Source organism: Anastrepha ludens, chromosome 5, assembly GCF_028408465.1.
Source record: "Anastrepha ludens isolate Willacy chromosome 5, idAnaLude1.1, whole genome shotgun sequence".
NCBI classification, from domain to species: domain Eukaryota; kingdom Metazoa; phylum Arthropoda; class Insecta; order Diptera; family Tephritidae; genus Anastrepha; species Anastrepha ludens.
In genome coordinates, this window is record NC_071501.1 from 66,065,951 (window position 1) to 66,210,129 (window position 144,179).

The 144,179-nt window shown below is 35.5% G+C and overlaps 3 protein-coding genes across 7 annotated transcripts; 2 read left to right on the forward strand and 1 right to left on the reverse strand.

The window, feature by feature from the left end:
- Nucleotides 1–3,883: 3,883 nt before the first annotated feature.
- LOC128865189 (polypeptide N-acetylgalactosaminyltransferase 5) lies at nucleotides 3,884–117,409 on the forward strand. Of its 5 annotated transcripts, none has more exons than XM_054105284.1 (11): nucleotides 3,884–4,738; nucleotides 82,004–83,687; nucleotides 92,376–92,722; nucleotides 92,887–93,053; nucleotides 93,209–93,330; nucleotides 93,413–93,609; nucleotides 95,829–96,006; nucleotides 96,253–96,433; nucleotides 110,873–111,012; nucleotides 111,089–111,322; nucleotides 116,517–117,409. In XM_054105284.1, exons 2-11 carry the CDS (start codon nucleotides 83,508–83,510, stop codon nucleotides 116,661–116,663), a joined length of 1,893 nt encoding a protein of 630 aa, XP_053961259.1. In that variant the 5' UTR covers nucleotides 3,884–4,738; nucleotides 82,004–83,507; the 3' UTR covers nucleotides 116,664–117,409. The 5 variants fall into 5 exon arrangements, with proteins under 5 accessions (XP_053961259.1, XP_053961257.1, XP_053961261.1 ...); XM_054105282.1 differs by lacking the exon at nucleotides 96,253–96,433 and adding an exon at nucleotides 105,333–105,513; XM_054105286.1 differs by lacking the exon at nucleotides 96,253–96,433 and adding an exon at nucleotides 105,333–105,513 and having other exon boundaries at nucleotides 3,884–4,105; nucleotides 83,318–83,687.
- An 11,032-nt stretch (nucleotides 117,410–128,441) lies between these two features.
- On the reverse strand, nucleotides 128,442–129,350 carry LOC128864294 (60S ribosomal protein L37a). Its single transcript, XM_054103890.1, has 3 exons — nucleotides 129,253–129,350; nucleotides 128,909–129,037; nucleotides 128,442–128,836 (listed from the first exon to the last, which is right to left on the reverse strand). Exons 1-3 carry the CDS (start codon nucleotides 129,253–129,255, stop codon nucleotides 128,690–128,692), a joined length of 279 nt encoding a protein of 92 aa, XP_053959865.1. The 5' UTR covers nucleotides 129,256–129,350; the 3' UTR covers nucleotides 128,442–128,689.
- A 3,720-nt stretch (nucleotides 129,351–133,070) lies between these two features.
- On the forward strand, nucleotides 133,071–134,587 carry LOC128862725 (4'-phosphopantetheine phosphatase). Its single transcript, XM_054101412.1, has 2 exons — nucleotides 133,071–133,318; nucleotides 133,388–134,587. Exon 2 carries the CDS (start codon nucleotides 133,401–133,403, stop codon nucleotides 134,490–134,492), a length of 1,092 nt encoding a protein of 363 aa, XP_053957387.1. The 5' UTR covers nucleotides 133,071–133,318; nucleotides 133,388–133,400; the 3' UTR covers nucleotides 134,493–134,587.
- The last annotated feature ends 9,592 nt before the right edge of the window (nucleotides 134,588–144,179 follow it).

A 144,179-nucleotide genomic window follows, 5' to 3' on the forward strand; every position in this document is an offset into this window, starting at 1 on the left:
TTTCATCGCCAATGACGATGCGATGCAGAAAACTTTTTCTTTTATGCCGCTCAAGAAGGATCTCACACGTCACTAAATGTCTCTCCATATCCCTCTCCTTCAATTGATGTGGACTGCATGCCACTGCTTTCTGGACCATTCCCATCGTGTGCAAACGTTTACCGACGGTTGATCTGTCAACATCCAACTCTTCAGAGATATCATCAAGAGTTCGACATGCGCCTTCAACCAATAATTGTTGTAGTTGAGTATCGATCTTTGCGATCTTTATCACTCACGTCGAAATAGCCACTTTGGAAGCGTCGAAACCAGACGTCAGATAAAAAGGGATATTTACGTTTCAAACGAATGTCAACTACTACGATCGAGACCTCAAATATACACCTTCAAGTCACTATTATATTACTAGAGTGAACACAGAAATAGTATCAGCAGCGATACCTCCTTTACGAGGGCGGAAACTAATTCCCATAGCCAATAAGAAGTATGAGTTTAGAGCACATGGCCGGCACTTTCTGGAAATAGCAAAACCTTACAACTTCGTAAAATGATACTTTATTTATGTTTTTTATTTTATATCTTTTTAGCAAGAAGCCTTTTGCCGAACATTTCTGAATGAAGCTGAATTTGCAAGAAAATAGTTTCAAACTGCACGGAGTCGTGTTAACTACAAACTAAGGCAAATACAATTAAAAATTAAGTAATAATAACATAATACAATATTTAGGATACAAGTTTATATCGTTTTTATATTTTCTTTAATCTTCCAACGATTTGTTTGATGTTTGGCAAAGGGTAAGTAGAACTCTTTCTGCTCTACAAAACTATGTTAAATGTAAATAATTTTGAATTATCTAATTTTTTATTAGTTTTGAGGCTTAGAAATGGACTCCTGCTCTTCTTTTCTTTTCAACGAGGTCAAAAGGTTGCCGAAGCTGCTCGGAACATTTGCGACTTGTATGGAGAAGGTTTCATAGGCAAGTCTACAGCACGGATATGGTTTGCAATGACACGTCCCGCAGCGGAAGGCCTTCTGAATTCGAGGAAGAACGTTTCAAATAACTTTTGAATGAGAACCGTTGCCAAACCAGTTGTGAATTGGCGGCAATGAATGCGTAATGAACTGCGATCATAAAACGATTCTCAATTACCTTCATTCAATCGGATTTACCGAAAAATTGGGAGGCTGGATGCCTCATGAGCTCGAAAATTTAGGGTATTTTCAGGATTTTGTTTTTACAATAAGAAAATGAAAAACGATATTTAAAGTTTTTAGGTTTTTTATTTAAATTCTTTTACATACAAAAAAAAAAGAAATTTTTAACTTCAATAATTTTAAAAATCGTGCTGAAGTTGACCCTCCCGAATAATTGAACCCAGACGGTGTGGTCCATTTTAGCTCTTCTATTATTAAAAAAAATTTCACGAAAATGGCGTGGTTTTGAATTTGACACTCTAAAAATCGGATTTTTTCAGTTTTTAATAAAAAAAAACGAAATAATTGAAATAATAATATGATTCTAATACGAGCGATTGTGAACAACATAATATATTAAAATTTCAGACGATTCGGTTGAATAGTTATTATTTTTTTGACAACACTAGGCGGAAAAAAGTCGTTTCAAGATAAATGAGTTTAAAATTTGAGGTACAGGAACGCGCGGACCGCTCTCTACCTAGTTAATAGACTGTAGAAGTTATATATTGGTAATTTGCGCATGAAAATTTCACCGTATATGTTTAAGATACTATACTTTCGAAATATCGATAAAAATCAAAAAACCGATTTTTTGAAATTTCTAGACCATTTATTTGAGTGTTAAGGTGTCGAAATATGCTCTCTAATAACTCTTTTATGATTTCAAATGCTTGCTGGGCGTGTAAAATTGTTTTTGTACGTGGATACTTCATTATCTTTAAAAGTTTCAGAAGTTAATTTATTTACTAGAACTTAAGTGCATCCCTCGACTGCTGAATTCAAACAATGGCTGCTGTTAACAACTTCTGGACATTATTCTAGCTCGGCACAATCACACTAGAGTAATAGAAATTTACTAGTGAAAATGTTAACATCAATTCGCTCAAAAACGGTTCCCGTTTCCTTATGCTTTGTTTTAATAAAGAGTGTGCGGAAATGTGGATTGCGGCAGCTAACACTGCGCGTGTATGATGTTACAAGAAGGAAGTTTTTTTCCAAGAAACCGTATTTATTTATTTTTATTTGACAATAAATCTTTTTAATTGTCTTCACAGTTGAATGTGTCATCTATCAAGATGAAGAGATCTTACGGCGAATTCAAAAAACCGTACACCTTTTATTGGTTAAATGACCACATAGAAGTAGTTTTATGGAGATTGGACATTTTTTCCCCTTACTAAAATTGTTTACGCTGAGAAGTAAATTTTTTAATAATTTACAATATAATAAAAACATAAAAAAATGTTTAGAGGGTGTTCGCTTCGTTTAGAGTTTACAAGAATAAAAGTTAATTATCAAGAAATAATTTCATTGCTTCACCCTGTTGCAATAACGTTAAGCACAGGGGTCCGAACAGTGTAATAAATTGTTGGACGAAATTGCATCAGATACAGATGCATACAAGTACAACGTAAAATATGAAGAATAAGTGGTATAATACCGCTAATTTGAAAAAAAAAAAAATCCAATATAAAGATACTTTGTGCAGAGACTAAAGGTGGTGCCTTCAGAAAATCGCTACTTTATTTTTCGCGATTTTGACAGCCGGTTGACGTCATCTCATTAAATAACCAAAACAAACAAAAGGAAGAGACATTACTTGTCTGTAAGTATTAAGTGAATGGCTTGGCAATGTTTTGATTTTAAGATTTGTGATTTTTGAATTAATCAAACTAGTTCAAATTAAGTGCCGTGTGTTAAATTGTGGAAGCGTGAGGTATAAAAATACTTCCAATGCATTTTTTACATTTTTTTGCCTTTCTCTTCCTCTTTCTCTTTCTCTTCCTCTTCAAAAACAAATAATTTCATTTTCTTTTGTTAGTATATTCTCGGGGCATGGCGGCACAGTGAATTCGGATGGCACAATCTTGTATACTGTCATTCTTGATGTAAAGGCTAGTCGACGGGTAGCCCCATCCTAAAACTGAAAATATCCCCTATCGATTTTTAAGTAATTTGTTATTAAAGTTGTGTAACTTAGTGAAAAGTAAATACTGTCAGACTCTTGAAAATAACGAAGTTCGCACGCAGGTTCCTTTGAATTTTTCAGAGGCATTAACTATAAGGAAAAGGGTGTTTGTAAATCCGCATTATTTTTGCGTATAAATAGTTTGCGCGCCAATCAGCATTCGGGCACTGTTAAAAACGTTATAAACCTCATAAAATTTGTGTAGTATTAATGCACGTAACGCGCATCCGCATTATTAGCACTGAACTGAAACACTTAATTTATGTTCGTATTTTAAGGAATGTTATTTTCGTTTACAATTTGTAATTAATGTTCATTGAAATATTTTTGTACAAATATAAACACGTGCGTGACTATATATTTCATGAATTGAATTAAGGTGCCAAATCATAGAGAAGGTATTTTAGAAGCAAATAATTGCAAAGCTATTATTTTCAGAATGTTGGCAATTATAAATGTTTGTCAGGAATTTCTCCCCAACATCTCCACTAAATATAAATCAAATTACTCTTACGACATTATACTGAAGTCAAGACTAAACATTTATTTTTTAATACAATTTTTATTTGTAATTGTTTAATTTTGCATTACGTTAAATTTAATTTTTCTCTACATCACCCTGTGCTACTTACCAAATCGAAAAAATTGCAACTTGGTTGCATCTTTTCCCTTCAATTAGATCGACGGGCAGTTGGCAACACTGTACTTTGCCAGTGACAATTGACATTGTCAAACATCAGTCACTGGATGAAAATGAAAAGTAATCGGTGTATAAATTCGGACGAGTAGAACGGGCCATATTAATTTCCAATTGTTGCAGAAAATATAATAAATTTTTATCACTAAGTGTTTACTACAATATACGCAGTGTATGTATTCATCAAAGGAGATAGAAAAGTGAACAATTATCTGTTTGCGTAGTCTAAAGTGTTGAAGTGGTAAGAAGCAGTGCAAGTTGATGGTGTATGTGGGACGGTTTTAGCAGATTGTGTGTGCTTTACAAGAAAGTACGAAAGTATGCAAAAAGCCTGGTGACCAGCCAGGTAATAAACACAGGTGGACTGTTCATTTAGTAGTGCGACGCTTACTAATTGACTACTAGCTAATTAGAAACTACATTTCATACCAATTGGTATTTGTCTTGCTGGCCATGTAAATAAATGCACTTATATTAAAGTATAAGTAAACAGGTATTTTGCAGCTTTTGCTTAAGTAAAGAATTCCTTCAACTTCCGGCGCGGAATCAGTAACATACAACAATTTAAGAATCGGCGAACAAATGGAAAAATTCATTGAAATTTGTGGCTTGCTCTTTTTATTATTGTGATTGTGTTTGCGTGTTCTTTTAAACTGCTGGTCGCGGTGGTGAAATATTTAGCGCAACGGCAGTAATTTCCTTTTGATGTTGGTTGAGAGAAAACAAATTTCACGCTGCTGCAGTTCATTCAAGCGCTTTTATTTGCCTTGGCATTTATATTGGATACCAAAAAACTTGAATTTAAAACAATAATAGATGATCAGATGTTTGAACTCATTTACTAATTGGGAAATTTTAACGGTTTTTACTAGAGGTGAGTGATAAGATTGTCATTAATAACATTTACGTATATTCGTTTATTATTGTTTTATTAACTCAATATTTTTCCGAGTCAAAGCTGCTTTTTAAACTTTTTTGCACATAGTCGAACTCTGAAGGATCTCGTTATGAGAAAAAGCTAAAAAAAAATAAATAAATAGTAAATTTGTTAAATTTTAATTCACACCGCTGGGCGCAATTGTACTGGACTTGCAGGGTCAAGTCCATGTTCGTCAGTTTTCGCTGTATTTATTACGAAATTATAATATACATATCAATCTATAGAAAAACTCATAGCTACATTTTAAATTTTAATACAGCCGATATTGACTGAGTGGCTCTAATACTTTGTTTTAGAGTATTTCTAATTCTAAGCAATATAATCTTTGTATCGTGTTCTTTGTGTGCAAACTGTAAAGTTCAACAAATTTAATGTAGGTATGTACATAGGTATACTTATGTATGTTCTACGTTGCACGGTCAAATAGGTACTTCGATACGATTATTTTTTCGTTTAAGAAAATGGGTGTCTATGTGCATGAAGTGGGGGGAATGCGGTACGGGAGCATGCGCTATCGTGTGCGCCACAAAAGCCTCACAAAAACCGGTTGAGCCGCATTTGCCCATAAATAATAAAACGACTTGATCGTGTAATGGCCTTTTGTACTTTTGTTGTTGTCGTCGTGTGCTGTTGATTTTGTTGAAGCTTCCTTTTTGTGAAAATATGCACAATTGTAATTGTAATGGTTTACAAGTATGAGGAGCTTTGATTCTGCGTGATATCTTGGTTACTTCATGCTGGATATTTAAGTAATATTGTTTTGGTTGTTTTCGCTTTAAATTGATATAATATTAAGAATTACCAGTCTCCATATGAAGTTTGGCTAAGCCTTCCGTGCTCAATAGTTGACCATTGTTGTTGTGTGTTGGTATCGACATTCTATCAAAAGTCGAACCACTCAAATGAGAAAAGATTAGGGGAAAATAACGCATGCTTATGAGATAAATATACTTGTGAATTATATAATTATGTACATACATATGTATTGTACATGCATATAGTTATATACATTTGTTGGCGGTATACGAGTATCTACGTATATAAAATATTTGTAAGAAATATGAGCTTATTTTAACTTAGAATTTCGTAACCTGACTTATGTTCAATAAAAACGCTGCTAAACATATTATAAATATTTGAAAATAGCAAAAGAGGAAATATATATTTAGCAGATTATATATATTGTACATTGTTTAGGCTTACCTACAACATCCATTCGACCTTCCATACATTTCCTTACCTTGAAATTCGCAACGAAACTAGTAAGTTTATACAATTCCAAACAACCAGTTCGCCAAAAGTCGCCAAGGGTGAATTCTTGTCTTAAATGCCTCTTCTCCAACTATGTATATATCTAGTAAATATTTGTAAGTGAAGTCGACAACGACAGTGGTTCTATTACTGTTAACAAACAAACAAACAACCGACAGTGGTTCGAGACTCTGCATCGTCCTTACCTTTGTAGGTAGGCGTATGTATGTGTGCATTTTTAGTAACCAGCAACATGTTGCTGCTGTCGTTGCCACATTTGGTAGCAAATACGAAAAAGGCGATCGCCTCATATTAACAATGCAATGCCACGCAACTAGAATGCTGTCGAACTGGCTCTTTGCAAGGTTAGCATCAGCTCTTCATGTTGATGGCCCCGGCGTGGTTGCCGATATATACCTATGAGAAATGAGAATCAACATTTAGCCATTCATATATACATATGTATGGTATATATATAATATATATATAAATATTTGCAACTGCATACAAGTAGTGTGGCGTATTCACCAAGCGTGGAATTAAAGTGCGCTTATAACATCTTAAATAAAGCGCCTTTAATATACATCAAGTATACTTAATAAATGCCTCCTTACTTGCGCATGCGTACGGAATTCAGCATGATATAATTATGTACATATGTGCAGATGTTCAAGGTTTTGTATTGTTAATAAAAGCCTAAACATGCAACACTACAATTACTGCACTTCATTTAGGGCTACAATTACTTCTGACTAATAATAGTTCTTGTTGTAGTAGCAGTTGGTTTCTTGAACTTTTCCATCCGGCAATTCAAGAAAGAGCTTAGCAAATATTGTATTTGACTGAAACCGCGCTTTATTCCGAAAAACTTGAGTCAGTCCAAAGTTGCTCCTCACTTTTCCACAGCTTTTTTTACTTATTTATATATCTCATGCGCCTGCGAATATTCGATATTGGTCTCCGGTGATGACGGTCCCAATATGCTTCAAAAGTTTCCTCTCGGATATTTCTCACTTTTTCACTGCAACAGCCCCAAACACTTCACTATTAAATCTATGGCGATATTTTTCATAGATGAGATAGTTCAAAGTTGAGCGTAACACCATTGTGACTTTAAGCAATCTTGAGTTACTGAGGAGAGCTTTCGGTAGTTCGCACTTAATGCCATCACGAACAAAATGCAGAATCGCAACAAAGTCCTCAAATCGCTAACTTGTAGCACACATATCTTAAGTTCATTAGACGTCCTGTTTTAAACTTCGTTGTGATCATTTGGTTAGAAGTTCGCATGTAATGAAGTTATATATCTGCCAGAGCCTCGCAGTCAGAAAGTGGGCGGTGTGCTAAATGAACCGCAATAAAAGACAGACCGTTTTTGATGGAGGCACATACATACATATTTTCGCAGCAGCAGAGGTTGTTTCTTGTAGTTATTAATAATTATGGTGAATGCTATTTAATGTCTGTCTATAAAATGGTTGGCCCAGTAGGTATGGCTCGCCTGGAAAGGGGCTTAGTCTGAAGCGAGTGTATGCAGGTGTAGTTCCCGGGGTATCAACCCAATAGAAATTACTTACTATGCATCTTACCATGCCCCTAAATTGTTAGAAGGCCGTTGTTGTTATATCAGTATTCTTATCTCTGTCAGTGTTATGCAGATCTTATTCCTGTCAGTGTTATGGCAAACTTGCTGTTTCGACAGGTTGGGTCCAAAGGGAAAGAGGTGTTAGATAGGTGGGGCATGTGAAAATGTGTTAAGTGTCGTGCGGAGTGCATTCACATGCTGGACATATGTTTAGTATATCGAGGTCAAATCTGGATAACTAGGAGTTTAACCTGCTACAGTATCCAGAACGTAATTGTGCCAAGGTAGCTGGCGGTCTCTTCGTCTGCTATGGGTGGGCTCTGATTACGGCATTCGGGGGTCGGGAGCTTAAGTGTCTCCCGATGAATGTCGTTTATAGTCTGTCTGGCTCAGTAATTGGCGATCTGTTTTGTCCTGGATCTCGTCGGCGTTAAAAGGTCGTTGCTCTAGCTGCTTAAGGGCCGTACTACTACTTGAGAAACAACATATAACAAGTTGGTTTTATTATTTAAGTTCTCAACTTTTTTTGCTTTATTTCGACGACGAGGATCCATCATCGTCCATCAACATTTTAGACGATTGGCCTACCAGAACGGAATCATTGGAACCACCGCTATGCTCTTACATTCGATATTGTATTTGGTCCATAAGCAGTACCAACTGTTTTGGGTGATTGCTCCGATTTTTCACCTTGGACATAGTGGCTCTGAATAACATTGAAGTAGTGGTATAGAAGAATGATTTTACACTTAGAACCCTGTATCACGCTACAGACTTCAACAAAACAAAACTAAAAGCCTAATACCACCTTTAAACAGCGTGATAATATCGTAATAAAAGGGTCGCTATTGACATCTTACGGATGACATTCAAAACTTTTTGTTTCATAAATCAATAAATTACCTCAGGCAGAAAGCCCCATCTTTATCCAATAGGATACATAAGTTAATTTTATTCGGTATAAATTAGTTATTCTTATAAATATTCAAACATTTTTCTACTGCACTAGAAGAGAAAGCCAGATTGTTATCGAATTTTATGTAAAAGCAAAAGGAATGTGCCAACCATTTATTCTTCACATCTATATATGTATATTTGTATGTATATATAATATTTATATATACATATTCATTTTCACTGTTTTGCTATGGATTTTCTAATCTTTTTTTCACCGCAAAACGGCACTTACAAAGTTTAAATATATGATATTTCAAATCATCTCGCCTTTTCACGCCAATTCTACTTGACACTTTTCCGGCTTTCCACACAGCTACACGCTCGTTCGTCGCACCGCACACAAAGCGTTGTGGCGGATTTCAAGCATGAAATATGTTGATGGCTCTCGAATGATGCTGTCTGACACATGCTCACCAACCAAATGACCAAACAATCAACCAACCGGCCAGTCAACCAAGTAATCGACTAACTAATGGAGTTGTTTTTATGGAGGGTCTCACTTTAACAAATCTTGCATTTTACGCCGGCTTTTCTAGCTCATAGATTTTTAGGTTTTTATATTCTTTTTGGTTTTTTTAAGAGTACTTATCATTCGAGTATACATTTTCAGATTTTACAATCCATTTTAATGTTGTCATCATCATTTCTGCAGCCCCGGAAATGCTTCTCATATTCTCTTATTTTTTATCCATAGTCTTTGCTGCCAAAACTTTGGATTTGTGGCAGGGAAGACAAGTCTTATACATTGTCATTGTGGACAAACTGTCGAGTACAAGCTGTCACAATGAATAGAACATGGGTACCACACTGTCTGTCTAATAATTCATAGCGTTGGTTGAGCTGGTTGAGTTTAAGCCTGCAAACTTTCCGCTGTACTTGAGTAGTCATCGAAGTTGAGTAGAAACGAGCAGCAGCATTTTTTAATTATTATATATTTTCTTTGATTTTCTACTTTCTTGGACAGTCGACAATCGTCAGTCACTGGTTGGTCACATTGTTGTGGCTTCCGCCCACTCTCTCTTTTCCGCATTTTTGTTGCGTAGTATATTAGTAACCGCTACTTGATTTTGAATTGTTAAATTTTTTTGTTTGGCGTTCAAGTAGACACCTTTTTGCTTTAGTTTTTTCATAACTTTTTCCTTTCAATTCCACTTCCACTTATTACGTTTTTTTGTTCTACGTAGCACATTTATTTTGGTACCATATTTTGTTTTGTTACTGCTATAATTTTTTTTTCTTCAATTTTTCCATTGTTGCCGCAACGGTCCAACTCTGTTCTTTTATCAATGGTTTTACTGTTGTTTAGTTTCCTTCTAAATAATTGGGGCACTAGTATTTTTATGTCAAACAACAAACTGTCCTCGACCATGACGTACTACATCCTCGTAATGCATATTCAACATGTACATATATATTTTATCTGACTCGGCTTTTTCAATTTAATAAAATCAAAGTGATACTAGGCCGATTGTGCGAGGTCTTGCTGCATGCCATAAGAACAATCTAGGCTGGTAAATAGGTGCGACTAAGATATGGATACGCCCATATGGTAAGCCGTTATTCTGAGGAGAATTCATCGAAAAAAGGTGTCTAATTCTTGATACAAGCTCTAATTAAGCTCTGCTTAAGCAGAAAATTTCAAGCTAGTAAATGATTGTTGGACGAGTTGACTAAAGGAAACTTAACCACTAAACATCTGGGACCAAAGCTAGTCTACGTTTATGAGGATAATAAAATACTGAGTGCTTTAAGGGAGTTGAGGTAAATCGGTTGAGTGGGATGATAACTGGCCATGAAAAATGTGCTACATATGCGCTGAAAAACGTAGCAAAAAAAAATTTGGTCGGCCGCACGTCTTTAACGACGGAAAGCTCGATTAATACCTTATACATTTTTGTTGGTAATGAAAACTCGCATCAAAAGAAGCTTGTGAAACTGAGCTGGTCAAGTCGTTAAGCAACGGAGGCGCGGATTTCTTCAATTGCGAAATTATGAAATTGCTTTTAAAATGTACAATAATTACCGAACAAAACGGCGCATATTTAATCTAAATCGAGTAGTCTGAACTACGTTAATTTCATTGTCGAAATAAAGAAAACAAATTTTCAAACTGTTTTGCTTTACCGATTGGGTGTGCAGGTTACATTTCCCTGACCTCTGAGTTGGTCTCAAAGATCTCATCCCCGACAATCGGCATCTCCCTGACTGTTGTTAAAGGGGAATTGCACACCTTATTTCCCAGGAAAGCGCAGTTCTGGCTGGCTGTAGATATCTGCTAGTTGGGGGTTTAATAATGGTATAAAAACGGCGCTTAAGTGCTACTTGGGGAGTGCCAGAGTGATACTTCAACCATTTTACCTACCTACGAGGAGGGTTCAATTAGTACACGGGCTAGAAATGAAGACACTACTTTTTCAAAATATATTTTTTTTATTTTTCCACAGTTTAGAAATATACAACACTCCCAACACTCCGGTCATTTTTTTAACCCTTTCAAAAAATAGGAGTTGTCGAATTCTCCAAAATACGCCGTTGTCTCGGCGATGACTTCCTCGTTTGAACTAAATTTTTTTCCCGGATCCATTTCTTTATATTAGGGAATAAGAAAAACTCGCTGGGAGCCAGATCGGGCGAATTCGGGTGGTGGTCATAACGCAATTCATTACCGGCCGATAGGACTGTCTTCGCCTTCTTTGGAACAGATTCACCAGGAGAAATCCATTGTTTGATTAGTTGCTCATGTGTAATGATAAATCCAGGTTTCATCAACATTGACAACTCTACGCAAAAATTCCTGCGGATCTCGCTTAAATTGCTCTAAACACTGCTTGACATTTTTGCATCGTCAACTTATCATGTAAAAAATTAATTGCCGTTCCGCTCGATACACGTATGACCTCTGTTACCTACCGCACTTTCGTTTGTGGCTCAGCTAGAATCATGTCTTGGACTTTTAGAATGATTTCCTTGGTAACCACGTCTGCCGGAGGTCCTGGTCGCTTCTCATAAAGAACGGATGTTCGCCCACGAATAAATTCGTTGAACCAATATCTAACTGTGGTCATAGTTGGCGAGGCGTTCCCATAGACAGCATCTAACTTTGCCTTTATCTCATCGCATTTTTTCCATTTAAAAACAACAAGCGAATTACCGAACAATACTGCTCTTTTTCCATCGTAGCGAAAAGCACGAAACACGTCTTACTCGAATAGCTGTCAAATCCAAACGAACCTAGCAATCAGTCTAAAGTTTATTTTGCCGTCATTTGATAGATGGCAGCACACGATGCTAACACCAACTTCCCTAAGGAACGCCCTCTATTATCAAACACAGTGATTGAGTAGCACACGAAAAAATGGTTAGCAACGCAGTGCACAATAACTCAACCCTTTTTTTGTGTTTTATTGTCATATTAAATAAAGCATATTATCAAAAATTCTACTTGTGTCGTTTGCAAATCTATGCGATCTACAACTGGAAACCATTTCCATCAGAATGATAAAAATAAAAATGGTTCTAAGGATGCTCAACATTTTTTAACGATCTCGACATTGCTATCAATCAAAGGGTAAATGAAGTCGTCTAAGGGAATCCACCTACTTCCTAGGGCAATTCACAACAGATGGGGTTCTATAACCAGTATTAAGTAGGAAAAATCGCACTGAAACTTTAAATCTGACGCAATGTAAAAACCGATAGAATCGCCTATTTTTTTTTAAAAAGTCAAATTCTGCAATGCTGCGAACTTAAAACTGATAAACAATTATTGAATGCAATTTAAAAAATTCGATACTCGATCTTCTTTGTTAGGAAATTATGAATGGGAAGCATCAAAAGTTGTGGTTATAAAATATAAAACATCATTTCATTATTTCTTCGTATTTGATGATGTATGCCTTGTAGGCATTTCTTCACATCTCAAAGTAATAATTTAAACATGACTAGTTTTTCAAACATATCCCACACAATGAGCATTAAATTGAATATTTAGAATTGAATAATGAATTGTGGATTATTAGGGGATACTAAATTTTTGCATATGTGTTTATATATTATATATGTAAGTATATGGAGTATAGACGATTGCTCTTTGTATTTAACGTAGATATGATTGCAATCACTGAATTTTCACATCGCCTTCGAGATAACCTTTTTCTGTTGAAAAACATTTTATACATAAATGCAATTACTTCATCACCTACATTATATACACAGTGTCTCAAACAAACGAATACAGACAGTACTATAAGTAAATACGTTTATATTTAGAAGGATTACAGATCAAAATGACAAATTAAAATCTCTTGGCTAAATCAGCACAAATGCTCTAAATGATGCCTATTTTGAATCAAACTTTGCTGATAAGGTGAAGCAATGGAATCGCAAACGTGGCGCATTATTTCATAAGAAATTTCATTGCACTCTCTATCAATTTCCGCCCTCAATTGATCTTAACTTGCTCGTTTTGTGAGATAACTCTTATTTTTGATGAGCCCCCACAAACGCGAAGAGTAAAGGCAGTCTATGGCTCTTCTTCGACCAATATATCGTTCGGCAGTTTTTCATTGAGATAAACTCTCACGTCACAGTAATAGTGAGGAAGTGCTCTATTTTGCTCCATGCTTCATCCTCAGACTGACATTTTTCTGTAGCAAACTCAAGTAAACCATAGAAGTCAGCATGACCGCCTTTTCACCGTAGTCTGGGTCTTTCTTCACTTCGTACCCTTGTCTTCTTAGTCTCTAGTAGCCTCTTCTGTACTATATCCGTTTCCATGCATGTCACGTGTCCTGCCCAACTACTCCTCTGAGACCTAAAAAATTGCACTACACCCTCCTCCCGCATTGTTTCTCATTCTTCACTCGTCATTTTGCTTTATAAGCCCATGTATAAGCCCATTTTAGTAGCTTTCCACTGTTTCTAGACATCTTGAGCACTCGTGTCTCTTTCAATCTTATCTCTGACGCGAGTAATGGTGAATCTCACTGAAACTCCCTTCCTTACCGTCTTTACACTTCCACCATGTTCTCTTACTTATGGTTGCATGGTCGAATAGAAGCGTGACCACCATAACTTGGAAACTTCTTGACTAATGCTTGGCTTATATTATTTATCATACGCAATATATTCAGTCAAATGTATAGTCACCACCAGTAGCAATAATGGCTTCACATCTTCGAGTCATATTTTGTGTTGATTTCTGCGCAAGTTGTGGAGGTAATCGGCTCCAAATCACCGAATTGGCCTTGACAACTGTTCGATCGTCCATATTTGTTTTCCTTTAAGTTTTTGCTTAACCATTGCCCAAACATTTTCAATAGAGTTGGCATCAGGCGAATGTGTAGCCCATTTTGCTGTTTCGAGTCTACACACCTTCCGCTTCGATGTTTGCGATCGTTGACTTCTTGAAAAATCCAAGGTTGGCTAGCTTTTCCAAACGTCTTCTGAAGCTGGCGGTAATAATGGTTTTTGGTAAATGTAGTCACCAAGACTGTATTCAAATTGGCGGTAGACACAAATAAATGGCCAAATCCTTTTTCGAAAAGCAGCCCCAGACAAGAATCTTAACTGGACGCAATAATTCGTTGAAGTTGTTGATTATCAGCATTACACCAGGACCGCCGTAAAGAAAGGTTCATCCGAGATTATTAAAAAAATAAATAAATAAATAATTGGCGCGTACACTTCTGTTAGGTGTTTGGCCGAGCTCCTCCTCCTATTTGTGGCGTGCGTCTTGATATTGTTCCACAAATGGAGGGACCTACAGTTTCAAGCCGACTCCGAACGGCAGATATTTTTATGAGGAGCTTTTTATGGCAGAAATACACTCGGAGGTTTGCCATTGCCTGCCGAGGGGCGACCGCTATTAGAAAAATGTTTTTATTAATTTTGCTTTCACCGAGATTCGAACCAACGACCTCTCTGTGAATTCCGAATGGTAATCACGCACCAACCCATTCGGCTACGACGGCCGCCGAGATTATTACGTTTGCTCAATTCCGTTCTGAATTTGTCTTAGCCCATGCAAGTCTTGTTTGAATGTGTGATAATGAGAGCAACGGTTCTTTTAATGTGCTCCAGAATTTGAGGTCTTTTGTGCGTAAACGTCCTCGAGTCATGCTTTTGGATACATTAACACTACTTTTCCATAAAACTGCTTCAGTTTCACGCAACGATCTGTTCGATTTTGTCACAAACAAATCAATAATTTTCTGATCTTGCTTTGGAGAGGTGTTTTTGTTAGACCTTGTCTGAAGAAGTTGTCAACGTTTTTAAGTTCGGTGTACCGTTGCACTCATTTACGAGTATTTATGAACACCGTTGACTTCTTCAAATATTTTCTGCCGATGCGCGTAACATTTTTGGGACTGCATTGGGGCATAGGAATATTGCTTCACTGATTGTTTTTCATACGCGGAAATCATTTTGTAAAAATAGCGTACGCTTTTTACATTTCTTACAAAACTGACAAATGCACAAGGCGTATTGCGAAAAGAATACTCCTATTTAGCAGCATTCAATTTTTTTTATAACGGAACTCTAAGTTCGAAGTTTGCCGGTCACGCTTCCATTTGACAGACTGTACAGCTACAGTTGCAGTTCGGATCACTAATTATACACTATTAAGATTTGCTTCTTTCTTCTCTTTTAGGAATGAGGTTTAATTATTAGTTGAGTTCTGCTCTCACTCAAAAGAATTAAATATGTATTCACACGTCAACGTATTCCGGGCAACAATGAAAAAAGTGCTTAAATTAACATTTCTTAACACACATACATACATAGTTGCAATGGGTTCAACCATGCAGTTCAGATGCAATTATTCGGCATAAATAGTTTAATAGTTTATATAGAAATGTGTAAAGTTATATTTGGCGTTAATTGTATTTCAACAGATCTGGACAAAAGATGCTTTACTCATCTGTAACATACAATTACTTAATTAAACTATTTTATAATATATGGTATGTATGTATGTAGTTGTAGTAACTAAATGATTTACATAAGTGACTGTATTTACCCGAATTTGCATTCATTTATGATTGAGAATTATTCTGCTTTTCTTCATAGCAACGCATCACAAATATCTGTAGTGAAAGTTTCCAATCCTTTTGAAGAAAGGGCTTTTATATTTATCATCAAACAATCCTATTGTTGAAATGAATTGTGGTTGAGTTAAACTTCCATTGATTTCCAAACATTTCACAGCTCTGACACATTCGTGATTGTAAACAAAAGAGTATAAACAAAAATTATAACTAGCAAATTTGTCACAATTTCACGTTCAAGGCCAAAGTGGTGACCTTTCGAAATTGTTCATGCTGTTTAATATTAACACGTTTTTTGACCTGTAAACAATGCTTTTTGGCTGTAAGCAATGAAACATACATACGTATGTATGTGCGTATATTTTCAGCGAAAGCACTGATGCTCAGCTTATCCACAAACTCTATTGTTTTCTTCAGGCCAATATTTGCTGAGATAAACTGAAAGTCAACGCTGCAATCGGCCTCCAAGCAAAGTTTTTGTCAGCCGGCTGCTGACAGTCATATTTTCGTCTTGCTGTCCATACACAGGTAGAAATACCTGCACATATTCTTCTAATTTTATACTTATAATTCATAAGTCAATAATGAAATAACTGACCTATGTATTTTGACTTCTACTTTTAACGCTCATTAATTGCAAAAAAGGCGATTAAGTTGTAGTTTGGATAGTTGTAGTTAAGGGTATTCAAACATTATTGGATACTTTTATGATGGTTACACTCATAACTCATAATTTATGGTTTTTTATCAAACTTATGTATTGAAAATTTTATTACAACGTCGTTATAGTAGGTACGTAAAATCAAATGAATTTAAACACACTTTTTTAAAAGATACCCCTAGCTGCCATTTGTACAGAGTGTTAAAAAATAATGTAAAATAATTGTGGAGCTAACAGTATGGACCGAAAGAGACACAACTTCTTAATAAAGATGGGCCCGTAAATTAACGGTTTTAGAGACATGGAAAGTTATAATTTGTTTTAGTTGTCTGATGCTTTGTAAAACTATTTGTGCTGAATTCGAACAAAATTATCCATTATCAACTTTGCAACGAACTGTCGAGCGTAATATGGCTCTTTACGAGTATTCTAACGCAGTATTAACCAGCAAGCATTCCATGTATGCTATTGCGCTAATGGGATTGCACCGAAGCACTGCGTTGTATGCCCAAGCGTATTTCAATCGCCAGGCTTCTTCACATCTTATGTTTGGAAGAATTCACCGGTTCATTGAGCAAGCAGTGCTATTTATCCGTATAAACAGTGCTAACAAATTGAAGTCCTAATGTGGTTTTAGAAAGTGTTCGAATTTCCTTCGGACAAAGATGTCGTACTTGCTTGGAAATGGAAAGACAGCACTTTGAATATTTTATGCTTTGTTGGTGGACTCATGTGTATAAAGGCCTGTTTGCTTTTTTTTTGGTACATTGTGGTAGTTTCCATTGCTTTCGCTTACTTTTCTTCTTCTTTTGGTCTGTTTATTCGAAACACTGACGTCACGGCGAATTAAAAAGGCGCAATCTTGAATTCTAGCATTCTTATACTAGACCATATAACCCTTTAAATGCACAAGCTTTCGACTTCTATGACAACTTAACTCAAAATGGAAGCGCTTTTTGTGGCATTATTGTTATGCAAATAATTTTTCTCTTAAACGTATGACATGTCTGCAACAAATGTTGTACACTTATTGTGCTACTAATTGTTGGAAATTGTAAGATAGAATAGTTATCTGGCTGACCAATTGAATAACTTTGATTTAATATCTGAGTGAATAGAATGTGAGTGCCACAGAAAACGAATGGCTGACGTTTCATTAGGTTAGGTTAGGTTTGGCAGCCGCATCGCACATACAGACAAGGATGCCACTTAGCGCACGAAATGGGTCCGTTGTGAGCCGCGGGGGCTAGGCTACATTTCCCTTTCCATATTAAACTATCCTGAGCTTTTGACAAGGCGTAAAAGGTTGTTGATACCTAAAGTGTATAGATTATCTATATTCGTTAAGAAGTGGGATTTTAAAAATCGGTTCCTGCTTCTGGCTAGAGCTGGGCATGTGCAAAAAAGGTGTTGAATCGTTTCCAACTCCTCCTCATTTCTGCAGCTAGGACAGAAATCATGCGTCTACACGCCTAATCTCTTGGCATGATTTCCTATGTGACAATGTCCCGTGAGGGCCCCTACTAAGCTCCTGATTTGAAGTCTATTCAGTTTTATAATACTCTTGAACAGACGTAAGTTTAGCCTTGGCCATGTTTGCCTAGCAATTTCACAGGTGTTAACGCTAATCAATCTTTGATTTGCAGAACTGGTTAGTGCATCCTTAATGAGAAGCTTACAAGTTGCGAGAGGTATCTCCATAAAATTACTTATGTCTGACATACAGGTACCTTCTCTTGCAAGTTGGTCTGCCCTACAGTTCCCTGATATATCTCTGTGGCCTGGAACCCAGCATAAGATTATACGATATTGCTTGCTCTCATTTAGAGATTGGCGACAACGTAAGACACTCCTTGATGTTGTTCTGAATGCATCCAGGGCTCGTAGACCAGCTTGGCTGTCTGATAGAATGCAGATATCCGTTGATGATATTCTGTTTATCTTTAACCATTTTAAGGCTTCATGAATAGCGTTTATTTCCGCTTGAAAAACACTACAGTGATCCGGTAGTTTAAAGGATTCACTATTAAAAAGCTCTTCACAAAATAATGCAAAATAACCACAAGAGCTTCCCCCTTGAGCATAATTGGACTTAGCTGAGGGATTCTGTGTTTCCTAGAGAACAATATGAGTAGTGTTTTGTCTGGGTTGATTCCTAGACCACACTTTTCTGCCCACCTAAAAAGTATCTCTAGAGCATTTTGTGTTATGGAACTGCGTTCCATAAAAACGGTGAGAGGACTCCACCTTGCGGTATACTTCTCCTTAACAATCTCCTGAGCACCGATTCTCCTAATTTCGCTTCACTGATTCTGCTTTTTAGCATTTTGCCAATGAAGCCTACCCAGCCCGGTTCTATCCCAAGATCAGTGAGTGCTGCAGTAATTGCCCCCCTCCGACATTTTTAAAGGCCTCTTCAATATCAAGGAAAGCGGCTAAAGTAAATTCCTGTTTGTGCAGTGAACTCTCTGCCGTGTAAATAAGGTTATGTAAAGCTGTCTTTACCGATTTCCCTTTCGTGTAGGCATGTTCTCACGTAGAGATAAGATTCCTATCTATAGCTAGGCTTAAGTGAAATTCTATATTATCAACCTCTCCAAAGTTTTCAATAGAAAAGAAGAAAGAGATATCGATCATTTTTTTTTTGAATGGGTATGTGAGTTTCTAACAGCTTTTGGAATGAAAACAATTTTGACTTGTCTCCACTTGAGGTATATGTCCGTAAAGAAAGCAACCTTTGAAGATTGCTAGTAGCCAGTGTGCTAAATACCCGGCGGCCTTTTGCAGTTCCACCGGGTAAATACTATCTGGACCCGGTGGTTTAAAAGGTTTGAAACTTTCAATCGCCCATAAGAGCCGATCCTCAGATATAGCGTCTATTCTGACTTCACGACAGTGTACTGCATCTTCCATGTCATGCCCAGTAATGTCTGAGCAGCCTGGAAAATAAGTGTCGAGTAAAAGTTCTAAAGACTCTTTACAGGTTGTTGTAGAAGTAACATCACTTTTCCGTAGCAGGCCCCAATTTTGAGGGCTTCCCGCTAAAATCTTACGAAGCCTGGAAGTCTCAGTTGCCCCCTCAACCTCTTCACAAAAGGATTTCCAAGATTACCTTTGGGCATTTCTATTTTCCTTCTCGTAATTCTCAGAGCATCTTTATAGCCTTTCCAATCTTCTGCGAGACGTGTTTTCCTTGCCTCATTAAAACCGCTTCTGCTTCTTTTTTGAAGCTTGCTTAGTTCTCTGCGAGGACAGGAGATTATGGGATGATGGGGGTTTAGGATTAACAGGAGATCTTCGTCGGTACGGTGATCTTCATATGGTGATTGGATGGCCACCAATTTTACCGTAAAGCGGATGGATGGCTAGCCAATCCTCATATGGAGTTTCCCTCTTAGTTCGTGTTGGGTTTGGTCCCCATGATATGCGGGTCAAAACACCACTTGAACCTCATCCCCGCGGCAAGGAGACCAACATGATGAGGGACGTTTCATTAAATTGTCATTAATTTTCAAATACGGCATGATTTCATATGCAGACATATGATAAGTGCTGGGTGATAATGAATTACTAATTGCTGTATTAATATATTTTGATATGCATAAAGCGGGTTTATTTTATAAGGGATGAAGCAAAAAGTTTAAAACGTTTTTTCACTTTATTTCGGTCACCCTAGCAGATTCATTTGTGTATGACTGCCATTCGATAGGGCCCATGTATGAAACCCACAGTGGGCATGAAATACCAAAATGACGGAAAAGATTTTTTGTAATAGCAGTCGCCCCTCGGTAGGAAATTACAAATTTCTGAGATCATTTCTACCTAGAAAAAGGTCATCATAAAAAACCATCTGCCGTTCGGAGATGGCAATAAAACTGTAGAAATATTTTTTTTCTCCTTCACTGCTACTTGCTTTTATCTTTGGTTTCAACTGGCCACACTTATTACACCAATCACTTATGGGTGCATGAAAAGACTGAATTTTTAATTGAATATGTTTTTGAATATATAATAACACTATAAATAGTATATTTTCTTAAAACTTATTCAAATCCGGGCACATATATTCTGTCAAAAAATTACGGGGAATTGTTCCATTAAACGCAAACTAATTGTTTAACTATCAAAATTTATTTTGTCGACTTCAAATTTGGGCGTTTCCTACGCACATTCTCTCTCAAACGTCGCATAAACTCCAAATAATATTCTTTATTTACCGTAGAACCATTTGGAACAAATTCAGAGTGCACAACACCATGATAATCAAAGAAAACGAGTAGGATGACTTTCACTTTTAATTGACTTTGACGTGGGTTTTTGGGTTTCCACTGATGTGGATAGCGCCATTCAAGCGCCAGGTTGACTGGTTTGCATGCCAAACTCATATACCCACGTCTCATCACCTGTTATGATGCGCTGGGTTCGAATTAACTTGCTCAAGTATGTCTTCAGCCACCTTCTTCCGATGAATTTTTTGAAAGAAATTCAAATCTCTTGAAACGAGTCGAGCAGCCACGCGTCTCATGCCCAATTGATGACGTAAAATGTTGCGAATTGATTCGTGAGGTAACGAGCTACCTCCCTTAAACTTAAATAAGGGTTTTCCAGCACCATTTCCTTGACTTTGTCGACGTTTTATCCGTTGAAGACGTTGATGGGCGACCAGAACGGCGCAAATCTTCCACGACTTCTCGGCCCTCTGCAAAAGCCTTATACCACTCTTAGACCCGTGTTTTTGATAAAGCACACTGGCTATAGGCTTTCTGCAACATTTTCAACGATTCCAAAATTTAAGACAATTTCTTTGTTCGAATTTTTATCCATAGTGAAAATCGCAGCTGTGCTGATATAATTAAATGCCACAAAAAGAAGCTACTTGACAGATCACGCTCAAACTCTGCGACACTATAGAGGACAATTGTACCAACATGCAAAGTTTACGTGCAAATCATATACGAGAAAATGTGTGTGTAAAAATTCATAAAAGCCATCGAAAAATATCTATATACATATGTATACATGTATGTATGTATTTAACTTATCCAATAATCTTTTTATGCTTTGTTCACGACATGTTCTATGAAAACTTTATCCAAAACGAAAGCATTTTTTATGACAATTTTGTGCCCATTTTCCATTAGTTATGCAAATATTATTTTCTCGTAATATTATTTTCTCGTGCTAGTAATTGTTGGAAGCTCCAAGTTTTGATTAAATAAATGTCTGAATAGTATGGAAATGGACTGATGGAATAGAATGATCGGATAATCCAAATTTCGTCAAATATTCAACTTTCCAGCCTCGTATAATTTCAGAGTGCCTAGGAATAAGCAATTTGTTTACTTTAACAATGTTACTTTGCAAAATCAGAATTCTATAGCAATAAATTGTGTAACGCAAAAAGAAATTAGATACGAGGACAGGTGGATAATTCCGAAGCAAATAATATATAACAGATAAATCTTATTTTTCTCCCAAACTGTTGTCTGTTGCGTCAGCTGCCCGAGTTTGAGCCTTTTACTTTTGTTGTAATCGTATTATATAAAGAAAATAAACATAAAAGAAATATTTCATTTGCAGCCCTTACCTGATGCACATGCATACGTTTCTTAGCTCAGGCAATTCGTAAATACCTCGCCAGAAAAATTGTTCGTCTGTATACACCAACGTATTTTTTTCGACGTGTTGCCCTGCTAGTACGTGCTCCATCAATGAAAATATATTATGTTGTAATCAGCTGGAGCGGCCATATCTTTGGCACAAGTTGGTCGAAGTGATGGTGCCTGCTTTGATATTCCGGAAGTTTTTGGAGTAAAACATATTTAAGAGCGAATGAGTTTTGTCGGTGATGTGATTTTAAAACTTGTATCATACCGAGTACAAACAAGGAATTTGATAAACTGGCGCACTAAAAACACTGTCACTGTCTAATATGCACGAGGCAGCGCATTACAGGTTGGGTGTAGGGGAGCGTCACTAAAATGACCGTATCTCATTCAAGTCTCCATTATTTGTTTCTTTTTTTTTAATTCAAAGGTGAAATTTTAAGGAGTAATAATAAAAATAAATAAAAATAAAAAGCGCTGTTTTGACATGGCGTAGCTTTAACAAATTTTCAAAGAGTCTCATATACATATATCAGCTATTATTTTCCAAAGTTAAAAAAATCAGAATACTACTGGCATTTTTCTTACTTTACGATGGAGGCTTATCCGTAACTGTCTGTGCCAGAAGCAAGAGAAACAGGTTTAAACCACGTACATTGAGAAAGCCATATGGACGGGTACTGTAAATCATATTCGACTTAAAATTAAGGAAAAAGCGTTGTTGTGAGAAGCTTTTAATATTCTGAACTGAATCTTGTTAGCAGAAGCTCAAATCATAAAAATACGACTTTCGTGCGGTTCGAATATTCATACATTTTTACCAGGATCATCTGTTTGTGAATTGGAGTTTGAGAGGCATACACTTTCTGATTTCCTGAACTATCGTTGGCCAATCGAGCCAGTAGCAGGAATTACGTAAGGCTGCATATTATCGCCACTGTTATTTTTAATGGTTGGCCTACCTATAAATGTGGATAAATAAAACTAAATCAATGCAAATCAACACCTCGCAGACAAACAATTTTACAGTATACGGTAAACAAATCGAAGTCACATGGCGGAAAGATGACTGATATAAGTGCAAGAATTAAAAAGGACAAAGTGACAACTGACAAAACCCACAAAAGTAAAGGTTTTTAATTCGAATATAAAATCAGTTCTCTATGGTTGTGAAACTTGGCTTGTATCTGCATCTACCACACGAAGCTTACAAAAACCCATTACTATTAAAATACGGGAACGTAAATGGAGATGGATTTGATACACCATCTGCAAACCTGCTAACAAAATAAGCAGAACTGCGTTAGACTGGAACATTTAAGGATATCAATCAGAGAACGTCCTAAAGGTCCATGGCGACGTAGCTTTTTTTACGAGTTTTTATGAGTCGATGAAAACCTAACGTGGTCCTAGGTCAAGGCAAAAGTGATTAAACAACAACATTGGCAATATTTTGTTTCGGCACTATGCGCCTATAATCGGCGCAACAGCAACAAATAATAATAATGGCTGGCTGTGACAAAATGGTTGTGTTCGCGTACATCTTGTAAAGGCTTTTTCAATAAGAGCGGGTAGATGTTGAAATGGAATAAAATGGCGTTTGCTGTGTGGCACGTAGCGCCGTCCTGCTGTAACCACATGTCGTCTAGGTCCATATGGTTCAATATGGGCCATAAGAAATTGGAAGGGCCACCACGTCTACCGAAAAATGGGCGCAATGCGCGCAACGTTTGCGTTAATGAACACTCATTTTGATAATAAAGTTTTATCATTTGAACGTGCTGTTCAATCGTGTAATTTGCCATGATGATTTGGCATAAGCAACTGAATAATAAACAAAAGATTTGACAGATGTCACCAAAACGAAATAGCTGCCACAGGGCGCCAAAATCGACCCGCGCCAATTGAAAAACAGAACGATTATTTTCATAAAAAATTTGCACGATTTGCAATAGTTGCTCAAGTGTGTAGCGTTCCATGATGAAATGTATACTAATGAAGTTTACAAATGACAAGCGAAAAATAAAAAATATTGCGTCGTTCGCCCTCCCTATCGGAAAAAAGTTGAAGCGCACCTATTAAAAAACCCTATATTTCAGTGTCTACACGTCGCCGTCATCGACACGCAAGGTTTTGGTATGTTTACGGAAAAAAAATTGGCATTGCAAAGAAGTTTGTGCGGTTGATGATCCATCGTCTATAATACTGCAAATTTGTTTTTACCTATTAGTGTTTCAAGTACTTTGATGCTTGAACCTAGTTTTGAATGACGAAAGTCTTTATTTTTACTTTTAGGCACTCCATTGCTTGTCTGTTAAGTGTCAAATATGGTTGACGTGCGACGCCATTTGCAAAACTAATAAATCTTCCGATCGGGTAATTAATTGTGTGCCGTTTGGTACTTAACATTACTTAGCTTTAGAAAACGTAAGTAGAGCCAATAGTCCTCTTGTCTTCCACATACAATCCATCTTCTGGACAACGTTGATGCCAGTGATTGCTTTACATTTAAAAAGGTTTTTTAAGGTTCTTAGAGTAATGCACAGCTAATTGCTGAACAATAACTTTCTACCGCCATTGCTAAAGAGAACATTTTCGTTTTAATTGATTCAGCATTTCCGAACACAAACTCAACTAAAATTATGTAGAAAGCATTCAGTTGGTAAGTTCTACAGAAATCCACTATATTTCCGTCCATTTTGTTGTACCACTCTGCAGCTAAAAATAGCTTATAAAGCCAAATTCAATTTATGACCAACGCTGCTGTGGGAATAATTAAATTGTATGTAAAAAATTTAACCAGTTAGCTGAGAGAGCAAAACAATGTTCAACTAGAATGCGAGCCTGTTGCCCATTTCCGACATTTAGTAAAGTAACGAATTTTCGCATACATATCTGCACTTGTATTTAACAGCTTATACATGTACATACGTGTGTAAAAGCAATATGTAGATGTTATCGATAACATGTGCCAAACAAAATTTGCCGGCACAGATAAGTTTGTAATAGTTGGTAGTGTCAGCAACAATTCTCTAATTATTTTAAGTGAACGAGAAGGGGTGGAATGGTGGCGGAAGTGACTGGTTGATATGTGTGCATGTTGCTTGCATTTAGGGTGTTTGAAAGGTATTCGGCCTTATTATAGGTCCCTTGACAACAATTATTTAGAAGACGACCTTTTATTTAGTATCACCAAAGATGATATTTCACTGTTTGTTGGCGGTAGAAAATATTGAGTATTTATTTCGCATATGTATGTTCATATCATTATGTGTTTAGATGTATATAAACACACATGCATTTTGCAATTGGCTGCCGTTAGTGGCCTTAACCAACTGCAACACGCTTTATCAATGGCAATTTATTCCAGTGTACGCGCCGTGCATATGTGTTTACTTGTAGGTGTGTCTGTATGTACATACATAAATATGTGCCTGTAGTTGCATGGCTCTTTGAACACGCAAACGACGATAGCTGTTCACACATTGGCCTTAATTGTTGGTGCAAATCTGTGGAAATATAGCAACTATGTTTACGCTAAGCTCTACTACCAAATTCAGTTTCCATGAATGCACAGAATTATGCAAAGGTAGCATACAGTTGTGAACGTGTTTATAAGTATATACATATGTATGCATATATGTATGGATGGATATATTTATAAATACATATATTTGCTTAGCTCAGCTTCTCCAGTTTGCGGTGTAGTGGAGCCTCGGAACAGTAGAACGTTTTTTATGTGAAGATTTTTCGTTTCCTATTTATGGCCTATTTAACGTCGAACCACACAACTCTGCTGTACTCATTTTTACCAATATCTTAACTCGCTTTCCTGTTCTCTATACTTTCCTTTAAATATTTTTAAACAAATTTATTTGTATGACAAAAAGAATCTATGGTGATTAACCTAAGCGAAGGAAATTCTCAGCAGCGCTATTTTTCGATAAATAAGCGCAATAATAGCAAATGAAAATTCATTCGATCATTCCTATAGTGGGCTTCGAACCCGTACAACCCGAATGGAAGTCACGCACAAATAACTCGGCTATGGTGGCATTTGAGTAGTGAAAACATAGTAAACACACGTCTGCGTGTGTGTGTATGTACCTTTACAAACAAACATCTTTGCTGTAAGTGCGAAACAACTGTCAGTAGCTTGCTACCATCTGCTCTGCATCTAAATTTCTACACAAGTCCTCTGCTGACTGACTTACGCCGTCCAAACGATCTGCGAAAAGGCTTTTACGAAAGGGGAACTGAAAAGAGTGTGAAATTTATGCATAACCATACATTCATGTGTTGTAGATTCTCTTTGTAGTGTAAATTTTTTGCGTGCCGTTATGGAACAATCCAAAAACTCAATAAAACTACACTTAATACTCCTACCTCCCATATCCCACTTCTCACACCTCAGCTGAGATGCTTTGAATTGTGTAAGCGCTCGTTGGAACAACAAACACTACGTAAATATGTACACTCCTATGGGGCTTGCAGTTTTTTTATCCACAATGCAGCAGCCACTGTGCGCAACATCCCTGAAGCTCTCTGTCACAGCCTGGTAGTGTGTTGGTCTCGCGAGAGTAAAAAAATAGAACAGGCATTTTTTTCTACTTGTTCTAATTTTCCCTTTTTTGTGTTTCCTTACATTCAACTTTAATGCTGTTTGCTCGTCTTTTCTGGCAGGGGAATACTCCATTTGCTTTATAAGCATTGGATAAAGTGAAAAGGATACATCTTCCTTTTTGTATTGCTTTGTATTTTGATAGCTATTTCATTGTTTCTAAGTTGATAAAATGTGATAAGATCAAGCGCATAAATTCAATTGAGAATGTATGAAAGGAAGTTGTAGTGCGAAAATATATTTCGGAAATAATTTCTTATCACTTCAATTCATCGTACTAATTTTTTTGAATAACGGCTGATATTTGGGTACGTTATACATATATAATTGGCGCGTACACCCTTTTTGGGTGTTTGGCCAAGCTCCTCCTCCTATTTGTAGTTGATGTTGATGTTGTTCCACAAATGGAGAGACCTACAATTTCAAGCCGACTCCGAACGGCAGATATTTTTATGAAGAGCTTTTTCATGGCAGAAATACACTCGGAGGTTTGTCATTGCCTGCCGAGGAGCGACCGCTATTAGAAAAATGTTTTTTTTTTATTAATTATGCTTTCACCGAGATTCGAACCTACGTTCTCTCTGTGAATTCCGAATGGTAGTCACGCATCAACCCATTCGGCTACGGCGGCGTACCCATTTGGGTACGTTACATAAATTTATTACTAAGTTATTTCTCTGTCATAAAGTACGTCATCTATTTTTGTTAGTTTCAGTTGAAAACCTCCGTTGCTATCGTTTCTTTATTAACAATTTTATTGTTGTTTCTTATTTAACAATTTTATTGTTGTTTAAGCTCTTAAAAAATTAAAAAAAAAATTTGTTAGCTTTCTTCAGCTGCGACGAACTACTTTCTTAAACTTTGATCATTTCCAATTCAGAAGTATATATTAGCTCCGAATCTCCATCGAAAGCTGTTAATATTATATTCATTTTTTAATAAATGTATTTTGTTTTAGTTTGTTGTTGTTTTTATTTAACATTTGTAGAATTGTTTTTATGCCTGCCTTTGGCTTCAACTATCACAAGTTGTACGGAACTATGATCTGCCAATTCGTTCGCAATTTGATGCGCCTAGTTTTCAGGTGCATCCAAATTCATCTGTTAGGGATTTTTAAGACGCTATTAGATCCCATACAAAGAATTACATTGGATTTTAGTTCTAACAATTAAATGTATGCCCGGGATGGACCAAACAAGGCCTACCAGTGTTGCTGTTGGTGGTTTTGCGACTGTAGTGCTTGCACACTTTCAATTTATATGAGTGCATCTTAAGATGTATTTTCAAAATTCACCGCAATGTTGTTCTGGAAATGCCTTAGCTTCCACTTGTCTTCAAAACAATAATTTCATTTAGCACCCCTTCCAAGACCATCGGTCTCTGGACCCCGCCCGTTCTTCAAAACGGCGGAGCAAACTCCTAATCATGAAGAATGAGAGAACTGAACTTGAATCAAAATATTGGAGATGATTTCGACTGCTTAATAACAATCAACAAAAAAACAAAAAACAGATTAAACAAACCAACGCAAGACTGAGCTGAGTGTTGTCGAGGCCCTATGCTCCCGAGAGGAGTGAACAAGGAAAAAGAAATAACTATCAAGAGGGGCAAGAAAATAAGCGTGGTTGTGTACTGTATGTCTTCATTATAAATTTCATGAATTTATAGAACAAAATAAAAAAGTTATTCGTATTTAACATTGGTTGGTCTTGTTTGGCCCACCCTTTATATGTGTATGTTTGCATTTGTTGTTTGCTCTTATTTACCTTGCGTACTTATGTAACTATGTAAATCACAAAGTTCTCAAACCTGTTGGCACATTTCAATATTTGAAAAATATTTATGTTCTATAAACGCAAAGTATAAGTTCTATACAAAGTAGTTAGTATAAAAAATATATGTAAATATACGTAAATTACTTAATTATAGACGCATTAGGGTGGGGTAATTTGTATGAAATGATTTTTCTCGAAACAGTTCCTAGCAGATTCGTATTCTAAAAATTCTGATAAAAAAGATCCCATTAGAGCACAGCTCTAAAGTCAATTTCGAGCCCCCCAAATTTCTTTTAAAATCGTCGCCGTCTTTGATTAATTCGAAAATTGAGTGGGAGTTATGGCAATGAAGAAAGAAATGAGAAAAATATACCTCCTGTTTATAACAAAACGGATATATGTATAACAAAAATAATTGAAAGTACATTGTTAATTTGTAAAAGAAAAACATTTTGAAAATAAATTGTTGAAGTATTGTAAAATTTAACTGTTTTCGGTATATACTGCCACTTTTCCTATTACAATATTAAAAAAATGTATGTAACTTGCTTTGTAGTGCCATTAAAGAGTTCTTTAAATAAAAATATCTATCAATCTATCTAAATGCTCGTATATCTATCAATAATAATAGATATCTATCAACAGTAAATCCTAAAAATCCCCAAGGTCAAGTACAGTCTGTGTCAGAAAAGAGGAACCGCGATTATTCATGTGTTGCAGTATAAAAGATATATATTTAAAACTTTTTTTACATGAAAGTATATACAAACTACGAGTCGCAATTACTCAATAAGCCGTGTAGTCTACATCGTTGTCGAGTTCTTCATCCTTTGAATTAGCTTTTCTGCGTAGCTCGTCGACAAATAGGACTAGATTTTGCGAACTTGACGCACGAGTTGCTTTAAGTCATGGACTAACCTTCCGGCAAGATGCGTTTTCATAGTTCATAGTTCACATTTTCAATGGGGTTAACGTCTGGGGACTGGGAAGGCCAGTCCAATACTGTGACGCCATTTTCCTGTTTTGTTGTTTCTCAATGGGTTTTTCTGAGAGCAGTGGTTTTGATGATGTGGGACGGTAGGATATGTTCGCCTCCTTCGGTCGTCGTTCGATGGTGTTTATACTCACATGTATTCCCTTTTTAGCAAGAACTGATTGTGCTTAGTGTAGTCACAAAGAAAGGTTCTGCTTAAAAAGTTGGACGATCACTTTATCCTGCTTTTTTGTCGCCACTCGCCTCAAGCCGCGCTCGGAAAAGTCATCAACAGTTTTGTACACCTTATACCGCTGATTCCACATCACAACAAACTGTGATAATTTCGGCCCTTTCGAATGCATGCATAAAAATACCGCCTCAAAACGCTTCGCGTACTTCTCACTCATTTTTGTTTGGTTGCGTTTACGAGAAATTTTCGAACGACACTAACCTGAGTTAGCACTGGCGTCGTAGCCTTGAGTGGGACTATTATGCAGCAAAAAGCAGAACGAAATATATCTTGAAGTTACTAGAAAAACCCGGTTATTTTCTTCTGACACAGACTGTATGTATAAAAACAATACTAATCTTTATATTAACTTTATTGGACTTTTTTTCTTAAAATTGTATGCAGAATTGGCTCACCCTAATCCATATATGTATGTATTTTTATACAATTATGTACATGTCATAGATTTCTATTAACGTAAGTATTGAACAAAGCCAAACATACCTACTTTGTTATTTGAATTTTTTCATACAGGAATTTTCTTATTTTATTCAATTGTGTAGCTATTGCCACAAAACAGCTTTTGTTCCGGAAAAACAACAGTTTTTAGGAAATTAATTTTCTTAAAAGCACCTGTATACATACATACATCTATAATTCTGTTCCTAAAGCCTTTTAATGGCAGTTGATCATAAACGTCATTACATACACACTAGTTAGCATTTCTGTAAGAGACAGTTGCACGTACATATTTTAGGTTAAGGTTAATGGGATGCATAACACAAGCGCACATTTTGTTGTCCTTGTTTTAACACACTTTTATTAGCTTGGGTTGTATGTATGTATGTAACGGAATCTTTGAGCTTAATTTTCACTGGCTTCTAAAAATCGGATCGACTTGGAATTTTGCACACCTATCAAGGACCGATGACAATGCAATAATTTGATAAAAGTTTTCCATTATCCTTAGTAGGATTGCCAGGATTAATATTTTCTTTTTTTACCTGTGGGCAAAAAGTAAGGTGAATTTGGTTGTAAAATGAAAAAAAGAGGTTGTCTGTAAAGTCGGTTTACTGACTATAGTTTAACGTGACAACGTCATAAGAAAATGTTGATGGAATGGTTGCAATTTTCAAAACAAAATTTTAATTTTATTTGTTTGATAGATATTTTGTAGGATATAGAGGAGGAGGTAAATGGAATTGCAATGGAATTGGTCAAGTTACATTTGCTCAAACGTGAAAAATGACGAAACATTTATCAAATTCATAAAAGATATCTTCAATTTCGATTGTGCATCAGACGTTAATAAGTCAACTCTAATTTGAATTACTCTATTTGTGTCTTAATTTTTGTTATAATTCTGTTCTGAGGTAGTTGACTATGACTGATCGTTCGATTTGCTATTACTTCATTATGGGTCTCTTTGTCATTAAAATTTATTTTCTACTTTTTAGTTCGATTAGCAACAAAAGCGTGTTTTTTAGTTTTTTAAACTATTTTTTATTAATGCCTACTGTCACTATGTATGGAAGCTTGGTATAGTCAAAATGAATGCATGCAATATTTATATGGATTTTTTTTTTTTAATTTTTTTCAAGTACGTTTAACCCATAGCTGCTCAATGTCTTTGACAACGCCTAGTGAAATTTTCCAAGGAATCTTTTTATAGGACATATTAACCCTATAATACTCAGTTCAAGAGGGCTTTTCAACAATTAAAAAAAAATGGGTTTAATAGTCACATAACGGTGGGATTCAACGAGTTAAAATGTTTTACAAAAAAATGTATCATTGTATTTTGCTAAAAGCCTTCTAAGACTAAATTTAGGAAAAATCAATATTTCTACTGGATTTACCATATTATTTAATATGGAATTTGATCAATATTCCGAAACTTTAATACACTGTAGAAAAAAATTGTGACCCGGTAGGCCAAAACCCATTTGGGGTTTTACTATTCTAAATGAGTACTTTCATTTGCAATTGGTTTGGTTTGGGCTCGACCCGATGACCTGAAAATTGTCGCACTGTGTTATGCAAACAAACAAGAAAGCAAAAAATTTTGTTTCATGTCCCTAAAATGGCTTCAAGTCCGGAACTACAGGTTTAAAGACACTTTCACAACATGCCGTGTAAACTCTGAAAATTTTTATAGACACAGGCACAGACACACACAACCATTTCAAGCTCCTCAATTGTCTTAACTCAGAGCGCTTTGCTAATGAAAAACACTTGTTCACACTTTATGAAAATACTTTGGATTTTATTTGGTTGCTTTATGATTAGGGCATGAAAATCCATGCAAATTCAAGTTTTCTTTAGATTTACGAGAAACAAAATAGATAAAACTCACATTCACATAGGAATCATAAAGTTGTCTTTAAAATAGCATTCAAATGGTTAATAATTATATGTCATAAATGCATATTTTTTCATAGTTTTTTTTTAATTGTTTGTTTTTTTTTTTTGTAATTGTAAGTGCATATGTATTTTACACCTCTACGGAATTTTTCGTAAAAATAAATATACGCATATAAATGTATGTATGCATATGTCCAAGGTGGCAGAACATTAATCATCAATTTTGTTTTTTAATAAGTTTTTTACTGAATAAAATACAGAAAAATTATTTTGAGTGATGGAAATCTTTATTTCGACCTTTAAGCGCTCCATTGCTTGTCCGTTCGTATAAGTACTGCAGCTGTCTCCTTCATAAGCGTCATTAATGCTTGACGTACGACGCCATTTCCAAAAATTATGAATTTTCCGATAGGGGATTAATTTTGAGCCACTTTGTATTTTGTCCTATTTGTAATTTTCCGGGAATTGTAAATTTGCTACCGCAACCAGTTTATATGAATTCATATTGGTAACATTTATCGGTTTTTATAAAAAGTATTGGTTTTTCATATTTTAAATGTAATCGAAATATTGAATTGAATATTCTCCAAACGGGCTGACTACTTTTAAGTTTGTTCCAATCACTTATGTGGATGGAGAACTTTAGTTTTCTATGTCCTAGATACTTAAGGATAATTTAAACAATCGAAAGAAATTTAAAGAAAGGAATGAGAATGGAAAAGTGGCACTCAAGTCGAAAATGAGTTATAATCAATAAAAAAGCTTTACTTGTTAGGTATTTGGTTTGATTACACTGTGTGACAAAAAAAAAAAATTAAATATACTTTTATGGAGACCTAGCACAACTTGTGGCTATGGAAAAACTAAACAAAATGGTATAGGAGAAATTTCCAATACACCCCCAAAATCTCATTTTATGGCCATAAAACCGTTTTTCGCCAATTTCCATCCGATTTCGAATTTGTTTTTTTAGTTCGAAAGAACAAAAACAAGCCTTTTTGACAGTGTGCTGACAATTTTTCTGAAATGACAACTGACGAGACTGTAGACGGAAATATTTGGAATTTTTTTATTTTTTCTCTATTTTTTCAACTTTGACATAATTTTTACGATATTATCCGATATTGAGGACTTTTTTAGTACACTACTGTTATATTAAATTTAATTTTGCGCCGAATGAGCTATATTTGACTGTAATTGAATTAAAATTAATAGAGTTGTGTCAGTTTTAAGATTTTTTTTTTTGTTTTTTACTAATTTAACTTACGCTAAATGGGAATAAGGACGTGTTTTGATGCGTTATTATAGAAACGTAATATTTATTGGAGTATATATGTACTGTACTGCATACAACAGAACTGGTTAAAACTTACGAAAATATCTGACATATTATCACACATTTTTTTTTTCAATAGAAATATGAAAAAACTCCCAAATGTACCAAAGTTCACACTGTACATTGATTAACAAAAGAAGATGGTGCAATGAAACCACCTGCAGAATCGCCCGATAATTGTGGCCGACTCTCAATGTTAAAAATCTCTGCTAAGCCAAAATAAGTTTAGTCTTACCACTCTGATTTCTGTTATAACGAGGCATTGCCTAATAGGCAGACACGCCTACAGTTGTCTAAATGAGGAAGAGACGATCTCGCATCTCCTGTGGCATTGCCCTACTCTATCCATACGTAGATTTACCAATTTAGGTAGAAAATTATTTTGATGAATTTTCTAATTTCCAATCTCAGTACTATGAAAATCAGTGATATTCTAAAAATTTTAAAAGTACACACTGGTTTTAGGAGAGATAAGGACAAGTTCCCTACACGACATTACAATGAGCTATGATCTGGAATGTATCCCATAGTGGATAACCACTTCAACCTAACCTAATCTAACCCTCCTTCTTATGAAATTTTAGATATGGCGCACTGGTCGTGAATATGTCAAATTTGAAATTGTCATTACTGGTAATGTGTCCCATTTTTGTTGTTCACATCTACTTGAAGCATTCATATTGGTCAAAAACAGCTACATACCCTGATTTGACACCTAACGATTTCTTCTTATCCCCGCAGATCAGAAACTAAAAGCGATTTCACCACGCTGAATGGGTGGTTAATACGTTGAAATCGCATGTTTTACAGCTACCTCAACTGGAGTGGAAAAATTACCATGGAAATGGTTCAAACTCACGCAAAAGTGTGTCGCTCTTCAGGGGTAATATTTGGGAAACAATAAAGCAATTTTACTTTATAAATATTTATTTTTACTTGTCTATTACACGCATCCCCTGTAAAGTAAATCTGCAAACTTCCTAACATAAGAAAAATTATAAGATTTGTTGGTGAGGCTTCCACACGCTACATATTTCTTTTAAACAATCAAATGTATGTAAATAAGTATATACTTACATATTCGGGTTGATTTTTTCCTTACGTGGCAAGCGCATATATTTGCAAAATAACCGTACCAATATGATGCGCATAATCAGAGCTTATTACTTGCTTGAGCTGAACCAATGAGCTGTAAGCAGAACAGAAGAGTCATTGCCATCGTTGGAGTCATTGTCAACAGCAAATCTTCGTATATCATAAATGACCACAAAACGTACGTCAACGGTTATAAACATGTAAATATACAATTATGTGAAATTATCTACATACAAATATACATAGAAGGAAGACAAATTTTATGTTTACATTTAGATTAGGGCTGGTCGGAAGATAAAGCTCATGTATAAGTCAATCTAGCAAAATATATGTATATATTAAAAATAAATACATATATACATACATACATACATATATCAAATCAAATATGTATTTTACACTTACAAAGTTCCCATAAAAATTTGGTCTGCGCTCTAATTTTTGAAAAAATTGGCATAATTAAGGAGTGCTTTCAAGAAACAGAGCAACTTGGTAGAAAGCTCAAGAAGGCAAAAGAAATCCTTTTTCGTCAAATAACTAAAAATAACTGAAACAATTTTTTTCGAATTTAAAAGTGAATTTAAATTTGTATGTATTTAGATTTCCAGTGGTAATCAATTGAATAAATTTCAAGTGAACTTTTCTAATTGGTAATATTCACAACGTTAATGTCTTGAAAAGAAAAATTGTGGATCACAAGGTTTAGTCATCCGAAGCAAAATTGTGAAAGAGACTGCGTGTGCCAGGCGGCGGAAAAAGTTTTTTCTAATAGCAGTCGCCCCTTGGCAGGCAATGACAAACCTTCGAGTGTATTTCTGCCATGAAAAGGCTCCTCATAAAAAACCATTTGCCGTTCGGAGTTGCCTTAAAACTGTAGGTCGCTCCATTTGTGGAAGCGGATAAAATGCAGTCGAGCTACGAATTTTTAAGTGTCGGAAAACAAAAAAAATCGGTTTTTTAACGATAAATTAAAATTTGAGGGTGTTAAAAATTTTTTGAACACGGTTCCGCGTCGTTCTCGGCTAGATCTACCGTGCTCATCATGTCACTTCAAAAGTTCTGATTCACTGTAGCACCGTGTTATTCAAACAAAATTTGAGATACTTTAATGAAAGTTAGTATGACGTAAGAGGTCATTTGAAATGGTCGAAGCTATTAACTGATAATGCCCACCCTCTTGAAATCGGCGATTTCCCAAATGGCCAAAACACTGATGTTCCTATAATTAATGAAGGAAACGAGCTAAAATTTAGTATGTAATGGTATCAAAGAAATACTCTAAAATTCTGGAAAATTAATGATGCACTACCTCTTTTCAAGTAAATTACTCTCTATTTGAAGTTAAGAAAGCGAGCCGGGTATATAAAATTTGATTTTTCCTGAACCTTACCTTTTCTTAATACTTATCAGTCGTTATTTCGAAGCCCAAACATCTACTCAGTTTAGCTCTCTACTGTAAACTCACATATCTTTGCATCACAGCACCACTGCCGGACATTCATCAAAAGCAATTGTGCAATGAAACTCACTCTTCCTGCACAGAGTTCAAACAAAACAAACCGATTAGTGGAAAATAAGAAGAAAAAACTATATTTTTAATGCCATTAAGAATAAGGAATGACAGCAACGGGTATACAATGACTACACGAAATCCGTAGTTGTAATAAAAACCACAACAACAAAGATTACAAACAATAGTAAAGTCGATTTATTTGTTGTTGTTTTTATATATGTTCGCAAGCAAAAAAATATAATAATGCATAAAAGGAAAGAAAAATCCATAACAAAATAAATGAATGATAAGCCGAGGAAGCGCCAAAGCATAAACGCACAGATACAAAAGAAATATGTAAATAATTTAATAGTATGCGTTGGCGAGTTTTTGGCTGGGACCACAAAGCTGTGGAGAAATTAGCAAAAAGAAGGGAATGGAGGTGTGAAGCGAAGTAACTGTAAGTAGGACTCATACAATGGGAAAAGTCAAACCTCAAAATGCCCCATCAATGTAAATGCTGTTCACACTCACATACAAGTGCTTCCTCGTTGTCGTATCTTCTCTTTGCTTTTTTTGTGCAGTTGTACATGAAATGTTGCTGCATGTACATCGAAGACACAGATGCTGCGAATAACCACGACGTAGATGTTGTGATGATATGCTAGGGAAGAAGATTACGTTGTGGTTGCCATTGTGAAATCAAATATTCCACGGACGCTGAATACAGTGGTTTTGATTGTGGCATGAAAAACTAAAATTGGCCATTTTAATATCTGATGATTAATTTGTGTTCTTTTAGTTGATTTTCTAAAAACCTATTCGTTTTGGGCGGTGCTATTCGTTTTGGGCGGTGCTTTAAAATGTACGCCGGTATTTACTTTTTTTCTCGCTAGAACTTACGTCGTCTTCCATGGACTAACACAGTTTGATTTCTATTCTACTGTTCATATGTATGCTTGTATGCTATTCAAAAACTCATAAAGCACCAATAAGTTTGTTATGTATATCTAAAACTATCGACAGAGCTGTACATAAGATGTTAACTTACAGACCTACACATTTGGTATAGTGGAAAGCACGGACTAAAATTTCAGTCACAAAGCTTGCATTAATTTGTCTAAAACCATCACAGGAATCCCACGCAGCTCACTAACGTTTACTTTTGGTAGAAGCCACAGCTCATTAGTCCCAGAACTTTGCTGTAGTTAAGCTCGTCTATATCAATCACACCTCGACAATGTTGGGCACGACTGATCCTCCGGTTGATTAATCAGACATATACTCATTAGTGTGCATTCCCCAACTTAAGTGTTAGAGATATAATGCCTTTAGTGGGAATTTTTTCCAGAGCTTGGTGCTATTATCTACCCTGATTCACGCATCAGTAAGATCGATCGGTTTCTCACTCTGAAATCGAGAATCGCACTCATACCATATAATCAATCTTTAGCCACAAATTATTTAGGTTCATAGAAGCGATGCTCTCTTTCATACCTATACTAGTTTTATGTTAAGGTGGTACGTTAGATTACGAGTTTCCTAGATGATCACATAAAACTACGAAAAATGAGTACTATATAATAGGTGGTTTGGTGCCGTGTAGTGGCATTCTGCTAAGCCCTATCGCTGTAGCTCTGTACTCCTTAACGAAACATTAAATATCTAAAGAACTAGTAAAGTGAAATTTTAAGGAATTTCATCGTGGTAAAAGTAAAAATAGAATTTTCTTATTTTAATGAAAACTTCGTTTTGTTTTTAATAAAGTAGTTAAAAAAACCCCTATATTCACTATAATATACTAAAATTTTATTGCTAGAAATTAAATTTTATTTTAAAATTTAAAATTTTTTTGTTAATTTTACCATATTACAGCAAATTCTTAAAACCCCATGCAGATCGTGATATTTTTGAGGTACCATGACCGATAAATACAGATAATTATTTTTATGTATACTTTGCAGGCAGAAAATACCGCTGTATCTCTTGATATGTATATTTTCATGCTATGAATGCTGTCGAAGCGAAATAATTGCATGCGACTTACAATTAACTTTTCTTCGGGTAACATTTGCTCGAAAAAATGTGTCATGGCAGATTTGTGGTCGTGTAGTCGTATGGCTTTTTGTGTGACTATTCGGTAGCGCTGAGTTCGAAACACGCAGAAAAGGCTTTTTCTAATATCGGTCGCCCCTCAGCAGACAATGGCAAAACTCCGACTATATTTCGCAAGACATCTTCCTATTCTCTAACGAAGACCAAAAGATAAAAATAAAAATTCAATTTCCCAATAAATAAAATATCATGTTTTTGTCGTATTACTACTCCCCGATGTATAAACCTAAATTGATTTGTTGCGACATTTTGTTAGCCTCGCACACAATATCTGTGTGTGGAAGTAGAAGTGCTTCGTAAGTAATTCGTTTTCATCATTGATCATCTCGTCGTCCTCCAAATATAGTCGGTATTCTGTCTGAGTGGACAGATTCATTAAATGTAGATGTGAACGTAGCCGATTATAATCCGTGAGTTAATCTATGGGAAACCTTAAGTTGGTCTTACCCGACCGGGTTAAGTCCAAGTAGCGTTGCTTGTCTAAATCAGCTGACTGCACCCGTACTTACACTGCTCTAAAAAAAAAATATTTAAATCCTTTGACTACCGACAAATAAATTTTCATGCATTTCCGATATTTTAACACACTGCTCAATAAAAAAGTAATAGATAACAAGATGAAGCTGTGCAGCATATGTAACGGCACTAGCAGCACTCCTCTCTAATGTTAAAAGTTCAACACCGTGTAAAAGTTATTTCAAATGCGGAATTCCAAAAAGGAGAAGTTTACCCACAGAGGTGCCATCCGCCGCTAAGCCGGTTTTTCTTCTCTTTTCGGCAAATAAAATTAATGAAGCGCTAACTTCGCAGTAAAATAATATGCACTCAACATTAAAAGTCAAAGTTGAGACACGACAAAAGCAAGAACAAGAAGAAGAGTACGATTGCGAAGCAGGAATGAAATTGAAACCAAAAAATGCCAACATTAACATTTCACCATTTAAATTGGCATACTTGGGAAACTTTTTGTAAGCGTTTCCAAGTAAGCGGAAAATTTAAAAATAATCATTCATAAAAAGTTTAAAAAATGGTACAAGTGCTGAGTTGACTTTTAAAAGTGATTACTTACACGAACGTGCATACACATAAATACATGTACAGGATTTTTCAACAAGAAGTTTGTTTTTCCATGGGAAGAAAAGCATGACAGTTTGGACATTTCAAAAATTGGATTAAAATAATAAAAATCTACTACGTAAAAGTTACATTTCGTAAAATTCGTTCTGGGAATTTTTTCGAAAACTCCGAAATGCGGTTACGGTCAATGGATTACGCTATTAAGCTATGTTAATAACTGCATTTTGGTTTATCATATCATATCATATGGATATTACTGATATATGTATGGTTTCATCAGCCCGGTGCTACATGCCACACAGCCACCAAAACAATGAATTTGTTATTTCACGTAATTCAGCAGTTAATTGGCCGCCCGATGATGTGACTTAATATCTATGTATTATTTTCTGTAGTGCTATGTTAAAAATAAAAGCTATATGGAGTGCAGCCTTAAAACTCAAAAATCATCACGCGATTAATGAAATATTCGCCATTTTGACAAAAAGTGATTCAAAATTTGGATGGAAGAATCGACATTTGTAACCATTCATTTATAATTGCCAAACCTTACACTTTCTAATACAATAGAAAATTTTAATAATTTTCATCAAAATTCTTTGTTTTAGTTTGTTTTGAAAGACAAAGTTTTTGTTGAAACACCCTATATATTGGGAGCGAGCTAAAATGCACCGCCTGATATCTTATGAATCAGAGGTGCTGTGCTGAGGGGCAGCAAACGGAAGCTGGGCAGCCGGTATTACTCCAAATATTGTTTGTTTTATTGTTTTATTATTAATTTATTTAATTTCTTCAAGTCATATTTTATTGGTTTTTTTTTTATTTGATTTGTTTTCAAAGCAAAGATGCCTCTCAACGCACAGAGCCGGTTAGCATCGGTCATTCAACTGCACTGGATTGACGTGACTACCCGCAAACTGGACTTGTGCATCTAACGGTGTACGTATTTCAGATTTGGATGAGCAAATACTCGTAGTACATTTGTATTAGTGTCAATGCTTCGTCAAAAGCTGCCAACAAGCAAACATACAAAACGTGATGCGACGGCGAGTCAGACAGTCTGTTGGTTGGCTACCTTCATCAGTCGCTCGTGTCACAGTCGTGTGATCGCTTAGTCAGCCTGCCGTGGTCTCTACAAGTTTATCATTGGACTTTTGCTGCCAACCAGGCAGAGCCAGTCACACTTCAAACAAATTCCAACGTGCATGAGTAGCTAGTTCGTTGTTGGTAGTATGTATAGTAGTGTATGTATATACATAGACGGTATTCTATGTATGTGAGAAATGTCAACCCCGTTACTGACTATTCTAATTAAAATTTCAAGTGCGCTGCATAATTGGCCACTTTTTTGTTTTCATTACTACTATTACCGTTTCTGTCATTTGCTGACCACCTTAATATCTGTTCCCATTTCAATTCGTACAAGTACTGACAAGTAAATTTGTGTGCAAGTGAAAATAAGCGATTTTATTGAATTTTTTCAGTAGCTGTATTGCTCACGCATAGCTCCAAACTTTTTAAATTGAATCTATTTACAACAATTAAATTTATTTTCTAAGCATTAAAATTCAAAACAAGTATTTACACTTATTTGCTTCCTCTATGTCACATTGTCAAATCGTATATTCTTACTTTTATACTTTATATTATTATTATTCTGAATATGAGCAACAAATTTCATACAAATACAACTTTGAGTTTGAATGTTGTTTGCCGTCCTGAATATCCGATGAATGTCCACCATGCGGCAAAATAAAATGAATGCAAAAAAATCAAGGTAAGAGGTAGGTGCGAGTACCTATAAATGAGAGTTCTTCCACTACTACCGGTTTATTTGGGTGATTGTGCACACGTGCCTACAGCAAGCAAATGCCTTCGACTTCTTTTAAATAGATGTAGGTATAATTGTTTTCTAGCCGGCAATTATGGCATCCTACAACTTACATATGTATTAACATCAACATCCTGCAGGAAAACCTATTACAGTAGAAACTAGTTTCTTCTTGCGCGTAATGAAAACCGGTTTCCAGGTTGTCGCAAGTACTGAGGTTTTTTCCATACAAATTAAAATAATTTTTTTACCGATAGCATCTGCAGTGTCATATCATCTTTTAAGCAAGCATTGTTTTGCTATGCTCAATCCAGGCATATATTGAATGCTGATATTGCCTCTTCCCATGTAATTTTGTTCGTATTTAGCATCACGTCGTTAGTTCCTTCACCGACTTTTTCGTTGTCTTAATTACAGTACTCTTGATTTAAAGCTCTCGGTTCCGAATGATGTTCAAAAATTCATTACTCGATTTCAGATTGGGAGACTTACTCGAATGATTCTAATACTTCCCGAGCCAAAGTTGCAATGAATTGAATATTGGATGCGTCATCAGCTATCTGTAATCGTAGCTCCGAAAGAGAAAGGATCACAATCCCTCTTAGACGTTTTTCAAACAGTTTTTGAAATGATGACTGAATTGAAGTTGCAGTAAGAGCATCCCATGCATTAGCTAAAAAGCATATTTAATTTTTCAGGTCATTATTTCGCATTGACTCATCGATAGTTATGCTCCGGACCTGAGGTTACTTTTGACCGCATACGATTTTTAAGCTCAAGAGTGTTATCGGGTAAGAGCTGCCAAAATAAGACAGAGAGAGAGCAAAAATTTTAGGAAAAAAAAATATTTGGTAATGTCATTTATAAAAGGCTGGCACCAAAAGTAACTGTTGTCTCATTTCAGTTAGGTAGGTTGCTAGCTGCCTGTCCTAGCTTGGTGATAGGATTTCTACCTGCACCTCCAAGCAAGTGTGTGCTTGTTTTGGTCCGCGGGCGGTATTTTATTTCCCACCTACCCCGTATTTCTACAGCACATTCCCCGATCCGTCACCTGCCAGGGTGCATTTACGATAGTCCTTAAGATTTTTAATTGAAGTTATTTGAATTATTTTTATATTTGATTTGCATGCTGTCCCCCATAGTTCTATGTCGTATCTTCAGATGGGTATTTTCATGGTCTTATATATTAGTAGTTTGTTGTTCTATACTGACAGTGTTAAGTCCTTGTTGAGTAGTCAGTTTTGCATCAATGATCATGCCCAGGTATTTAGCTTTTGTTTTTTAAGTGATGGCTATGTTATTAATTGTTATCGTACGATGGTCATGTTTGCGGTTGATATACCTATATTACTTGGACCGTTTTGTCTGTGTTTACTTGGATTCCCCATTTTGCAAACCAACATTGTGTCAATTAGATTTTGTAGCGTCAATGAAGCGCCATTTATCATGCTGTCGTCATCTGGATAGGGAATGTCACATGTGTAAATTACATATATACAACAATGGTCCCAGTATGCTGCCTTGTGGTATTCCGGCATCCATTTTTAATACCACCAAGCATTCGTCCTGATGTTTAACATAGAAGTACCGGTCGCTTGGGTAACTTCGCAGTAATAGATAGTAGTCAAGTGGGAATATTTGTTTTAACTTACATATATAGTAGTTCTGGGTGCCATACGCTGTCAAAAGCCTCTGCTACGTCGAGATGAGTTGCGGCGCAGTAGTTTTTCTTGTCAATTTCATTTATGATTTGGTAGCTACTCAGTACACTTACATACAGAATCCAAACTGGTTGGAGGGAATTATGTTCTTCGCTTGTATGATGGGGTCAAGACGATAATGGATCAAGTTTTCAAATAGTTTTGAGAGAATTGGTAAGACGCTTCTAGGTCTATATGATGATGGCTTACTGGCGTCTTTATTTGGTTTCGGCAATGCTATTATTTCTGAAACTTTCCATGGAAGGGGGAAATATTTTAGTCTAATAGATGAGTTAAAGATGTTTCTTAAGTATATTATCCCATCGTCATGTAGTTTTTTTAATATAAGGTTATAATTTTGATTGTCCTTTTGATTTGTGAATGTCTTTTTGAAGTGTATTTGATATTTTATATTAGTATTTAGGGAGGCAAATCTTGACTGATCGTCAATAACTACCACTCCTATGGAACATATAATTTTTGCAACGCCATTTTCATAAGATTTATCATCGAACAAAAAACGTTTGAAGTTGCTAAAAAAATCCCTCTTCCTCATCTATACAGCTTCTGCGTTTACACGCCCATCCTCTAGGTGTGCTGCCTATTAGGCAGTGCTCCGTTATGACGGAAATCAGCGGACTAAGGTTATGCTTTCTTTGGGTTGAGAGTCGGCTCCGATTGTACGGCGATTCTGCAAGTGGTTTCATTAGGCCATCTTTCGTTCGTTGCTCTTACAATTTCCTCAAAAATAAGTATATTACAAGTCTGTAAGGTCATGCCTATGTCATTGTCAGAGTACTTATAAGTCAATTTGGTGCCGAGTCTCGCTAGTTCATCGGCATTGCCTGTGTAATAGAGAAAACGTACTAAAATTTTATTCCTCACAAATCATGCGTGGCTACATAAATTACATACTTTACTTATGTATATGCCGTGTTTGCAGATTCGTACGCAATTGCGGAAATAACAACAGTTTTGTGCTAAAAACTCTTTTCTCAAGCTAATTTTTTTCTCTCCTAATGTCACATTTATTTTGCTCTGCGCCATGGATGTAAAGCTTTCGTGTTTTTTTCTCAAAGTGTTGCACGTTGACAAGGCAAATGTGTGACACTTTTTGCCTTCCACAAAAAGTGAGAGTGAGCATTGACAATGGGGTTTTCGTTTATCTGTGCACACAAATATTTGGTTAAAAACTTTAATTGTTCCAAAAAACCAAAGCAAATCGTTCTATTTTATTATATTCAATCTATGTATGCACTCGACATATTTCAATTGTTTAACAATAACAATGCAGTTTATACAATACTATACAAGAAAATCATACAAATCCATGATTCAAGCTTTGTATAAAAAGGAAAAATCTCAACAGATTTTCATCTAAATTTTAAACATTTTTTAATAATTTTCAGAAAAATTCTGGTTTTATAGAATTTGAATTTTAGTATAACAAAGTACACGTTTCAAGTGGCTCAAAAGTCGCGTTAATTTTTGACAATTTTATTTTCGAACATTTCTTACACTCTAAGTTTTTCCTACAGTGTATCATACTTATGAGCGCACTCATATTCGTAAAGCGCCACAGCAACAAGTAGAGGGCCATTGCCTGCTTAAGCCTTTTGTGCTATTGGTTCTTTGTGTTCGAGGCGCGCGGTTGACATACATACACTTACATACAGCTCAAATTGTGTTTTACTCTCGCATGTATATTTATAAATGTGTGATATATGATGGTAAATTAATAGCACATATGTACATATGTATTTACATAGTGTGTCAAGTGAAAGTGTCAAAATATTTTGTAGACTCTAGTTTTTTCACCTTTCTTTAGCCAAACCGGATATTTACTCAATTAACAAAATGCTTATTCCTAAACTTAATTAGAAAAATTTAATGAGTATTTTTAAATATCATATAAAAATTAATTATTAAATAAAATATTAAATTTATTTTTTCACCTCAACGATTTTATCTGACTAAGAATGCGTGTTGGTCGTTCTTTCTATCGTGCAATCTGCCAACGCGGAATAGGTACGCAGAAAAACTCCGTAAACCAACTAAAAAGTATGCTAATCGCTCGACAGGTAATAAACGATATTCATTGAGGGTCAATTAAGAGTTTCATAAAACTTTGAGTGGCGTAATCGAGTCCACCCAAAACGCATCGCATGAAAAGAACTAGGTCAAAAATATGAAAACTTAATTTGACCACCAAAAAAAAATGTTCACCTCAATAGGGCGAATCCTTTGTGGACTTTGATATACTCATTTGATGTCAGTGTTCTGCAAACACCACAAATGCTGTCGTTTCATTTAGTCAGTTGGAATCAATTTTTTAAACTCCTGACTAATTCGCTATCATTCTTCATAAATTCCAATTGATTTTCATTACTGGTTAAGTGGAAAACTCGCACTTCGTCTTGAAAATTCTAAGTTGGTACGAGTATATGAATTTTTAAAGGCGAATTACTCTACAGAAACGGCCATTTTCGTGAATCTATTAACAGTTTGTATTTTCATTTGTTAATAATTTACCAACCATCACTAGAATGTTAAAGATTATTGATTCAGCAGGATTAGTCTGTTTGGATGATGGAACAGTTAGTTTGTTAATTGAAATAATATTTCTTCTTGGCTGAATAATGTCTTGCTATTTAAAAGTTAATATTTTATAGTTCATTGTCATTTGTTTCTACCTTCAGTTTTAAGAGTAAATAATCATAAACACATTTCACCTGTGTATACAAAAAGAAATAGAAACAGCAAACAAATGCTTAAGTCCAAAGCGGCATTTGAGCTAGCACTACTGTTATTATTTAGCAAAATACTTTAGCAAATACCTTCGCTTTATTTTATAAACTTCATGTTTTGTCGGAAAGAACCTTGTGCCTGTCGCAGGTCTCCATCCTATAATGTCACTATGGCTTAACATTTTTTCAACCGCCTAAAATACTCCTTGTCATCCACATCGAATTCACCACTTTTGTAGTTTGAAACCATTTGCTACGGATTATTTTTACGCCAGAAACCTCAACATAAAAAAATATGAAAGAAGGGAAAACTCTGTAGAAACAAAAAGTATATACATAATTTGCGATAATACTTTTTGTGGCCAATATATTCACCTGATTCTTGGATGCACAATTTTTCATACTTCTCTCAGTTATCAAACGAGTTATTTATGACCATACCAAGCATGCCGCTTTTAATGAGAGTCATAGCGAAAGGAGTGGCTTCAATCGATTCATGACGCTTGCGTTTCATTGTTAAATATAGTTTCGGAAGAAGCTAAAGAAGGTAAAGAAAAATAATTTTTGACAAAACAAAATTTCTTCACATTTTTTAACAAAAACTAAATATAATTTTTTTTCCAAAAAAAATGTTTTTTAATGTATATTTTATCCTAAAAAATTAAAAAAAAAAAAATTATACTGTGAAAAAAACCGAAGATAATTAACTTTCCAAAATTTTCAACATTGAATAAATATCAAAGTTATTAAATTTTCTTCGTAATTTTTTCTTGCGACTCGATGCTACAAATAAACCAATTTTTAATTGAATTGATGATAATGTCGAAAATACTTGGCTCACTTGACATGGAATCGCCCATAACCTCTACTAACAAAACCAAAGCACAACCTTTTGAAAGCGTACAAATCCATCTAAATTCTACCCTGTTATGACCAGGAACCATACGAGCATTGCCTATACATTCGTATTGCTTTCGTGCCAGTTTAAAAATTAAACAGTGTATGTGTAATTCAAATTACTTATTTCATAAAATCATGATTTATTCGTACATTCCAAAGAAAGACAAACACTACACAACTTCGAAAGCTATAACAGATAACTCGTTCCATATTCGTCGGACAATTGAATTATTCGCATGAAACAATTACGATTATACGAGTATGTAAGTGCATGTAGACGTTCACCTCTACATATACATACATACCTTCATACATATGTACATACATACATGCATATGAATGTATGAAAAGTACTCTCCACATAAACTTGACCAACATAATAATGAAAACGAAAAGGCCTTCACGCTGTGCAAAACTCGAACAAACAACAAAATAAAATTAAAACAAAATCTGCGCAGTAGAGAGAAAACCAGAATTGCGTGCAAAAAATAATAAAAATAAATATGTATCAAACTTACTTGAGCGCAACAAAAAAATTAACACTTTTCATGAAAATATAATTGGGTGGTCAGAATTACACATATGTACATATTCCAACAGGTTAAACCTATCCAGAATTGAGCCAGATATACTCCATGTAGATCACTAATCAGTTCTTCACACGCTTCCTCAAACCCACCCACCTATCGCCCGTAGCACTTTGGCCCAACACCAACTAAAGAAATAGGCTCTTGGGACTGCTGTTAGATAAAAAAGACAACAACAACAAGGTAGAGCATTTTTGTTAGTTCTGCGAATAGCCAGTAGTCGCTTGGAGCCAAATCTGGAAAATACGGTTGATGTTGGAGCAATTCGATTGTTTTGATTGACTTGTGACACGGGGCGTTGTTTTGTGATACAAACACGGTATCCACTTTGAACAGTTTTTCTCATAGTAAAATGCTCATGCAATATAAATTCATCTTTTGATATCTTTACGATGTCAGCTAACTCACGCAACTTCTTTTTTTTATAATTCAAAACGATTTTGTGGATTTTTTTAAGTTTTCTGCTGTTACCGCCTCATTTGGACGTCTACTGCGTTATGTATCATCGATGTCTCAATGACCACATTTGAAGTCAGCAAACCATCGTTTTATTGTTGTTTCTGATGGAGCGGAGCCAATGCGTCGGTTGAACGGTATTTTTCCCCATCAAGAAGCAGTGTAAAATTAAAACACAAAATTCTTTTTAATCAATTTTTTTGAAAATAGCAAAAGTAGCGTCACTCGTAGCACAACAGCTCACGAACTAATGAATGGAATATCATGACATTTAAATAGCTCGGTTCTTAAGGTTAGTACTAACTGAAAAAGACGTGTTTGCAATAAAACTACTGTCATCCATGTATGTGTTAAGCCCGGGACTTTTCAGCCCATGTGTTATGTACATGTATTTAATATACCTATAACATTTGCAATTCGCAATGTTATTTTTATGTTCGTGAATACCATTAATAATCCAAAAACAAAAAGCGCTTAGCAAGCCACTTTTAGTTTGTGCCGGTGCCTTCGTAATCTCTTTGATGGTGGGGACATCATAAGTGGGCACATGTTATTAAATGCGGGGATATATACGTTAAATTAAATTATGTTTTTTGCACTTAAATTCGCATTTTCGGTTTCCCTTGCGAGCCATTAGTGTCAGACATTCTTCAACGCTCTTAATTATCATTAAAACCCTAACTCACCACTCAATCTCGCAAGCATTCGTAATACTATAAATGGCATTTTTCTCAAGCCCAGTGCATTGACCTGCTTTTGCTGCTGATTTGCAGAACTACTGACATGAAGCCAATTCCAATTCGTGATAACCAGCTTCGCTTCAATTGCAGTTGTTTAATTATTTGGTTTGTGTGAATTGTGATTGCGATTCTATCAAGTCAGCACTTGAAACAAAATTAAAAAAAAAAAGTTATATAAATAATCTGCATAATAAGTAATTTCCATGCAAAACATACATCGACACCCATATTCAAAGTCACTTAAAATCGTATTAAACTCCTCTTACTTCTCTTGGGGGAGCATTCTACAAGTGAATTATCTTTTGTATCGGCCACATCCTTTTTCGTATTGTATCGGTGATAAATGACGCTGCTTACATATCTTATGGCATCTTATTGCTTTTTAAGTCATTTATATTGACATATTTTGGTTCTTTTCTTTTGCTTTTACTTCACTTTTGCAATTTCATCGCAAACATGCATTGTTGTTTATTTTTATTTTCCTCTTCTTCCCTATTTTACTTAGTATCCGTGTACAAAGCGAGACATTTTCATTTTAATTTTATTGTTTTTCTTGTGTTTCGTTTTGTTTTACTTTGTGTGTTTTGCCTTTTTTTCAGTTCATATTCTGACATTTTTCGCATCCATTTCACTGCAATAAATCACTTTAAAAAATTTGTCCTGACAAAAAATACTCAATTTCAAATATGCACTCGTACAAACAAACATACAAAGATGGAATTGCTTTGGCACTTGAACGCACACTTCCACACCCCACTCACACCTAGTTCACGGCTAGTGCTTTTCTGCGTGATTAAATTTTCAATTGTTGACAGGAGAGCAAGTTTTGTTCTTCCACAATTTATATCTTCCATTACTTAAAAAAAAAGTCATAGATTAAATATCCGTTAATTTTTGTTAACTTAATTTATTCTAGTTATAATCAGTCTTATCCCTAAGTAGACAACTTACGAATACAACCCTCTGTTACCCATACGACTACGAAAAATGTGCTATCCTAAATCCATGTGAACTTGAAAAGGTGCTGTCAAACTATGAAATTTCTACCCCAGCTGACACAAATATATATTAGCAAAAAAATTTAGCTTAAAAAAAATTATATTTTTTTGCAATTATTTCCCCTATGTTAATATACAAAAACACTTGAATTTTTATTAAGGGGGAAGTCTACTGTGACAAGGGAAAAAACAGGCTTATTTTCCGGATTTTATTTCTAACAAAATATTGCTCGTACATAAAATCTATTTAAACTCTTATCTTTATTATATATTTAAGTTTTTGAAAAAAAAATTTTAAGTCAAAATATTCAAAATGGCCGCTGTGGCACTTCTGCAAGCGCAGGTCCGCTTTTCTTAGGTGTCTAAACGGTGTACATGAAATCTTACGTTTCGGTGATCTAAAACAAAAAAACAAAATATTGTTATCATATACATAGTATTGACTCTCGTCTGACGTAGGATTATGTCGATAAAAAATTTTGGCGTTGAAAAAAAAATTCTTGAAATTTTTTTCTTTTTTTTTGCCTAAAATTGATGTTACTATTGTTTATAACAATTTAACAAATCACGATATCAAAAAAATCCTATGTCAGACGAGAGACACTATTACAGAGAATATATAATTAAATTTTTAAGCTGATTCATTTATCAGAACTCGAGTATCGTGTACACCGTATACAAAAACTTAGTTTCGAGAAAAATGCGTTTAAAGTTTCAGTATAGCAGGTACGCGCTTTGGAGCGCTTCGGGAAAAGGTCGAAATTTCAACGAAGAAAAATTTAGCCAGCTGTAACACATATTGTACCTTATTTAAGAGGGTTCAAAGTATTTTTTAAGCTAATAAAAAAAATTCGATTTTTTGAAAAATTCACAGTAGACTTCCCCCTTAAACTTTGTTTCGACCTTTCTGTGTGTTTTTATCGATGCACATTAACAGATAATAAATATCCATCGTAGTACGCTGTTGTAGGTTTTACGAAAAAAGTATCACTGAGTTTGAAAGGATACGCCGTAAATCCGAAAAATCGAATCGTGGTAATATCACTGATTTTACGAGTATTCGTTGCTATGCTATTTCGTATATTTGTCAAAAAATTTATTTATTATCGGATAAAAGTTTCAAAATAAAATTCAGAAGAAATAACCATTTTTATTTTAACAATTTATAAAAATACGATACATTAGTTAATAAAATAGAAATGTTACAATAGTATGACATTTAATACAAATGTCTTTTTTAAGAAATTTGCTTGTGATAGCAAACAATCTTAGCACAAAGCCGGTTTATGAATCTCATTCATTGACGGCGACCTCTCCACACTTGAGCCACCCTCTTGTAGCACTTCAAGAATATGTATAAATGCTGATTTGTTTAATCGATGGTTTTCATAAAGCTTTAGTTTAAGGACTGTAAAATTATACATATGTATGTATTCGGCCGCCGCAGCCGAATGGGTTGGTGCGTGACTACCATTCGGAATTGAGAGAGAACGTAGGATTGAATCTCAGTGAATAACCTAAATGAAGAAAAACTTATTTCCCCGAGTGCATTTCTGCAATGAAAAAGCTCCTCACAAAAACCATTTGCCGTTCGGAGTTGGCTTGAAACTGTAGGTGCCTCTATTTGTGGAACAACAGCAAGACGCACGCCACAAATAGGAAGAGGAGCTCGGCCAAACACCCAAAAGGGGTAAGCGCCAGTTATATTTATATATATACATTACCGTTGCACTTATTTATTTATAAGCGTCTTCGACTTCCTCAAATATTTTAAATATTTTGCTGCAGGTGCTCGCATGCATTCCTGCATTTTTGGACCTTTAGGGTGTGCACATGGGAACACTGCTTCAAATCATACGCTTCATGTGCTTCATTTCATACGCGGAACTAATTTTATAAAAACAAGGTATGCTTTCTAAAGTTTTCACAAAACTAACAAATTGCACAATGCGTATTGCGAAAAGGATACGTCTACTTTGCATTTTTTTATAACGGAACTCTAAGTTTGAATATTGACGGCCACGCTTCCGTTAGACAGACTGTACATGTACAGGGTGAACGATATGAAGTGTTACCTATTCAAAACACCATAACTTTTTTGTGTGAAATTAGTTTTTATTGATTTCAAGGTCAAAATTGTTCAAAAATGATTACAATTTTAACATACATTCACTTTAGCTCGATATGAGCACCTTTTTCCTTGACTATAGCCTTCAAACGGTCAAAAAATGAGTTGCATGCTGCACGAATGTGATCTTGAGATATTTTGGCACATTCTCGTATAATCGCTTTTTGCAGCGCATCCATACTGGCACTTTTTTTTAGTCCTCACCTTGCTCTCCAAAGTGGACCAGATGGAATAGCCATCGGATTTGAGTCTGGCGAATTCGAAAGCCATTGTGTGGACGAAATGAAGTATGGAACACGATTTTTTAACTATTCTTGGTTCACACGAGCTTTATGAGGCGGTGCCGAGTCCTGTTGGAACGCACATGGTCTACGACCAAAATATTTGCGTGTCCATGGCTCTAAGCAGCTTCTAAAACATTTTCCGGATAATAAATCGCATTCATTTTGACACCAGGCTCGATAAAAACGATTGGAGAGCGTCCATCAGCGGTCACTGCGGCCCAAACCATTACTTGCGATGGGAAATTGCTTCGAATGGCATACGTTGGCTCAAATTCTCGTATGAGCGTACGGTCAAGTAAACATGATCGTTTTGAGTGTTTATGAACTGCTCAATTCGGATTTTTTTTTCATCAGAAAACCCAATGTTAGGAAATTCGCCACGTTCGTGCAAGCGCAACAACTCCTTTGCTCTTTCGCACCGAACTTTTTTTTTGCTGGGGTGAAAGATCGTGTGCTTTTTGGAACTTGTAAGCCTTGACCTTCAGCTCATTTTTCAATATGCGTCGAATGCTGTCTTGCGATATTTTTAGTTCTTTGGCCATTTTTCTTCCACTTCGACTTGGATTTCGTTTAAGTCGAGCCTTCACTTTCCGAACTATTTCAATTACTTTGAGGGGACTGAGCTCACGAACAATGGCTGGTTGTGACTTTCCAGCCAAATATAACGCAATCACACTATTATGTTTGAATTCTATCACAGAACAAAAAGATTCAACAAAACTGAGACGCAAATGCTTTTGATGGCTTATAAACAATATTTTGAACTGTTATTAGAGCAATTTTGACGTTGACGTCATGAGCTGTTTTACAGATACAAGCAATGTGAAGTTGGGAACACTTCATATCGTTCACCCTGTATTGAGGTATACTCGCTCCATACTCGAGTCACATTAACTTGCGCATGTTCAATAAATAATAAATGCATTTTCAACGAAATTCGTGTACCTTTAATTAGTAGGCAGTATCTGCTATCTGGAGTTAAGCAGGAAATAGATACGAGTAGGAATAAAGAAGTTATAAGCAAACTAATAATCTTCTATATTAATGTTATAATATTGTGGGACAACATTTTAGTTCGGGCATGCCGAAAAGGATTTGCTTTTAATAGAAATGCCCTGTAAGGGGACAAGCCCCGAAAATATCAAAGTGATCAAAGTTTCCACTTTTTTGCACTTTTTTATGGTAAAACGGCATAGAAAATTGTGTGCCTGTGCATTCAGCAGTCCTATGGAAAGAAATGGAGAAACGGGGGGATGGGTATTTGTCTTTTTTGCGGGAAATAGAAAAAATCCTCATAACAGAAAGATATGACGGGTTAAAACTCAAAACAAAAATATTTTTCATAAAATCACTACATACAAATAAAGCTCTTAATACACCAAAGTTCAGAATTCAACTTAAACTCCAAAAATAAGGCAAAACGGAAATGCGAGAAAGGGTTAATTATGTAGGTGTTTATCGGAAAAATTGCTTTAGTATTATAAAATTTCAATATACATATGTATAGTAAGTATGTTACCGCTGCATATTTATTGTGTACAATATTATAGCATTGAATCCTGTCTTATTTTTGATAATTAATTTTGCTCCAGTATTCTTAAGCTGGAGGTAGAAGTATTTTTTTATGTCACCCAAAAGTTTTCAATTTACATTAACATTTGTTGGCTACGTGACTAACTCTATATCACTCATGCAATGACCTTCTAAAAAATTCTGACTTTTCTTGCTGAGGTGTCATTTGCCTGCTGCAGCACCCAAACCAAAGGAGTTTCTCATTTACATATGCGAGCATTATTTTCTCAAGTCGATATGTCAACATAAATACGTTGGTCCACCACAACCGCTATAGTTCAACTCCTAAAGACTACCTAATAGTAATGGCAATATCCATTTCAAAACTTCCCGCTTTCTTGTTCATGTATTATATATATATATAATTGGCACGTACACCCTTTTTGGGTGTTTGGCCGAGCTCCTCCTCCTATTTGTGGTGTGCGTCTTGGTGTTATTCCACAAATGGAGGGACCTACAGTTTCAACCGACTCCGAACGGCAGATATTTTTATGAGGAGCTTTTTCATGGCAGAAATACACTCGGAGGTTTGCCATTGACTGCCGAGGGGCGACCGCTATTAGAAAAATGTTTTTCTTAATTTTGGAGTTTCACCGAGATTCGAACCAACGTTCTCTCTGTGAATTCCGAATGGTAGTCGCGCACCAACCCATTCCGCTACGGCGGTCGCTTGTTCATATATTACGAAACATAAAACATTTGTAAACTATAGTCAAGTAATTGGTGTGGTGCAACTTTTTCCCCGAGCACTGTTTGTGCTTATAAAAGTTACACCGCCTTCATAGCCTGGCTTCTTGACATAAATAAACGCTTTCAATGAACTATTTTTCTTTATAATTGCAAATTATTTGTGTTCATATACATAAATGCTAAAATTGAGTATTAATAAGTAATGAAATAATAATACCATATTACACAATGGCTATTAATTGAGCCAATATTTAATATTTCCCATCTTCGATATTCACTTATTTATGATTTACTAATACGAAATATTATCTAATTTCATACTATGTATATTGATTCATTGATACGAGTACTAGATTACTAATACACATACAAATATATTCCAATTATTTACAAATTTATTAATTAAGTCGCACATTTTAAGTAGTTTTTGCGGCTCTATCTGTATTTTTGCAAAATATTTCAAATTTATGTGGTGTTTATTTATGGTGTTGTTAAAAGTTACGGTATATAAAAGCATATATGTAAGAACTAACTGCTGCACAATATATTTTATTTGAATTTAAATGAACCATTTTAATTTGTTTACCCTGAAATTCATATTAATCGAAAAAGGCTGATAGAAATCATAAAAAGTAATTATGATAGTAATATTGAACTAACAGTCGAACAAATGTTAATTAACATTAAAGGCATTAGAATCAATTTCATTTTCGATGGCTCCAAAAATATGATGGTATAGGAAGGACATAACTATTTAACACTAGATTTACCAGACCTGTCAAAATGACTGGTCTGCAATTTAAATTCAACATGTAACATTTTCTTTCCATGATGATATCATGACTATGCAAAGAATCAGTTTTATGAACTTTATATTATTTTATATATATTCGTAAGAAATAATTTTTTTTGCTAGTGACACTTATACCAGTCAGTGATGGTAAATGGTTTTTTGAAAAATCCCTACACAGCCCAAAAAAATTCCCTACTTTTTCCTACGCTTACAACAAATTTTCCCTACGAAATTCCCTACAGTTTTTTCTCCTGTGTTTACACTGTAATGAGGCAATTGCAACGTCAAAATTGAATTGTTTGCTTAAGATTTTTTAAAAATTCCGTATAGAGCTTCTGCAGTGCAATCAGTTCTTATTGGAATTAGATCCAGCAGCTTAACCACAAGCCGCTCGCTTTCCTCGTCGAAAAATCTCACCATAAGACACATATGCTTATTGAGTCCGATGTCTCTCATCGATCATTATGGAAAATTTGTTTACTTTTAATTCTTTTAACTAAATTGTCTTTTTCCTCTTTTGCCAATTCATTTTTTATTATGCTGGTGCACTTCTTTCTTCCGAGCTCAGAGTTTTTTATTATTTCAGAATCGGGCACGAATGGTCCACCACTTGCGGCGCAACATTATGCTCAGCGAAGAACATGCTAAGTCTTATTTCGAAATTTCTGGAACCATTTGGTTTACTCGCTTTATTTTAGATGTATTTTTAATTGCCTTCATATTTTTTGGTGCATTTTTGTTTCGGCGTGCTTCGGTAAATCAGACTTGCCACAGCTCAAAACTTTGTTGCACGCAGTGCATTTGCATTCGAATGGATCGTTAGCCACAGCTTCAAACTAGCCACTAAAATTTCGTCGTCAAGCCACTTGTTATTGAACTTTTGTTTCCGATACTTGCATTGTTTTTCCTGGTGTTCCTCCGAAGAGTCAGTGGACTGCATTTTAAATATAAAAAAAGCTAAAACTAAAATAATTGCAAACTTACTTCAAAAGTGAAAAGCACCAGAAAATGTGGGACAACTAACAATTTTCGCGCAAAGAAAAAATCGTGCTAGCGTTAACGAAGAAAAAAACAGGCAATGTTGCCGTATCAACGCTTTTAAAAGTATGCTGCCATAAGAAAAAGAAGTCTGGCATGAAATCATACCGCAGATTTTTATTTTAAATGCACTTTTTTAATTTTACCCCGCTATTTTAAATTTTTTTTTGTCCTTCTTGAAAATTCCCTACATTTACAGAATTTAAAAAAATGTGTCCTTCTTTTCCTCACACCCACATTTTTCGACAAAAATCCCTACATTTACCATCACTGATACCAGTACCAGCCAAAATGACTAGTGCGAGTTTCTATGTGATGAAAGTGCATTAGGGCAACTCAAAAAGTGATGGTACTGCAACATTTTTTCGGGACAAAATATGATATATGAATGCGGAGAAACCATGATTCTGATGCAGGGCGTGTGACGGCTCTTTACTTCAACCTATTTTTTATAGTTATCACCAGCTCTGAAAATGGCAAATTAATGAAACGAATGAAATCTTCTGCGTATTTGGAAAATCGAATTTGCATACATATGGAATGTATTATTGTTATTCCCACGCCTCTCCCTTAATAGAAGAATTATCATTTTTTCACGATCATACTCTTATAACACTGTGGAACAAATTCAGGTTAGCACAAATTAGGTCCATTCTGAGAGTGGCGGGTGAAAATAGAGGCGAAATTAGAAGACCCGTATCGCGCCGTTTTTTTATGTTAGTTCGAATTTTTTTTTAATCGGCCTTCGAAGTTCGAAATCGGAGCCGATTTTCGGTATATTGTTTCATAAGTACCACAAAAATTTTCGAAATCAATTTTTTCAAAAATTATAATTGTTGCACAGGTCTCTAGCAATAATTTGGCTTTTACAGATTGAAAAAATATCAATTAGTCGACGAGTTGTAGCCAAAAAACCATATAAACAATTTTGCTCCGATTTCGAACTTCGAAAGCCGATTAAAAAAAATTCGAACTAACATAAAAAAACGGCGCGATACGGGTGTTCTAATTTCGCCTCTATTTTCACCCGCCACTCTCAGAATGGACCTAATTTTTGCTAACCTGAATTTGTTCCACAGTGTAATTTTAGTAATAATCACCACTTTAGTAGGTTATCTAATATTTATACTATTTTTTAATTCATATACAAATCGAAATCTACTACATGGACAAGTTATTGAAGTAATTTGAACAATTCTCCCACGCCTAGAGCCCCGTAGAGCTCCTGCTCCAATTTACGTCGCCTACAAACGGCAAATGGCACTACCGAATGATAGACATGTGCCATCCCAATCGGCTACGGCGGCCGAGAAATTTTACAATGCATACGGCGAGAACAAATTTGCAGGAAAAAGTTCCGTTATATTTGCTTTTGTTCGTATGCGCTGTCCACTCATAAATTATACTCAGTTTCGTGGGAAATTTCGCTTGTTAACAATGTAGTGGTAAGGAAAATCGCATTGCAGTGATTGCATTATGAAAGTGTGGCCAAAGTGCAAGTGAGATTTACGAAGTGCTGAAAAACCTTAATATTTACAAAATGTTTGTTTACTGCATGATCAATATTTTTCCCGAACGTCTGAATTGGCTGACAGAAAAAGAAGTGGTCGTCCTCGCGTGGTTCGAACCAGTGCAGCCATAAAATCCGTTCGAGTAAGAATTCGCAGAAATCCGCTTAGAAAGCAGAAAAGCATGTCCAGGGAAATGAGTGCTGGTCGATACAATCATACCATCTTTTGACAACGCGCTTGAAGAAAATTAGACTCGACAGATGCATTATTTGCACAGATGAGAAAGTGAAAATTTTTTGAAGAAGTTTTTAATAAGCAAAACGACAAAATCTATGCTAAAACTTCTAAAGACGCAAAAATGTTGGGTCCCGGGGTCCTAACCGGGCATTGTCTGATTGGTAGACATGCCAGTAGACTAGGAGCACCTTATAACGACTATTGCAGAAGCTGTAACGACATTCAAGAAGAAGAGACCATAGAACACATTCTATGCGGATGCATGGCTCTGGATAGAAGAAGGTTCAACATTGTAGGAAAAAGTTCCCTGAATAATTTGGCAGAAGTAGCCAATATAAAAATAACATGTCTTGTTAGATTTATTAAAGCCACAGGTTGGTTCAATGAGGACAATAAGATTGAGGAGAGGGGACAGCCCTGGTGGTATCACAATAGGCCTACAGCAGGCCTAGGTGTGTCAACCGACAACCACTATACCTACCTACTTATCTGGCATAACATTAATAAGGTCATTCATTCTTTTTCTAAGCGAATGAAGTGTCTTATTTATTTATCTCAGTAAATTTTTTATGTTTTACCAAAACTACCCATTCCCCTTCGTCTACTAGCGTCTCCTTACATAGTGCTTCCAGTTTTTGAAAACTATTTTTTCTCATTTAGTTATTTTATTTACTGAATATAAACCAAATCAAATAGTAAATAATTTGTTTCTAAATAATTCGAGCCCTGCGCCACCCAGTGAAAAAAATACATTAACAGCTTTCCCTTATATATTTTTGGAACAAAAACAATGGCATTTATTTCTGGAAAGAAATGATGCGAAAATGTTTTCCATATATACCAGGTGGCGTAAAATTAATAATCGAATTTTGTTTTTGAATAACTTTTTTATTAAATAAAAAAATATTTTGAGTAATGAATATCTTTACTTTTCACTCCGCCCGAGCACTTCAACAACAGACGAAAAGATTTATGAAGTGAAGAAAATGGTATTGGCCAATCCTCGAATGAATGTTAGAAAAGTTGCTGAGGACCTAGACATATCGATTGGCTATTTGATTTTTTTTTTCAATGATTTAGGCATGAGACGGGTCGCCGCAAAACTCGTACAAAAACTGCTCAATTTCGACCAAAAGCAGCATCGCATGCACATTGCTAATGAGATGTTGGACTCTGTCCGCGGCGACCCAAATTTGCTCCAGAGGGTCATAACTGGTGACGAATTGTGGGTTTATGGTTCTGACGTGGAAACCAAAGCTCAATCATCTCAATAGAAGCCGCCGCACAAACCAACACCGGAAAAAGCGCGCCAAGTTCCGTCGAATGTAAAAATTTTGCTTACCGTTTTCTTCGATTGCAAGGACGTTGTGCATCATGAGTTCTTGCCACAGGGTCAATAACGAATATTACTTGTAAGTTATGCGCAATTCGCGCTAAGCAATCCGGCAAAAACGCACGGATTTGTGGAAGAACAAAAATTGACTCTTGCATCACGATAACGCCCCTGCTCACACCTCGTTGCTTGTGAGGGACTTTTTGGGGAAAACAACATACTAATGATGCCACAGCCACCGTATTCCCCAGATATGGCCCCCTGTGACTTTTTCTTGTTCCAGAAACTAAAGAGGCCCATTAAAGGACGGCGCTACGCTACGATTGACGAGATGAAGACGACATCGAAGGAGGAGCTGAACAAGATAAAAAAAATGATTTTTTGAAGTGCTTCGAAGATTGGAAAATACGTTGGCACAACTACATAATATCTCATGGGGATTACTTTGAAAGGGACAAAATAGATATTAATGAATAAATAAATAATTTTTGAAAAAACACAAAATTCGCGATTCTTTTTGAACACACCTCGTATATACCTATGTATTATGTGGAACAGACATTCTCCGATTTCCTGACGCCAAAATACAAATGAGGGCACAAGCAATATGAAATCACTTAGAGTCGCATCGTTCCTTGTGTGAAAGTGTGGGGCAAAACAAAGAAATAAAAAAGTAGAGAAACACTCACAAATGAAAACTAGCAAATTGTCATCAAATCGAAAATGTTTTAGTGCCGGCCATTCAGGTTGCCGGTCATACATACATAGATATATAAATACATTCATGAAATGTAAATACATAAATGTGTATGCCAGCATGCGTACACTGCGAAGAAACAAACACAAATTGCCGGCATGTATACGAAAATAATCAAAAAGAAAATTTACTCAATTTAGCAGTCAATTTGAAGCGCAATCAAAGCGTTATTTAATTTGTAGCGCAACGCGGATAAAACGCCTGTGCTCGTAAATACTTACATGTGTAGTATATACATATTATATTTATGTACATAGTTGAATATATAGTATGTATGTATATGCGCGTATATAATTGAAATACTGCCATCAGCATAGAAACGAGAGTGTAAAATCTAATTAATTTTAAATTAGTGACAGATTTTGTTAGTTTTTTCTTGCGATTGCCTTTGCTTTTTGTTTTTGCTATTATCGTTTAAGTGACTTTAGCGAAAACACTTGTTATGAAGTAAATTAATGATTGACTGACTGGCTGTGACAGAAAGTCAATTTGAAATCTCACAAATTAACACCAACTGCGTTAAAATGTCGCGTGCTGTATGGAATGGTTGGTTGTGCATGCATACATACATACATATTATACATACTTGAGCGATACTCAATGCATCGTTGCAATTTAATGCGTTACTTAAGCCCACTCTGAATACATGGCGCTAACAGTGCCTTGCCATTCAATTCTTATCGGTCGCTAAATGCCAACACATAAGCTGGTGATAATGTTTTTTTTTTTTTTTTTTTTTTTTTTTTTTTTTTTTCAAATAATTACAAGAACTTGGATCGAGGTAGCCCGACCGAGAAAAATGTAAATAAAACGCCTACTTTTGCTGCTAGTGCTTTTGATCTTCTTTGCTAAGAGATCGAACGCTCTCGTAGTGCTATTGCCGATCAAGTTCAAGCGCTTCTTTATACATATATGAGGTATACGAGTATGTTCCGCATTGAAACTCAATAAGCTTCTGCGCCACTTCTTAATAGAGAACAGTCTATTGTCATACTATCGATATGTGTGTAATATCGATTATAAATTTATGGGAATTAGAATTTTCAATAAAAAGTGCCTGCAACTTACTGGATAGATTACACAAATAACGATAAGTAAATATTGGATTTCAATGAGAGTTTTTCATTGTCTTAGAATTAAATTGTATTAAATGCAGTTGCCCGAAGTTATAGCTGTAAATTAAAACATTTTTTCAATTAAAACCAAGTTTTAAGTTAGCAGCAAGTTTTATATTTTAGGTAATAATAGATATCTAAAATCAGCTTTTGACTAAAATTTTATTGAGCGCAGTAATCCAAATGAAATGAAAATAATAATCAAGCATAATTAGAGTGGAGTAGCGAAAGGTAAGTCCTTGCAATAAAATTACAAAATCTTACAATAAGTTTTAATTACAAAACATATGTTTTTACTGCTTTTAAAGACACGTACTTTTAGAGATAAATTAAAGTTTTAGCCAACTATAAAATAATTGAAACGGTTTTTATTTAAATACGTTGTGGTTGACACGCTTTAAATGCGTTGGTTGGATTTGCTAGCCATAACTGGGGATGTATTTGTATAGTTTCAATATCTTATACACCACGGGAAGAATACTACTGTTTTCCAAATGGAAAGTTTCTGAAAGTAGTAGAATCGGTAATTGAGAGGAGATGGAATAAAATAGAGATTGGAATCTTTGGTGAAAGTCCGGTGGCCCTGGTGAACGCAAAGCAAACCTCAAAAATTATTCAAGAATGTAAGAAGAAGCTTAAGGGGTTATACACAGTTATGACTTTCAAAAAAATCTATTTTTTTTTATTGCATGTTTGTAATGCACATATATTCAAAAGTATACGCATGAAATTTGAAGTAGATCTAAGCAATACTTTCGGAGTTATACCTAAATATGTAGAGATGCCTCGGCACGTTTTAAGGTAGGTATTGAAACTTTAAACGTGTTTTTTTTCAAAACGGCATTTTTCAAGTCGGTGTACACGATATCTCGAAAACGGCTTGTTTGATCGGTCAACCGTTTTAACTCAATCTTTAAAGATACATTTTCTAGTAATTAATCGTTCCTTTTGTAAATCTGATACTTATTTTCCATTTTATAATCAATTTACGCCCAAATTTTAACGTAAAAATCGAAATCATTTCTTTTAAAAGCTGCCATTTTGTGAAAATTCACTATTTTGATTAGCCGAACGATTAATTACTAGATAATCTAATATATTAACAAAATTTGTTTGGTTTTTTGATTTCAGATAATCCAATCCTGAGTTTCGATGTACACCGTAAATCGTCTTTTTTTAAAGGAGGTTCCAGAAATCGCCTGCAGCGCGCTCTATAATCAACATTTTCATAAATAAAAAATTTTGTTACGTTCTTGAAGGATGCTTTTATAACCGCCAAAAATTTTCAAATTAAAATATTCTGAAGTTTCTTCAGGATAAATCCTTGACAACCCGTCTTTTATTTGCTTCATAACTGCGTATAACCCCTTAATTCTGTTGCAAGACGGAATGAACTTTTACTGAAATGGGTTCCAGGACACAGTGGTATTCAAGGAAATGAAATGACCAATAAATTGGCCAACTGCGGATCAGTTGTTTCTCCACAGGGACCAGAGCCAATAATCGGAATCAGTTCTACAGGAATTATGAATTGAATCAGCGATTATGTATGCAATTTATAAAGAACTATGGTCCAGTCTAGAACGCTGCCTAACTGCAAAGTGTTTTGTGACAAGCCCAAACAGAAAACTGTAGAACTTTCTTCTAAAACTTGAAAGAAAAGACGGTCGGTAATATTACAGGACAAAACCTATAGGGTTAGCATTGGAATCATCGAATACCCAATTTGGCTGTCTTGGTAGAGGAGGCGATAGCACTGAACATTTTCACTGTGAGTGTCCTGCCTTTACTAGAGCAAGGCTACGAATTTTGGGTTGCGATGTCATGAGAATGAATAAAATTCGTTCTCTCAAACTGGAGGATATTTTTATTCCGGGAGCCAGGGGTCATTTTGACCTCATAATTTCATGCCGACTGATTTTAATACTGAAGGCAGACGCCATCCAATGGATGACGAAACCAACCGTCACCTGGTCAAGTAGTGGTGGGTACGTGCGTGGGATGCTGCGAAACGTGTCGAAAAATTTTTTTTAGCTTTCATGAATAACGAAAGTGAACGTCAGCTGGCGCACCCGCGGTGGGTGTGATTGTAGGAGGGTACGAAACGTGTCGAAAAAAAATTTCTACCGACTCATTTAATACCGGCTGAATTTTTTTTGTGTATTTTTGACATTTAGTAGAATAAAAAAAATAGTCGTCTGTGCCGTAGAGGAGGGAAAATACGTCAGCTGAACAGGTGAACTTTTAAAAAAATTTTAAAAGTAAACTACTTTATGCCGATTGAATTTTTTTTACATAATTTTGGACACCTATGAAAATATAATAATGATTGTGAGTGATGAAGGATGAGCGGTGAGAAGACCGTCGGCCGAAGCAAGAATGTATCATTGCGTTCAGCTGACGTATTTTCCCCACTCTACCGCGTATCTGACTATTGTTTTTTTCTCTACTAAATGTCAACAATACATGAAAAAAATTTCAGCCGGTATAAAATGAGTCGGTAGAAATTTTTTTTCGACACGTTTCGTACCCTCCTACAATCACACCCACCGCGGGTGCGCCAGCTGACGTTCACTTTCGTTATTCATGAAAGCTAAATCACAAGTATAGTCAAGAATTTAACGGCATAAAAACGCAGTACAAAATCGACCCCTGGCTCCCGGACTAGATTTGCCAAAGAATCTGGAAAATTCTCACAGGACTAGTTATCTCTGTCTCTATCTCTATGCTATCCTATCTCTTTCTCTCTGTTACTTCTCCCCTTTCCTCCTTTCCTCCTTGACTATCTACCCTTTTACTTTCCAGAGCTTTGAATAGAATGGGCTTTTTTAGCTTGAGTGTTTTAGGAGTTACTCTTGGTAATTCTTGACTCCCCCTTTTCAAATTTAAATTTTATACAGAGAATAACTTTCTATACAATGACTATCTCGTTGTGGCTACGACGGGTGTAAGCGAATTTTTTCGATTGAGGCTTACGTAGGGGATCCACTTTTCATTACCGATATTAAAACAAAGTTTTCGTATCTGGCTTCCTGAAAATTTTGAATGACAGTACTTCATGGCTTACAATTTTTACAACCTCCAAACGCTTTCACACCATATTTAAGACACAATACTAATAGTGTAGCGCACGCATCTTTGAAAAGTTTACTCCGATTTTCTTCTATAATTTGTAATTCATGTCTCAATACACTGCTTTGTCACTGATCGTTTTTCAAATAAAGTATCTCATCTGTGCATTCTAAAAGTTGAGCGCAGAGTTGAGAGTAAAATAACGGATTTTAAAGCGACGAATCAAAAAATGTCTAAGAAACGCGCTTGATCATATGGATTTTAGTTGCGTCAGTAAAGTTGCAGTAAAACAGAGTACCGATAGCGCGATATAAAATCAGTATATCAAAACTATTGCTCATGAATCGAGCTAGAGAATGGACTAGTGCGTACGTAAGTACGAAGGATGTCATTTTTTTCCATTTTTGCTATCCCGAGATTTTCGGGACCTCGTTATTGCAATCCCGACAAATCGGGACTAATCGTGGGATTCAGATATTCATTATTTTGCAATAATTTAACTAAAAAATCTTGTGTCAATATTGTCTGCAGAAACTTGGTACCATCTAGCAAAAAATTAAAAACTTTAAAAAAAGTGGAAATTATTTCATTAGTAAGAAAAAAAGCCAGTAGTTAAATGTATATACACTTGAAAGCACTTAGCGTGCACGTATCTAATGAAGTTACTTTAAGCGCATGTGTTGAACGCAAAAAAACTGAAAAAGTAAAGAAATCAGCATATTTTGCGGTTGAAAGAATTTGCAGAAATCAGTGTAGTTTGCTATAAAAAGAGATAAAGGCAATTAATCCCGGGATTCCGGTATTTACATACCACGTGAGTGCTGCTATCGATCCATCACTACTCGTGTCATATGTAATATACTTTCTCGCATAGATGTATATTACGCTTTCAATCGTCTACACACATACGTAGATATGTCATACATATGCGCGAATGTATGTAGCCATTTTCTTCAGTCATTCAAGTCGAGCCCGATGTCTGCCCCATGGTGTGAGAATCATGTCATTTTAATTTAGACACAATAGCGAGATCGCTTTAATCATTTAACTGCATACGTAGAAAGCAATATTTCTTCATTTTGAAAATGCGGAGAAATAATGTAATTGAATTTTGCCATTATCTATTACATTCACTCGATTTTCTCTTATTATTTGACATAAATCATTTTGTATTGTTTTGTACTTTCGGTGGCGGAACTAAAGTGCTTATCGATCAAACAATTCAACTAATTGCTACTGAACGTGCTTGCGTATATGTGCGTAGCTCTACTTTCGTTTTCTTTTATTCAATTTATCGGAAATGATTAATATTAAAATATAGCAGTTGTCCTTCATTCTAGTTGCTCTTACTACAATGCATGACTTAACACGCCGCCATTTTTATTGTTAAGAGTAGTAAATAAACAATAGTCTGTAGGTTTTGAGAAGTCAAAAGCAGGTTTTAACGATTTTCGGTCTTTCTCAATGCCCGGTTAATACATATGGGCATTTCTCCAATGTCGAATGCGACATTCGTACGCATTCAAAGTGAAAAAAAAAAACATATACCAAAACATTATTTTATTTTGACAAAAGGCGAAAGCTATAGCACTTGATTAACACTATGATTGGTGCTAAGGTTGATTTTGGGAAATTGTTCGTTTTCAAGATAATTACAAAAAACCAAGCCATTCGCATGCGACAAAAACAGAAGTCGCTTTCAAGGCAAAAAAATCAAACACTTTTTTCAGCGAAACCTGAAGAAATATATTAATGCGACTAATTTTTAAATGTTATGCATTGATGTATCTTAATAATGCTTTTTATTTTATTCAAAAATATTAAGTAGTTTATTTTTTATTTAATTTTAATCACTGTCGCACGCGACATGTCGCATGTCCGCATTCTTTCCTTGTTTCTTAATTTATAGTTTTGTAATTTTGTTTCATCATCCTTTAACCCTGGAAGTTCTCATCCGAGGCTTTGTATTGTATATGCCTATGGCGCAGAAGCTTGGACGATGACAACATCCGATGAAGCGACGCCTGGAGTGTTCGAGGGAAAGATTCGGCGTAAGATTGTTGGACCTTTGCGCGTTGGCAACGGCGAATATCGCAGACGATGGAACGATGAGCTGTATGAGCTTTACGACGACATAGACATAGCGCAGCGAATAAAGATCCAACGGCTTCGTTGGCTGGGTCATGTCGTCCGAATGGATACAAACGCTCCGGCTTTGAAAGTATTCGATGCGGTACCAGCTGGTGGTAGCAGAGGAAGAGGAAGGCCTCCTCTGCTTTGGAAAGATCAGGTGGAGAAGGACTTGGGTTCACTTGGTGTGTCCAACTGGCGCCGGTTAGCACGAGAAAGAAACGACTGGCGCGCTTTGTTAAACTCGGCCAAAATCGCGTAAGCGGTTATAGCGCCAATTAAGAAGAAGAAGATCCTTTAACCTTTCTCTCCACCGTTTACAGTTCGCCTTATTTTCTCGCCGCCGTTTTTACTCATCTATATTACATCAAAAATTTTATATTTTGTATTTACATATACTATATTAATAAAGATATTTTCGAACGAAAATTTATTTTGAATCAGTACATTTTACACTTACGATGTCGCACGCTACAAGCTTTAAATAAGTAAGAGCAAAGCGCTGATTATTTTCCAGCAAAGTTTTGGGTATTTAATTAGCAATAAAAATATCTATTTGCTACTAATATTTGATGCAAATTGTACAAATACCTTCGACTCACTGATAACAAATGTTCTTTTTCAATGTCGCACGCGACATCGAGTTATACGGTAAATCAAAGAAAAAATTTACTGTAATTGGCAATCGCGACGTTCCTTTTACATTTTTCTTACATTCTTTACATATAAACCGAGATTTAAAAACGCAAATGTCACGGCATAATATGTCTCATCAAGATCCTTAATCCAAACAAAACATGCAACAGGAATGTTTAAAACGGAACTTTTGCACTGGTTCGACTTTGCATTCGAATATTTCAAAATGTGGTATGTACAAATGTAAAATTTGTTTACATTAGTTACATTTGATAGATTCCCTATAGAAATATGTTAAAACAACATAATTTTATAGACTTTTTTGGTTTCGGTTGACATTTCTGTGGAAATGCCCATATTGTCTTTAACAGGCGGTAACTTAACCGAACGGCTACCGATTTTCTAGAGTGCCGTCGAAATAAAATCTTTAGAAAGTCTTGCGATGACATTGAACATTTTATCTATAGTTGCCAACTTGCTGCTTTCAGGACTTGATTTAGTATTTTTGAAAATTAAATAAATGATTTAGGGCCTCTGATCTAAGCTCAAATGCAGAAATTGAGCTCTACTTTAGCGCAATGAATTATTTTAAAAGCAAATTCATAACCATTTGGTCCCTCTTTCAGTAAATGCTTTGCCTCACATAAAAAATAGATAAACGAGAAAATTGTTGAGAAATCAAATAAGCTGATCTACTGTTACAACCTGTTCAATGTGCCTGGAATATACATACCAGATGATGTTAATTGTCACATGGATTGTAAACGCGTTTATAAAAACACCAATTTGAAGTAAATTTTATTTTCACAAATTGAAAATGATGAGGAAATATACCTCGAAATTATTTTCGTGATATGCTAGGTTGTTCAATAAGTATTGTGGTTCAATAAGAAAAACACAATTTTATGGTTCATTATCAGTATAGCCTCCCTGAACATCAATGCACTTGTTCCAACGAGATTCCAATTTATTAATTCCATTCCTGAAGTGAGAATCTGGAAAAGCTGCAAAATACGCTGCCACAGCAAATGAAAAACATGCGTGGAAACAGTTGAAAATCGCTAGGGGTCAAATCTGGTGAATACGGTAGATGCTCCAACAATTCGAACTTTAATTCATGGATTTTAGACATTGTCAAAATGTTTTTGTGACACGGTGCATTGTCGTGATGAAAAATACATTTTTTCTTTTACAAACTGAGTCTTCACGAGTTTTTTCCTTCTGCTGGTCTAAAAGGTTACAATAATATTAATAATTTATTCCTTTACTAATTTGCAAGTTATCCACAAACAAAATTCTTCTCGCATCCTCAAAAAACTGATGCTAACACTTTCTTGGCCGATTTCTGGACACGAACTCGTTTCGGAGCCGGATAACCAGATTCACACCACTTTTTAGCCTTTGGTTTTAATTAAGGATCTTGGTGATAAACCCAAGTCTTATCTATAGTTACGGATCGACGCACAAAATCCAATTTATCTTTTCGAAAACGCTCTAAATATTTCTGAGAAAGTCGTATTCGAATATATTTTGGGTTCCATGCGGCAACAAGGTAATGATCCGAGTCGATGTGGGATCCTCGGATCGTACGTGCATCTAATACACTAGAAGCGTGCCTTCCATCTATCACAACATGACCGATCTGGTTTCGTGTTTTTCGATCAGGAGACAGCCAGGTGGCTTGGTGAATATTCTTATGCTGGAATCTGGTGCTGCAGACTACCATGTTTCGGGTCCCGGTGAAGTCTATCAGCCTCTGCCCGTTACCGGATGTTTCGTTGTGCAGGCTGAATTTTCCGACTGTGGGACCAAAACTTCCCTCCTTGCCAACCCTGGCGTTGAAGTCTCCAAGCACGATTTTTATGTCGGGGGCAGCGCTCATAGAAACGTTCCAAGCACTCATAGAAAGAATCTTTGGTCGCATCGTCCTTCTCTTCCAAATTAGCTATATGTTAAAAAAACGGGCTTTGATGCGGATTATTGCGACACGCTCGTCCACCGGAGTGAACGACAGTACTTGGCGACGAAGTCTCTCTCCCACATTAAAAAAAAAAAAAACTCTTTATAAATTTTCAAAACGAAAGTGCAAAATTTAATTTTTTTTGTAGCATCAACTGTCAGTTTTTTTTATTTTATTTTTGCTTGGCAGCTACCGCCAGTTCATCTTCTGGTAAATTTTATTAGAAGTTAGCTGACAGATATTCGCTAGCCAAGCTTTGAGGAAACACTAGTGATTATGTTGAAGACCATTTCAGACATTAATTCTAGAGTAAACCTAGAGTTCGTCGACCCGAATACTACTGCTAACGTGAAACTAGCGCTCGTAAAATGTGATTAGTACTCTAGGGTTAAAAACGGCCCTAAAAATGTGTTTTCAAATAAGCGCAATTTTAACTCTGCTATAGTCAACATGAAACAGGAGTTACTCGTATCACTAAAAATGAGTTGAACGTGTCTTTTTACAAGCAGGTTTTAAATTACTTTTTTGTTATCACCAGACGTGCTAGGAACAAGTTGATAAAATGTGAACACGTTTCACAAAAATGTAAAATTTGCGGTATATTTCTTAGAGCTTATTTCAGCATATTTTACAACAATTACATATTTCAGCGTACTTTGCAATAATTGAACATTTCGTTGAGTTTAGAACTAATTATAAAAAATTCTGTCATTATACCAATATGGTAAAATATTATACCAATATTGAAAATGAAATCAATGTCAGCGTATATGTATACATATGTATGTATTCAAAAGTTATTCTGCCCCAGAAACGGAATATATGTAAGTTTCGACCGCCAGAATTTTTTTTTTAAATCAACACGATTTTTGAGCCACTTCAAATTTGTACTTAAATATACCAAAATATTATACCCTGCACATTTTTTTTTATTAAAAAGTTTGAAATGTTGATAAACAATTTTTTTTAATATGCAAAAAGTTTGAAAGTTAGTTTTATATGGTTTTTGTAGAAGAATGGATTATGCCTTATGTTGTATGCGCTAGGGCCGTTCACTGGGAAAAGGGACATCAACTTTAAATGTTCTGTCCTAAATTAATAAACTCTTCAACTCTCCCCAATGCGAATTATCGTGGCATCAACCTTGAAAAATTGCCCACTTGTCCACTTTCTGGACATTCACTACAGTTGTTAAACCTATAGTCACTTACGCTTCCATAGCATGGTAGCCTAAATTTAAGCAACGTAAAGCGGCAAATGATCTCAACAAATTGTACCGCCTCATCATTTAAAGATCTTAGAAGACTTCCGACATACTCCTATTCCTTATAGGGTGGATACGTAATCTCCCAAACTCACTCTCTTCAGGAACTTCCAAGTTCTTATTAATAAATATACCACCTGGAAAAGAATTATATCACCTTCAAACTCGTATAATAGATATAGTACACTGATGGATCGAAATTAGAAGATGGTAGAATAGGGGCGGGAATCAGTGGGCATAAATTTAAAAAATCGATCCCAATAAGTCTCTACCCAACAATATTCAGGCAGAAATACATGCCATTGAGATATGTTGAGGGGATGTCTCCGCAGAAAAATTAGAGGAACAAACATTTACATACTTTCAGATAGGCAGGAGGCTTTGAAAGCCCTTCTATCAACTATAATCACCTCAAAAATGGTATATGACTGCCTGAACCTTCTCAACATGTTAGCGAACTTCAGCACATTATTATTAGGTTGGGTTCCTGGACAGGATGGAAAGGAGGACAATAAACCCCAAAATATGCTAAAATTTAAAAAAAAAACCTTAAAATATAGGGTACCTCAGAAGGGTTTGCGCAAGAGATCTCTTTTGATTGCAGTGCGCAGTAGCCTAATAATAATAAAAATAATAATAATGATCATGAATGTTTTCGCATGCAAGTGTTTTTGAATAACTTAGGTCAGCGTTTCCCAATTGGTCGAAAAAATTTGTATGGTTCACACCCGTATCCCCTTTTCAAGTCAAATTCGGACGATAATATCGAATATGTAGGTCGCTTAAGTATACCAGAAGGTGAAACTATAAGTCGACATTACCAACTTCACTTGCTAAACTTCGTAAAAGAATAAGAAGAATATCCACAATTTCTTAAGGTGAGATCTGCATTAAAAGGGATAATGTTGAGTTCGTTGAACTCGTGAATTAAAGAAGCTGTTCCGAACAATGGTAAGATTCGCATGGAAAGTTTTAGATTTATTATAGGGCTGTATATTAAATGTGGTAATAAATAAATATGTATGGAATCCTAAAAAAATATTTTACAGCATGAGTTCCGTTATTTAATACTTGGCTACACCTCGTATATCCTTTCATTAAGTATAATACAAATCATCAAGGGAGAGTAACCACCAACAAAGTTGTCCTCATTTGACCTTATCTTCCATTTAACAAAAAAAGTTTGTTTGCCAATACAGTTTCGATTTACCTAGTAAAAGAATGAAAAGCAAATAAAGTTCAATACTGAGTCAGAAAACCTATACATTTTACTTACATTGCATTTTAATAGTTGAAAGCAATACACATCCGGGATAGCAAAGGAAATGTAAATTTCTTTCAAATTATTAATGAAACAATTTATTCACACATTAATACATGTTGAACACCTCGTAGCCCCCAGACTCGTACTGTCAGTGTTGAAATTATACACCCATTTTGAAACAATGGATGTAATCAATCAAAATGCTGTCAATTCGACCGCACTCGATGGAGCTGAGGTATTGTAATGGCTCCTTTATTACGCGTAACAAATGAATGTTTCAAACTACCGCATTTCAACCACAAACTCTTGTAAAAAAGTGAAACATATTTATTTTTCATAATTTAATGAATTAAAAAAAATAACAATAATTATTCTTCAAAGTCAGTTGCACATTACTATTGTCCATCAACTTTAGAGGCAGTTAATAAAAGCAAAACCGAATGCAGTTCAACTTTTGCACCCAGCACGTATTGGTATACTCGTACTACTAAATAAAATAAAATTACTCTCTTTTTTAAGAGAGAGACTTTGACAAAAATCACGTTTTAGGTTACATGAGTAGGTCTAATATTATTCGCTTATATTAGATATCAACACTTTAAAAGAGGCTTGGGTTTATTATCATGAAATAATTACATATTTTTTACCAAATTGTACCGAAAAGTTAATAAATAATAATAATAATAAATAAATAAAATATTAATAATAAATAAATAAAAGTTAAAAAAAAGGCATTTTTGACGTTTTTACTAAATTATCAAAGTTTATTAACTTTTTTCTGGAACAAAAAATTGAAAGACAATTTTGTCACCTATATTTTAAGCCTAAGCTTGTGTGAATGGACGAAAAATTGTAGAAGTTATGACCCATAAAGTCAACACGTGTGATTTTGCAGCTTTTGACTTGGCTATGCTTGAGGTCAAAAATACGCTTTTACTCTCAAACTTCTTCTTTTATGTTGCACGGAATCTTCACAAGTTGCATCCAGCAGTAGTCGCTCATCATTCCTTGATCCCAAAAGCCCTCATAACGCTTTCCAATCGTAGCAATATCTTGATGAAATCGCTCGCCTTGTTCATCACTTTCAGCCCCCAAATTCGGAGGAAATAAATCCAAATGACTGTGAGCACTTGTTAACAAAAACAAAGTTAATTGTAAATTTTCCAATCAATTTATATGATAAATATATGTATTTTGGAGTACGTTTTACAATACTAACCAATAGTTTTAAAGTATTTCATCATTGTATGAATCAATTGACGGTCGTTGTTGCTCCTGTTGTTTCGCAAGAATCGATGAACAACTTTTTGGAAAGCTTTCCAAGCTTTAGCATCGGAACTGTCAAGGCATTGTTGAAATTCTGTGCCCGTAAACAATTTCTTTATCTGTGGACCGACGAATATACCCGCTTTGATTTTTTCTGTTAATAATCTTGGGAACTTGGTTTTCAAGTATTTAAGGGCTGTGATTTCCGGTTTTTTTGCCAAAGCTTTCACAAAATTCTTCATTAGCCCTCTGTCGTCGTGCACAAATTTATACTTGCAGAAATATGGCGCCACCGAAAAATATACACAGACGTACATTGGTCATACCTAGCTCTTATTGTACAATGGGCAAATAAGCCTATTCTGCGACACATATATATATATATTAGGCCGGGTCGATTTGTGGGGAGGCAAAAAAATCGCCCATTGCTCTGTGAAAATCATATTCTAGGGATCAAAATAAGAAACTTTGTCGAAGGAACCATACCTCTAAAACGAATTCTGATGTCCCCCAATTTGGGTCGAACTTTTTGGTTTCTTTTCTCATGTAAGGGCCAAAAATGGTGATATTTTGAAATGATTGTATGAGGAACCCCCCAGGGGAGTTCCAGGGGGTGTGCCACTGGCATGGGTGGATCGGCCGTCCAAAGTTAGTGGGGCGGTCATACATTTGGACTCGATTGGAGCTCTCTATATGGGTCAAAGTGGGATTTTTCGTTCGACCCAAATTGGGGAACATCAGAATTTGTTTTAGAGATATGGTTCCTTCGGCAAAGTTTCTTATTTTGATCCCTAGAATACGATTTTCACAGAGCAATGAGCGATTTTTAAATCGACCCGCCCTAGTACATACATACATATAAGACAAAGAAAGGGTTTTCATTAAAAAATTTTCAAGAGTTAAAAAACAAAATTTGTTATACAGGATATTCAAATTGATTTTAAAAAAGTTGGAAATTTTAGCGTGGCGAGTTTTTCTTTAATTTCAATATCTTGAAGATGTATTTGATGGGAGAAAGAGAACCACGCTCCGCACTTGAAGTTGCATTTTTTTTCGAGGAAATCTGTCATCAAAGCTTTTTTGTTTGATCGCCACGTAACGGATAAATTGTTCAAATTTATGTTGCGAAGTGTCCAAGGTCTTGCAGATTTTCCAATAAAAAAAGGCGTTCTCTTTCTTCAGCCATATTGCCGCAGTGTAAAACCATGAGCCTATCCTTAGCCATTTTTCCACCAGTGCATTTTTCACCTTTTAATGCTAATGTTTTATCGGGTAATGCATCATCTGCATTATAAATTTTTCGCAAATCATATCCTTCAATCAAATATCGTACCTTTTCGGTTAAACGTTTAACATCATCTTGATGGTCGATGCACTAAAATCGTAATTGGGTCTCATTGAAATTTCTTCATCTTTGCTCCTTATAAAGGTGCCTAACAAAGGAATGCCTTTATTTCGTGCCTTCACAAACCATTCGTAGCACAATTGATCAATATTAAGACCTCAGCAGACTCATTAAAAACAAGTTCTTTGTATTTAGGGGATTCTCCTCTATACATATAGTATGCACAGGTTATGGGGAATTAAAATGCCCTTTGGGTGGTAAAAAAGTCTCCGCATCCTGTTATGAGAGGGTTGTCCGCTCAAGAGGGAAACATTTTCAAAATCCCTTAAGAATTTTTTAGTACTGAAAAAACCGTCCGTTATGACAGGTGTCCGTTTAAGAGAGGTGTCCGTTAGGAGCTACTTTTGGACAAACATCTATTGATTTACTCTTTACCTTGACTATGAAATGCCTCTATGTATTGTATGTATGCAAATAGTGTTTCCAATTTTTTTCAAAATTTCTCGGCTGGTATTTCCATTTGTAATTTTTAATTCTTTTGATATTCAGCCGTTCAACATGAAATAAGGCCTTCTAAGAATAAGCTGTTTACAAGACAGAATTTCATTTTTATTGTATTATTTGCACTTAAGGTTATACATACATATGTATGTATGTATAGACATGCAAATATGAAAAGTTTGTTTTAATTTCGGTATTCAAGTTTATGCGCAAATTTGGGTGTTGATGGCAAATAGATCTATGTATGTTGATGCCTTTTATTTTTATATTTTTTTATATATGCATAACTGTTTTTTGTTGGCGCAAGTTTTTAATAAAAAATAAATAAAGAAAAGTCCGACATTCTCACGTGATCAAATAAAACCGCATTTAAATTCGTAAAGTGAAAATTAAATCGTTACTAATATTTTTAGCCACAAAACAAAAACTTTTTTATATTTTTTCTAGCTGAATGAACTGGTTTCCCAGCAATAGTATGTATATCACTCAACTGCAAAGATTTTATAGCGAAATTTCGTATAAAAAAATTGGTATTTCGTAATAAAAAATTTGCAAAATATTTGCTGTCATGGACTTCATTTTTGCAGTAAAAAATATAAATAGCAACAAAATCAAAGCTGTGCGAATTGTATGTGAGTTTGGTGGAATCAACTCGCATTTCACCGATTTCAACAGTTAGTCGAATCTGAATTTGTTGGCAGCTGCTAGCGGCCGGCCGCTGACTGCTGACTGTTTATTGCCGCCGGAGTTGCCAAGCAACAACTGCTAAACAAAAATCGGCAATAAATTGGGAGTGTATAAAACAAAAGCACACGCGTATCCATTCAATTGCACTGGAAATTGAGTTGATCTGAATCCATTTGCCTTGAGTTATGTATGTAGTATAGTTGTGGGAGTTACGAGTTTTGCGAAAACCAAGAATTAAACGAAAATCATGCGAATGATTGCTTATGGCTTTAGATTTGTGTGTATAAAATACTTTTATAGCTCGTATTTGTTTTAAACAGAAATCACTCACGATCCGTAATATAAAATATTATGTATTACTAGTATGTAAAAGTATGTATGTATATGCAGTATGTGCATGCACACACACACATAAATATATCCTGTGTTGCAAAAATGTTTCTGAAAAAAGTTTCCCAATAAAATATTGAATTTCTGTTGGTAAATTAGTAAATGATTGGCGTTCTTTGCTTTGTTGTGGCTTCTGTGTTATCGATAATTATTATTACGAATGTAAGGTGAAACGTTAAAGTAAAAACTAAAAACAATGGGTGCCGGCGAAGAAAAGAGGTATTACACATAATTTTTTTTTTAGTTTTTATTAATTATGCATTCATATTACAGAAAAAAGCGTGTCTACATAGACGCTTTGGCTTTTTATTGCTTCATTCATTTATTATTGAAGTCATTTGCGTTGATTTTATTTATTTATTTACTATCTAAGAATATACGTAACGCATAAGGTAAAAAAACTTTAAAGTAAATAGAGCGATTCCACAGCACGTGATCCAGTGGACATTGCCGTCGAAAATTTTCATTTTCACAATTGTAGGGTTCGAGGAATTATAATACGAAGTAAACTGAAAAGAAATTAGTAACAGGTAAAAAATACCTTGCATCTAATATATTTCTAATGTACATACGTAGCGATGCGCCAGTCAATTTGCAAACGGACGTAATACAGGCATACGGGTACGTATGCTATCGCTTCGATGAAGCATTATTTTACACAGATTTTTCAATTGTTCACTGTACGTATTTGAATATAACTCAAAAAGTTATGGGAATCCCGCTATAAAACTTTCAGGAACTACTATTTAATTAGCTATGAATGAAAAAATAAGCAAAAAATCTGAGGCGGTGTGTTTGAAAAATTACAAACAAAAAACCAAAATTCATAACAAAAAAATTAAATTTTGTCCAAAAAAAAAAATGGTTTTAATAAGTCTATTTCATCCTAAAAATTAAACAAAAAAATTTAAAATTGTTAAAAAAAACCGAATATACGAGTATTTCGCTTTAAGAAACTCTATACTAAATTTTCCAACATTCAATAAATCTGAAAATTATAAATTTTTTTCAAAATATTCTTTTTATACTCAGGCCGACACATGAACCATTTTCAAAAAAAGTGGGGCCCATATCCAAAATACTAGGATCACTTGACATGGAATCGTTCAATAGTTATGCAATTGAAAAAAAAGAAACACTTGGGTTGCATTGAATATTACATTGTGCCAAAGTCATTGAGGTTTTTAGGCGAAAAAATATCAACCACAAGTACATACGCAGAATTTCCGGGATTACAAGTGATCACCATATAAGAGGAAATATTTTTTGAATTTCTAAGCTAATATTCATAATTTTCATTCCCACAAACGTTTTTTGAGGCAGGCCATAACACAATTGTTAAAAAAAAACTGTTAAGCAACATTATCGCAACATTAATGAGGTGTGCTTCCTTAAATGAAAAATTAAGTATACCTATAGTGTATCCCAAAAATAGCATAAATTATTCACTTAATAGGTAGGTAGGTTGGGTGGTTGTCGTAAAGACACACTTAGACCTTTCGCAGGTCCATTGTGATACCACTGGAGCTTATCCTTACCCTACGTGTTCCTTTTCAAACCATCCGGTAACTTTAATAAACGAGCAGAGCTTCGTTAGTTTTAGATGGGCTATATCTGCTACATCGGTTAAAAATGCTGTATCAAGAGTGCGCAGGCTTCTCATACCTAAGCTTTCACACTCACATAAAATGTGTGACGGTTTCCTCTTCTTCTGTATTAAGACAGCTTCTACAGAAATCGAAGTACGGGAGTTCTAACCTTCTAGTGCGGCTGCCTATTAAACAATGACTAGTTAATACCCCTATCATTTTTCTTATAGCTTATCTGTTAAATCTTAACAAGATTTTCGATCGACCGCTGTTCCAGTTCGGCCATGTCTGTCTGCTTAGTTCTCATGTTGTGAGGTTTTGCCAGCCTGTATTTACCTTTTTGATGGTTTCCCTGTCTATAAGTAAATTACAAGTGGCTATAGGCATGGGTATCAGCGCCTTATCCGGTTGGAGATCGAGCGTTGTACCGGTTCGGGCAAGTTCATCCGCCTTGCAGTTTCCTGCTATATTCCTGTGGCCTGGCACCCAGATAAGGTGCACTTTGTAGCACTTAGATACGTCATTTAGAAGTTTAAAACATTCTAAAACTGTTTTTGACGAGTGTATTTTAGATTCAAAGGCTTTTATTGCCGTTTGACTGTCCGAGTATATGGAAGACTCCATTTGTGGATAATACTCTCGTTTTTAAGTAAGTCCCTCTTTTATGGCAGTGCCTGAGATACACTCCAATGATCAGGTAGGCGAAATGATTGGCCTATTCTGAGTTTATCGGAGTAAACCGCTCCACCTACTTTGTTGTCTAGTTTTGAGCCATCTGTGTAGATGTTTATATCATTTTTCTCAACAAAGCCCGTTATCCCATTCCTCTTTGGAAGGAAATACTATGACGAAGGATTTATTTAAGTTGATATCCTTGGTCTTACAGAAATCCATTGTGCCAGAAATGCAGGGGAATTTTTCTAAAATTAAAGAGTGTCCTCTTTGGTTCGTTCTGAGTAGGCCGATTTCTCTTAGTCTGAGAGCTGCTTTAGCTAAAGCAGCTCTTTGCTTACCGAATTGCTCTAGTGGTAAAAGGTTAAGCATAATATTTAGTGCCTCTGTGGGTGTAGTCCTAAGGGCCCCGTACATGTACCATGGTTCTTTTAATATATTCTTTAATATATAACTTATCTAAAGCCGGCCACCATACTAGTATGCCGGATGTTAGGATTGGTCTGACAATTGCTGTGTAAAGCCAATATACGATAGATGGGGAAAGACCCCAACTTAGTCCTATCATCTGTTTACAAGAGTAGAGTGCTATTGTCACTCTTTTTACTCTATCTTCGACATTTGCCTTCCAACTTAGTTTTCTGTTTAGTATTAGACCTAAGTAGCGGGCCTCATCACTGAATGACAGTGCCGTTCCACCTAGAGTCGGGGGAGTTATATTTGGAATTTTATGTTTCCTGGTAAATAGAATGAGTTCAGTTTTATTGGGGTTGACGCTTAGCCCATTTGCTTTTGACCAGTTTCCAACCATGTTTAGTAAATCTTCCATGACTTCTCTAAGTGTAGTGGGAAATTTCCCTCTTACTACCATTGCAACATCATCCGCATATGCTACGACGTGTTGTCCTCTCTCCTCTAGGCTCTTTAGCAAGAAGTTTAATGTCAGCACCCATAGGAGAGAGGACAGCACACCGCCTTGAGGTGTTCCTCTGCTAACTTTTTTTTTCAGGTCCCTAGGGTTGCGATCCCAAATCTGCTCAAGAGTATGTTTTTGATGAACTCAACGAGAGCGCCAGAGATCCCGAAATCCGTCAGTGCCTTTATTATGGTATCCGGTAGGATGTTGTTCAACATATCAACGAAGGCTACCAGTGTGAATTCTTTATTATAAATTGACTTCTCGATTTCTGTAACAAGTGAGTTAAGTGCTGTTTCAGTAGATTTCCCTTTACAGTACGCATGTTATGAGATACTAAGCTTATTAGGGCTGATGTTAGCCTTAATATGCTCTTCTATTATTATTTCTAATGTTTTTAGCAAAAAAGAGGATAGGCTAATTGGCCTAGAATCCTTGGGTGTTGGGCGGGGAATAATCCATCTGAACCCGGTGATTTAAATGGTTTAAAGGTGTTCACTGCCCAGGTTATCCTGGTTTCAGTGATTATATCTTCAATGTCAGAATTAGGTCTTTCTGTACTATTGTTGATTAATACGTTAGAAGATTCGTTGCTGGGAAAGTGTGTGTCCACTAGCAACTTCAGAGTTTCGTCACTCGAGATAGTCCAACTCTTATCCGGTGGTTGGAGGTATCCGGAGGAATAATGTTTTTGTGAAAGGATTTTACGCAGTCTAGAAGCTTCTGTTAGATCGACTTATTAAGCCGATGGATGGTGTTTTTTTTAGGCTCGGTGCAACCGTTGCTCGTATTGTGAAACTGATTGTTCCTGTCGGTCTGTTAGTAGGAGGACCGATCGCCTTTTTTGTTTGTTTTTGTATTAGAACTTTGCCTTTGGGTCCCATGAGTGTCGGAGAAAGGATGTCCGCCCATGCATAGCTCCCAACTACACGGGTAAGGCTAGTTATTACGGAGGGCGCCAGTTATCCGTAAGCTCCGTTCGAGACTTGGTTATTTATTAGAAGGGCCCCAAGCCTGGCAGATTCTCGGTACGGGTCTCATCACACCTTAATCCAGCCCTTCACCCCCGACCACATTAAAAGTACTTTGAGTAGTGCTGTACTATTGAGGAGTATCGACCCCTAAGCATAGTACCCTTAACTTAGCTAAGTACCTCCTGAAAATAGGAAAACTGTGGTACTTATTACCAGCCGGCACCCTCGGGGAGGGTTCAGTGGAGGATTTTCGCCAGCCCATTCACCTAATAACTCCACACAAAAAAAAGTTGCTCCAGCATTACAGCAAAGTGAGCCAGTTGTTTCATAGTAACATTATAATATGTTCCCGCCATATTACATACTTCTCATTTTCTCTCTCATTCATTCAACAAAAAATCCTTTAGTTAATATGCATTTAATTAATTCCAAAATCGCTTTGGCAAAAAATTAAAATTTTTCTCTCACAAACGGCAAAAAATTCCACACAATTTGTTGATAAAGCCGGTTCTAAAACCTTTACTTGTTGGCAACATTTCGTTTATTTTATTTACGCTAACAACAAAAACACCTGCCAACACAAAAAACCCAAAATAAATTGCAAAAGTCAGCAGCCGCTACGGTAGGAGCAAAGCAATTTCCATTGGATGATTAACTGTTGCCAATGGCATTTGTACATACATATGGATGTGTAGAGGAGAGAAGCGAATTTCAGTGTTATGCTCACAAAAGTCCAAGCTATTTATACACATATATCATACACAAACATGCTGTAATACGTACTAATACATGCACATATACTACTCGTATCATTGCATATGCGCACATTGCGAATAAATGCCATTTAACGGTATTTATTCGCCATGAAAGTTAATTTATTTACAAGTTGCAACAACAAGCATAACATTACTGAACACTTGAACCGCAAGAGCATGCAAGAGTGTCAGAGAAAAGAAAACAACAATCGCAAACAAGCACAAATATTAACCATTTAATCCATGGCAAAGACAAATAGATAAATAGTTAAGTATATTTATATGTATGTGTGCCTGTGCATGCTTATGGATTGCATATATGACACTGCAAACCCGTTCTTTGTGAGTCAAAACCAGTCAACAGATATCAGAAATTCCACAGAGGTGAGATGGCATCACTCTGCTGTTGCGATGTACTTCTTTGAACTCCACGGACTTATGACAGAATGATAAAAATAATTATAGAAGCGCTATTTCAATATTCATAGTTAATCACATAGGATATATAAAAATTAAAATTAAAAAAAAAAACTTGAGAGTTGCGAGCCCATCGATTTTGCTTTCAGTGCAAAATGGGGAAATTGAGACCAGAAAACTCTTTTAATTGGAAAACCCACACGTGATTAAAACGAAGCCAATGCACACATGGAAGGTGACAGTTTTATTCGAATTTTGAGGTGGAGGCATCACTGAACACTGCATTTCGGTTATGTATCCATACCACCTTTTTGTGAGCTGAAATTGTCTATTTGGATTTAAAAATTTTTAGTTTTAATAAGCCACACTTCTCATCAAACACTCGATTTTTTAAGCAGTATGCCTAGGAGCTATCGTTAGAGCCTTTTAGACTTTCTCCTGGGTTATCATTAAATATCGTTAAACTTGAACAGGAACACGTAGAGTAAGGATAAGCTCCAGTGGTATTACAATGGACCTGCGAAAGGTCTAAGTGTGTCTTTATGACAACCACCCCACCTACCTACCTACCTATCGTTAAACATCAGCGGTTAACCCTTGTGTTGCCACCCAAAAAAAATCTACATACTCTGCCACCCGGGTATCCCGACGACAATTTTTTTGGTATAAGTCCTCTATATACCGAAGTATGTAGTTGTATACATTCCAGAAATATTTATTTTTTTATGTTGTAAGAACATATTTCTAACTGAATACATCAATAATATTATATACAGCAACTTTCGTACACCTATATCAGGTATAAAACGCAGGCAGCTGCGCCCTAAATTTCTCGTTTTTGTGAAGGCCAGGTGGATTGAACTTGAAAGGTAAGTGAACACCTAGTGGTTAAATCAGCATGTTGCAGTCTTCGTTGAACTGCACAGTTTTTTCCCATGCACTTCCATTGTGTTAGTTTTCCATGAGTTAGTCTTTGACGCGTCTTGGTCGTCGGACCGTACTTGATCAAAAATGATGCCGGTAGTACTTTCCTCACGAACGATGAACGCAATCGTAATATGATAACAAACTTTTTAAGGCCTGAGTAAGATGGCATGGACTTGTAGAATATGTGGTTTCAACTGAACGGTGATACTTGCCTCACAATGCATAAAAGGATGGCACTATTGCGAATAAAGTTCAAGACGCATTATCTCACGAAATATCGAAGTAAACTGGTCGTCAAGATCTTGCGATTGAACTTTTTTCTGGGGCTACGTGAAAAGTATAACCTATGGCAATAAACCTATTCTTATTATTATTAAAAATTATTTCGACAAATTTATTTATGTTTTACGTCTGAACGAAAATCTGTATCCTTATTGTTTCACCCTATACTCATAGATCGATCTATTATCTGTTTGGTGAACCTCTCTTTATAACGAATATTTCTCTCGTTCCGAAGCGCTTCATTATAAAGAAGTTTGACTGTATTTCGACCTCCTTAACTCACAATGAAAATTATTATTTAATCAGCTTTCAATTTCATTGACAAGTGCATAAATAAACAAAGACAACAAGATTAAACACTGTCGCAATTACCGTTATTTCATGAAGGCCGCCATAATGGTAATACCATTTCCGTTACTATTTTTTTACCTTTATGTATATTTGCACTACCCACATACTATGTACATATGTATATTATATGCAAGCATGCATGAAAAAACAACATTGACACTCAATAATCATTACGCTTTTTTCTTCTTTTTCCAGTTGATCAACGTATGGTTTTCAAGGCCTTCCAACGTTGCCAGCCGATCTACACTAAACCAATTCCGCTTCCCCCATACCGATTGAAAAGATATTGGTCATTTGCATTTGAACATTTCATAGCGTCAGTACAACGGTTTCACGCTTGATCGGTTGAAAGAAAAACAGCAAAAGAGGAATAAAGTGTGCTGCAAAAATTGAAGCTTATGGAAAGAAGCAGTAGAACTGCGAGCGTAATTAAGCCAGCGAATACATAAATTAAAATAAAGCATAAATAAAACGTTCGACCATGATTATTGCCTATTGACCGAAAGACCTACTGATGAGATCTACTGATCACCAAAACAAAGCACAGCTGATCGGCAAAGTAGTGGTTACCAGAGTAACCGCATTCTACTCTGCGGCAGGCATGACTCATTCGCTGATCAGATGAAGTGCAGATAACTACGAATGTGTAAATGATGGAAAAAATTGAAGAGCAGAAAAGCTAAAAAAATAATAAATAAAAGAAAAAATAAAGTAATAAATGAAATCAATGAATGCATTAATATGCAAATTAACTAAACCACAACACCAACTATAAAATCTTAACATTTTTGTTAAAACGTTAAACAATGTCTAAGTAAAAACCCATACAAAACAAATAAACAGAAATATTCACGTCAACGACCACCGTTCACCAATTGTTTCACCACACTGTGAGCGCCAACAAACTTCCACGCGAACGACAAAAGCAAAAGCAACCAAAATCACACAGCAAACGCAAAAGTAATAAATTTTCATTCGTAGCAACGTGTTCATCACTAATAAAAAAAGTCAAATAAAATCACTTTCAAAGTTCAAACGTCTCGTTAGCTCCGTTACAAATTACGACTCACAGTGTTACTATGAGCGCGTAAAATATTCAAAACCAAAAAAAGAAAATAGATAAATTAAATATCCGAAAATAATAATTACTTTAGCAACACCACCACGTTTTCATATATACCCACTTATCACGAAGCGGAAGAATTTCGACATATCTATAGCGGACTGATAGTAAATATCAGCAACCTTGCGCTTCTACATATTTAGCAAATTAAGTGTATCACAGTCGACAATCGCTCGCTCATCAAGCGGTCACATACACATCAACACGCCACCGCAAAGCATGTTACAACTGCCAACGCAATTCAGATACACTTTTACCTTTTCATCGGCAAGTTGAATGCCAACGCGTGACGTTAATAAAAATATACAAAAATTTGTTGATAGTATATTTGCTTTAATTTTTGCTAAATTAATTGTGTACACGATTTTTTCTCCATACCTTTTTAGCTTTACATATGGTGCTTTTAAAGTTTAATTAATTTTCTAAAACGTTCTTTCAAAAACTTCGTTGTAAAGTCTAAATGCAATTCAAAGGAAAATAGCAATACAGTAATTTACAGTACACACTTGCCACACATACAATACCACATCACACCACACCATACGACGTACACAATCATACTATATTTCCTGCAATATGTCCGCAATGAATTTCACGCGTAAACTGCGCGGTCGCATGCGTTCCAATACCTGCCGCATTGTGTTGCTTACCTCACTGGTGTGGGTGATTGTGGATTTTGTACTGATCGCGCACTATTCGGATTGCATTGGGCGCGATGGTTGGCGGTGTAAGCGGCCGGGGGAATACGATGTGGAGGTGAGTTAAAAATGTTATTCCATATACGATTTTCTATTAAATTTTAGTGTATACGTTCCAGCAATCCATTTAGGCATAAATTGGTAGTTCAGGTTAGGTTAGGTTAAGGTGACTGTCATAAAAGAAAACAATTATGCTGCAACACACCCTGTAAAAGGTTGCATTTTTGCTATGAGAACACTAACCCACTTGTAGTGGAACTTTTAAATAATCTAGGCCGTAAATTTCACTAACTGCCCAATTTAGAGATCCATTTTATGTGTAAGCTGAAATTTTTGCACAAAATTATTTTTAGAAACAGCAAATACTTCAACAAAGGTAATAGAAATCAGCGTTTTTGCCGAGGACAAGGTGTGCATCAGCTGTTTTGTTTTTACATACAAATAAACAACAAAATGTTATTACAACTTGAAAAAATGGAAAATATCGAGCACATATAAGTGAGTCAGCTGCTTCTTAAATGAAGGCTCCGAAAAGTCGTTTTTACATAGCTGTGCTTCAGAGCATTTTATGCATTTTAAGATAACATTTTTGGTTCTAATTATAGTAAATACATAAAGTGATCTATAGTGCAAACGTGAAAAGTGAACGATTCCATTTGTGAGAATAAGAATCATTACGCTCAAATATGAAAAAAGTATCACCGCTTTAATTCTTATCAGTTGTTGTGGTTATTCCTTATAAATGTTTGCGGAATGCTACTCGAGTGGCAGTTCTTGACCGGATATAAATCCGGGTCATTCCAGTAACGAAACGGCTATAATCAAAACAAGCTTATGTCAGGGGGCTACTTTTTAGATAGTTTGAGAGTCTGTCCACCACTTTCGATCTATCAGTTAACACCGACACAACTGCAATATGGATATTATAACAAGTTACCTTCCTACTGCCGAAAACTAGTAGTGTGTTTCAAGCAGAGGTCTTTCCGATCCTACAGATATGCAAAATGCTTAGACATAAATATCTTTTGCGATAGTCAAGCAGCAATCTAGGCCCTGTCGTCACCATGTTGCAGCTCTCTTCTGGCCAACTTCTGTAAGGAGAAGATTAAACGTCTCGAATGTGCAGGAAACATTTCTCTTATCTGGGTTCCAGGACATAGAACATAGAAACATAGAAGCAAATGAAATTGCGTTAAAGGCAATGCCAGGAAAGGGTCGACAGAACCGTTTCCAGTTGTCCCCATCTCAGGCATCCGTGCCCCCTAACTGTTGTTAAAGGGAAACTGCACAATTTCTTTTTTAAAAAAGTGTGAGATAAATGGAGTTCGTGAGCTATCTCAAAAACACTTTGAGCTCAGTACGACAGAAGCAGGACTTTTAAAATGCTGGGGATCCCACACCACTCAATTTTCAAACTGGTTACCGCTCACTGGGTAATCGGAACTCATGCGGAGAAGCTTGGACTTTCGTACATTGCAGATGCTGGGGTATCCGGCTGGAAAAGATAAGAGTACAGATTGCCAGCTTTTGTTTGATCCTGTACATGAGGTTGGCATGAATACTCTAGGCTTTTGAGTAGCTTCATCCAAGTATAGATTCCACAATTACTTTCTATCAAGGATTACTCTCTGATATTTTAAACTTTGCTTGACTTTTAATTCCATTGCATTCTCCTTTCCTCCAAGAGAGAGCACTCATTAGTTTTTATTAGTTATTAAGCAAAAAAATCAGGTTGTTCCACAATGCCAACAAATCTAACTACAATGAAACTATATTACTTTAGTTTTAATTAAATGGCATAACATTTTATTTAGCAATCTAAAAATGCCCATTCCTTGCAAAATATGTCCATACCTGGAAAAATTTTCGCAAAAAAATACTTTAGTTACTAAAGGGTGTTTTTTTTAGAGGTTAGGTTTTCAAGATGAAATAAAACGTATATAATTTAATGTTATGGCCAAGAATTTAGCTTTATTATAAAGATAAGGGTTTGCCATTATGTTTTAAAAATGATTTCGGGCAAGTGGCCGCCGCGACTGGCTCGAATAAATTCCAGCCGAGAGGCCCAATTTTCGACCACTTTTTGCAGCAATTGGGGCCGTATGTCAGCAATAACGCGCCGAATATTCTCTTCCAAGACGTCAATCGTCTCGGGCTTATCTGCGTAGACAAGCGACTTCACATAGCCCCACAAGAAATAGTCCAGCGGTGTTATATCGCACGATCTTGGAGGCCACGCCACAGGTCCACGGCGCGAGATAATGCGCTCACCAAAAGTTTCCTTCAATAAATCGATTGTTGCGTTGGCTGTATGGCATGTAGCGCCGTCTTGTTGGAACCAAAGGTCGTCCACATCAACATCGTCCTATTCAGGCACGAAAAAGTCATTAATCATGGCTCTATAGCGCTCTCCATTGACTGTAACATTATGGCCGGCTTCATTTTTAAAGAAATATGGACCAATGATTCCCTCTGCCCATAGAGCACACCAAACAGTGACTTTTGAGGATGTAACGGCGTCTCAGCAATGGCTTGTGGATTATGTTCACTCCAAATGCGACAATTTTGCTTATTGACATACCCATTCAACCAAAAGTGAGCTTCATCGCTGAACAAAATTTTCTTGTGAAAATCGGGATCGGTGGCCATCTCGTTTTGGGCCCATTCACCGAACGTGCGACGCGCTTGATGCTCGTTCGGCTTCAATTCTTGCACGAGTTGGATTTTGTAAGCCCGCAAACCAAGATCCTTCCGCAAAATCTTCCATAAAGGGGATGGGCACATCTCCAATTGCTGCGCGCGATGGCGGATGGACTCATTCGGGTCTTCTTCGATACTCTGCTCCACAGCAGCAATAGCGTCTTCGGTGCGCACTGTACGACGTCTCTGAGGATGCGTATTATCCACTAGAGCAAACGTGGTGCGAAACCGATCCATGGTTAATCGAATTAGTGACTCTGATGGACGATTATGTCGACTGAATATTGGACGCAGCGCGCGATGCATCGCGCGAACCGAACCATTATTTTCGTAATAAATTTGCACGATTTGCAAACGTTGTTCAGGTGTAAGTCTATTTATTATGAAATGGCAAACCAAAGTGAGCATAAATCAAGTGACAGCTGTCAAAAAGACTATCTACGAAAAAAGTAGTGCCAACTTGAAAACCTAACCTCTAAAAACAACACCCTTTATATAGGTATGTAATAAGGTCATACTTCTGCAAAGAAGTATGATACATAGGTACGTTAGGGCGGGTCATTTCGTTCTTAAAAAATATTACCGACTTTGTTTCGGCAACTGCAGTATTCTACTAGAGTTTTAACATTACTCCAACTGTGCTCACGTGCCAGGTGAGGTATGTGGCCTACCTTTCTCCGATTTTTCCAATATATATATAGATGGTAATATAGATCACGAAATGGCAGCTCATTAAAATGTAGAAGACACAGCGCGACCATTTAGAGCTATGATTCACTGGTATTTTTTGTTCAAAATTACCAGTAGAATACTTTAGTCGCCGAAACAAAGTATAAAAAAAAGTTGACCCGCCCTAGTGCATGTACATATGGTACCTAGTAATATTCGCACTTGGATATATACTTAATGTAATAATATAGAAGGTGTATTCCAAAGTAAACTGGCTTCTTAGGAACAATTTTTCGTTTGGTTATCAATTAAATGATTCGGAATGCTCAATTCAGAAAGCTTCTGACAGAAAGTTCTGTCATTCTATTCATTCATATCACGTCTTCTGGAGGAATAGATGCGGTGATATTACAACTTATTGTGGTGGCTATATCTCTGTGTTACCAAATTTATGACTAAAAATCACTTTTAATTGCCATCCACAGAGTATTTGCCTTTTTTCTGCTCAGAGAAGCATATATGAGCGATTCAAAAAATCTTACGATTGGAAATGTTTCTAGGTCGTTCAATAAGTTTTACGGTTCGATAAGAAAAACACAATTATATGGTTTGAAATATACTTTATTATTCAGTATAGCCTCCCTGAACATCAATACACTTGTTCCAACGAGAATTCCATTTATGAATTCCATCCCTGAAGTGAGAATCTGGAAGGGCTGCAAAATACACTTCCACAACTATTATGCCCTCAACATTTGATGAAAAACGCTTTCCACGCATGAATGTTTTTAGGTCTGGAAATAGGATTTTAGCCATTGTAAAATGCCCTTGTGACACGGTATGTATTTTTCCTACGTCAGTTATCTGCTTGCGGGTTGCTTAAATGCAATTTTTTTAGCAAATGCTGGTGGATAGTGTGTTCGTAATAGTTTCGTAAACAACTCGTTGTTTGGTGTATTCTTCAGTTGTAAAAAGAGTATACAGAAATTTTTTGTATAGAGTCGTTGAAGAAGTTAACGATAAGTTACGAGGACTCCACAATGTGGAGTGGGACAGGTGGCTTAAAGCAGGCCGTAATGTGGTTGATAATATGGCTTGTTCTAGCGGTCCATCCACCTCTGTGACTGACCATCTGTAGCTAAGTTCGTCGTGTGAGCATAGCAGTCGATATAGTAGGTGCCTCGCCCGGATAGTAGCAGTGCTGAGCGTATTACTGTTTCTAAATAAATGTTGAATATGAAATCACAACAAACCAACAATCATCGAAATGGAGCCTTTCAGACAAGAGTTGCAGTTATAAACGATTAAATGTCAAGAATTCCTAGTATTTTTAATATTGTCGTGAAGTTTTCTGAAAATGGGTTTATTTGCAGGCTTGAGTTTAATGAGAAGCAAACCTAAAAAAATTATAATTTTGTGACTTATTCAATCTTAAACATTTTGGTATAGAGTTTTTTAGTCTCCAATTAAAAAAATATTATAAATATGTTAAATGTAACCGCAGTTATTTCACATTCCGCCATAGCCAAATGTGTTCTGTGCTTGATTATCATTCGGTAGGGCCCATGTTCAAAATCCACTGAAACACCAAAATGGCGGGAAACGTTTTTTGCAACAGTGGTCGCCACTTGGCAGACAATGACAAACCTCTGAGTGTATTTCTGCTATGGAAAACCTTCTCATACAAAAACCGTTCATTTATGGAACAATAAAGACGGGCATCACAAATTGGAGGAGAGGCTTGGTCAAACACCCAACAAAGGACGTACCCCCCCGCCCAAACCGATGCGCTAACGCTTTAGACTCGTATATAATACTTTTGTTGTTGTGCTAACGAGGCACTGGCTCTGGGGTATAACATTTTAATTAACACGTCGTAGCGGACTTTGTTGTTGTTTATACAGTCTGTCCTTTTACTTGCGGCCAGTTGGCGTCTCTTACTATTATTATTGTTTTTGCCGCAATATGCATACATAAGTATGTGTATTTGTGTGTTTGTCTACTGCATGCAGCCAACCAACCGGCAGTGCAATTAATTATGCAATAAATCTTGCCTTTAATCAAAATTACAGTGTTGAACTTGGTTGTAGCACAAACAGGCAGACACAACACAACGCAACGTAACGCATCGTTCGCCGTCACCTTCATACATTTAGCAATAGCATCAACAGCATGAAATATGTGTGAAACCCGCAAATTTTGCCGACTCGGTGTTGTCTTGCTTACTGGAATTGCAGTCTCTATACTATTGGTGGTGTTTCCCATTCATCAGCCCGAACGGCCACTTTGCGCCTCTCAGTCTGCCAACAATTATTTCAAAATTTGTTAGTATGTAGTTTATGTGCGAATGGCGATCACTGTTTAGCTTGTTGCTTTCGTCGTTGGCGCGAGCACTAACATCGGCACCGGCACCGGCATCGACAAAGCTTCCATTGTAAGCGGCTATGACCGATAACCGTAGACCGGCTACCAACTATGAACGACCGTTCGCTCAACAAATGTATGCATTTACTCATACGTGTTCTTGCACACATACATAATGGTGTGCTGATATATGAAAATAGACATACACAGAATATTGTAGTGTGCACATTAAAGAAACGTCATTTGTTGCATGACACATGCCGCACGTCATGGCTTCGGGCTCTAAGCGCACAGTAGTTAATTGCATTTTAAGTTTTAATAAATATTATTATAATAAATTTTGAATGCGTAGCCGATTGGTTTGGTGTGTGACTACCATGCGGAAGTGCCCAAATTCGAATCTACGTGCATGAAACACCAATCGATAGAATTTTTTTTCTAATATAATAGCGGTCACCTTTTGGCAAACAAGGGCAAAACTCCGAGAATATTTCGACCATGAAAAAGCTCCTCATAAAAAATCATTTGCCATCCGGAGACGGCATACAACTGTAGGTTCCTCCCTTTGCGAAAATTATCAAGACGCATTCTTTAAACTGAAGGAGGAACGTTTTCCGAAGCATCTGAAGTGAGAGAAAAAATTCGCAGAAATCCCCTTAGAAAGCAAAAAATATTTTCCAGGAAAATGAATGTATCGATCAGATTCATGTCAAAACTAATTGTAGATGATCTCCACATAAAAGCCTTCCGTCGGTCATCTTTTGGCAACGCGCTTGAAGAAAATTAGACTCGACAGATGTAAGCAGCTTCTTCGGTAGCACGCGGTCAACGGCCATGAAATTATTATTTTCACATATGAAAAAACGGTTACTGTTGAAGAAGTTTTTAATAAGAAAAACGATAAAATCTATGCTATAACTTCTAAACACGCATAGTCACCATCCAGGCTCCGTAATGGTTTGGTGGGGAGGGTATTTTAAAGGCATTACATCTCTTAATTTTTGCGAAAAAGGGGTTAAGACCTTGGCAAAAGTGTGCCAGGGGGATATCTTTGAAGGCGTTGCGAAGCAGTCGAGCAGTAGTACTCTCTTCATTTTTCTTTGGATCTTCCAGCAAGATTCCGAAGATTAGCCGTCTCGAAGTCCAGAAACTCTTCCCGCATTTGGGTGTTAAACCGCAATCACCATGATGCTCCCCGATAGCCTCACGGATTAACATTATTTAACGAGTATATTACACATTTTTGGGCGCTCCTCTGGTGTGGCTCATTTATTTTGATTTAAAAATTTATGGTAATATAAATTATAGGCTTAACGGTTCACTAAATTTCGAAGGACACAGGGTCTGGGGGGAAGTGATTCGCTCAATTATTGTGTACCAATTATTTAAAAAATCTGATTCCGCTTTTAATGTTGACTTTTTATAATGCCCTGCAACATCAAGAGGGCGATACCGCATATAATCTCATTGTTATTAATCAGATAGTATTTATTCATTCCTGAGTGCGGCCTTAGATTCGGGTGGTTTTGTAAAAATTGATTAGCTTATACATAAATTCGTTTGCTCTACTTTAACAGCTTATCATCTAAGTATTGTTCAATAAAAAACTTACACTTATTTATAAAACTCCTTGGTACGATTTGTTGCAGACCAGGCTTTGCAGAAAATTTAAACGGATCTCTATTTCCTTTAATTGGTGTGTACCCAGATCTTCCATCTTACTATCATTATTGTATTCAAAGTGAGTTATACTGGAATCCGTTGAAATTTCAGGATCGCTCTCTTCATCAGTAATATATTACAATATATTAATAACAAATTTTTCATATATTTATTTATTTTTTGTTTTATTCCTGTATGGTCTCAAATTATTCTAAACATCTTGAAATTTAAGAATATGTTTCATTTTTCGCAACAATTACAATTTGAATACCCAATGGAAACTACGTTTTAGTCATGACAAGTAGATATACTCGTTGTTAACTGGTTAACAACAGCAAAGCGCTTTTTGAAGTATCGAAAGAAACCTGTTCTGTAATGTTTTTGAAGCTTTGAATAAACGTTTGCAGTCCCTTATTGATCTCGGCCAATGATTTCTTAGACGTTTATTGACCCAATTAAAAAGAATTTCGCCTGAGGCAATAGGTATTATTAACGGGTAAATGTTTGAAAAGGCAAAATTTCTGTTCTTCATAATATCCGATGTATTTACCCCAGAAGCTGCTTAAAAGTGCGCACTCCGCTCATGTGGAGAAACTCTGTCTTTACGGGAGCTAATTTCTTAAGTTATGCAACCTTCATAATGCAGATCATTCCACACGAGGAGCATTTTAAATGTCAGGAATTCGACAATGTCAAAAATTCAGGCGGATTATGGCCATATTATTATTTTTAAGTAATTTTTTATTAACGCCCCAATTTGGAGCTTCGAAGTTCAATATCTCGATTTCGGAGGCTAACTTCAAAAATCTGAGAAACTAATATTGTACTTATGACTCAATCTCTTAATCAAAATTGGGTTGACCAAAACCCAGCCGAGTGCTGTTCAGTGTAATTAATATTTTCTGAAGTTTTCCTTAAAGTTTTTGTTAATATTTTAATTTACAAATAATCCTCTACTTCTGCAAAAACTGGTGCAGAAAAATTATGATAAAAATATAACATTATAATATATATAATCAAAAAAGTCAAGGATTTTAAATGAATCGATTTCGTACGCTTTTAAATCAGTCAATGCACACTGTATTGCCGTGAATGCATTAATTCAAGCTTCTTATCATCAGCGCGGTTGCTTGCGTGCTTACATATACACATACTATATGAACATATGACAGCACAAACATTTGCACATACGTATGTCTGTTTTAATAAACGGCTTTGTAAAGGTATTTCTCACACAATCAAAAGGGAAAATAATAAATGTAAAAAGGACCATGTTTTATTAAATTTAATTTTCCATACATAAATTGCCACTTTTTTCGATGCTCATAACACTCTCTCTTTCCTCTTACAGTTGCCCGATGCACAAAAGCTCGTCGATGAGCAAAATATGGTCGATGACAGTGAAATTAACACAGAAAAGAAAATGGATGGGGATGCTGGCAGCGGAGGCAAGGGGCCGGGCGGCTTTGCGGGTGGCGGTATTTCTATGACATATCGCACCACGATATTGAAAAAATGGCACTCCGCACCGCCTGTAAGGGAGGAAAAGGGCAAGCAGGGCGAAATGGGTAAACCAGTAAAAATACCACCGGAAATGAAGGACCTGATGAAGGAGAAGTTCAAAGAGAATCAATTCAATTTACTAGCCAGTGACATGATCTCATTGAATCGTTCGCTGACTGATGTGCGACATGAGAAGTAAGTACAGTTGCAAATGCATGCCTATGGTGCATTTGGATTTTGATATTACTATGCAGAGTGTTTTCACTGCATATGTCTACTATAGTTATGTACAAATGTAAACAATTTTTTCATTTAATTTAATTTTTGTTACCACTCCATATTCGTATGTGCATTCGCAGTTGCAAGAAGAAACATTATCCATCGAAATTGCCAACAACCTCAATTGTGATAGTTTTCCACAATGAAGCGTGGTCAACGCTGCTCCGCACCGTGTGGAGTGTCATCAATCGCTCGCCACGTACGCTACTCAAAGAGATTATCCTTGTGGATGATGCCAGTGAGCGTGGTAAGCAAAAATAACCTACAAAGGAAAAAAATTAAATAACCAATGTGCCTATTTCTGTATGTATGTAAATGAGCGATTTATGCAAATAAGGAGACCTTTTTTAATTTAACATTCCTTCGCTTTCCTTTATTTCACTACATTATCATCGCACACAGATTATTTAGGTAAGAAATTGGAGGAGTATGTGGCGAATTTACCGGTGCATACGTTTGTGCTGCGAACAGAAAAGCGCTCTGGCTTGATACGCGCCCGCCTGCTTGGCGCCGAGCACGTGACGGTATACATGATTAGATACGTTTTCTATGTCTATTTGTTTATGGCGCTAACGTATTACCTTTTGTTTTTGCATTTGCTTGTAGGGTGAAGTCATCACTTTCCTGGATGCTCATTGTGAATGCGCAGAGGGTTGGCTGGAGCCGCTGTTAGCGCGAATTGTGCAAAATCGTCGCACTGTAGTGTGTCCCATCATTGATGTGATCTCCGATGAAACCTTTGAGTATATAACCGCTTCTGATTCGACGTGGGGCGGTTTCAATTGGAAGTTGAACTTTAGATGGTAAAGTAAAAATGAGGCTAAGACGATATAGTAGTGAGTTTCTGTTGTGGCCAGTTGTGTATATGTGAGCTTAAATTAATATAGGTCCTACTCGAATCAAAATGCGTATGTCGATTTCGCATATCATATTTCATACTTTTTCGCGCTATTTTTTAAATTTATCATCAGAAAGTATTATCAGAAAATCTATCAAGCGGAAAGTATTTTGCGAAAGTAACTTTTCATTTATTTACATCATTTCAAAAAACATACTTTTTTCCTTTTTACACTGCCATGGTAAACGTTTTCCAACATTAGTTTTTGAAATTATGCTGCGATTGTATGATTAGATTTTTTATTCCTCACCACTTTCGTAGAAAGTGTATTTTATTTTTACAATTTGGTTGTTCGAATATCAAAATTTCAATTAGAATATAAAGAAACAAGTAAAGCAACAACAAAAAGTGTTATGTGGATTCAACTTCTTCCTCACCGGTCAATTATTATATTAACCCTTATATAAACCCGTTTGGGTGTTTGGCCGAGCTCCTCCTCGTCCGTTGTGGCGTGCGTCTTGATGTTGTGTTACAAATGGAGAGGCCCACAGTTTTAAGCCGGCTCCGAACTGCAAATGGTTTTTATGAGAAGCTTTTTTATGGCAGAAATATACTCGGAGATTTGCCGTTGCCTGCCGAGGGGCGACCGCTATTAGAAAAACAATTTTCTTCATTTTGGTGTTTCACGGAGATTCGAACCTTAGTTCTCTCCGAATTCCGAATAGTAGTCACGCACCAATCCGTTCGGCTACAGCCGGCTCAATTAATATAGTACAGCGTTGAAAAAAAAACTGTGGAAATTGTGCGGTGGAAATAGCTCTACTTAATTATTAATAAGACATATTAAAAAAATTGAATGAATGAAAAGTTTTTATATTTTATTTTTTGTTTTTACGGATCCATATATAAAAACTAGTTGTAAAGTATAGAAAATAGTTGGAAAGCAGAAAAATTATTATCTGAGGAGAAAATATTTTGTTTGACCAAAGGAACTTACGTTTTGCTCTGTTATCGTTATATTTAATTGCATCACTCGCACTTTAATTTTGCTTTTTCACCCACTTCCGCAAAAGTTAGGTTATTTCGAAATTGCATAAAATGTTTGCGTTTTATTATTGCTAAATGTAGGTATACATATATTATGGATTAAGATAGTTTAAATTATTTTATAATACTTAAGTTGGAAATAAAATTGAATCAAGGGATTAAGAGCCGTTGGTTAATACTCAGATGTTTTATTAATAAACAGTTCTGTTTAATATGATTTCGATATAAGAATTGGAGAACATTTTTCGACCGTCCACTGATGAGTTTATGGGAACAGCTTTTGTCGGTGATGACAAAAATTACGAGCGGCAGACGATCAATTTGTTTGAAATTTTATACAGCTGGCTTAGTAATTCTTTTTTTTTTTTATATGAAAAGCCAATTATACAAAAACAAAGCCCATCGCTGCATGTAGTCACCAGAGAATGCAAAAAAATTTCTGACAGCAAAATTAACTAAAAGGGTACTTTCCTTGCCATGTGTGACACAGCTTAAGGTGTGACATTTTAATAATCCAATTTTAATTTTGCGGGATATTTTCTCAATACTATGGGTGTTGGAAATGTGTATATCACCATTGAGTAAGTAATAAGATAGAGTCACAATCACTCCATTTTTTACAAACTTGCGTATTATTACTTACTCAATGATTTCGGGTTGTTATTAATAAAATGTGTCCTAATTATTTGTGCGTGATTACAAGTAATGATAAGAAAGTGTATTTCTACCATGAAAACCATAGGTCCCTCTATTTTGTAGAACAACTCCAAGGCGTACACTACAACTTGGAGTTGCAGAAACTCGGCCCAATACCCGATAAAGTATGTACACTAAAATTTTACATCGCTAAATTGAAATTAAATAGTTCTTTGAGACGGTTTTTATTGCAAACATTAGGAATTTCTGAATTTGCATTGGTTGTTTCGGTCATTTTCATGAAACTTCTTTTGCAAAACAGAATCAAACACGTAACCTTAGAATTACCAACAGAGATGCTTCGCATGTCTTATAAATTTCTACATAAAATGCTAAAGCCCCTGGATTGATGCCGTATATTTGCCACAAAAGCTTGTAAATCTAAGAAAACAAAAGCGCTCCTCAGTACATATTTTTTTGCAATTCCCATTCTTCTTACAGGTATCGTGTTCCTCAACGTGAAATGGAGCGTCGAAATAATGATCGCACAGCGCCGCTCCGCACGCCCACCATGGCCGGTGGCCTATTTTCAATCGATAAAGATTATTTCTACGAAATCGGCTCGTACGATGAGGGTATGGATATATGGGGTGGTGAAAATTTAGAAATGTCCTTCCGGGTAAGTAACAAACTATACAACTCACACACATCACATACAAAGAATATTTATAAAATATTAAAGCTTAATTTCCAGTATAAAATTTAGCTGAACTAGTCAAAGCAAAGCAAATATGAAAACTAAGTATAATTTTAGCAGTGAAGAGCGCTTAATTGAATTTTTTTTAATAAAATTCAGTTTTTATTTTATTATTTTGCTTCAATATTGGCACTGATTTAAAACGACTTTTATACTACTACACTTTAGATATGGCAATGTGGCGGCATTTTAGAAATAATACCCTGCTCACATGTGGGTCATGTCTTCCGTGATAAATCGCCTTATACATTCCCTGGCGGTGTGTCCAAAATTGTGCTGCACAATGCGGCGCGTGTAGCCGAAGTGTGGTTGGATGAGTGGCGTGAATTTTATTATTCAATGAGCTCAGGTTCGAAATTGTGTTTTGTTCACATTCACATGCTTACTAAGTACTACCACTACTACTGCTACAACAACAACAATACATTTGTTCTAAGCTAAAAACCTCATACCAACACTAATACTACTTCTTATCACCAAATACCAATAAAATATAAACACATTTTTTTAATTTATATTTGGAATATATACCACTTGCATATATTAACTAATATAACCTTAACTTGTCTAACAAACTAAAAATGAAGTACAAATTTTTTCATCACTACATGTTATGACGATTGATTTTCTTTTGGTGCCTATTTTTCAATAATAACTTTTTCCTCACTTTATATTCCATTAATTATAATTTATTCCTGCTCCAATTCAAAATATATAAATTTTATTAATTGATGTCGTAAACACAAAAATTTTAACGATTACACTATTACACAGATGAGAAATATTTGAATTGTATTTTCTAATGATATTTGAAAATTTAATAAGAATTTAATTCAAAACACCGGAAACTTATTTGTGATCGAGTCTTAAAAGGTAAAGTTTAAGTAAAGTAAAAGCAATACATCGAATACAAGGTGGCGCAAAATTAATCATCCAATTATGTCTTTATGTCTTCGGATAATTTGTTTCTAAATGAAAAAATGATTTTGATGTTGAAAATCTTTCATTTTTGACCTTTACGTGCTCTATTGTTTGTCTGTTTGTATAGATACTGCAGCTGTCTAGTTCACGAGTGTCAAATATGATTGATGCTAAAATCATAAACATTTCGATGAGGTGATTAATTTTGTGCCACCTTGTATAACAGCTAACCTTTTTATAAAGCAACCGGTCGAATCTAACGAATACACTAACCAAATAAAAAAGATCCAGCCCACGACTGGGATGGCATTTATATCCTACCGAGGACCGTCACTCCAGCGACGTTTTAAAAACATTGCAAGCTGTGCATTATTAAAAAACAATTTAGTTATATTATTTGCAAACTTTTGAACATTTCGAATACTTAATCCTTAAATTTAATTTAAAAAATAAAATCGCCGATTTGCAATTTTTCACGAGTCAAAATATATTTTAACTGCATTGTTAGCCCTTAGCCGTTTTAAATAAAAGCATACAATTGGCTTCAGGTATTGCCATTTGAACAAGTATGGTTTGGTAGAACTCAGTATTTACGCATTGAATTATGAGCGGTGTTTAATTTTTTATTTTTTTCATGTTTGAATGTTTGCTACATTTTATTTTATACAGAGAAAATTGATTTAAAATGACAGTATAGGCTGAGTGTTTTAATCGCGATAACTCGTTATCCAAGGAACCACCAAAATTATAGGGTTAGCGCCCTATGCCCTGTGATTTCGTGTTCTAAATAAATCACTTTTGCAAACCAAAGCAAAAAATTAAAGAGATTTGCGATTTCCTACTATTTCGACAATTACGAGTTATATAGCAGTTTTATGCTTCTTTTCCATAAAAGCAGACTTAATTTCAGATAGTAGCTGTAAAGCAATTTACATATACATATACATATATACAGTCACGCCTGGATATAGTGAACTGAATTGTTTACGTTTGATTTTTTTCTTTTTGGTCGAGTACAAATCGTTTGGGGATGAAAAAAACTCTGTTCGTAATATTTAAAAGTTTCAGAATCCTAATAGATTGATAGGGCCATCATGCCTCCGAGAAAACTCCCTTCCTTAAAGAAAAATCTAAAATCATTGAAAAACTCGAAAGCTCGGGAAGCTACATCAACAATTTCAGAAATAAACAAAGAGACGCAATATTATCTCTTATCAGCCAATTTTAGTTTCCAAGAAGAAGACTCTTAGAAAAAGCGAGTATGTACATATTTATTTTAATGAGTTCTTGCATTTATGAACCTGGGTACTGTGAACAGGCCTTGCAATAATTAGTTATTTATATCCGGGCACGACTGTATATACGAGGTTCCGTGCAAAAATAACTTTTCGACTTAGTCTCCTTTTAGGCTTATAAAGGGTTTTCCAAACAGAGGTGTTATTTTGATATTCAAAGAAAAATGCTATTTTTTAACATAAATGATCGGATGTTTATTTCATTATAAAGAGGAAGGTATGCCGTTAATAGTGGAAAATAACATCAAACAAATGACCACGACCACGCTTACAGGACAATATCCTTTTCATGAAATTTATATCCATATCCATAATCGAATTGTAAAGTGGCTGCCCTATGTCCTCGATAGCCTCACGAATTCCATCTTTGAGGTCTTGATCGACCCCGAGCTATTGGCGTAGACCTTCTCTTTTACTTTCTGGCCCCAAAGAAAAAAGTCACAAGGTGCTAAATAACAAGATCTCGGTGGCCAATTGTGATCACCTCTTCGAGAGATAACACGGTCCGGAAACTTTTCCCGTAAAATATTAATAGTTTCGTTGCTTGTGTGGCACGTAGTGCCGTCTTGTTGAAAATAAACGTTGTCCAGATCAATACCATCCAATTTCGGCCATAAAAATTTGTTAATCATCTCTCGATAGCGCAATGCAATCACCAAAAACACCTGTTATTGGAAAACCCTTTACATTTTATTCAACGCTGTTCTAGTTGTTGATCCCTTCCAAATAATAGGATTTGTCTAACCCTGAAAAATAGTCTTTCTTTTCTGCAATCAAATCCTCGTTTGAATAAAATCTTTTCGCCGCCAGCCATTTCTTCAAATTGGGCAACCAATAGTAGTTGAAGAGAGCCGAGAGTTTGGAGAATAGGGGGATGTGAAATAACCCTATTTCCATTAATTTTGCCAACACTACTCCTGAAACGTTAGCTGGTGCGTTGTCGTGATGGAAAATAAGAATAAGTCGTCTTCCTCATTTCAACCGAATGCGAAACACAAAGAAATCGACCGATCTGGCTGAAACTTGGTATGTGTTCTTCCATGGGATGCTATTAACTAAACATATCCTCGGTACGCGTCAGTATTACCGTCTCTATAACTTTATACGGACCTTTCAAACAACCCTCGCATATATATATCTATTTCTATTTTATAACTTTTCATTATTTTTATCAATAGCTACATACTTTTTGCTTACTTTCTCAAAGAATGAAATTGAATTACACATTGACTAACAGCTCATAGATTGAACGAGTTTCGCCACAGGTAGACTTTGTTATCATTGCCTTGAAACCGCAGGCACGTTATCCTCTCTGTGTGACACTGATCCATTGTTTTGTTAGAAGACAATGTTCAATGGATGAACAAACAAATCTCATAGAATACCATGAAAAAAAAAGAAAGAAGAATCTCGGCTTTTATTGACCGCCTTTAGCATTCATACAGCCGAATATTGAAATAGCTTCAGAGTAGACTCAATATAATAAGGCTAAAAATCCTTTCGAAACCATCTGATCGCAAGTGACCTGTTTTGTGAGTTAGAGACTTATTTTTTTTTTTTAATCAAGTTATTCCACGTTCGTAATATATAGGAGAAGCAATAATTTTTATGAAAGAAAACGGTTATTAAAGCAACATTATTTGATCTGGTAATACAAGGTTTTCTGATAATTTACGTGAAGGCTGTACTTTGCTCGAAGATAAACATGAATCAAAATATTATTCCTTCTAATGATAGAACTGCGATGGCTTTGACACCGGAGGAAACCCGCAACAACCTTGGGATTACATCAAATTCTGCCCTTTAATTCAAAATCATTAAAACGGCCTGGCCGGAAATTTCATTAGGCTATATAAAGAATTTTTACAAATCCATTCATCAACGTATTGTAAATTTATAAACAACACAAGCTTTAAATAATAAAATAAAAAAAAATCCTACATTATAATTTTTTCTATTCAGGTGAACCAATAAATCAACCACAGTATTACAGCTACTGTTTTATTGCTGCGAAATACCGTCAGATGGAATAATATTTTGATGCATGTTTATTTTCGAGCAAATATGTTGGCTTTAATAACCGTTTTCATCCATAAAATTAGTGAGCTGGACTGTATGTACATACATCTTGATATAGTAGCCATGACCTGTTGCTTCGGTAATTTAATGTTTTTGAAATTATTCTTAACTATAATTTTGTGTAATAAAAACCTTTGCTTAGTTGAATAATTGATTAACGGAACAATTTGTTACTCAAATAAGCGTAAAGCCGTTATAAGAAGTAGTTTTAATTTAAATATTTGTTGAACTAGTCAAACCAATCGGCCTCATTGTGAATTCCTTCTGAGTAAATATTCTCACTTTGTTTTAGTTCTGCATTGTAATTTATGGAAATGATTTATTCACATAGAATTGGCGGTAGGATCGACAATATGCAAAGCGATGCGAATTTACACGAACGCGTGCACAGAAGTCCTAAAAAGTAGTATGCCAATGAAAATGTGTGGTATTTATTATCATAATAGAAATACAATTTAAATTTTCTTCTCTGGTACTTTTTTCTTAAACAAAAAATAATAATATAAATTAATATTCTTTTATGTAGTGTGTTTTTCACTATTGGCTGGCTCATATGTTTTGTTTCTCGGCTCAATTAAAAAGCGCATAATTTTTACTTTGCTGTAATTGGATATTTAAACCCTGAAATTATCATATATTATTGAATATTTTGCTTTTTTACAATTAACTAAATTGTCAATAAATTTTGTACTCATTTTTATCTTTCTTTCCCTCTTCACTCAAAACAAATTTGACTCATCGTAAACTACACAAAACCAATAAAAACAATAATGAAATAAATTAGGTCAATAAACAATATACTGTTATATTGTATTTGAACATAATTAATAAAAAAAATCATAAAACCTATAAAACATAATAACCACTCAATACATAGAAAGTACAGATATATCAAAAAAACAACACATATTCTCTTCTTTTTTGTTTTTTTTCTTAGTCCAGTAAAAAGAAGATTTAAATAAGTAATTTTAGGAGTATGCGAGTTTATGGTTTTATTATGTAAAACCCATCACTGTGAACTTAAGTTTGAGTTTTCGGGCCGCCATCTTAGAAATAAGGGTGCAACTGGTTTTTTGCGTTTATCTCGTGAATTCCGAGAGTAACGAAAATTTTGTAAGATACTTTTTTTGTAGATAATAATATTATCTACAACTTTCATTCAAAACTTTTTATTGTAAAATTAATAATAAAAAAGTGATAAACAAAATTACGCGAAAAATTAAGGGACGAATTGTTTTCAAGCTTAATAACTTTTTTTTATTGATTTTATGGAAAATATACTTCAGAGCTTTTTTATAGAGCATTCGTTTGTAAACATTTTTGTCTATAAGTTTTTTCCGCTATCTTTATTTAGTCTTATGATTTTGAGCTGCTAAGCGGAGCAACCAATACATTAGCGAAGCGCATAAGCGTACATGAATATCATTCGTTCTAAAAACTCAAACTTAATTTCACAGTGATGGGTTTTACATAATAAAACCATAAACTCGCATACTCCTAAAATTACTTACTTGGCTATTTTTTTGGTCTCTTTTTACTGGATTATCAGGTGAACATTTCACGAGTATGCCGCTAAATATGCTAATTAATGGCAATTTACATGATTTTTTTTAACCTACAATTTGGTTTGCATACCTTTTCCTGTTGTATGCAGTTTACTTGAACTAAATATTTGATTGATTTGAATTTCATTCTGGAAATGGCGAACAGGAATATACCACAAATGTAGCTAATCCATAGAATTTAACTAAAATTATTTATTAGCTAATGTTGCTAACACATCCATACGTGTAGACTGCTGTTAGGAAGGGAAAGCATTTCTGAGACGACTCGCTGGCGGTGTTTTTTCTAATTATCTACATATTCCGTGACTTTTAAGCTGGTCACACAGGGTATTTTGTTATCGATTTAAGAGTAATTTTAAGATTCTCTCGTACCGCAGCGTTACACGAAATGTAATCTTAAATATAATAGCCTCCGTACCTACTACATATTATTCATTTGCCAAGTATCATATAGGTATAAATATAAAGAAATAATATAAATAATAATGATGCTATAACGAAGCATACAAAAGTAAACTTATAAATTAAAGTAATGCTTTGTAAAAGTTTAAACCCAGGAATACGACCTGTACATTATTCTTATATATTTAATGTAAACTCCAAACATCGGCAATTTTAAATAATTTTTTTTTTATATCTACTGATCAATACTACTGCAAATGGGCAATAATAAGAATTTCTGTATATTCGTAAATACTTCATAATTAGAATGTACAACCCAGTACCGTGTCCAATAAAAGCTAGACCCTGTAACGACAACTGAGCTGTCTAAATATTCGCATTTTTTTAATTGACATTCGCTTCGCGGCCGCGGTAGCCGAATGGGTTGGTGCGCGACTACCATTCGGAAATCACAGGGCGAATCTCGGTGAAACACCAAAATTAAGAAAAACATTTTTCTAATAGCGGTCGCCTCTCGGCAGACAATGGCAAACCTCCGAGTGTATTTCTGCCAGGAAAAAGTTCCTCATAAAAATATCTGCCGTTCGGAGCCGGCTTGAAACTGTAGGTCCCTCCATTTGTGGAACAACATCAAGACGCACACCACAAATAGGAGAAGGAGCTCGGCCAAATACCCAAAAAGGGCGTACGCGCCAATTATATATAGATATATGTATTCGCTTCAAGGATTAACACATATAGGAAAACACAGGCCGTTAGCCCGAGTCGCTGGTGCCTTTTAATTACAATATTACTATTTATAGTTATATTACTAGTGAAGTCAAGTACTAAGTTCGCAGCCGCGACATTTCCCCTGCAACATGCATTTGGCATGCCGAAAAAATGTTGCTGGCAACATTGATTGTCAAAAGAAACATGACACTCATGAGCATCGTCCCAAAAGCAATTGGCAAATTATGATTATGAAAAGTATTTTCAAGCAAGTTAACATTAATATACTTATACATATATTAACACAAAAAACATATAAATATTTGCTTACACGCTTTGCGAAGACACTTCGCCTAAAAATGCCATGTCGTCGGAACTCAGGCACTTAACTTGCAGTTTTCGCTCAATTTTAAATGACTTCTACATTTTAAATAAGTGTAAAATGGCCGTTTGCTGAACTCAATGCGATAATGTGTATGCGAGTCCTTAAAAATTTTAATTCTCATATGATAGCCTGTAGACGAGCTCATGGTAGGCATTTAAATTATGTAATTATTCAAATATAGTTGCTAAGAGCTCTATTTTGAAAAAAAAGTGAAACATGAAAAAATCTAAATTCTTACATGTTTTATTTTAAAAGAATATCTAGACGCGTCTTTTGAAAACCCCTTTACTTATATACACACTTACGCTCACTAAATTAAGTCACTATATGTATTTAAAATATTCGCGGGATTTTTCGTGCTAAATTCTTTTCGTAAGTTTTTTATAAAAATATAAAAAAAAACCTTATAAATCAAAGTTGCATATACAGTAGGCATTGACTCACGACTTAGGCGGTTTTTGCTTATAACCAAAGATTATTAGTTGTCTCATTTACTCTATTTTACTTTTTTCTGATGTTGTGAATGTGATCAAAATTTAAAGTATTAGTAAGTAAATAAAAACATACAGCGTCGATAAAGTTTAGAGTTTATGGTAAATATGAGTTCCATAGGGGAATACAAAAAAGAACTGTATTTAAAAATTATTTCATACAATACAAATGAAAGGAAGTTTGAATTAATTCAATTACACTAGTTTACACCAAAAATGGTCCTCGCGCAAAAGGCGTTTTTTAAACTAATTTGAGGTCGCTGAAACCAAAAATGAATTTTTTTTTTCAAAGAACGGTTTCCGAGATATTCCCAAAAAAACCTGAAAGTGAAAATTCGTAAACTAGTTCTATTTACCTCAATTCAATTTTGCCTAATTTTATGGAGTGGAAGTTTAATTTAATTAAATTTTTTACTTCAATTCAGTTGTACCTAACTAAATTCAATTTAATTTATTTTTTATTTAATTTTATTTGATTTGGTTTGATTTTCATTAGGTGTTTTCAAATTAAATAAATTTTAATGCAAATAACTAATATAAATAATTTGTATATTTTTCCCCTTTTTATGCCTTGTATTTATATTATCCACTTGCCTTCAACCATAATTTTCTAAAGCATTGAGAACTTTGAAAAGAGAAAATGGACAACATTTCTATAGCTTTAAGATTTCAACCCCATTTAGATCCATTTATCTCAGTCCCATATAAAACAAAGCTCCGTTAATACTTGATCAAATATTTTATTATTAGATTTCGTATATTTGCTACTGCGTTAAGTATTTATTGCTATGCCTGCTAAATATATGCGTGTATGTATAGTACGCCAGCCGTATGTGGGCTAAAATCGCGCTTCATGAACCCCTACTTTCTAAAATAATCTAATTACGAAATCTAAGAAAACTGGGTAATTTTTTTTTTTGCTTCAGAAAGTCGTTCAGTTTTTCAACAAAAAACTAGTTTAAGCTTATACCAAAGTTATATTACGTGCGTTGAAAAAAAAGTTGAAATATTTTTCATAATTTCTTTTTTTTTCTCTTTTTTCTTTTGCTCACTCTCTCCCCTGCTCTAATGTTAACTATTTAAACAAATGCGTAACTAATTAACGTGTATTGCTACTATGTTGGCTAACAACAATATTAATCATGGTGCTTATAACTAATGACAACTACAAACACTACAACAACAACGACACCCAATTTCATTCATAAAATAAAAAAAAATATATATATATCTACGTATATATGAACGTAAAAATCACTTTACCACGAATCTACATTCGTTTGCGGTGAATGCAACAACACTCGTACGAGTAATTACGCTTATTTCCAACAATTGGCTGCATATTTACGCATGCGCATCTGAGTCCGCTTCATCCATATGGTTGGTTGATTTCGCTTAGGTTTGGATGTGTGGCGGCGTGCTCGAGATTGCGCCCTGTTCGCGTGTGGGTCATGTCTTTCGTAAATCTACGCCGTACACCTTCCCCGGCGGCACAACGGAAATTGTCAATCATAATAATGCGCGTCTGGTTGAAGTGTGGCTGGACGATTGGAAAGAGTTTTACTACAGCTTCTATCCAGGTTAACAACAACTAAATGCACTACAATTCTCAACATCGATAGCTCTCTATGCAATTCACGCACGATTTATTAACGAATATATAGTACATACATACATACATATGTATATATGTATAAATACATACATATGTACATTAATTAGCATATTCGTTTTAAAGTTTTTGTTTTGTTTGTTTATGGTATTTCCCACTTTTGTTTGTGCGTCTGAATTTTTGGATTTGTTTTTGCTAAACTCAGCTATTTTGGGCAATTTAGAAGAACAAAACATAACAATAACATTGAAATAAAAGCAATAAATTTCATTTTAGCAAAACCAACCACAATCACATGAAAACTCCTACGCCAAACATAGCCACCGTATATGTTTACATACCTACATACTTACCACAAGCATATGAACTAAATTCGTAAATACTTGTACACTGCATTCGCCACTCCGTTCACTTCCCCTGGACCAGAGCATGCGTGCACCGCGCTCCTCGCTACACATCTTTCTGTTCCCCTTCCCCTCACTTGTCCTGTATAGTTCACATTCTACTTTTTTATAATTTGTTTGTGCCAGTTACCAATTGTCTTCCAGTTACCAATTTGCCTCTTTATTGTTCTGTCCCCCCGCCTATGTTATTTTTCGCATTGCTGTTTTGTTACGTTTTACGTTGAATGTAACAAAGGATAAGAAAAAAGTTTTGTGTGTGTCCCGTTTTCTTGCAACTTTTTCACCCTAAGCAGTTTGTTTTGTTATTAAAGCCAGCTCGGTTAGTGCATTTTGTAATTTATTTGTTAATATTTGTTTTAAAAAATTTCCGCAAATTTAATATCTCTGTTATTTATTGTATGCAAATATGTATATATTCTATGATTTTTGCTGTTCTTTTTCATCTTTGCTTGTTTGTCATGTTTGCATTTTGGTATTTATGCTTCTTATTGTTGATTCGCTTAATTGAAATGCCTGCTTACTAGCTGTATATATGTATGAATATTTTTTAACTTAAGCACTAACACTGAAATAACGAAACTGATGAGCACAACAGAAATTAAAAAAAAAAAAACAAATACTAGAACCTTTATAGCCAATGCATATATGTATAACAGTTTTTTTTTTCTAAGACAAGTACTTTATGAAATATCAGCTGTTGTCCTAATCCTGCATTAAGTTCATGAAAGCATAACCATTTTTGAAAAGGGCTACTAAATATGACTTAGTGCAGAAATTTATAATAAATATGATGGGAGAGATAACATTATATAAAAGATCTCCAACGAAAATCTCTTATAAATCGAAATTTTAATATTGACATTTGACACGTTCGTTTGAGGTATAATTTTTTTTTTTTTTTTTTTTTTGTGGCGTATCAGGTGTCAACAATTTCAAGAAATGAGGAAGAAAAGTTTAAAATTATGGTAAATATGAAAGTATTTCTCCTTTGCGATATAGTCGACGTTTAACCTGGGTTAGGTTGGGTTGAAATGGTTGCCCATAGGGAGGGCACGCTTGAATTGAAATCTACTTTAGGAGACATCTCAGTTTTTTCATATATGTAGATTCTTAAATATTTTAAGTAATAGACATTTTTTGTGTGGCCTTCTTTCCATGATTTTCATTATATTTTTCCTCGTAGCTCTTTTTTCATCTACCGAAATAAATACCTACTCATAAAAATCCGAAGAGATTGAACTGGACTATAGCGAGTATGGTTAAGTATTTCCAGGCCATACATAGTTTAACCTACACAACATGACTCTTATGAAGAAGCGCATTGGCATGCAAATGAAGCACACCTTGAATATATTTTTGCATTTATTTCCTCAAGGAAACGTATAGTTTTTCTGAAACCGGAGCTTAGTACTTTCCCGTAATATTCTTTTTCTTTATAATCGACTAATTTCGGAATACTTAAAGACAGTTGCTGTCGTGTTTCCAGCCAAGTTTAACAGCCTGAACTGCTTCGACCCAGATTCTAGGTATTGAACCTCATCCCCAGTAACAAGTAAATTCATTCTTCTACACGCTGTTGCTTCTGCAGTGGTGTGAGTGCCTGTCCTGCGCTGGCTTTGGGCATACCAAGAGTCGTAAATGATGCTCCAAACCTTTCTGCAATTTTTCTGTCTTTTTTTTTTTGTTTTTTTTTTTTATACATCTTTCGAAATAAGTTGTTCGACATTTTAAACAATTTATGGAGCGTCCCTTTAATCGTCCAGCCTGAGTGAAGACCATCTTCAATTTCTTCGCTACTTTTTTTGAAAATAATTATTTTCCGACTAAGTTTCGTTACTAGGTGAAGTAGCAAACTAAATTTTCTCAATAGTTGATTATTTCTTCCTGATTGACTTACTCATGCGGCGTTATCCCAAGTGTAGTTGAACCTATTTGACTAAAACTTCGTAATTGATTGCTTTATTGAGCCACCAAATAGTTCTGCGTAAAATTATATTCCCTGTTCCCTGCCCAACTTCTTCAGTCCCCGAACTTTTTAAATTCAAAATGTCAAAACCTAACCACATGCGAATTAAGGCCGGCGGGCCAATTAAAAGGTCAAAAAAATCCATTTTTTTTTTCTGAAATCAATAGCTTAGATATTCAAGAACATGAGACACAAATTTGCAGAGTTAAATTCCAAGTATTTGCAGAGCTACAGAGCCGAGCGTAGTGCGGCGTCGAGCAACCGTGCGCTTATTGTTGTAGTTTGAAGCGCGTTTTCTCGGCTTTTCATTTTCACGATTTTACCTAATTTATGTACACGATTGCAAAAAAACTAAACGAGCTATCCATTTCATTCAAAATGCGTTATCTTCAGTATTGTTTTCTCTTCTATGTGAACTAAAAAAAGCATCCAAAAACTTTTTTTAAGCGACTTTTTTACCCAGTTGAAGAGTTTTTTTTTTTCCTTGAAAAACCACTTTTTTTTTCTACCTTCCCCAAAAATTCGAATTTTACGTGTTTCTCCCAATTTTCTTAGTTCACATCGAAGATAATTACATCAAAATTAATAATCTTTTTTTTTTTTTGTTTTCAGATGAAAATTGCAAGTTGTATCTTGTACAGAAGTTGGATACTTCAGTGGCAAGGCGCTCTGGGAATCTATTGATAACTCGGCTTACAATATATTGTTGGAGATTGTACAAATTTTTTGTTTTTAGTTCAAATATATATTAAACTATCCCCAAAACTTCATTTGGCTAATTGTTTTTTTTCTCATCCTACAACGCTTCGCGAAAACTACTGAATTTAGGACATCTAATTGGCCCGCCGGCCTTAAGCAAATTGACATGGCCGAAACTGAACGGTGGTCGCTCAAAATGCCTATTGAAACTCAACATATCAATATTTAGAAAAACTTACTTCAAAAATAAAGAAGTATATTTATCTTGTAATGGCGGCCGCCATAGCCGACTACCATTCGGGATTGAGAGAGAACGTAGGTTCGAATCTCGGTGAAACACCAAAATGAAGAAAAAGTTTTTCCTAATAGCGGTCGCCCCTCGGCAGGCAATGGCAAACCTTCAAGTGTATTTCTGGCCTTGAAAAAGTTCCTCATACAAAAATATCTGCCGTTCGGGGACGGCTTGAACTTGTAGGTCCCCCCATTTGTAGAGCAACATCAAGACGCACACCACAAACAGGAAGAGGAGCTCGGCCAAACACCCAAAAAGGGTGTACGCGCCAATTATAAATATTTATCTTTATTCTATTACAAAAATATGTAAGTGTGAAAAAGCTACATTAAACGAGTACCATTAAAAACATGAATAAAATTACGAATGCTCTTTTTAAATATACTGTAATAGAATTAACAAATTTACTATAATTTTTTGAAAAAAAAAAACAATTTTAATTTCAAGCTGATATCAACAACATTCGCACAATTTGCTTAAACCATTGCCAAATTTTTAATAATCAAGCATTTTCAAGTTGAGAATTTTCTATTCTGCACTTGGTAAAAAAATTATTGCCATAGAAATGGCCATTTTTTTTTCAAAACATCTCGAAATACTATTCTAATAGTTTCCCTATCTATCAGTAGCTTTCAAGTGGCTATGGGCATGGGTATCAACGCTTTATCCGATTGAGTAGTTTGGGCTGCACCCTTTCTGGCAAGTTCATCTGCTACACAGTTTACTGTCAGTTTTCTATGACCTGGCACCCAAATAAGGTTTGCATTGAAATACCGGGATAAGTCATTTAAGAGTTTATAACATTCTATGACTGTTTTCGAGGAATGTGTTTTGACCTCTAGTGCTTTTATTGCTGCCTGGCTGTCTGAATAAATGACGACTTTCCGGGTGGATAATACTCTTGTATTTATCGCTGTAAATCCTTCCTTAATAGCAGTGACTTCCGCTTGAAATACACTACAGTGATCGGGTAGGCGGAATGATGCTTTATCTCCAGTTTCTCAGAGTAGACCCTCCAGCTGCTTTGTTACCTAATTTTGAGCCATCTGTATAGATAGTTATTTAATTTTTATTTTCAATATGGCCGTTATCCCAATCTTCTTTCGAAGCAAACATTAACATAAAAGATTAATTTAAATGAATATGCCCTTAATATTACAAAAGACTAGAAATACAGAAATGTGTGACCCTTTGGCTAGAAAGCCAAAGGCCACAGTAAGTAGACAGTGCTTTAGCTACGAGTATTAAGTGCAATAACCCTTTAGTTTCAAATAAGAAAATAAGTTAATGTTAGACATATTCGTAAAATCGAAACATTTGTATAATCGTTATGACACATTTTTTCCTTTTTGTGTCTATGTGAACAATACCCAAACCCAAAGAAAGTTACGGTTTTCCAAATATAAAATATTTTAAATTGAAGACTTCTACTAAAATATTTCGAAAAATAATTAATACTTTCGTGATTATGCCAGATATACTAAGAATTGGCATTCAAAGTTATATTTTATTTTGTTTTTATATTTATTTATGTTGGGTAATTAAAAGAAAAAAAGTATTACATATTTAGATAAAATTTTTTAAGTATGTTTTTTATATCATTGGCTATTTAGTTTGACACTCATGTAAAAAGTTATCACATACATACATGCATATATATGTACTATGTAGACCAACCATGTTATATAATAGCATACCATTTGTAGAAAAAAATTTTCATAATTATTGTCAGAAATGTAATCATGAATGTTACACCAATACATGCACACATCATGCACCTCCATTAAATTTCACGTAGCACTAATTCTACTCACATATCCACTCATATTTATGTCCTGGAATATCTTTTCTTTCCTTCTCATTTAATGGAGAAAAAATATATACTTTGATTAATATTCGGTTATTTTCTTTTATTTTTAAAATTCCCGGTTTCATTTCAACCAAATAAAAAATAATAATATAACAGGGGCACGCAAAGCTATCGCTGGTGATGTGAGTGATCGTCGCGCGCTACGTGAACGACTTAAATGTAAAAGCTTCCGTTGGTATTTGGAAAATATTTATCCGGAGAGTTTGATGCCATTGGACTATTACTACTTGGGGGAGGTAAGAGGGAAAATAATATATGTATGTTTTGTTTAAAATATTTAATGGAGCTTTATCTTTTTACACTCACTAACAGATTCGTAACGGCGAAACGGAAACGTGTCTCGACACGATGGGCCGCAAGTATGGTGAGAAGATAGGCGTTAGCTATTGCCACGGGCTGGGTGGCAATCAGGTATTTGCCTATACAAAACGACAGCAGATCATGTCGGATGATCTATGCTTAGACGCAGCGAATCCGATGGGTCCGGTGAATATGGTACGTTGCCATAATATGGGTGGCAATCAGGAATGGGTTTATGATGCTGAGGTGAGTAAATTAATTTTTAAAAATGTTATTAATATTATCATTTAAATAAAGGTATGAATACTAGCACTAAAAATTTATTTCAACATTAAATAATGTTAGTATCTTCCTTCAAATTGGGTTATAAGAGAACGATATGCTTTGGCGATTCGATTTTGTCGGTTTCCACAAGTGATTGACTTTACCCCAAGTTGGACTTTGCACAAAATTTCAATCCAATTTTACCCAGCCGCCGGAAATATAGACGATGAATTAGCTGAAACTATCTCACATTCATAATATTTAGAGCCTAGTGCAATATATGTCTTTAAGATAATTAGCCATTAGGTTCCTTGATGCCAGGAATGAAGTTTGAGTCCGGCTGGATTGCACAGTACCTCCCTGCTGTTTAATGTTCTTCTCTATATATACCAAGACGTCAACAAATTCTTAGCTCAGACCTAATTAGGTAGTTCGTCACTTATCATCAGCTATTGAAATGAAGCCCCTAATCAGTCGTAACTGCAGTTTGCGCTTAACTATAGTGGAAAATCGAAATTCCAATGTAATTATTGTTGAATCGGCGCTCGTAAACTCCCTTTCGCAACAGAGTTAACTCAGCTTTGCTGGAAAATGTTACGTTACTAGTAATAGACGTAACTAAATCAACAACTTTTTCTTTTCTTTTGTTTTCAAATAAATAATGTGCCCCGTACTAAAAGAAGTAGATACTCTCATTACTTCGAAATAACATATCGCACTTGTTACGTTAAAGCGTAACAACTCAAAATCTGAACATTTTCAGTAGAGACGAAAAACTGTTTCCGTAAATATTAATAATATATTACAAGGAAAAAAAGAGGTTGTTTGTAAAGTCGGTTTACTGACGATAGTTTAACGTGACAACGTCATAAGAAAATTTTATGGAATGGTTGCAATTTTCAAAACAAAATTTAAATTTTATTTGTTTGATAGATATTTTGTATGGATATAGAGGAGGAGGTAAATGGAATTGCAATGGAATAGGTCAAGTTACATTTACACAAACGTGAAAAATGACGAAACATTTATCAAATTCATGAAAGATATCTTCAATTTCGATTGTGCATCAGACGTTAATAAGTCAACAACACTAAGAGGCACCATCATCGATTTGCCTTTTACACTTACACTTGAAACACTCCCTTTCATTTCCTACTTTTTCTATCATCGTCCTATTCTCAACAGAGAAATGGTTCATTACCATACAAATGCGCATATACATACATATACATACATATATATATATGCTCACTCAAGTAGGACAGAGCCAGATGTCGAACGTTGCCGAACGCGGGGGCCGATTGTGCTCTTTGTCGTTCGTTCCGCGCTCTCGCTTGCAGTTCAAGCACATTAGCTTACATTTGCTTGCGTACGGAATAGATTCGTATATTTGATATGTCCATATGATTTGTATGCATCTTTACATATAGATTTGTTCTTTTTGAAAATTGCGCGAAATTGTATATGTATATGCATGTTTATATACATATATTAGTATACAACATATCTTATAAGGTATATGGTAAATATTACCATACATTTTTTTCTTCATATATAATAAAAAAATTAATAATAATAACATTAAAACAACAGGTATTATTAACAAACTTGGTTTTATTTTAAATTCTTCAAGTAAATCAAATTAATAATAATCAATAAGAAGGCATATGCAAATACAAATACGTGAATTTATATATGTACATATGCGCATATACATACATATATACGCTCACTTAAGTAGGAGAGAGCAAGATGTCGAACGTTGCCGTTCGTTTGCTTTGTTTGCTTTGTCGTTCGTTCCGCGCTTTCGCTTGCAGTTCATTCAATGCAATGAGCAAGGTAACACTAATGAGCAAGGTAACGACACATTTTTTCGTGCGTGCAGCCTGTTAAATCGAATTATAAGACGTTATCACGTCAAAAAATGTAATTGCACGAAAATATCATTAAAAACAATATAACGGTTGTTTAAATTCTTATTTGTTTAGTAGTTGCGTTAAAATAACAAATTTTTGAGTTGTTACTCTTTTCCTGAAATTTTTTTATACACTTAGGGGTGTTATTTCGAGTTGTCTCTGTTTAACTGAAAACATAACACGTAACTTAAACAAACTTAAAAAACCCGTTTGGTTGCAAACAGGCACAATTCAAAATGTTACACTTTATATGACACAAATTTGTTCAAACACTTGGAGACAACTAAAAATGTAACTCTTTAGTTGAGACAAAAGAAGCCATTCTGAAAACAAAGAGAGTCATAACGGTTTTTTTAACGAAAGACTAGACAAACCACTGAACGATTTTTACAGTGGGTAGAGATGACCACTGTACATTGTTTTCTTGCAAAAAAACTAAAATTTGGAAATTTTGAGTTGTTACGCTTTAACGTAACAAGTGCGATATGTTAAAAAAGCAAACAACAACATAAATCTAGCATTCCATATAGTCCTCTCTACATAAAAATGTAGTACAAAGCGCTACAGTAGCCAACAAAGCTTGCATGTACTAGGCTGTTTAATAAGTTTTGCGGTTCGATAAGAAAAACACAATTTTATGTTTTGTTATTCAGTATAGTCTCCCCGAACATCAATACACTTGTTCCTACGAGATTCCAATTTATGATTTCTATCCCCGAACAACTGTTATGACCTCATCATTTGATGAAAAACGCTCTCCACACATGAATGTTTTTAGCTCTAGAAATAGATGGAAGTCGCTGGGGGCCAAATCCTACTTTAATTCATGGATTTTAGCCATTGCTCTTGTGGAGTCCTAATGAGAAATATGTTTTCTTTTTCAAACTGATACAATGCAATAATATTTAGAATTTATTGTTTTACCAGCTTGCAAGTAATCCACAATACAACAATAACCCTTTCGAATCCCAAAAAAATGATGCTTACATCCTCTTGGTCGATTTCTGAACATGATCTCGTTTCGGAGCCGAAGAACCAGATTCACACCACGCTTTATCCTCTTGTTTTGATTTAGGATCACGATTGAAGACCCAAGTCTCATCCATAGTGATGAACCGACGCGCAAAATCTACTTGACCCTTCAAAAACGCTCTAAGTGTTGCTGAAAACGTCGAAAGTGTTTTTGTTTTTTTCATTGTTAGCGAATGCGGCACCCATTGTGCATACAGCTTTCTGAAACCCAATACTTCAGTCCAGATATTGCTTACCGCCCAATGAGATGCCAATGACTTCAACTAAATCTCTTTCAGTCACTCAACGATTTTCCAATACGATATCCTGTATTTTTTCTACGATTTCTGGTGTTGTTGCTGTGTTTGGACGTCGATCGTCATGAAGGCTTCTACGACCACGTTTAGATACAGCAACCCATATTTCCACTATGCTAATTGATGGCAAAAAGTCCTTATACACTTTCAACATTCGTTTATAAATTTCTTTGCTTTTAAACCTTTCAAACATAAAAATTCAATCACTGCACGATACTTAATTTTTTCCATTGTAAAAACGTCGATACTAAAGGTAAACGGAAAATTAATTGACAGATTGAAAGAAACTTCACATAACTTCATATGAAGAATGTACCAACATACCAAAAAAATTTTAGGATAGTACCACGCCCTCTCTTATCGAACCGCAAAACTTATTGAGCAAACTTCTTCTTCCCTTCTTACTTGGGGCGATAACCGCTTACGCGATTTTGGCCGAGTCTAACAAAGCGTGCCAGTTGGACACACAAAGTGAATCCAAGTCCTTCTCCACCTGATCTTTCCAACGCAGAGGAGACCTTCCCCTTTCTCTGCTACCACCAGCTGGTACCGCATCGAATACTTTCAGAACCGGAGCATTTGTATCCATTCGGACGACATGATCCAGCCAGCGTAGCCGCTGGATCTTTATTCGCTGCGCTATGTTTATGTCGTCGTAAAGTTCATACAGCTCATTGTTCCATCGCCTTCGATATTCGCTGTTGCCAACGTGCATGCTAAATGTGTGCTGTCCGTTACCGGATGTTTCGTTGTGGAGGCTGAATTTTGCGACTGTGGGACAAAAATTCCCTCCTTGCCTACCCTGGCTTTGAAGTCGCCTAGCACGATTTTGATGTCGTGGCGAAAGGAGCGCTCATAGGAACGCTCCAGGCGCTCATAGATGGAATCTTTGGTCGCATCGTCCTTCTCCTCTGTCGGGGCGTGGGCGCAAATGAGCGAGATGTTAAAAAATCGCGCTTTGATACGGATTATTGCGAGACGCTCGTCCACCGGAGTGAACGACAGTACTTGGCGACGAAGTCTCTCTCCCACAAGAAATCCAACACCGAATTTGCGCTCCTTTATATGGCAGCTGTAGTAGATGTCACAAGTTCCTACGCTTTTCCTTCCTTGCCCCGTCCATCGCATCTCTTGAATGGCAGTGATGTCAGCTTTTACTCTCACTAGGACATCAGGCAGCCGGGCAGAGGCACATTCCCCATGTAGGGACCGGACATTCCAGGTGCATGACCTCAAATCGTAATCCTTAGGTCGTTTGCAGGGGTCGTCATCAATCTAGTAAAATATATATTCAGAAAAGACTTAAATATTCTAACTTATTCTGATAAGTTTTCGCATTGAAAACAGTTCAAACCCTGAATTCTTATTTCGAAATTGCATGGGTCCATGGACGAGAGCCAATCTGTCCAAATTCTTTTCCATAACTTTTCTATGATATACTTGGCAAATGTACCCAGTTTGAAAGCTCTAACTTCATTCTTCGAATTTATGCAAAAAAAATTCCGTTTCAGACCATTCAGTGCATTAGCTGAAAGCAATTTCTCATCTTAAAAAAAAATTTATTTTTCCACCTAACAGGGCATTAGTACAGAATAAGCGTTCCACGCCTATTAATAATCTATAACTCCTAGGTACTAGTTTGGGACATGGCCACAAGTGACGTGGCAGCCGAAATTTCCCTCACTATTTTCTTTTTCACCATAGCTAAATAGCAAACCGGGTAATCTATCATCTTTGAATTTAGGAACTTGGCCAAATTTATGCGCAGCGTCAAGTGTGGAAAATTTTATCATTTATTATTATATTCAAGTAAATTAGTGCTTTTTACACCCTTTTTTAGGCGAAGTCTAAAGTATACAAAGCTCACATTTTCTATATTTTTTGTGCTTTGTATGTGCGAAAATAATATTTGTATTTTCTTTCTTTCATCAGGATAAAACGATACGACACTCTAACACTGGCAATTGCCTGCAACGTCCGTCACGTAGTGACCCGGTGACGCCGCTGTTACGCCCTTGCGATTATTCAAAGGGTCAACAATGGTTGATGGAATCTAAGTTTAAGTGGCAGGCGCATTAGTTGTTGTTGTTTATAATCATGATATTTACAATTAGCTAGATAGTTGTCATATATAAATATAAAATTTTTTACATGTTAGTTAACTTTTTATTGTTTCACACTAATATTTACTGATTACTGTAACTATATTACACACACATACATATATATACTATACATATGTATATGTTCTTTTTTACTATTCAAATATGTTCTTGTAAGTTTTAAGTAATCTGACTATTGTAAATTTCGTTTTTAAATTTGTCGCAAACGTAATGGCAAAGGCAAAAAAGATATCCATTAAAATAGCAAGTGGAACTCACGCATATACGTACATACATATATATATATATAGTTTAAATATGAGACGTTGAGCAGAAAAATGCTTAAATATATCATTACGATAAAGTAAATCTCTAGCAAAGTGTGTGCAGCAACAAAGTAATTCATTATCTTTGTAAAGTCTTCCCTATGATAACAGAAAGAGAAAAAGAAATAGGTGTGCATGCGGGATATGCATAAAAATAAATCATACCGGACATACATACATATATATGTGCATACGCGTGCATACACACTGGCATACAGAGTAAAGTCTTTATAGTTTGGCAATTAGAGTAAATATGCATGGAAGTAAGAGTTTTTGTTTTGTAAATAATATATCCTGCAAGATTATGAATGAATTTTTGAAAAAAAAACAACAAATATAAAATAATTAAAACGTCCATTCCAAAGCAAAAATATAAAAATAACACTTTTGGTGGTAATTTTGACAGTTTTTTAGTTATAAAAATATAAAACAAAAAAATATAAAAAGTTTTATATAAGTACAGTACTATCTCGATAATCCGGACACCCTTAATGTTAGGGGTCGTCCGGATTATAGATGATTTTTGTTTTCAACTAAACGTTGTTTTTTTGAAATGAACATAACGCAATTCAGATATATGTATGTACATAAATAGTTTTATTAAATACAGTACAATCATACTTACATAATAATATGTACATCTGTACATAATCAAACATTTTTTTTATTTAGTATGTACTATTTCATTTCACATTTAGTCGCGAATTTTCTAATGGCATCACGTTTCTTTTTTATGTCAAAAACAGTAGATTTGTTGACACCAAATTCTGTTTCAAACCATCTTAATGATTTTCCTTTATCAAGGAGATCTAAAATTTCACATTTTTTCTGAAGAGTAAGGGTTTTATGAGCCCTTTTATTAAATTTTCCACTGCTCATAATAATAATGTCCACTCAATTCAGTTTGTCACTAAAGAATAAACACAACGCGTGATTTGTGCTGTTGCATTTCGTATACATATATTGTTGTTAAAGTACCGCTATTTTACGAAAAACTCACAAAGCAAACTAAAAATTAAAATACATATGTATGTACATATTGCGAAGCAAATTTGAAAAATGTCCGGATTATAGAGTAAAAAATGTTAAACTGTCCGAATTATGCAGTTGTCCGGATTATAGATGCGACCGGACTACCGCGTGTCCGGATTATCGAGATAGTACATATGTTAAAACAGTTTGATAAAAATCATAGAAATTAACTTTTAATAATTATGTTTACTTGCAATGATGATATTGATTTAAAAATTACATCTTATTATGTAGCTTAAGCTTATACCAGCCCTTAAATGAATAGTCAAAGTGCTAACAAAAAAATTAAATTGAAAAATTTCAGAAGGTTCGTACCAACTCATTGGCATTTAATAGTACACGTAAAAGTTGCTTAAAAAATAATAATAATAAAAATTGTAAAAAAATATTTAAACCAAAAACGTGTCATAAAATATGTATTGTATGTATAAATATTTCACTTTCTTTCTTCACTTTGAATTGGTGCACTTTGACCCACTTTTTTGTTGCAGTGTTCAATTGTTTTAGTTATAATTTGATGGATTTTATTCTTAATTATGTTGAATATGCGAATTTTCTCCCAGTACGAAAAAAGTGTCATGCAACAATTCAATAGTTATGCAACACAAATGAAAGTTGGCAAGCAAAGTATTTACAAACAAAAAACTAAACTTAAGCTGACGTATAAAAGTGAGAATTAAATTTTAAAAACTAGTTTAGCGGCAACTTTTTTGACCATTATCTTATATAAGTTATCAACGATTGTGGATCTAAGTTTAAAAAATAGTAAAATATAAAATTATTCCGCCCACTAACTTACATTTAATAACTACTGAAATTTACTAGTCACTAACGAAAACTTTTAAGGTGCAGAATCACAGACCGGCTAAACAAATTTCCACAAACAAGCAAAGATATGGGTCAAAGTTGCTACATCTATGAAAATAAATATCAGACTCCACGTCGATTAATAAAAACAAATCACAAGTGCCGATACATCTTCATGATGCTTTGCAGGACTCTCATATTCAGCACACCAATATTACATCTTTCAAAAAAGGCAAGACCAATCAGATAACAGTGCCGTGCACCTACGTTGCCTACATTCGAAATTTAGAATAATTTGGCCAATTAAGTATACCATATTTACAAATGCGCTCTAGTTGAAAGGGAAAAATGTTGCAAAATACAACATTTCCAAAGCTTATTTGTGTACCGTCAAATATATGAGGCGCTTTTCATTTGCGTTAAATAAAAATTTGATTTCCATACATTAAAGGTTGTAAGCATTTGCGGATAAAAATATTTTTTTCTTTTTTTTGTTTATTTATTTCATATTGGCTCGCAAACTTTTTAGCAACTCCGATGGTTTAAAAGAAAAGAGAAAGATAGAGTACTAATTTAAGCTAAGGAAACCACTAGAATTAAGAATTTATATGTATGTATAAGAGCTATACCAATATGTTTTGGACCATGGAAATTATTACCATGCAAACCATGAAAATCTACTCAGTCTTTTTGGGGATTAGCCTGGGCAAAATGACGGGCAAAAAGAGTTTTCAAATACCAAGCTGGGTTTTGGTTCTTCACATCAATTTTATTTATTTGTATAGAGTCAATAGTTACCATGTTTGGGCTAAAGAAAATCATATCGCAGTTTTTTTAAGGTTTTGTTATACGTTTTGGCGGCCGCCGTAGCCGAATGGGTTGGTGCGTGACTACCATTCGGAATTCACAGAGAGAACGTAGGTTCAAATCTCGGTGAAACACCAAAATTAAAGAAAAAAATTTTGGAATAGTGGTCGCCCCTCGGCAGGCAATGGCAAACCTTCGAGTGGATTTCTGCCATGAAAAAGCTCCTCATAAAAATATCTGCCGTTCGGAGTCGGCTTGAAACGATAGGTCCCTCCATTTGTGGAACAACATCAAGACGCACACCACACTTTTTTCATAGATTAGAATTAATTTGTTCCGAATTTGGATACTTTTTGACCTATTTGTAAAAAAATTTTGTTAAAATGTTTGGTACTCCTTTTTTGGACTAATTTAATACCGTGCTTTTGTTTTTAAAATGGATCAATATAAATCCGCAAACAAAGTAAATTCTCTTCCCAGCCACTGCGGCTGTTTCCTTTCAACAAAAACAACAACTTGAAATATTACCTGTGAAAATTACCTGATCCACGAAAACGGAACGGATCTGTAATCTACATCCCAAAATTAAGTTTACGTGTCTCGGCGTTATACGCATCATTTTAGCGTCCCTACAGTGTAATGAAGAAAAAATGTATTCAGGGAAAACTATCTAGTAAAAAAATATAACGTTTTGGAATAACTAGGAAGAAGCGTTAATGCAGAATCACATAATTTCTTAAAGCTAAAATATTTTCATAAAACTTTAGTCGAAAAAGCCTATCTTTTTTGGGCATTGTGAGTATTTCAAGCCACAAAATTCATTTATCAAGTGAATCTGAATTGCCATGCTCAAATTTTTCTCATAGACACTCCACCGCTAAGTTTGTTTGTGCATAGAGCAAAATTATAGGAGTTTTTTTTTCTTTAAAGATTACGTGTCTATCTGAAAGAAACTTTCTGCCGTTGCGAGAAAGCATAAAACTATACTCTCTTTCATTTGTGTATCAAGACACACACCACAGCTCGTTGAAAGTAGCTCGTTCTAAAAACCCGTCAGGGGTATATGACTTAGTACTATTATAGTTTTTAATTTTTCAGCGACAAAAATTCTAAAAAAAATGATAATTTCTTTGGCCCAAAATCTATTGCTTGTGTAAAATAACATTTAAACAACTATTAACATCTAATATTACCGACCGATTGGTATAAAATGTAGGAGAATGAAGGCAAAAACCAACAAGAAAAATTTAAAAATTTATAAAAATATTGTAATGAAACAAATTATGCGCATATCATGAAATATCTACGAACACTAGACAAATGAAATTGTGAAAAAATATTTATGACATAAAATCAATACATACACACACATGAAAACAGTTTCTGGAAGTTGAATTTTTTAATTCGCTTCTCCCGAATTCCATCACCAAAATTTTATTTGTTGTTGTTATCTGGCAAAAGCACTGGATGCATTTTTAAATTACTGTGTTGTATTTTTATTTCAAACAATTTAAAAAAAAATTATTTAGCTTTCAAATTAACACAAAAAAGTGCGATTGTTTTTTTTTTTCTTTTTACTTGATTTATAAAAAGATATTTGTATCTAGAGCATTTTAAATGCATGTTATATTTTCTGATTATAAGGACATTACAAAATTATTTACTTTTTTGTAATTTGCATTAAATATAATATATGTTAGTCATTTAGAGTGTAAAATTATGGATAATTACTAAAATTAAATTCAATGAAAGTATTCTATTCAAAAAATAGCAATTTTGGCTTTAAACACATTTAAGAACTTTTTAAATTTTAGCTAAATATTCTCGAAACTAATTGTATTACTGTTAAGATAATAAGTCAAGTGCCAAACAATTTTAATTTCCAGCTGTCGTTTTTGTTATAATGGCATAAAACATTCACCTTGAATTTTTGAAAAAAATCTGTTCGGGTGATACTCCTCATTGCCTTGGCCAAATGTTATACTGGATCCTTCTGATACCATAGAGCCGAACATTTTAAATGACTTCCAGGAATGTTTTTATTTCTTATATTAGATTCCTCGAAATATTAAAAGTTTTGGGGTCAATGTTTTATGCAACAACCACATAAATGTATCAACTGACAGCATTTTTGTCACTTTTAGCATTTTTTCGAAAAGTTTCTTCTTCTTATTTTTTGTTTTAATTTTTTCTGTTACATATATTAGAAATTTCATATTGATCTATGATAAGCTTAAAAATGCATTTAAAACTTTCTCAATCACCGTCAACACTTCAACACTCCTTTTTATCAACTGTTCCTATATAAGTAGTTGAAAGAAATAAAATACCTATATTGAATACAGAATGTTTGCATCTCTCAACTTGTAACTCATCATAATCATAAATAAACTAAAAAAATATAATATACATATATACACAATATTATACCTAAACAGTCACAAAAGTTAAAATTTAATTAGTAAAACAGAAGAATAAAATTCATTAAACTTAATCAACAAATATCGATTGTATATAGTAATTGAATATGAATAAATACTGAGTAAAATTGTAAGTGATCTGCAAGTTTACATATGATATAGTAGAACTATTTTCAAGTAATTTTTTAATTAAGTTCCAAGAAATATTGCGCATGTTTGTATTGTAGAACGGCGTTAACATTTGTAATTTTTGCACTACACAGTTTTATGTAGAAAAAATATAAAAAATCATAATTAATTGCAGTAAAATGTTTATAAGAATTTAAAGAAAATTGAAAATACTGTTAACTACAAAATGAATTTTTTTAAGTGCAATCGACTGCAAGAAGTAAATAGGTTTATATCTTTGTAATTTAAACATTGTATAGAAATAAATAACCTTTAGATGGTGCATTATTTCACAATCGACTTGGAAATATCCACAACCACTGCTAAGCAGTTTCTTCCAAGCATTCAAAAATCGTTAAAAACAATCGACACATTTTCTTTCAAAATATATCAATCTTGTGTCCAGTTACTCTTTTTTTAACTACTTGAAACCATTATTAGTTAATAAAATTGTACTTTTTATTACAAATCCATATATAATAAGTATTTATAAGGAGACACATTTGTATTTACCATTTAGGAGGAAGAATTTTAAATGAACTTTTGAAATGAAATAAATAAGAATGCATATAATGATAAATGATAAATCATTATGGCAGCAAATTGTTTCATTTATTCTGTATATAATTTTTATTAATTTCTCTAATTATTATACCGCAGCACCTATCAAAATGTGCAGAACTACTAAATTTAAGGCGAATAGATATGCCAGCAAGTGCCACCGGAAGTTCAACTGAAAGAAGACGTCTTGAAGACTTTTATTTGAAACATTCGTATCACCCAGTCCTGAAACGTTCATGGCTTAAGGGGTTATACGCAGTTATGAAGCAAATAAAAGACGGGTTGTCAAGGATTTATCCTGAAGAAACTTCAGAATATTTTAATTTGAAAATTTTTGGCGGTTATAAAAGCATCCTTCAAGAACGTAACAAAATTTTTTATTTATGAAAATGTTGATTATAGAGCGCGCTGCAGGCGATTTCTGGAACCTCCTTTAAAAAAAGACGATTTACGGTGTACATCGTAACTCAGGATTGGATTATCTGAAATCAAAAAACCAAACAAATTTTGTTAATATATTAGATTATCTAGTAATTAATCGTTCGGCTAATCAAAATAGTGAATTTTCACAAAATGGCAGCTTTTAAAAGAAATGATTTCGATTTTTACGTTAAAATTTGGCCATAAATTGATTATAAAATGGAACATAAGTATCAGATTTACAAAAGGAACGATTAATTACTACAAAATGTATCTTTAAAGATTGAGTTAAAAAAGTTGACCGATCAAACAAGCCGTTTTCGAGATATCGTGTACACCGACTTGAAAAATGCCGTTTTGAAAACAACACGTTTAAAGTTTCAATACCTACCTTAAAACGTGCCGAGGCATCTCTACATATTTAGGTATAACTCCGAAAGTATTGCTTAGATCTACTTCAAATTTCGTGCGTATACTTTTGAATATATGTACATTACAAAAATGCAATAAAAAAATCGATTTTTTTGAAAGTCATAACTGCGTATAACCCCTTAAGTAGGCTACAGACGCCGAACATGCTGAACATTTTAATTTTCAGAGAGCGGCTCACGCACATGCTCATCATTTGTGGTGTGGTGCGCGAACATGACATTGATAACAAAAACAACCATCGCATTATGTGTTGATGCTTAAAGTGTGCATTAACGAAATTAATAGTGCAGTAATTGAGTGCCTAAAACACGAGCTAGCATTATGGAAACTCAAAAATGAAAAAAATAAAAAAGTAGAAAAAACAGAGCATGTGATGGGATTAAATTGGCTTTGATGCAGTAATAATTGCTGAACATGTTTCTACTACTATTAAGCCGAGGGAGGGTGAAATATTTGTCAGGAATTTCAAATCGACGTAGCTTTGCCCTGAGGCACGGAATCCTAACGTAGCCGACAATCTCTCGTTTTGCGCTATCGCGTCTCGCATTAATGTATTTATTTTAACAATTGTAGGAGTTACTAATTCGAAAATGCAATTATAAATTTCTACGTCCATACGTAAAAATTTTTCAATTTCTAGAATCCGACAATTTAATAGCTTTACATTGTATCTCTTTCTTCTTCTATTAGCGAATCACTAACCAATATGCAGAACGCTTTTTGTTTTTGCCCTCTTTCCCTTTTTCTTTTTAAAGAGGAATAAGTAACAAACATTGCAATCGCTTCATCCGCGTTTTTTTTCTATTACTTTTTACGTTATCAACAAAAAATCACTAATGAACCACTCGCCGAATGTGGCAAACGGCAGCGAGCACGTTCATCGTTTGTAGCCTTTTTTAGGCGCATGTCAGATATTCAATATTTACTGACAGTATTTTTGAATCACAATATTTATTAAACGTGCAGCATGGAATATTGATGTGTCGAGATCCATATCCCAAAATTTCTAGAAATTTTGAAATCCATCAATATGGATCGCAATACTGTCAATAAATATTGAGCTTGAATTGAATATTGAAATTATTGAACTTGGTGAAATAGAAATTACAAGCAAATAAAAAGGATTTAATTTATTCTTATGTATTTTGCGACCAATATAATGGAAGATAATATTGAAATCGAGCATCTAGTGACGGTGGAATCGGACTTTACAACAGAGAAGCGTTTTTTAAAAGAATTTGTTTTAAATATGGAAGCCTTGTCGGAGTTTTGGGACTCTTCAGTTAATTCATATAACGACAAAACAAAAGGGATGGCTGCATATCAAAAATTACAAACATTGTTTAAAACAATCAAGCCTACAGCTATAGTGGACGCTGTAAAAAAGAAAATAAATTCGTTGGAATCGAATTATTTGGAAGAAGTTAAAACGAATTATGGACTCAAAGCGTTAAGGCAGATGAGTTCTATATTGGGCAACTAACTGCATTATACATAAGTATATCTATACTATAAAGGTGAATGTCTGTACGTTGTTCGCGCATCACTACGAAACGACAAACCCCAAATGACGTAAACTTTTTTATATTCATATTTTCACCCAAAGAAGGTTATAGGCATGTTTTTCCGAGGGGTGCCTTTTATATGTCGGGATTAGAGAACAAAAACAAATTTTAATCATCGAAAATCACTTTATTGTTTTTCAAAATATTCTCCAAGATCTATACATTTTTGCATGCGTTTGAACCAATTGTCGAAGCACTTTTGCCACTCTGAATGAGGTACCGCCTAAACATGCATTCTGAATGCCGCAACCGCTTCTTCAGGTGTCGAAAAACGTTGACCTCTCAGTTTGTTTTTTACGTACGGGAATAAAAAGAAGTCATTCGGTGCCAAGTCAGGACTATACGGCGGGTGACCCATTAATTCGATGTTTCGGGTGCTCAAAAATGCAGTTGTTTGAGCCGATGTGTGAGAGCTCGCATTGTCCTGGTGAAGAGTGATCCGTCTTTGGCGATTGGTTTTCCTAATTTCTTGGAAGACAACTGGCAAACAAATGGTTGTGTACCACTCAGAATTTACTGTTCTGCGTTGTTCTAGTGGTACGGTTGCGACATGTCCAGTTTTTCCGAAAAAACAGGCGACCATTTGCTTGGAAATGCTTCGTGCGCGAACAACTTTTGTTGGATTTGGCTCATCTTGAAACACCCATACAGTCGACTGCTGTTTACTTTCGGGCTCATACACGTAGATCCATGATTCATCACCAGTCACGATGTCATAGACGTGTTTCGAAGCCCCGCGATCGTATTTTTTGAGCATTTCCTTCGACCAATCGACACGAGCCTTTTTTTGAGCGATTGACAAATTGTGTGGGATCCAACGCAAACAAATTTTTTTGACAGTCAAATGTTTATGCAATATTGAATGTATGCTGGTCCCACTAATGCAAAGTTATGGGTTATTTCTACTTTTTCCTTACAATATCTATCTACTTCTCCTGTAGGTTTTTTTGCAGTAGTAAATGTTGAGTTTTTAATTAATTCAGGGGGGAAAAAATTAACATCTTTGAATGCTGATTGATTTGCTGCCAGTATTTCATCGACGGCTATTGAAACACTGCCATCAGGAAATGAGAATTGCGAAACGGAATCAGAATAAGGTGTACATGGACTAGGTAGAGTTGAATTGACTGATGAAGATGTCGAAGAAATTAAATGTAATTTGTCAATTTGGGAAATGCAAAAATTCTTAACATCACTTAGATCGGCTTGTTGTATATTCAAAGCTGGTGGACATAAGAGCGTAGTTTTTTGCCATAAGCTCAGAGAAGCTATCCAAATTTTGCCGATGTTATTGATGATATTTTCTTTTAATGTTATTATGGAAGATACATCTGTATCTTTAGGCACACAAAGGCACTTAATTTTTTTAATTGGCGGTAGTACATAACACAAAGAGGGATGTTAGAAAGTTGTATTTCCTTAAAAATATTTCAAAGTCACTACACAGGGCAACCAACTGTTTAAGCGTAGAAATACTTATTAGTAATAATATTTGGCTTTCTTCCTTCTCTTTGAGTATCTCGTTCATGTGGAACCAATTGTCTACGATTGACTTAAACATTGTGAAATTGGAATTCCAGCGTGTGGGGCATTCGTTTTTTAATGAAGTTTGTAAATGGTGCTTCAAGTTTGCTTTTTTGAAATATTTCACTATTTTTTTGCACACCTCTACAAGTTCTGTCAGCTCTGTGGTTTCCTTAAACGATAGTTCCAAGACGTTTGCAAACAAATGGTTGCTGCAGTTTATACGAGTACGAATATTATTTTCCAAGACTTTTACAACGTTTGACCCTCTGTCTGTTACAAACTTAATTTTCTCTATATTGGTTCTGCCAAATTCACAGAACAAAGTACTCAATTTATTTAAAATGTTAGCACCAGTTGAACGCTGAAAATCCATAGATTTCATTCCCAAAACGATGTCGTATAGCTTCAACTCTTTTTCGTAGTGCAATGCAACTCCCAAAAAAATTCTGCGCACATACTTATCCATAAATCAATAGTAGCAGCAGCTCCTCCACTGTGCACAACCCTGGCAATCTCATTCTTGACTTATTTTTTCTTCTCGTCTGCTAACTTCTGCGTTGTTCGTGAAAGTCTTGTTGCATCCGAAAGGAAGTCTTTCATGTCAATGTTTTCCCCATACTTTGCTCCAATATTCACGAAAAACTTTGCGAGCTTCTGGAAACCAGGACCGTTAATGGCTGAAAACGGTTGGCAATCTTCAGTTATCCATGCCACACAGGAGTCAATTGCGGTCTTTTTGTCTTCTGCTGTAACGGTTTGCAGACACTTTGGCTCCGTAAGCGATTGACAGCACTTATGGCGGTTTAAGTTTGAAGTGTTTTTGGGTGAAAATTTGACAAGGTTTTTGCAATTGCGACAGTACAAATATCCATCTAAAATAACTCCATCGTCCTTTATAATATCGCATATGTTCCACACTATACTCCTACCCTCGCGTCGCGGTGACAACGTATAAACATTTTTAAGAATTTTGCCTAAGACAATAGCTTGATTGTTTGACATTATTTTACAACGGCTGAAACCAACTAATCCTTTCAAATACGAAACGCAATTTACAGCGTACATTGTACGCCAACGCTCGTTTGCCCGAACATGTGCTATTTACAATAATGACAATTACTTCTTTGAACAAGTTTGATCGTTTGAACGCAAAGGCCGATGCTAATTTCATTCAATTGACTGAATGTGAGCAAGAAATTTAGCGTATGAACAACTCAAGAAAACAGTGAGCCATGCAGATCTCTGGCACACACTCACGATCCATCAATATTTTAAAATCCTTCAATATGGACCCCGATCCAAATATTATATTTATTGAACGTCCTTAGCATAATCATAAGAAACATCACATTCGACCAAGTGTCCAGGAATGCCACCGGAAATGTTGTACTCGAAGCATATGCAGAATTATTTTATTTGAAACATTCCCAGTCCCTCAAACATTCAATGTGAAGCGCAAAGACAAAACTCGCAATTCTATCAAGACCGCAGGATTGAACAAATTGAACGTTTTTGCAACATAAATATTTGAGAAATGCATTCGGAGTGGCCAGTTCGTGGTCGAATATAAATCCAGCTAGTTTCGATAACGTAGCACAACTGATGCTGTGCATTCATTTCGCCAAGCGCCAGACCCATATTTGGCGCATTCGCATACACGCCTACAAGTCTTTAAAATAAACAACACCACTGACCTTGGTGCAGCTTCAGATTTTAATGCACATTTTTCACAAACAACATCACAACACTTCATTTTTGTTTTTCGTTTCTTAAAAAATTTATTATTTTTTCGCCTTTATCCTTGTACAAGCATGTCCCTATGCCGACGGCCAAACAACACAACCAAAAATAAATTTGGTATACCCGAGACAATTTCACAGTAAATTATACATTCTTATACATTTATCTGCAGAAATTGTTTATATTTTACGATGGAACTTATTGTTCCTTGGTTTCGCGCAAACGACGAACAGCTGAGCGGACAGATGCGGCAGCAGTGGTCGAGTACACCCATGCACCACCGGCAACTACACGCTTGCACCGTTTGCAGGACCAGATACCAACGCAAGCACGCTTCATTGAGTCCTATAATATAAAATACGATTAAACAGATTTAGTATTTTAATAAAACAATTCTAAAGTTTCAAGTGAACTTACCTTGCCGCAGAAAGTACAGGTGTATTTGGAATGTTGCGTCACTTCCATCTTTTTCACCATTTTACGAAGCGAAGCACCATAACGGGTACCATATTTACCCACGATTCCAACCTTCTTAGTGCGTTTGGCCTGTAAATGAATATACGAAAACATTATTCACTGTATTAGAAACGATTTAAGTGTATGTAAGCAATCAAGTCGATTAATTAATTATTAATAAGTTTCAAATTAAAATAATTTTGCAGCTATACCAATAACTGAACTTCAAACTACATTTCGAACTTAATTAAATTTCACTTCTAGTTAGGATTTTAATGCAAAATTTCGATTTATTCAGCCCGTACCATTTTTAAGTTGTTGATTTGTCAAAATTTCAACAGGAAAGAAATTATATGTCACTTGAAGTTGGCCATAGTTGATTGTATGACAACAACTGTTCACAGTGTTGCTATTTCAGTAAATATAAAAACAAGGGTGATTTATATTTCTTCTTGCCTTATATTGTCAATGCGGATGCCGTCAGTTGTAATAAATTCACATTGTGTGAGGGAATATCGCCAACGCTTACGAGAGTCGTAAACTATATAAAATTGATAAATTTACGGTTTCATGCGGAAAGTTATTTATTACAATTTTCTTATGTTGTAAAGCCGATTTTTAAAGTTAAGCGAAAGACAACCATGGTGCAAAACATTTCATTTGATTTGTTCAGCTGAATGTAATCATTTGAACTTACGTGTTTCATGTTCGTTCCATTATATATGGTTCTTTATGTTAAGTATATTTTTAAAAATTATGTCAAAAAATCATTAGATTAAAAATCTAAACTAATTAAGATGTGTTGCGTTTATTTTTTCTGCAAGCCGAAAGTTTAATTTTAATAAAAATACATATAACGTATGCGACGGTTAAATATGTAGACATTAAAAAACCTCCTACATTTAAAAGGTACGGTGAGTTAATTTTCTGTTGCCTACAGTAGCTTTTTTTTGAGTTAATGTAACATCGTTCGAAAATTTATAGTTACGCACACGACTTGGAGTGACAGTTTCAGAAAAAAAGTTTTTTCTAATTTACGGTCGTCCCTCGGCAGGCAATAGCAAACCTCCGAGTGTATTTCTGCCATGAAAAATCTCATAAAAAATATCTGCCGTTCGGAATCGGCTTGAAACTGTAGGTCCCTCCATTTGTGGAACAACATCAAGACGCACACCACTAATAGGAGAAGGAGCTCGGCCATACACTCAAAAAAAAAAACAAAAAGGGTGTACGCGCCAATTATATATATATATATATTTATATATATATGATTTGTATGCATCTTTACATATAGATTTATTCTTTTTGTTTGAAAATTGAAATTGTATATATGCATGTTTATATGTATTGGCATAGGACATATGTACATATATATTAGACTATGAAAATTGCACCAAAGTATATGTATGTATGCATGTTTATATACATATATTAGTATACAAGATATCTTATAAGGTAAGTAGTAAATATTACCATAAATTTTTTCCTTCATATATAATAATAAATTAATAATAAAAGCATTAAAACAACAGGTATTATTAACAACTAGTCGTCACTAATTATAAATTCGGTATATATGTATATATCATTATTTATATTTTTATATTTATATACACAAATAACCCATTATATAAACATCATTATTATATTTATTTCTCTATAAACATAACAATAATATATGTAAGCAGCTCAGACATCAACGTCAAAATTGTTCTAATGACAGTTCAATATATTGTTTATAAGCCATCGAAAGCATTTGCGTCTCAGTTTTGTTGAATTTTTTTTTTCTCTGATGGAATTCAAACGTAATAGTGTGATTGCGTTATATTTGGCTGGAAAATCACAACCAGCCATTGTTCGTGAGCTCAATCACCTCAAAGTAAATAAAATGTTTGTGTATCGCACTATAAAACGTTACAATGATACTGGTAGCATTGCAAAACGCTATGGAGGTGGACCAAAAAAGACGGTAACAACGCCAGAAATGGTTCGGAAAGTGAAAACCAAAATATAACTAAACACAACATAACATAACATAACATAACATAACATAACATAACATACAATAACATAATATAATATAACATAACATAAAATAACAAAACATAACATAACATAATATAACATAACATAACATAACATAACATAACATAACATAACATAACACAACACAACACAACATAACATAACATAACATAACATAACATAACATAACATAATATAACATAACATAACATAACATAACATAACATAACATAACATAACATAACATAACATAACATAACATAACATAACATAACATAATATAGCATAACATAACATAACATAACACAGCATAATATAACATAACATAACGTAATATAACATAACATAACGTAACACAACATAACATAACATAACATGCACTTCAAGCAAGGTAATGCCGCATGAGCAAGATAACGACGCATTTTTTGGTGCGTGCAGCCGGCTACATCGAATTATTAGACGTTATCACGTCAAAAGTCTTTAGAAAATATTTAAATGTCAAAGAAGGGATAATGATTGAGATATCATTAATGCAAAATATCATTACTACAGCTGCGCCTAACGGAAGATTAGATCTTAATCAAAAATCAAAATCATCACACCTGTTTTAAATTTAGCTGTCACTATTGTTGAAATCCCCTTTATTTGCATTATCAATAAATTTGTCATTAGTTTCATCGTACAGTAGATAAGCCAGAAATAGCAAAAATGTATTTGTGCGATTTCTCATAACGCGGTTGCTAACCTAATGTAAAATTATTTTTTTATTAGAACCCTATGAGAAAGTTGATAATTATTTTTGTGGTTTGTTAATTTTTGTCAAGTTTTACGTTCGCATATTTATCAAGTTTTAAAAACCGCAATTATGCGTATGATAATAACGGAGTAGCTGCCACGCTATTTTAAAAGATTGAATTTTTCAGAAGGGCGAAACAAATTATAGAAGAAAATGTATCTAATGCTTATTTTATGTTTTTAACGGTTTGATTTTCCGAATAAAATTTGACCAAGGTAGCAGATCGGATAATGTTGTAAAGAATATTTTAACGAAATTCCTTAGCACCTTATTCGCCTTTAGGCATAATGAGTAAGTAGAGAGCTAAGTGGCCGTCGTAGCCGAATGGCTTGGTGTGTGATTACCTATGGGGAAGCTTCCAGTGTATTTATGCCATGAAAAAGCTTCTCATAAAAAACTTGTTGTAATTGGTCGAGGAGGAGCTCGGCTAAACATCCAACAGAGGCTATATGCGCCAATTATATATATATGTACATAGAATTAAGTTTATTTTAATTCCACAATTTTAATGTATCTTAAAAAGCGATTGTCATGTAATTGTGTTAAAGCATGGTGTCACCAGTACATTAATTTTGACAGGCTGGGGCTATTACATCTTATATACCGCGAACTAGTCTTTGTAGAGTTCGTCAAGTGCTTCATCTACAACGTCTAAGGAAAAATAAGAAAATTCCCTGATAGCAAATAAATTACCTCAAATCACTGCAAATCTCTCAACTGCATTGGATATTAAATATCCCGAGATTTTATACTCCACCCTTTTTAGCGGCATATTACTTCATATTTTATTTTTATATTAAATATCCTAATATTATATTTTTATTAGGTATATCTGGCTGAACTGAATAGATCTCACATAGATCACAAGAGTCCGCAGTGTTAAATAATGTTATCGAATAAACAAAGCAAAGCATTTACGCTTAGAAAACTTTACTGAGTTAACGAATAACGGATACAACTTTAACGAGCTCGGTGTCAGAGCCTGTAATATATAAGTATTTTTTTATATTCCATATCAAAAGTTCAATCAAATTTATCGATGTCTGCTACAGGTCATAAATCACAGATATTAACGTAAAAATTCTTCAAGTCAACAAGTTCATAATTAGCTAAGTTATGTATTTACACAATCAGTTCAATATCGAATATCAGTTCAATCTCAATATTGTATCAATTCAATAATAATATGGGGAAAATTTTCCGATGAGGCCAGCTGAGACAGTTCGCAATGAAACATATTCCAAAATTTTATTCCTCAACAACATTTGCTTAAAAAATCTTCTACATAAGGCAACGCTAATCAGCTGACACTAACTTGTTTTCGTTTTGTTATGTTTTATCGCAAAAATGTACGACACAGAACTATTTAAATATTGATAAAACTGTAAAAAGGTGATTACTCCCTAATTAGTGGCAAACAAGATTAGCGCAAAAAGAAAAGCGAAGAAAACTTTTAAAACAAACAGCAACTCAATTATATGCTAAACAGCGAAAAAGGGAGAATTAGGAAGCAGTGTGTACAAAAAGTTGGTTTTCTTCAGAAAGTAGAGGTATTTTGTAATTTTCAATAACAGCAAAGATCAAATGTTCATGCGAATAAACAAATCTTTTCACTTAAGCTACGTAAAAAGAATGTGCGAATCCAATTGCTTTACACTTTTGAGGGATCCTGGATCTTATAGACCAGACACTATTGACTTAAATAAAGACAAAGATGCCGCTTCATATTGGTTCCCTTGTTTTCGAGATTTAATTGCAAAATTTGCGACTCAAGCTGCAGAAAGTCAATGCCAAACCGACGGTACTGCCATAGAGCGTGCGGAAAATTTTCGGAAATCTTATCTGGAAAAATTGGATGAGTACCAAAGAAAAATAGAAAATAATGCAACTAATAATATTGTGCTCGGTATACGCGAGTTGCTTGAATTAAATGAGACACAACTGCGCTTGTTTGGCTTCCCCGATCCTTGGCACCAACAAAAGCAATTGGAAAACACTGCTGCCATTGCAGCCTTAAAGAAGCGTTTTGAAGAGTTGGATGATATCGATGATAATGCACTGCGTTGGACAGAGTTGGTTCGTGGAGTGCTGGCTGGAAACATGTTTGATTGGGGCGCGCAAGCTGTGACAAGCATTTTGCAGCAGGATTCAAATTTTGGATTACATGCAGCGTTAGATCGTATAGAAAAGCGACCATGGCTTATTGACAATTTGGATGCTTGGTTAGCGCGTATGTGTGGCAATGTACATAAGTGTGCGCTCATTTTCGTAGACAATAGTGGCGTCGATGTGGTGTTGGGCATATTGCCCTTTGTGCGAGCATTGTTACAACGCGGCACTAAAGTACTGTTATGCGCTAACACCGAACCCTCATTGAATGATGTGACTAGCCGTGAGCTAGCTAACTTGTTAGATAATTGCTGTACACAATGCAGTGTTTTGGAGCAAGCGTGGCAAGAGCAACGTTTACTAGTCTATGCAAATGGACAACGGGGTCCATGCTTAGATATGCGCACCTTACCAACGGAACTGTGCGAGGCCATACAGAAACATGAGACTGATTTGTTGGTAATTGAGGGTATGGGACGTGCACTTCATACAAACCTCTATGCGAAATTCAACTGTGAGACGCTTAAATTGGCTGTCATAAAAAATAAGTGGCTTGCAGAACATTTGGGCGGTGATACGTTTGCGGTTATTTGCAAATACGAAGGTGCCAGCTAGTTAATGCTACCTAATTTGTACTGCTGTTTAATTTGAGATTTTTTGATTACATGTATTAAGTAAGATCCAGCGATGAGTAAGGTCTGAGTCAATAATGAAAATAAATTAAAGAAAAATGGATCGGTAATCACCGTTAAGTACACATGCAGGTAAACATGAAAATAATTGCAACAAATGTGCCGAAGCAGAATGTAATAAACCGTTGATATTCGTAAAGTGGTGTGAAGCTACGTTGGTGTCAATGACAGCGCACTAATTAATAACTATTACTCTACTTATTAATATAATATAAAATAAAAAAACATTTTAACGACTTCTCTGTGAAGAGGAAACCCGAATTTCGGAATTAAGTCTATGTCAATTGTTGTGAGAAAAATAAAATTTGTAATTTTACTAAAAAAGAACAATCAAGTTGACTTATTCATTAATTACACATTCCATGTCGAGCTATAACTTCTTTATCTTTCGTCTATCATATAATCTGCATGATTATCTTAATATGACTGTTTGTTTTAGTATTAGAAGACCTGATTATATACTTTTGGAATACAGATTCTGTTTAATTGCACGGTACAACATCATGGGTAGACCATTTTTGAGGAACAAAGTTATCGTATATGGTAGAATTTCACGGGAATTATCTTAATGCTTATTTGTATAGGTTTTTGTTGCAGCAGCATAAACATTATTCATACATGTTTGGTAATGCTGTCGTAGTGACAGGCTTTGGCCGAATATAAATCCGGATCCTTCCCGTAACGTAGAACCGATTATTGTGGAAACAGGCAGACAAGAATATACGAGTTTGGAAACTTATTTGCGCATTTTGTAATGCATTATGTTTGGGTACTTATCGAAAGCTGCTAACTTCAATTTTATTTTTATGCTGTTCGTAAAGCTTCTTCTATAAAATGTGCTTTTCTGGCTTTTACTTCGATAATTCTTATAACAGGTGGCGCTAAAGTAATCCTCCTATCAGAAAATGCTATAAATTTTGCGATTGGTTCCTAATGTCAGTTCTGTTTTGACATTTGTGTAGTAAACACATGCGAAATACACGTTAATAAACAATGTTACGCTACACTGCTCCAGAACGCGGAATATTGCTGACTATCTATTTGAAAAATAATCGGTCGGTGACTTTGGCACAACGTGAATTTCGTCGTAGATTTCCTCGCCGTCCAACGCCTACTGGTGAAACACTGCGATGTTTAGCCGCTCGCCTCGAAGAGACTGGCACAACACGAGATGCTGCCAGGCGTGGTAGACTGCGGAGTAGCCGTTCTGCAGAGAATATTGCTGCTGTAGCCGAGGATGTCATGGAAGCGCCGTCGACATTGACCAGACGACGTGCCACGCAAATGGGTATCAGTCGACGGTCTTTACAGCGAATTTTGGTACAAGATTTGAAGATGTTTCCGTACAAAGTCCAGATGGTGCATCAGCTGTTAGCTGCTGACCGCCAATCGCGTCTAACATACGCTCAAGCCTTCCTTAATCACCACCAAGAGGAAGATGATTTTTCATCAAAAATAATCATGAATGATGAGGTCCATTTCTATCTTAGCGGGTACGTAAATAAGCAAAATTTACGCTTCTGGGGCACTGAAAATCCGCGTGTAACCCACGAAGAGCCATTACACCCGCTCAAAGTCACTGTATAGTGTGCTGTTTTTGCTGGAGGAGTCATCGGACCTTTTTTCTTCGAAGACGTCGCGGGCCAAACAGTTACTGCGAATGGTGGGCGCTACAGAGCAATGATCAACGAGTTCTTTTTGCCGCAACTTGATGAATTGGGATTGGAAAACATGTGGTTCCAACAGGACGGTGCAACGGCACACAGTGCACATGCCACAACCGACATGCTGGAGGATGCATTTCCCGGACGCCTAATCTCACGTTTTGGCGATTTGAACTGGTCAGCAAGATCGCCTGATTTGACCGCTCCAGACTTATTTTTGCGGGGCTTTTTGAAGTCGCGGGTTTATGTCAACAAGCCTCTTGCAGCTCTTAAAGACAATATCCGTCAAGAACGTGAGGACCTATCGCCGGAAGTTTTGGCAAAAGTGATGGAAAATGCCATAAAAAGGGCTCAAATGGCAATCAACTGTGGCGGCGGCCATTTACATGACATCATATTCTCGACTTGATGTAAAAAAAATTAAAAGACCGAATAAAAATAATCCACAAGAAGAATCAAAGTTTTTCATTTTGTTTTTAAATTACAGCCAAAAAACATCGCAAGGTTACTTTTGCGCCACCTATTATATCGCAGTCGACTACATTAATTTTTCCTACAAAAATATTATTTATTTAAGTTCGCAAACAAAATACACGAATTAAATTAAGAAAGTTTGCTATTCACTTTTCTACTATCATTATATACATATGCACATACATATGCACATATTTAGGTTGGCTAAGCGGTTAAGTGCACCAAATCCTTGCTACGAATTGTCCTCTAAAACTTCTTAATCTTCGCCATAAGCCCAAGTAAGTCATACTTTGAAAAAGAAAGTTGCTACTGAACTGCAAAATGTTCAGGCGAAGTGTTAGCGGAAACTAAAATAAATAAATAAATAATTGGCGCGTACACTTCTGTTAGGTGTTTGGCCGAGCTCCTCCTCCGATTTGTGGTGTGCGTCTTGATGTTGTTCCAGAAATGGAGGGACCTACAGTTTCAAGCCGACTCCGAACGGCAGATATATATTTTTATGAGGAGCTTTTTCATGGCAGAATTACACTCGGAGGTTTGCCATTGCCTGCCGAGGGGCGACCGCTATTAGAAAAATGTTTTTATTACTTTTGCTTTCACCGAGATTCGAACCAACGACCTCTCTGTGAATTCCGAATGGTAATCACGCACCAACCCATTCGGCTACGGCGGCCGCCAAGCGGAAACTACTCGCATAAAAATCTCGTAGTCGACGGCCGTAATTGCTGACCAATTTTAAAGTGTAATTAAAATTAACGCAAACGGATGTTGCAGTCTCGTCACCAAGTTGGGTCAAAGGACAGACAGATAACTAACTTAGCAAGCTATCTAATCGCGTACAAACGTAATATGTAAATGTGTATGTTTATGTACGGGTACGTATGTAAGTATTCATCTTGTTTTAGTTGGTTGCAATATTTCATTTCAGAATGACTTTGTTCAACATATATACATATATATAATATGTGTGTATATACCCATATGCATTGTATGTACGCAGCTTGCAGGCGTTGAAAACTTTGCTGACGCACACAAATTTCCTCAGCAAAATTTCGCCAAAAACTTCTCGCATCAAATTCATTGGCTGCTACTGTTGCTGCAAAGTTTGACGCTAAAAATCAGTATCATATATATATATATAAATATATATTTATATATGATATATTATCAGTATTTCCATCTCCTGTGTACTCATACTTTTAATTGTATACACATAGCCCATAAAGTCTACGTACACCTTCCAAATATTTTTAAATTGACTAAAAGCTCAATATAAATTTATAGTTGAAAACACATTTTATTTACCATATTTATCTCTTCATTACATTCTAGAGTTACAAAAGCAAAAGAAAATAACGAGATCGTTTCCACGGCAGTCGGTTCTACATTACCGAAACGATTTATATCCGGCCAAGGACTGGGTCGTTGTCTTGTTGGAACCAAAAGGTTCTTGATAAACCAAGATTTTCGGCATTCTGTTTCGATTTAATTTTCAAAATGTTCAAATACACCCAATTATACATTGCCGATGGAGGGTGATTTATATAATTATTAGCAAGTTCAATGCGCTTTCGTCTGTGTGAAATAAATGGCTTTCTTGGAGCGACTCTACCATGATATCCAGCTTTATGTAAAACTTTCTTAGCAGTTTCGCAGTTTCCGTACAAATTCTTTTTTTAAATGTTTGGTTTAGGTTTTCAACAATTTTTGATGATGTAATTCGAGGGCTCACCTTTGTCATTTTTATTATGCAGCGCTTTTCTTGGACCGATAGTGCTCTTGGACGCCCAGACCTCGGCTTAGATGTTAGAATCTCGGTTTGCCTGAAATTGTTTACTACGCGTTGAATAGAGGACAAGGTTTTCGTAATAGTTTTGCAAATATTTCGGAAACTATTTCCATCTTTTCATATTATTATATTATCACTTTTAAATAAAATGTGCACTTGTTTTCTCCAGCGATGAGATCCAGATGGTCATCAGAAAAGCTAAAACTTCCAAAATCATTGGCTCCGATGTTATCAACATGGTGATGTTGAAATATTTGGGCCCGACGAGAGTAGCCTGTATCGCCAGTATGAACATCGATGTGAAGTGGACAATAGAGAGAAGGGTCTCACTACTGAAACTTGGGAAACCAACCAATGAAGGGGAGTCTTATCGATTCCTCTCCTTTCCCCGCAGTGAGACCTTCCTACTCACGCTTTTTACGAAACATCTGATCCCACAAGCATGCTTACACAACAGCATGGCTTCCGTAGAGTGCACAGTATCACCACAGCATTTGACGCAATAAACACACAGCTAAACCACGAGATTAACCAAAACTGTACCTGCGGGGGGATTGTTCTAGTAGTATTGATACCAATTGAAGTCTTTCGATACAATTAGCCATTCCACGCTACTAGATAATATCGAAGAGGTCGACTCTCCTGCCGGGACTGAGGAGGTGGTCCGCGAACTATCTGAGTTGTCAGCATTCATCGGTTATCTTTTGAAATCAAAGCTCAAAACAGAGGAGGATAAATCAGAGTGTCCCACGGTAGTGGCTTTGTTTTCTTCTATATCTCGCAGCTTCCTTAACCACCAGTGGGAGTTTTACTGATCTCATACGCTAATGATTGCTCGATAATGGCATCCGGCAATGACAAGGTAGCTCGTGTTCGAAAGTGAACGACTATCTCTCCAGCTTTTATAGCTTCTTCACTGCGAAGAACCTTCAACTTCGATTTCATGCATATTTACACATTATCACCTTCACCCCTCTTGCCCAACGAATTATCGAAGCTTTCCTTTGCAATTTCCACTATCACGCGCGCCGACTTCTTTTTCATAGTTGCAATCAATTAAAATCTTATTCTTTTTCAAGCGGGCTCAGTCCAAGCGGGCTCCTAGCGTTATCCTATACCATCCTTGTGAGGCACATGATCTCTCCAAGGGCATTTATATATTCTATTGGCGCTCGTTTAATGCAGATTAATTGCACTTTTTTCGCTGTATTGGCAGAAAATTTTCCAGCGGCAACAGCAGCAGAAGCTTTAATAGAGTAAAAGTTGTAGCCACCATTTAAGCGAGCATTAATTGATATTTATGTGGCTCATTTGAATTACTTAATAGAGACAAAGCGAGCAACGCAGAGAAATAAAACATTGAAAGCTAAAAGTTTTCGAATTGAAAAATGCAAATTAAAATAAACAGAAAATAACTGAGCGACAAGAAAAGAAGAGCGGATACTGAAATTTAAAAAGTAAAATGCAGATTTCAATAGATGAAAACTGAGATAAAATTGGGAGTAATAAAATAATTGCGTAACCGAAAATTTAAGTAATTTAATGCTGAAGTTGGGTTTAGAAAAAAAAAAATGACAGGGTACGTACCGTATTTGGGGACAACTTGACAGTAAAACCAATTAGGCTTTATATTGAACGGAATTTAACCTTCCTATACTTGGAGAATGGTTCCTTATGTAGAAGTACACGCAAGTGGGGAAAGTTACTGATTGCAATCCACTTGGGAGTGGCCAGGACGATTCTTCTGCATATGGTTCAAGCAGCGCACAACTCCCTCGCTGTCATTCAAGAAATGCGATGGACGGGGCAAGGGAAGGAAAACATAGGATCTTGCGACGTCTACTACAGCTGCCATGCAAAGGAGCGCAAATTCGGTGTCGGAGAGAAATTTCGTCGCCAAGTACTGTCGTTCACTCGGGTGGATGAGCATCTCGCAATAATCCGCAACAAAGCGCGATTTTTTAACATCTCGCTGATTTGCGCCCACACCCCGACGCAGGAGAAGGACGATGCGACCAAATATTCCTCCTATGAGCGCTTGGAACGTTCTTATGAGCGCTGCCCCCGCCACGACATAAAAATCGTACTTGGCGACTTCAACGCCAGGGTGGGCAAGGAGGGAATTTTTGGTCTCTCAGTCGGAAAATTCAGCCTGCACAACGAAACCTCCGGAAACGGACAGAGAATGATCGACTTCGCCGGGACCCGAAACATGGTAGTCTGCAGCACCAGATTCCAGCACAAGAAAATATACCAAGCTACCTGGCTGTCACCTGATCGAAAAATGCGAAACCCTATCGATCATGTTGTGATAGACGGAAGACACGCTTCTTGTGTATTAGATGTACGTACGATGCGAGGAGCCAACACCGACTCCGATCATTACCTCGTTGCAGCCAAACTGCGCACACAGAAACAGTTGGTATGACGCGGAATGTCATGCTGCCACAGAAAGAAAAGATGCTGCCTATAGAACCACGCTGCGATCGGGCGCAACGCGAGTCATGTGGGATCGCTACCGAGAGCTAAGAAAGGAAGAGAGATGTATTATCAGAAAGAAGAAGCGAGCGGCCGAAATATGTGAGTGCGAGGAGCTTGAGATACTGGCCAATAGGAACATCGCCCGAAAATTCTACCAGAAAGTTCGGCGGCTTACAAAAGGTTTTAAGACCGGGGCGTTTTCCTGTAAGAACCAAGACGGCGACCTGGTGACTGACACCCAGAGCATACTTAAATTATGGAGGGAACACTTCTCTCTCGAAAAATGTCCTTCTCGTATACAGAATTTACGAAGATGCTCAAATCAATGAAGATACCGGTAAACCGGAAATTATAATGGACTACAATAGAACCAAAGGTGGAATTGATATCTCGGACAAAATGTGTGAGACTTTCAACGTTGCACGTGGTACTAATAGATGGCCGATGGTGATATTCTACTGCCTCATAAATGCAGCCGATATAAACACGTTTATAATATAGCTGCAGAACAACCTTTCCAATAAAACGAGCCGTAAAGTCTTTCTTGAAGCCATACCATATGATCTGATCAATCCGCATCTTAGATGTCAGGCTCTGAGGACATCCTTGCCGATAACCATAAGGCTCAGGCTCCCCGAAATATCTTGCGGTATTTTTATTGAATTTTCAATTGTTCATAAAATTGGTTATAATAATGCGATTTAAGTCAAATATGCACCGTTTTGTTCGATGACGAGTTCCCAACGAGATGCCAACTTCATAATGCCCCTCTTATAGAAGCTCGCTTCCCTATTGTCAAAAAACTCGGAGAGCCAATTTTCACAGGACTCTCTTGTGGACAACTTCCGACTACCAAGCTCGTTCGCCATGGACAGAAATAGGTGGTAATCACTTGGTGCGAGATCCGGACTATACGGTGGATGCAAAAGAACCTCCCATCCGAGCTCCCGGAGCTTCTGGCGCGTCACCAAAGATGTGTGTGGCCTGGCGTTGTCCTGATGGAAGACAATTCGGCCTCTGTTGATCAAAGATGGCCTCTTCTGCATGAGTGCTGCATTCAAGCGGTCCAGTTGTTGGCAGTACAGGTCCGAATTGAGCGTTTGGCCATAGGGGAGCAGCTCATAGTGGATGATTCCCTGCCAATCCCACCAAACACACAGAAGAATCTTCCTGGCCGTCAATCCAGGCTTGGCCACCGTCTGGGCAGCTTCACCGCTTTTCGACCACGACCGTTTGCGCTTCACGTTGTCGTAAGTGACCCACTTTTCATCGCCAGACACCATCCGCTTCAAAAACGGGTCGATTTTGTTGCGATTCAGAAGCGATTCGCATGCATCCATACGTGCAAAAATGTTTCTTTGCGTCAAGTCGTATGGCACCCACACATCGGGGTTTGTTTTGAATCCAAGCTTCTTCAAATGGTTTATAACGGTTTGATGACTCATGCCCAGCTCTTGGCCGATGCTACGGCTGCTACTATGCCGGTCTCTTTCGATCAATTCAGCGATTTTATCGCAGTTTTCGACGACAGGCCTTCCGGACCGTGGCGCATCTTCGATCACCTCTGCACCAGAACGAAAACGTTGAAACCATCGTTGTGCGGTGGAAATGAAAACTGTATCGGGTCCATAAACTGCACAAGTTTTATTGGCAGCATGAGATGCATTTTTGCCTTTATCGTAGTAGTACTGTAAAATATGCCGTATTTTCTCTTTATTTTGCTCCATGTTTGCGACGCTATAACTCACGAACGACTAAAAGCAAACAACAATTAATCAAACACGTGTTAGCACGCGAAAAGAGCTTTCCAAAAAGCTCTAGCGTGAACCGATGCGACGAATACAACTAGAACTACGCGCTTGCAAAGACAAGCTTGCGGAAATACCGCAAGACTTTTTTGACAACCTTATATGTAAATTAGATGGACTCAAGTCTTCAGCAACATCCAATAATAATAAAATTGGTCGTTGTGGATACTTCTCAACAAAAAAAAAAAAAAAATAAACTGCAAGACACGTTATAACTGTGCCACCTGCAGAAAATACGTTTGTTTGGAACATGCTGTAACCGTATGCCCAGATTGTTATGGTGGGGCTCAAAACTAAGCCAAACATAGACAAATATATACTTTGATATGTATTAATTATTATTAAGAATTTTATTTTGTTTTTAAGAAGAAGTTCAGATTTAATTTTTGTTTTCCTATTACTTAAGAAAAATATCTCAAATATCAAGACTGATTTGTGATAGACTGCAAGTCTGTAAAATAATTAATAAATGGAGTACTATGCACACTATTTTGTTTCATTATGCCCTAAATTTAAAATAATTATAATATTTAAAAAAATATATTTTAGGGGTATGAACAATCGGTCTGTGAGACCGTGCGCGAGTATATACCTTCTGCTCAAATATGAACGAGACGTTATCAATAAAACGGTCCGCGGATGACATATGGCAAAAATAAATTTTTTGTTTTTTGGTAGGACTGTTATAAGCTTACATGGCAAATTTCAGCGTGATATGTCACATAGTTTGTTTTCTGTGCTACTGTAAACAAGTCAAGCTCGAGTGTGTTCTTCGAATTTAACGATGGAAATTCAAGTTGAACAAAGAATTTGTTTGAAATTTTGTTATTCCAACAAAATTTCGGCTTCAAACGCCTTAAAAATGTTGCAGACAACCTATGGGGTACAAATCGTTCAAAGAGGGCCGTACATCGGTTGAAAACTTGCCTCATGAACGTCGTCCAGCAACATCAGTAAACGACGAAAACATCGGAAAAGTAAAGGAAATTGTGCTTGAAAATCGCACAAATCGCAAAATCGGTTAACGCTGAATATTATTTAGACGTTTTAAAGCGTTTGCGCGAGAACATTCGTCTTAAAAGGAAGGAATTGTGGGACAACAAGTCATGGTTCTTGCATCACGATAATGCACCAGCTCACACATCACGTCTTGTTCGCGATTATTTGAACAAAAATAATGTTAATATCGTTCCGCAAGCACCGTATTCGCCTGATATGGCTCCATGTGACTTTTTCCTGTTTCCCAAGCTCAAGTTGCCGCTCCGTGGAAAACATTTTGAGACAATTGAAGTCATAAAAGAGAATTCGAAGAACACACTCGAGCTTGACTTGTTTACAGTAGCACAGAAAACAAACTATGTGACATATCACGCTGAAATTTGCCATGTAAGCTT

What these genes read in the sequence shown, in the direction of transcription:
- LOC128864294 (XM_054103890.1), bottom strand. An exon ending in CCTGTACTTTCTGCGGCAAG is followed by an intron (nt 128,837 to 128,908) that starts GTAAGTTCACTT and finishes TTTATATTATAG; the next exon opens with GACTCAATGAAGCGTGCTTG.
- LOC128862725 (XM_054101412.1), top strand. Translation starts at nt 133,401, where the DNA reads ATGTGCGAATCCAATTGCTTTACACTTTTGAGGGATCCTGGATCTTAT.
- LOC128865189 (XM_054105284.1), top strand. Translation starts at nt 83,508, where the DNA reads ATGTCCGCAATGAATTTCACGCGTAAACTGCGCGGTCGCATGCGTTCC. An exon ending in ACTGATGTGCGACATGAGAA is followed by an intron (nt 92,723 to 92,886) that starts GTAAGTACAGTT and finishes GTGCATTCGCAG; the next exon opens with TTGCAAGAAGAAACATTATC. An exon ending in TTGGCGCCGAGCACGTGACG is followed by an intron (nt 93,331 to 93,412) that starts GTATACATGATT and finishes ATTTGCTTGTAG; the next exon opens with GGTGAAGTCATCACTTTCCT.